At 44.3% G+C, this 143,266-nt stretch overlaps 4 protein-coding genes across 4 annotated transcripts; all 4 read left to right on the forward strand.

Annotated features, from left to right (window-relative positions):
- Positions 1-10,727: 10,727 nt before the first annotated feature.
- On the forward strand, positions 10,728-25,259 carry ACADM (acyl-CoA dehydrogenase medium chain; the record flags this gene model as incomplete). Its single annotated transcript, XM_082003285.1, has 12 exons — positions 10,728-10,751; positions 14,271-14,370; positions 15,146-15,243; positions 15,355-15,424; positions 18,078-18,178; positions 18,265-18,345; positions 19,186-19,316; positions 20,490-20,598; positions 21,455-21,595; positions 21,674-21,769; positions 22,459-22,707; positions 25,188-25,259. 12 exons carry the CDS (start codon positions 10,728-10,730, stop codon positions 25,257-25,259), a joined length of 1,272 nt encoding a protein of 423 aa, XP_081859411.1.
- A 2,688-nt stretch (positions 25,260-27,947) lies between these two features.
- On the forward strand, positions 27,948-39,788 carry RABGGTB (Rab geranylgeranyltransferase subunit beta; the record flags this gene model as incomplete). Its single annotated transcript, XM_082003095.1, has 9 exons — positions 27,948-28,127; positions 28,305-28,412; positions 29,504-29,701; positions 31,943-32,048; positions 33,539-33,591; positions 33,711-33,821; positions 35,799-35,924; positions 36,661-36,810; positions 39,648-39,788. The coding sequence occupies 9 exons, from the start codon at positions 27,948-27,950 to the stop codon at positions 39,786-39,788; spliced, it is 1,173 nt and encodes a 390-aa protein (XP_081859221.1).
- Positions 39,789-44,334: 4,546 nt separating this feature from the next.
- Positions 44,335-78,978, forward strand: MSH4 (mutS homolog 4; the record flags this gene model as incomplete). Its single annotated transcript, XM_082002648.1, has 20 exons — positions 44,335-44,593; positions 47,515-47,676; positions 51,735-51,898; positions 54,733-54,843; positions 55,927-56,042; positions 56,652-56,825; positions 59,737-59,909; positions 61,170-61,237; positions 65,263-65,337; positions 65,767-65,831; positions 66,383-66,552; positions 69,686-69,822; positions 70,363-70,466; positions 71,592-71,716; positions 72,850-73,050; positions 74,267-74,385; positions 74,940-75,068; positions 76,577-76,751; positions 78,358-78,446; positions 78,793-78,978. The coding sequence occupies 20 exons, from the start codon at positions 44,335-44,337 to the stop codon at positions 78,976-78,978; spliced, it is 2,802 nt and encodes a 933-aa protein (XP_081858774.1).
- Positions 78,979-87,869: 8,891 nt separating this feature from the next.
- Positions 87,870-92,830, forward strand: NAA20 (N-alpha-acetyltransferase 20, NatB catalytic subunit). Its single transcript, XM_082002869.1, has 6 exons — positions 87,870-88,282; positions 88,410-88,434; positions 88,538-88,628; positions 89,903-90,038; positions 91,035-91,180; positions 92,586-92,830. Exons 1-6 carry the CDS (start codon positions 88,230-88,232, stop codon positions 92,669-92,671), a joined length of 537 nt encoding a protein of 178 aa, XP_081858995.1. The 5' UTR covers positions 87,870-88,229; the 3' UTR covers positions 92,672-92,830.
- Positions 92,831-143,266: the final 50,436 nt, after the last annotated feature.

The raw sequence follows: 143,266 nt of genomic DNA on the forward strand, positions 1-143,266 counted from the left end.
AAAAATTGGATAAGCAATTAGCAAAACAATTAGAAGCATCACAAAATGCAGAGGGATGGTGGGTGACATCAGAAAAACAGGTGATAGTAACCCTGCAAATTATGACATAACTCGCAAAGGAAAAACATGAACAAACACATTGGGGAGTAGATGCTATGGTTTCAAGTTTAAAAACATCTGTAGTATGTGTAGGAATGACAGGAATAGTTAAATCAATAATAGCTAAATGTCCAATCTGCCTTAAAAATAACCCCCTGAACCAAAAGAGGCCACCTCTAGGAATGATAAAACAAGGAAATTCTTCAGGAGATTATTGGCAAATTGATTTCTCTGAGTTACCCAGTCAGAATAGATACAGGTATTTATTAGTACTAATGGATACATTTTCTGGATGGCCGGAGGCCTTCCCTTACCGCACCAACAAAGCTAGAGAGGTAGTTAAAGTGTTGTTGAAGGAAATAATACCAAGATTTGGAATGCCATTGGGAATGTCTTCTGATAGGGGACCACACTTTGTGGCAGATGTAGTTCAACAGATCAGTAAAATTTTGGGTATAAAATGGGACTTATATACCCCTCGGAGGCCACAATCGAGTGGAAAAATTGAGAGAATGAATCAAATGTTGAAAAGACAAATAAGTAAAATTTGTCAGGAAACATCTCTGAAGTGGCCACAGGCTTTACCACTAGCTCTCTTGAGAATCAGGATCCAACCAAGATCAAGAGACGGTATAAGTCCATATGAAGTCTTGTATGGTAAACTGTACCAGACTCCTTTAATCCCAGGGGATATGAAGGTAGCTGGGGAAACTGATTTGAAAGTGTATCTAATTTCTTTAGGAAAAGTTCTTGGAGCACTTCGGAGATATATTGTGCTGACTAGGTCACTTGCCTTGGATACGCCTGTACATCAGTATCAGCCAAGTGATCTTTAAACTTGGAACTCTGAACCACTGCAGGAAAAGTGGAGGGGACCATTCTAGGTACTGTTAACAACTTATACTGCAATCAAGGTTGGAGGAGTGGAACCGGGGATACACTACACCCAAGTGAAGAAAGCCCCGTCATGGAAGGTCATCAATAGGGATTCAGAGACTGCAAAGTTGATTTTAAAACATGTTTAAGAAATTATCATTGGAAAATATGGAAAAATTGGTTTTGGTTTGGAAACTGATGATGTTGGGAGCATTGTTTGAGATGATAATAGATCAATTGGAAGGAAGAGTGAAGCAGAGCAGCTAATATACATTCCAAGGAGAACTCCAGAAGAAAATTTAATGGTAGGATTGATAAAAGAATTTGCAAATTTACAAAATGTAACCCAAATAACCGCATGTCTTCCAATTCCAAGAGCAGTAGGTGAATCAATTCCGTGGGGAATCTTAACAACAAACTTGAGCTCAGTAAGCACAAGGGATAAACAATTATGCAAAGAAATAAGTAGAGGCCTCCCTGTACATGATCCCAAGGAAGCTGGACGTGTAGTCCATAATTGTGAAAATCAGACTAAGCGAGAGGCAGAGGTTGCATGGGATTCAGTGTGGTCTATGGCTATTCTATCTCAATTTCAATATATGGCTAATACTTTATGGTGTTTTGCCTGGGACGGAACAGTCTTTACAGTTTTCCCATCAGTTAATGACAGGGGAACCACATCCAGGGAAAAGGAAGACATAGTACCCTGGTGGAATTGTAAAAAGATATGTAATTGCAGTGCAGTTGATAGAGCAGTCCAAGAAGTTCCTCCCTTAGCAGCTGCATTGAAATATGGGTGTTAGTGCAGAGGACTCAAGAACGATTTAAATTTGACTAATGTATATAAAATTAGAAAGGGATCAATATTTAGTTGTAGAAGATCTACAGTTCAGAACCCAGGACATTTAGTTTGGGCAATGAGTAATGGAACTTGGACCACCCATTTACCGGTGGATGGGAAAGTAAAACAAATTACTTTAGGAATGCCAACATTATGTCCAATCTGAAAGAAAGCTCCCTTTAGGGGAGATTCTGAAAATTTAAAGTTAATATGGACAAAAAGATCACAAATTTTGATGATGATTGGAATGAACCCTCGACAGGAGTGAAACTTGGATGAGCCTTAGAATCTTTATTGACTCCCTTGGCAACTTACAGGAATAGGGATTGGTTATATAAGTTGACAGGTCAAGTGAAAAGATTAGCCAAAATAACAAGGAAAGGATTTAAACAACTAAATTTACAGTTACAAGCCACTTTGAAGATGACCCTACAAAATACGATGGCTCTAGATATGCTCTTACTAAAAGAACATGGAGTTTGTGGATACCTGAGGGATAGGATAGATCATTGTTGCATACATATCCCAAATGTTACTCAGGATGTTGAATATGATTTGGACTTATTGAGAAAAATAGAAAAGGATACTCAGGAAATGCAACAAGACATGCAAGAAAATTGGTTTGATAAAATTTTCAGTGGATAGGGATAAAACTTGAGTTCTTGGGTGAAGTCCTTTAATTGATACTGTGTTATTATTATTAACAATACCTTTGAGAATATTATTCATTTATCATTGTTTGAAAAAGAAATTTACAAAAAGAGCTACCATTGATAGCAGAATTACACTTGCATTGACTACAAAACACCAAAATTTAAATGGACTAACTAATAATGCTCTTACCATCATACAATAAAGTGATTGAATGTTAATAAAGAAATTAATTTGTAATGGAAGTATTGAAAAGAAATTATTTCAAAACTTCCAAAGGGGGGAAATGTAACCAAGGTGGTAGGGAATTAAAATAAAATAGGGTTAGAAAATAGGTTTGTGAATTTGTAGCAAGTTGTAACTATAAGAACATTATGCACCAGCAATGCTGCTCGAGAACCCACCTAACCCTTCCCATCTTGATTTAATTATCAAGGAGTTAAGTGTAACTTTGTGATCATGGTATTATGTTTTGTTCTAATAGCAAGTAGTCAGAAAGAAGGAACACCTTGGTCAGTTCTACGGTCCGGTGGGTGGGTAATTATTAATTCTATAGTCCTGTCTTAAAACAAAGGGCTGTGGGGTGAATGATTGCATATTGGACCGACAGCCCGTGAAGATGTATTTAGTGTTGCCAAGTTTAAATGAACTTAGAGGGAAAGGTAATTCCGGCAGGGGGAGATCGCGACCACCGACTCAGAGACCACCCACTCAAGAAACCCTCCGACTCAAAAGATTAAGGAAGTAAAATCCCAAGAAATTATAGGGAGCATGCGTGGTCATTTACATGGTAGGCGAGGAATACTTAACCAATCATTGTATGGACACTTGATGAATATGTATTAATCTTGCCTATAAATGTTTGATTTTTGAACTGATCGAGTGAACACGATTTAGGAGGAGCTATCCCCCGTGTTCCCGGCGCCGTGAATAAAGAATGCCTGCCTTTTAACACTACATTGTTGTTACGAGGTTTATTCCCGATTTCGGTGACAGTTTGAGTAAGAACCAAGTTATTAATAGATAAATCAAAGTCGTTATTTGTCTTGAAAGAGTTATTTTAACCAATCCCTAGATAACATTGCTTTATGATACTGAAGCGATAATATTCAAAAGAGTGTATTTTATGCACTGCAGATAATTTAGAAAATCAATGCTTTCGCTTTAACATACAGCCAGAACTGAGAGCCTTTATAAGCACGTTTTATGTAACTATCAACACAGTACACATCACTATGATATCTCAAATTAAGAATGGTATTGAAGTTCACATTTGTATGAAAAACAAATTTTAAAAGCCTAGCTATGCTGTCACCGAAATCGGGAATAAACCTCGTAACACCAATGTAGTGTTAAAAGGCAGGCATTCTTTATTCACGGCGCCGGGAACACGGGGGATAGCTCCTCCTAAATCGTGTTCACTCGATCAGTTCAAAAATCAAACATTTATAGGCAAGATTAATACATATTCATCAAGTGTCCATACAATGATTGGTTAAGTATTCCTCGCCTACCATGTAAATGACCACGCAGGCTCACTATAATTTCTTGGGATTTTACTTCCTTAATCTTTTGAGTCGGAGGGTTTCTTGAGTGGGTGGTCTCTGAGTCGGTGGTCGCGATCTCCCCCTGCCGGAATTACCTTTCCTACAAAGTTCATTTAAACTTGGCAACACTAAATACATCTTCACGGGCTGTCGTGACGTGCGGAAAACAGACTCCACAATCTATAAGATTGTAAAGTAGGTATGTTTATTCAGCGCTGGGCAGCACGGGGGGGTAGTCCCACCAAAAACTGTGCGCGCCCCAATGGGGCACTTACTGCAAATATATACAGCAAAGTGTTGCATATACATAAAGTTTCGCAATATGCCTATACATATGCATGACCTGTCCTCGCTTCGTATTGAAATGAGTTCCAAGACGTTATTTCCATGAACTCCTCCCATCTGCGCTTGCGCAGTGCCTTCCGGTGGTGGTCGCTGAGGGTCGTGAGGATGAAGGCTGGTGGCTCCTCTTCATCACCACTAGTAACCCCTTGCTCTTACGCAGACTCAGTTGTTCTTTGGTTTTCGTCCAAACCACAAGGTCAGTTTCAGCCGGTTCTTGAGGCACTCTCCTGGTTCTTATCAGGGACCGTCCTTGTGAGGGGCCACAAGTCTTCTCACTCCTGTCAGTTTATCAGGAACTGTCTTTGTAAGGAACTACATATCTCCTGCTTTAGTTACTTTACAAAATAGCTAACAAGATTTCAAACCTTATCTACTAATTAACTGCTAAGATTCCCTTAACCCCTCCTCTCAGTCCCCCCTTTTCTAAAAAGTTGGTAAATTCTTTTACTATGCCTGTTTCTAATACAGTATTTTTTATTTAACATCTTTTTAAAGTACTTGTTAGATTCCAATTTGCGTTGTAATTGGTTTCTCTTCCATTCACCATAGGAGTCTCCTGTATTTTGAAAACACTATAGACTACATTGAACCGTAATACAAAGAGTTATAAACAAAAAGATAATCACAATTATCAAAACAAATAATTGTCTTAACCAAGTTAAGTTTGGGAGCCAAGAAGTCAACTTATTCCAAAGATCAGAAAAACCAAGTGAAGTATCATCTTGAGATACTTGATGTAGTACCTTTGACTGTTGTCAAATTCGAGCAATGTCTGTTTCGATTTTTTTTTTTCTCTTGATTTATATATGAGCAGCAACTCTGGTTTATGATTAAGCAAACACCTCCCTCCTTTGCTGTAATTAAATCTAGGGCCATACAATTCTGCAAAACTACCTTACTAAGGGAAGATACTTCAGTTTGTAGTCCCTGGATAGCCTAGTTTCACAATCTGTTGCTTGATTATGTGGTTCATTTTCTCTACTTGGCCACTCGATTGGGGACGGTATGGGGTATGAAGTTGCCAATCTATGCCCAAATGGTGGCTAACTTGTTGTACTATTTTTGAAACAAAATGTGGTCCCCTATCAGAGGACATTATCATTGGGACCCCAAAACGTGGTATTATTTCTTGTATTAATACTTTATTTCTCGAGCCTTAGCGGTTCTAGTTGGAAATGCTTCTGGCCAACCTGAAAAGGTATCAGTCAATACCAATAAATATCGATACCCCCCTTTTCTTGGAAGTTCTGTAAAATTAATCTGTCATTGTTTCCCGGGCCTATTGCCTTTCCTAATTTGGCCCACTTCTAGCTTGGGAGTATTCTTGGGATTAATTTGGAGGTAAAGATCACATTGCTGAGTAATTTGTCTCACCGTAGTGTATAAATTTCTGGCCACAATTTCTCTAATTAAATGTTTATATAGAGCTTCTATTCCTCAATGCCTCTTCCTATGTTCCTCTCTTACCAAATGCCATATTAGGCAAGAGGGAATAACTAGTTTTCCTTGTGGGGTATAAGCCCACCCTTCTTCATTGTATAATCCTTCCAGATCTGTAATAAGTTTTTGATCTTCCTTGGTATATTTTGGCTTACCTTCTAAAGAGATTTGTCTGTCGGGGACTAAAGCTTCTTCTGTTTTTACCTCTACTTTGGCTACCTGTTTTGCCTCTCTATCCACCAGCTCATTTCCTCTCTCCAATTCTGAGCTCACTTTCTGGTGTGCCTTAATATGTAGAATCGTCACCTTCTCAGGAAGTTGGACTGCTTTCAACAGTTCTTTTACCACTTAGGACATAGCTGCTTTCGTCTGTGAACCAGTTTTCTCCGCTTTCCATAGGACTGTCTTTCAGATCTGGGCAGCTTGTATACGTTGTTTCAATAGTCTCCAAGCAGTCATGATGCACTGGTTCTCCTGTGTTTCCACTGAGGAAAGAATCTGGGTTGAATCCTTGTGGCAACACCGTCCAAGTGAGCTGAGTCTTGCGACTGGTTTTGGGTTTTTCCCATTCGAATGCAAACAATTTTTTTGGCTGGCTTCATGGAGAGGGAGGCAAAAGAAGGCATCCTTCAAATCTAAGACAGTGAACCAAGTTAGTTTAGGTGTCAATACAGTCAACAGGGTATATGGATTCGCTACTACGGGTTAAAGGTCTTCAGTTACCTTATTTATAGCTCGTAGGTCCTGAACCACACGGTATGACCTGTCAGGCTTACGAACAGGTAATATAGGTGTGTTAAAATCAGATTCACACTCTTTTAATAATCCTAGTTGTAAAAACCTTTCAATTACTGGCCAAATTCCTTCCCTATCTTCTTTTTTTAGGGGGTATTGCCTAACCTTTACCGGTTGTCGGCCTTCTTTGAGTCTAACTTCAACCGATCTAGGAATTCAGATGGGAACTCGGAGGGGCCTTGTTTGACTGCATACAAAGCTGACTAATTTATTGTTTTGGGGATAGCTCTTTCCATTCCTCTCGAAATCCATTCCTGATACCCCTGCAATCTTTCCATATGTGAGGATCTGTTAGGATCCCATTTCGGATCTTGGAGAGGAAAATAATCTTTGACGTCCCTTCCTATAATCTTACAATGATCTTCGGCTAAATTCCCTGCCATTTTTAAAATCAACTGTTTTTCTTTCTCAGTCATATATTCTAATAATAACTGTATATCTTTCCAGTCAGGGTTGTGCTGTTTCACAATAAACAGAATGTGTTTAGTTACATTCACTGGGTCGTTTCTGTAATCCTTTGGAACCTTTTTCCATTCCCCCAAATCAACAGTAGAAAAGGGTACTTTAATTAACATCGTCCCACCTTCAGGGTCTACCGCCTCCTGAAAGGGTGCCTGTAAGATTGTTGGAGCCGATTTCTTTCTGGTGCGGAGGATATGGGGCTATCTGGGGGAGTGGAAGCTCCGTCCGAGCCCACATCCCGTTCCTGTGGTCAGGGGGGGAGATCTGAACAGATCTGCTAGATCTGGTTCTGGCACCTGGTGAACTTTGTTTAATTTAGTACACCTTTGTTCAATACTACATGCCAAACAACGCTGCCTCAGTTTACCCTTAGGTTCCTTTTTTTTTTTTTTTCCCCGCTTAAGTGTGAGTACCATAGGGTCCTGTGGTGGTACTATTCCACAGTCCCTTTGCCACTCTGGATGGTTTTGGAGGGTAAAAAACATATCTGCATATGAAACTTCATCCCACTTCCCTTCTCTCCTTAAAAACAATATCAATTGTAAAAGGGTATTATAGTCTATAGATTCATTAAGTGGCCACTTAGCATCATTTTCTAACTTATACACCATTGGTTACAATACTTAATAAGAGTCTTTTCTGTTTCTGTCCCTCCAGTTCCAACAACGTCTTTCCAATGAGCAAGCACACAGCCCAGGGGGCTTTTCTTCAAAACTCCTCCATAAGTATTACCCATTTTGCAAACCTCTTCTATTACTTTAGTTTTTGATATACTTTTCAATAAGTTTCCACATAAGTTGTTTCTTACACTTCTTTATGGTTTCTTCCCAGTTCTTTTCCCACACTTCCCAAATTTCCGGGATTAGATTTTCCTTTCCACACAGAAAACAGGGAATTACTCCTATTTGTCCACCAGCACTGGGGCCTATAAAACGTCTGAAACTTGTTCTCTATCTAAGGCCACTTTCCGCTCTGCAGGAGTCACATATGCTCCTCTTAGATAAAATTGTTCATTTTCCCTTTTTATCTAATGTGCTTCTTTGTTTAAATATTTCCAAGGCTCGAACCCAAACCACCGAAGGAGTAATTCCCTTTGCCCCGCTCCTTCATTAACATATAAATGTATGCACAATCTTTTATACATTACACACATAAAGACAAAGACTTTTAACATAAAATTCCCGGGTACTCAATTTATACATTTATCACTCCAGGTAACACCCATCCAGCAGCTGCAAATATATAAAAATAGTAACCCTATCGCAATTGCAAGGAGGTCTGCTTACCCTTCTCCTGCTTCTTATATACCAGTCATTAGCAGGTCCATCCTGGTTCCCAACACTGAGATGCAGCGGTGACCTCGGATTTGCTCGATCTACCCTCAAGATCGCTAGCGGCCGCCCCTTCGGTCAGCAAATCCCCTTATTCCCATAACACTACCGCAATTGCGAGGAGGTCCGCTTACCCTTCTCCTGCTTCTTATATACCAGTCATTAGCAGGTCCATCCTGGCTCCCGACACTGGGATGCAGCGGTGACCTCGCATTTGCTCGATCTACCCTCAAGATCGCTAGCGGCCACCCCTTCGGTCAGCAAATCCCCTTATTCCCATACAGGGTACCCTCCTCCCATACGGGGACTCTGCTGCACGCCAGACGTCTCTGCGCGATTTACCAGCTGCCCCGGCCACGCGTACGACTTACAGGCTCCCCTCATAAAACATACCGTTTTCTTCCGCGGCTTCAGGAGGTTGTTGTCTGCTCCCGCGGTGTGCGGCTGGCAGCGGAGTCCCCTCCGAGGAAAGTGCTCGAGGCGCGCCCAGGGGCGTCCGCTCCACAGCCGGTCCCGCGGTTAAGCAGAGAGTCTCCTGGCTGGCTCGCCAAAACTGACGTGCGGAAAACAGACTCCACAATCTATAAGATTGTAAAGTAGGTATGTTTATTCAGCGCTGGGCAGCACGGGGGGGTAGTCCCACCAAAAACCGTGCGCGCCCCAATGGGGCACTTACTGCAAATATATACAGCAAAGTGTTGCATATACATAAAGTTTCGCAATATGCCTATACATATGCATGACCTGTCCTCGCTTCGTATTGAAATGAGTTCCAAGACGTTATTTCCATGAACTCCTCCCATCTGCACTTGCACAGTGCCTTCTGGTGGTGGTCGCTGAGGGTCGTGAGGATGAAGGCCGGTGGCTCCTCTTCATCACCACTAGTAACCCCTTGCTCTTACGCAGACTCAGTTGTTCTTTGGTTTTCGTCCAAACCACAAGGTCAGTTTCAGCCGGTTCTTGAGGCACTCTCCTGGTTCTTATCAGGGACCGTCCTTGTGAGGGGCCACAAGTCTTCTCACTCCTGTCAGTTTATCAGGAACTGTCTTTGTAAGGAACTACATATCTCCTGCTTTAGTTACTTTACAAAATAGCTAACAAGATTTCAAACCTTATCTACTAATTAACTGCTAAGATTCCCTTAACCCCTCCTCTCAGTCGGTCCAATATGCAATCATTCACCCCACAGTCCTTTATTTTAAGACAAGACTATAGAATGAATAATTACCTACCCACCGGACCATAGAACTGACCAAGGTGTTCCTTCTTTCTGACTACATGTTATTAGAACAAAACATAATATCATGATCACAATGTTACACTTAACTCCTTGATAATTAAATCAAGATGGGAAGGGTTAGGTGGGTTCTCGAGCAGCATTGCTGGTGCATAATGTTCTTATAGTTACAACTTGCTACAAATTCACAATCTTATTTTCTAACCCTATTTTATTTTAATTCTCTACCACCTTGGTTACAATGCCAATAGATTGTGTTCTTTTGTGGTTATGAGCCTAGAAGTTCTTGGAAAGAGACGGAGTCCAGGCACATACTGTGTGTTGTGCACGGAGCAGAAAATTGTGACAGGCACAAGCGCAGCAGAGCTGGGGGTGAGCCGAGCCCACGCCCCAGTCCCCGTCACACCCCAGTTCCTGGTACACCTCCAAACACGAGTTTATGATTCCCTGAGGGGCAAAGATACAATTAAACAGGTCACAGGCACTTTCCTGCAAACAGGGAGAAGATGTCGGCGGTGGGAGGCAGCCCGGGAGACCCGGCACGCAGAATGCGAACTGACTCGAGTCTTAGGCGTGCTTCCTTCCCGGCAGTGCACGGGCCGCTGCGTGGGCTGCCTTGCTGGGGAAGGGTGAAAGCCCCCCGCCTGCCACCAACAGGCCCGCGCCTTCCCCAGGCCCTGTGGAGCAAGCGGTAAATGAAATAAACGGCCCTTCAGCTGGACGGGCTGCGGGGCGACCACCGCGCCTAGATCCGTCCAGGCCGGCCCGACCCCACAGCGTGGCGGGCCGCTCGGCCCCGCTCCACGCCCCCGCGGACCTCCGCCCGAGACCGGACAGCCTCAGCACCGGGCTCTCCCCGCCGGCGCGGGTCGGGCAGCCCGCACGGGGCCGTGGCCCAGGCCCAGGCCCAGGCCCAGGCTCAGGCTCAGGCTCAGGCTCAGGCTCAGGCTCAGGCTCAGGCTCAGGCTCAGGCTCAGGCTCAGGCTCAGGCTCAGGCTCAGGCTCAGGCTCAGCCCCCCCCAGCCCCCCGCCTCGGCGCTCGTCTACGCGGGTGGCGGGCGCGGCCCCGCCCCCGCCCCGCCCCGCCAGGCGCCCCCGCCAAGATGGCTGCTTTGAGGGCTACTCGGGTGAGCGGCCGGGCCGGGCAGCGGCGCGGCGCGAGCGCTTGGAGCACAGGAGAGCCGGGGGGACGGGGCGGGGCGGGGCGGGGCGGGGCGAGGCGCTGCTGGCGGGCGGCGAGTGGAGGCCGGGCGGGCGGCAGAGGGCCCGGCGGCGGCCAGGACCGCGCCGCAGGGCGAGGGGCGGCGAGCGCTGGCGGCTGCCGCGGGCAAGCCCCGCTCCTGCCGCCGTGACCGTCCGCTCCTGGCCGCGACAGCTGGTAGGCCGAGGGGCTGTCCCGCAGCGCAGGGCTGTGCAGGGCTGAAGTCCACTCGCTGTTGCGTTTTTCCTGCCTCCGCATTGTTATCTGTGAGCTTGTGGCCTTAATGTCAATGGTCTAAATGGGTGTCAGCATCTGTTATTCTTCAGCTGAGCTGTTGCACAACCTTGGGGCTCCTCATGTGCCAAGGGCCACGCTGCGACGTCTTCAGAAAAACCCTGTGTTGGTCTGGCACCTCCCGTTTCCCACTTAAATAGTGGAGACGGCTTCAGAACATCATGGCTTATAGTTCAGGGTATTTTATACAATGCATTTCCTTAAGCATACCTAGCTGTACTATATGTGCTAGTTTTAAAAGATATGTGTGATGTATAATAGTTTTTTTTAAGTACTAACGTTCTGCTATACTGAACCACCAATAACCTCCTAGCTTCAACTTAGAAACTAAAAATTATTCAGAACTCAGGTAGTACCTTCTTTAGCATTTACACAGGCCTTTTTCTGGTTTCCCCATTTCCAGACTCATTCATGAGTCTAAGTTAGCTGAAGGGCCCTTCATCATAAAATCACAGAATCTTTGGGTTGGAAGGGACCTCTAAAGTCCGTCTAGTCCAACCCCCCTGCCATGAGCAGGGACATCTTCAACTCGATCAGGTTGCTCAGAGCCCCATCCAACCTGACCTGGGATGTTTCCAGGGATGAGGCATCGACCACCTCTCTGGGCAACCTGGGCCAGGGTTTCACCACCCTCATTGTGAAAAATGCTTTCCTTATATCTAGTCTAAATCTACCCTCTTTTAGTTTAAAACCGTTACCCCGTGTCCTATCGCTACAGGCCCTGCTAAAAAGTCTGTCCTCATCTTTCTTCGAAGCCTCCTTTAAGTACTGGAAGGCTGCATCAGAGCTGCCTGGCAGCAATGTTATTTCCTCCCGAAGAGATGCAGCTTCACTATGTGTCCAGAGTGTTGCTCTGACAGTGACAATGAGGGAAGAAGTCTCCATCTGAAGCCAGTTGGTGTTTTACAGGTCGAGAGCAATGCTTTAGGCAGGGGAAGCCAACAGTTAGTTAATGCCTACCATAGGGCATTGGTATTTCAAGTTCAGCCTACTGGCACGTTACCCCAGCAACAAACTGCTCTTGACAACTCTTTTAATTTTTGTCCTGAGTTATGTGAGGGAGAATCAAGGTGAGTGACCTTAGCTTGTTGTTGCCCTATCTTCTGTGACATTCAGCTTTTCAAACAAGTTCTGTAGTTCTTTGGGCACTGCGGTGGTAAAGACAAGCAGTAGCTTGTCACTGAATCTAATGGTTCCTCTGAGTCAAGCAATAGGAAAGTTGACAGAGCAGACATATGGTCATCCAAATTTTTGCATGTTGCAAACCATGATCCTGTGTCACTTGATCACTCATGCAACTTCCAGGTATGAATTCCACCGGTCTAATTCACATTTCTGTTGGGGGGGAGGGAGTGTCGAGTTTTTCCGGAGTAACCTTCAGTGTTGACCTCGCATACTATGCTGGTGCAAGAACCACAATAGACATTAGGTTCTGTAGTATAAATTTGTCAGCTTCTTTCATACAGGGTATCACTTTTAGCATTCGCTGGAATTCAGTCCTTTTTCTAGTGTAGACAAAACATTTTGGTGCCAAAGCTATGTATGACTCTATATAAAGGGCTGCTTCTCAAAAGAAAATAAAAATAATTATTACAATCATCTGGCTTTTTTTCAACCTTGTCTTTTCCTGGGTAAAATAAGGTATAAAACATTCTGAAAGATTGAGGACTTTCTAGATGTTTGTTGGTATTGTTTGTTTGGTTTGGTTTTCTCTGTAGGCGTGGTCTTAGCAAGATAACCATTTTGCAATGTCTGTGGCTTGTGAAAACTTGAAATGAATAATGTATTGCCTACTGGAAAATGCAATCCTGAACTATTAATAAACTGGCCTGACAGTTCAGTATTCAATTATGTCATAGCCTTCCCCTCTTCTATGCCTAGCAGTGATCTTTCTGCATTTCTTCACCTTTCAATTTTATAGGTGTTTACAGTATCCTCTGGAAAGGCTTTTTTTCACTGTGTTGATACCTATTATTGCCTGTGTTCTTCCTGCTTCTTGTGGCGTGACTTTGTAACCGTCTCTGCATAAAGAGCACAGTTACCTACCACAACTTTATTTTGAAGCTACTTGTTGCCACCTCAGCTATGTAACTTTCTGTAATTTCCTTGTCTTCTAGAGTTTCCAGTAAAATTTCTGTGATGTTTTTGCACTATTATCATTAATTAAGGTTTTTTAATGTTACAAAATAAGTGACTGATCTGATCATGTGGTTTGTTTTGTTTGTTCTTTTCACATAAGGAAATAAAGAACAAGCCTTTTCTTAGTATTTAGACTAATTTGTTTTTGCAGGGTATTGATTTGGGTCTTTCTAGAAATTTATCCAATTAAATATTTTTCACTTTTTTCCCCAACATTTCAGAGATTCATAACTGTTGAAGAATGAAAGAGAGTAAAACAACCTTTTAAAACGGACACGTTTTTGCACAAGTATTGAGGCATTCTGAAAATGGCTGTAACAATAATAATTGTGGGCACTAAACATAAAAAAGCAAAGAAAGCACTGAAAAAGAATAAATTTGAGACAAGTATTAGGAACAAAAATAAACTTCAGATAGTCTGCTGAGTTCTGTCTGATTTAGAGTATAATAACAATAATCACTAAGTGTCCCTGGCAGCAGCTTATTAAAAGAAAGCAGATATGAGCCTGGGACATTATAAAAATATTCTGATAGATATTGGTTAATAGGTAGGTTGTTTTGAAAGTCTTGCTAAATCTGCGTGTAGGTAGACATTGGATAGATAGACTATTTACTAGTGGGCAAGAAAATCAGGTGTGATGAGTGTATGTATAAATGAAAGAAATACATATTGCTATGTCTCTGTGAACATAAATTTTAATTATGCTTAATTATTTTTAAATAATCAATTGTGCAATACTTAAAAGAGGATATGGCAGTTCACTCACGCTCAGTGCTGTTAAAGCCTGGGATTCCTGGTGTAGCTGTCAGTTCATGTGAGCGCTGCTTGCCACAGGAACAAAACCTAAGGTAGCGGAGAATTCTTTTTATCACTGTAGTAATTGTATTATACTTGATGTGATACTGTTTTTAAAGAGGAATTCTACATTTAAAGTTGTGCTGCACTCAGGCTAGTAGCTTTAGGAGACTTGAGCTGTAAAGATCTTACACCTCATGTTCTTTTTCTCTTTAGCAAATGCTTCAAACCATGGCAGGGCATGGATGGAGGTCACATGCTAGTAAACCTGCTCAAAACTTACATATAGGCAAACCTGGAGCTGGCTTTAGCTTTGGTAAGTATTACAGTTTTTGAAAGAAATACAGCAATTAAGGGCAAATTGCAGAGTTAAAAAAAATCCTATATTGCAGTTCAACATGAATTTAAAATGAAGGTGTTTATTCTAAATAGGTTTCTATTCTTTTCTAAAAAAAAGTCTGAAAACCAAAATTACTTTCTTCCGCAGCTCAGGCAAGTCAGGTGTGTGTGTAGTGTTTGTAAGATTTTCTTCTTTTTTTAACTCATGTCTGTCTAAAGCTTTTTTATTGCCAAAGTGTCCTAGCTTTGACTAATTATCTCACATTGCCATTCACAATGTTAAAGTAACTAAAGTAGTCATGGTTGAACTTAGTTGTAAGGAAATGTTATAAAGAAATTCATCCTCATCTTGGCATATTATATACATAAAGCAAATTTAGTGTGTCAGCAGCTAGATGTTTGAAACTGAATAGCCGGGATCTTCAGACAACATCTGCCTCCTTCTCTTTCTTCATTTAATTAGCACAGCATTCTTCTTGTTTTATGTTACACAGTCCTCTCTACTCCATTTTCAATGTTTTGTGGATAATTTTGTCAGAAGTAAGTGCGTGCATTGTAGGTGTTGGAGAGAGAGCAGTGGAGGTTTTCTCCCAGGAGGAAGAGGAAGCTGAGGTTTTTTGCTTCCTGGAGAGGCCCCAGAAGTGGTGGTTTGGGTTGTCCTGGAAGGGCATTCTTGTTTTCTCTTCTCCCATAGTCTGACAACTGGCAAAATTAAAGGTGAGAATTTGTGACCTCTTTTTTTTTTTTAATAGAACTTACCGATGAACAGAAAGAGTTTCAAGCTACTGCTCGTAAATTTGCTGTGGAGGAAATTATTCCCGTTGCTGCACAATATGACAAAACTGGAGAGGTAAATCTACCATAGTATAAGGGAAAACATAGACTTTTATCTTAACCTGCATAAAATTTAAAATATCGATTGTGATGAATGAGAAGGTGAGGTTTTTCCTGTCTATTTCAGTATCCTTTTCCACTTATAAAACGGGCTTGGGAACTTGGTCTTATGAACTCACACATACCAGAAAGCTGTGGTAAGTAAACATTCTTTTCAATCTACAAAATGAAACACAGAAAAGGCATTAGGTGAGATTTTTATGTGTAATTATGGTTTCTGTATAAAATAAACAGTTGCATACATGAATGATCTAAATTTAATTAGTAGGCAGGTTGACATATACAAGTATTACTAGGTGTGGATGTAATCAGGAGACAAATTAGTCAGATTATGATTTAGTAATTTATGACCAGATTTTCCTGTGGTGATTACAACTGCCTAGTGTTCCCCTGGTGCACTGTGTCAGCTGATAAGGCAGAGAAATTAGAAAGTCATATTTTGTTCTAGTCTCTGACATAGGCTGAAGCAATTTAAGAGTTTTTTCCATAAGGACAATTTTTCAGTTTAGATTACAGAATCACAGACTCATTAAGGTTGGAAAAGACCTTTAAGATCAAGTCCAACCATCAACCCAACACCACCACGCCCATTAAACCATGTCCTGAAGCGCCACGTCCACACGTTTTTTGAACACTTCCAGAGATGGCGACTCCACCACCTCCCTGGGCAGCCTGTGCCAATGCTTGACCACTCTGTCCGTAAAGAAATTTTTCCTAATATCCAGTCTAAACCTCCCCTGGTGCAACTTGAGGCCATTTCCTCTCATCCTGTTGCTGGTTACTTGGGAGGAGACCGACACCCATCTCGCCACAACCCCCTTTCAAGTAGTTGTGGAGAGAGTTGTAGAGTTGTATTAGGTGCAATACAGCAGTGCTTTGGCAGTGTTTAGGTATATGTGTAACTATAGAAAAAAAATTAAATTATTTTCTTTTTTGCATTTATATTACCTGAAAAAAAGGTTAGGGAAGTGTCCATAGCAGACCCTTTTTTTGGAAGACCAGTCAAAGGGTATATCTTGTATCAAAAATTTAATAAATTAGGTTAGGGAACAAAGAGACAGAAGAAGCAATTGTGAGGACCAGACTTATTCAGCCACAAATTCAAGAGAAAGTAAAGGCTGAAATAGCTGAACTACTGCAGTGTATAATCACTTGATTATTAAATGAAAAATTGCAAGTGGCAAATTGGACACCATTGCTTTAAAAGGTCTCCAAGGGAATCTGGGAAAATACATACTAGTAAGCCTGATATACTATGTAAATTAAGAGTAAGTAAGATGAAGTAGAGAAATAATGGGCACAGATAAACATGATATGCTGGCAAAGGGTTTTTGTGAAAAGAAGTCAAGGCTTATAAAATCACTGGAGTTCTCCGAAGTAGCTAGTAAGTGTATGAACAAGGGATGCCTGATGGATACGGAATGCTTGAACTTCCAGAATCAGTTTTTAAAATCATCAGGTTTCATAGTGGAAAAATTGGCAGCACAGTCTTGCTGGGTTTTGTGCTATTTGGAATACCTATGAATAAACTGGAAAAGGAGGTCAATATGGAGGTGTTAGAGTTTACTGATAATACTAAGTTAGTGTAGAAAAGACGAGGCTGGTGCAAAGAGCTGCAGGAGAAGGTCATGAAACTGACTTAAAAAGAGCAAATGCAATTCAAAAAAGGAAAAGTGATGCACATGTGAAGGAAAAGAAGCCATCTGAACTTGACAGAGAAGTGGTATTCTCTGAACTAGTTACTACCTCTCAAAAAAGAGATTTTTGGGTTTATAATATATAGTTCTGTGAACATCATAAGGTCAGAAGTGACCTTTAAGGGAATGAAGAAAAAAGCAGAAAGCATTGTTATGCTACTGCCTGAATCCAAGTTGCACTTTCTTTAATTCATTGTGTAGTCAGATCCTTCCATCTCAAAAGAGTATCGTGGAAGTGGAAAAGGTTCCTAAAAGGATGACAAAAGTTATAAAAGATGTATCTTCTGTGTGAGATGTAGTTTCTCATACAGAAGCTACTAAAATGTCAGTGTCATGGAAAGTGTGAAAAGGGATTGATAGTTCACTGTCCCTTTCAATGTAACTAGAAGGCGTCAAATTAAGTCAGCAGATGGCAGGTTCAAAATAAATGAAAGGAGATGGTTCTACACATAGTGTGTAGTTAATTTGTGAAACTCATTGCCCCTGGATGATATTGATGCTAACATTTTACATAGATTCAAAAAGAGACTGGGCAAATTCACATAAGAAATGTCTGTCAAGGGTTAGCATAACAAAGATACCAAAGAGAGTTATCTCTTTGGCTGAGGAAGTGACCTGAAGGCTCAGGAAAATATTTTTGAGGAAGCGTAGTTGTATTGTTATTGTTACTTGTATGTACTTCCCAAAGCGTTGGCTTCTGTCAGAAACAGGTTACTGAGTTGGTTGTCTGACTGACATGGACACTTCCCCCCACCCTTAAGTGCTGTGGTAGCTCAGGAGCCCTTTCTCTGCTTGCTAAGAACTCTTAATTCTCAAATGTAAAGTAGTAAAAAAAATTCAAGTGGTACATTCTTGCCACTTTGTGCAACGTGTCCCACATTAGTCACACAATAACCCTGGAACTGTGACATGTAATTTTCAAAACACCTGTTACTCTTCTGACAAAACTTTATTTAAAAAACTGGTATGGGAATGTCTAATCAAACACAGTGGAATGTATGTGAGGGAATACGTTTTTGTTAATTAATATGTGTAAATCACTAATATGTTACAATTTAAAACCATTTTAGCAAATTACGTATTTCAATTATAGGTGGTCTTGGCCTTGGCAGTTTTGAAACATGCCTTATTACGGAAGAGTTAGCTTATGGATGTACAGGGGTTCAAACTGCCATTGAAGCAAATTCCCTAGGGGTACGTTCTGTCTTTTCTTACATCCCTTAAACTAGAATCTGTGCACTTGAAAAAGATGGATTCATTATCTAAATATTTTCTTTCAGCAAATGCCAGTAATCATTGCAGGAAGTGAGCATCAGCAGAAAAAGTACTTAGGAAGAATGACAGAGGAACCAATGATGTGTGTAAGTGTAACTGCTACGCTGTAGAATGTTCCTAAACTACATTAATCGGTATTACTCTCTTTTTTTTTATTTTTTCCTCTTCCCCCCAACTCTCACATACTCACAACTTAGCCCATTTTGGTTTGTAAATAAACAGTGGCATTTACTGAAAGTCAGGGACTAGCTAATGAGATACATGCAATAAGCCAATAGAAGATATGACTTGGAAAATTGTCCCCATCCTAAGTCACTTACCAAAAATTAGTACCTTTTCTCTCACTTTCAAGAGGGGGGTATAGGTGTTTAAGAAAAATATGAGGTTTGTATAAGGGGAAACTCAACTTGGATGGGAATTAAACTCTATTTGTGATTTTAAATATTATATAAGCAGTACTTGTTACATAGAAAGAGGTAAAGATTCATGTGCAGTGCATTAAAATCTGAACAACTAAGCCTCATAAAATGAAGGACGCAATAAACTGAAAATGTTACTTAGTGCTGTTATTTTCAGATTTTAAAGATCCTCAGCTTTCAGATCAGAGTTTGTGAAGCCTGAGGAAGTAATTACTTAAAGGTTACAGAACGGTTCTGTTTCATTAAAAGTAAAAGACAATTTAATGTATTATTATGGATTTGTAAAGAAAATTAACCCATGTATGTTTGGATTCTTGCTCAGACAGCTGTTGTGGTTTTTTTGGGTTGGGTTCTTTTGTTTTTGTTTTATTTAATGTTTTGGGTTTTACCATGCAGTTCACTTAAACCTTTTACAGATCAGTTTGATGCATATAGTCTGCAATAATTTGTGGTTGCCTAAAACCAGAACTTTTACTCCTCAAGATTTTGCATTTTATTTTCTTTTAGGCTTACTGTGTAACAGAGCCTGGAGCAGGCTCTGATGTGGCTGGTATAAAAACAAAGGCTGAGAAGAAAGGAGATGAATACGTTATTAACGGTCAGAAGATGTGGATCACAAATGGTGGGAAAGCAAACTGGTGTGTTAACTGATAACTCAAGTTATGTTTTCTCTTATTATGCTGCATAGTGGCTTCCCCCGTGCCCCCAAGTTAAATTCTTTAAAGACCTGTTACAAATCTGAATGTTTATTGTGTTTCAACATACTACACTTTAATCTCTGACCAGTTCATCAGGATAGGATGTAAGAATGCAGTCTCAGTGTTGTGCAAAGCCTAAAAAGGAAAATGAGCAATGACATGACGACTCCTCACTCAAGAAGGCCTCTCAAGTCTTGTGGCTATCAAACAAAATTAATTCTGCTTTTTCTTAAGGGCAGGACAGCAACAGTATATTTAACTTGCCAAGTACTCAAAAGGCTCATACTACTAGCTGCCTTGCTTTGTAGTTGTGGTGACTGAGGTCAGTTGCTTCTGATCTCACTTCCAGTGAAGCTAGAAACACTGCTGGATTGTGGTGTTACCTTTTATTTTCTGAAGGGAAGACATTTTCCAGCTGTCAAAGAATGCAGATGTTGCTGTGATGTCTATGGAGGGTGCTTTACAATACAAACCTCTTTCATCATGTCTCACATCACACTGATTTGCAACACACAAATTCTTCTTAATTCAAGTGGAAAAAATGTATACATTTGTCCAAAAGCTGGATTTTCTAGTTATTTTGTTTCCTTGTTCAAGGCAGATCCATCAAAGACAATCTACCAGGTGTCTTCTGACATTACTGGACACCATAAATGTGATTTACAACTGTGTAATTTCTAGGAGAAATACTTATTTACATACTTAGAAGAATAAAATTAAGATCTTTGAAATCAGGTGATAACATTTTGCATGCAAGAATGCATTTCCTAAGCATTAATTTTTATGTACATGCTGTGAATAGGTTTCTCTTGTACTATTCATTAAGCTGATAACATCATAAAGACTTAAAATGCATGAAAAAGATGGAGTATCTTTGCATGTTGATCTGAAGTAATTTTATTAAATTTTATGAAATCTTGCGTCTTTGAAAATTCCCCTCTCGCTCCCTCTGAGTTTATTTTTGAGAGGGGCAAGAAAAAAGGGTTGTTAATTTACAGATAGAGTTTATTATATGGTAGAAAGGCACCTAAAAATATTTAACATGTTAGATAAAAAGTATCTGCTTGTTAATTGTGAGGATAAGCTGCATTCCTCTTCTTTGTTTGACACTAGGTATTTTTTGCTAGCTCGTACCAATCCGGATCCAAAAGCTCCTGCAAGCAAAGCCTTTACTGGATTCATTGTGGAAGCAGATAGCCCTGGAATCCAAATTGGAAGAAAGGTGAAGACTATATCTGTTATTTGACAAGCCAGGAAGTATTGTTCAATTCTATACCAATAATGCAACAAATTACCCTTAAAGAAAAACGACTGTTATGTAACTGAAAATGTCCATAGTCTTACATACAATGATATTTTCATTTTCACAATATACAGGAACTATTCATAAGACGTACTTAATTATAATTTTATTAATTCAGATAAGGGATTATTCAGAATCGTCTAAAGTAACATGACAATGAACAGCTGCAAAAGAATCTTTGAGAACTACTTTATTGGCAAGTGCCAATAAATGAGAAGTAGTATGCCTTGAAAGGATAAGAAGCAAGTTGGACAATTTTAACCATAAATATGCACACAGTGAGCTTTAATGTTAGCTACTGCTGGTCGAGGAAGAGGCCTTGGATACACTGGTGCTAGTTCTTGCTTTAAAAAAAAAAAGTACTATTTTTGGTAGTGGGCAAAACTGGATATTGAACATTAGGAAAGGAATACAAAAACTTGACAAGCTCGTTTCTTTATTTACTTGTAGTATACGTCTACTGCCTGCATATTAAGATTCTTTACTTTTTCAACTCCCATCTCAAAGGATATAGTTGAACTAGAGAAAGGCAACAAGACTGATTACAGCTACAGAACTGATGTCATACAAGGATAAACTGCCCAGATTATATAAACTAAGGGCATGCTTGTCTGCAAGTGCAAAACCAGTATTTGTCGTGTATATGGTAATTTTTAGATGAAGTGTTTCGGGGGAAGAAAGCATACTTTATGCTTTGAGTAACCTAAAGAATGAAAATGTATTGTACCATTGAATAATCCAATTTAGTTGCATGTCTGGAAATATCCCCTTTCAGGAAATGAATATGGGTCAACGCTGCTCAGATACAAGAGGTATTGTCTTTGAAGATGTGAGAGTCCCAAAAGAAAATGTACTGATAGCTGAGGGAGCTGGCTTTAAAATCGCAATGGGAGCGTTTGATAAGACCAGACCACCCGTAAGTATCAGAAATAACTTACTTATAAAATATAGTAGGGATTTCTGATTTTTTTATTCTGTGCTGTATTCAATTCAGGTAGCAGCTGGTGCTGTTGGATTAGCAAAAAGGGCACTTGATGAAGCTACTAGATACGCTTTGGAGAGAAAAACCTTTGGGAAGGCAATTGTTGAAGTAAGTGGAGAGGTGCAGAAATAGAGAGAATAAAAGCTATGTTTTCACACCAGATGTACTACTACTGATTTTTCAAGGTTATTCCTTGATTTTTTTTGAGTTACCTTAATTTTTATATTCTGCCATTTTTGGGTTTACAAATATAGGTCAGCACCGTTTAAGTAAAAGTAGCTATGGGGTAACTTCAGGAATTTTTGTATAATTTATCAATCATAATAGTAAAAGCAGAAAGAAAACTGCACAAAAAAATGAAACTCATATACTCTCAGGACATACTTAAGTTCTTCAGTGCTAATAAACAGGGATTTTCAGGAAAGGAAAAAACCTCCGTGGTATGTGAAATAAGACACACATTATTAATACTAACAGAATGCATTGCCAACCACACCGCTTACCCGTTTTAAAGAAATACGAATAAACAGCAAGGTAATACCAATCTCATAAATAGTAAAGAAGAACTTCATAATTCAATATTTAATCCCTATGACTAAATGGATTTGAGAATTAAGAACTTAAAAGTGTAATTCAACATACAATTATGAGAGCTTGATCCATATTCTGTGGAACTCCTCTGGTACAATTTACTGAGTGTGTTGAAGAGATCACTATATTACGAAGATTATATGTTTCTTGGATGTCACAGAATTTTAAGCAGGCAATAGTAACCTAATTTATTTCATCATTCATAGCACCAAGCAGTGTCTTTCTTGCTTGCTGAAATGGCAATGAAAGTGGAACTTGCTAGGATGGCTTACCAGAGAGCTGCATGGGAAGTCGATGCTGGTCGCAGGAATACCTACTATGCTTCCATTGCAAAGGCATTTGCTGGTGACATTGCAAACCAAGTAGCTACAGATGCAGTACAGATTTTTGGAGGAAATGGATTTAATACTGAATATCCCGTAGAAAAACTAATGAGAGATGCTAAAATCTACCAGGTAAGTAAAAGAGAGAATGTGATCTTAATAGTAATGCATAAATTTTATATAAAATAAGCTAATGGCTACTTTATTTCAAATCATGATGTACACATTTTTAAAAAAGGTTCCTAGAATGAAAGCAATAATCCTTAAATTTAAAGAAAGAGTCATTAAAATCAGGCAAATTCTTATATACAAAAGTCATTGCACTGGACCAACAACTCAACCCACGTAAGAGAAATAAATTATGTTTTGGTTTGTTTGTTTTTTATCCCCCAATGTGGTAACTCTCTGAAATTCTTGGACTGTTAATTTTGAAGCTTTTGAACTCTTAGAAAAACAGACCATAGAAAAAACTGATCAAAATACCACCGCTTGCTTTCGTATTCTATAAGTAGAGATGGTTTATGTATAATGCTGTTCTTGAAAACCTTCAGTGATGGAAATTCTCTGACCTTTCATATGTATCCTGGACTGGTGCCTGCCTATAGTTTAGCTTTCCTCTCAGCCAGAACACTAAAGCAGCTTATTCACCTCTTTCTTTGTAAGTTGTGGGTTGGTGTGGCAGGTTTTTTTGTTTGTTGATTGGTTTGTTTTGTTTGGGTTTTTTTTCCTTGCCCCTTCCTGTTTCCAGCCTCTTCATTTGTTGCTGCGCTTTAAACCTCTGTTTGAAACTTTGGTATCATAAGATAGGTAGAACACTTTGGCTGCGATATGGAATGATTATCTTGCATGTGTTGTATTAACAGAAGCGTGACACAACCTGGAGTGATTAGCCTTTTTTTAAGCAACAAAACCCGCTCATATTTACTCATGTTTAGCCCATAGTTACCCATAATCCCCAGCCTTTTTTCTGCAGTGTTACTGCCAAGAATTATTCCACGTCATGTCATAATTCTTCTATTAGCATATACTGTGCTAGAGTTCTTTATCCAGCAAGAATATTTTAATTGTGTTCAGCAGAACCAGCAATCTTTATCTTTTCACCTCTTTATGACATTAGTAGTGACTAGGTAAACATATTAAAATAGGTGATACCGAGAAATGCATGTGGACCATGACCTGTAATGTTAGTTAGCTATAACAGCTGTCATTCTTAAGATTCTAGGTAGTTAATATTTCTCTTACAGCTGACTTAAAAATGAAAACTATTATTCTCACTAGCCAAGAATTTTTTTTTTTCTATTTAAGGAAAGACAACCACTGTCTTGGAATTCAAAGGTTCTTAGAACTAATTGCTCTCCTGTGAGTGAGAAAATGAATGATTAATTGAACTTTATTATGATTGGGCTTTTTTCCTGTCAGTGTGCATGCTTTTCTAGAGAAAGATGGTGTGAGAGTTAGAACTTTATTTGAAAGCTGAGATTGATTTTACAGGATCCCAGTTATTTAGATTTTCTATCACATCGATCCATCATAAATGCATGGCTAAATAGACTTTTTTTTTAATTGTTGAGATTAATCAGATTTAGTATTAAATTTTTGGTGGTTTTCTGTTCCACTTCATCCTCAAAAGAAAGGTTGCTCCAAAAGGCACCTAGTATTCACAAAACACAATCTGCTCTCATGGGGTAAGCAGGAGCAGTCTGAGAATCCACTTTGGAATGAACAATTGCTTCTGAACCAAAAAACTAATGTGAACTCAGGTTATAGCGTCTTTATTTTCAAAAAGATTTGTAAGATTCTTGGGAATATTACTCCTATAAGTGAGTAAGTGAATCTGCATGAATTTGAGCACTTTGCCAAACCAAGTTCTGACAGAACTGGGAGCTGAAACACATAAACCCCTAAACCATGTTGCCTTGGCCCTTGCCTCCTTACACTGCAGTATACCTGTGGAGCATATGACCTCCTTTGGCGTTAAGAGCTTCATATATTCTTTGTCGTCTATCTTGGACTTTGCTGCCAGCAAACAAATAGAACAGAGGGATGATGCAGACTGTTTCTAGAAGAAAATGCAAGAATATATGATTAAACAAAACAAAACAAAAACCCAAACAAAACTGTATGGAGGAGAGTACTAGTTAACAAGAAGCAATGGAAATAAATGGATCAAAGAGAACATTTGGTATGACCTTGAAAGGCTAGTGAAAGAAAATACAACACTTTCAGCACAAGTCACCTTCTCCCCTCCACCTATTATTTTAAATCCTACTTTGTAAAACCTAAATTATCTGTTTTCTTCCTAAGATAAGAAATTTTCCTCATCCTTCTTCATCCACATCTGTTTATTTTCATGAGAACCTTACTGAGTTTAGATAAGAGCACCTGAGAGAACAAGACTGTCTAACAATATCTTGTATTGGATTTATCCCATTTAGTTTTACTCCATTTAGCCCACTGTAGTTACTCTGTCACAGTGGAATTTTCTCCGTTTTCTCTATCTTTCTGCACATCCTAATCCATGCTGGATTAGTGCCATGAAGGTTGAAAAGTGTAGATCCTTTAAAACCTTTTTAAAAATCATCAGCTAACATTACTGCAATTCTTCTTTTCAGATTTATGAGGGAACTGCTCAAATTCAAAGGATCATCATAGCTCGTGAACATGTTGGCAAATTTAAGGCTTAAAGAAATGTATAAAGTGTGTCTGGTGCTGCTGTAGTATAGTCTGTTCTCATGGAATGGGATTTCAGTGCGCCTTTCTCAATAGAATTAAAAAGGCATGGAGAAAAAAAAAAACAACTTCCCTTCAAAATCTTTTTATTCTGCACATTTTTGAGCACTACTTCTGTTCTCCCTGTCCAGTCCCTCACTTCATTCCTAACAAAGCTGTTATTATCTAAACATTCTGAATTCCAAAGTGATTGGTTGTTCAAGTGCAAAATGGGTGAGACATGAGAACCTCACAATGCAATGCTTTCTCACTATAAAATTAGATGATCAGAATGTTATCTGACAGTCATTGCTGCATTCCAATAAATTTTTTTTAAGAGAAGTGTGGTTGTTTTTTATTAATTTTACTTGTCACATCATTTAAATTGTATTTTGGGTAAGTTGTCCAGTGTCTGAAATACGTTAATAGCTGTACTTTAGTTCCTATTATGCTACTGCCCACAGCAGCTGGATAGCCTTTCCAGTGCAGCAGTACAAAGGCCTGCATTGCTATTGCCTGCATGTGTGTCTGTTCTCAGGATTTACATATCGGCTTGCGAGAACGTGGCCTTTTGCACCGTTACATTCATTTACATGCAAGTAAATATTCAATTAGGATGATTCACTTCAAGTGAAAGCATATAGCCTCTCATTAAGAATGATTTACTAGATTGTGTTTATTTCAAATCCAGTGTATTTAAACCTATTATTCCTTTCCATCAGTGTATATACTTCACTATGTCTGCAGCAAGAACAGCCAAGAAGAAGGAATTGTTGTGCAATTTTTTTTTTTTTTAAACCTTGGATAGACCCTCCTTGGCAGCGTTGGCAGAATGGACATTCCCCGGGCTTCTTGAGCAAATTACTTGGCACTGGTGAGGCTGTACCTGCAGTAGTGTCCAGCTCTAGGCTGCCCAGTACAAGAAAAATACAGACTTAACTGGAGGGAGTCCAGCACAGTGCCACAAAAATGATTAAGGGACTGAAGCATCTGTCATGTGAGGAGAGGCTGAGACTCTTCAGTCTGGACAAGAGAAGGCTCAGGGGTATCTTAATGTATGTGCATAAATACCTGATGGCATGTAATGAAGAGGAAGGAGGGAGCCAGCCTCTCCTCAGTAGTGCCCACTGACAGGACAAGAGGCAATGGGTACAAATTAAAACACATGAAATTCCACTGGAGCACAAAACCCCACTTTTTTTTATTGTGAGTGTTTGCATACACTGGCAAAGGTTGTGGAGTCTCCACCTGTGGAGATACTCAAAAACTCAGCTGGACACAGTCCTGGAAAACCTACGCTAGCTGCCCCTGCTTGGTCAGGTGGTTTGCACTCGGTAACCTCAAGAGGTCCCTTCAAACCTCAACAAGTCTGAATTCATTGCAATTTCTCACCAAAATGTCCTTGCCTCACTGTGGTCTCTTTCATCCATCATCTGAATTTAGTGCTGGATGGTACAATTATGGTCATTAGGTATCAGTTTTGCAATGCTTAGTTCTCAGGTAAGCCACCTGGGAAATTAGTTTCTTAAGTAAAGTGTTTAATGACTATGAATCACCAGCTCACTCAGCTGCAGGAAGACCGATAATGCAACATCCTGGGTAAGTATTTGACATACATTAAAAATAGACCTTATTTTTAAGTGTTCTATGCAAGCCAGCACTATACCTAATATTTCTTGTATAGAATCAAAATGGTGCTCCTGCCTGGTATAGTTCTGTGGGGGACAAGTGCCAGCACCAAGCGTTGGTAATCAGTAACAGAATCATCCAAGACAGTTTTAATTAGGAAGCAAAGGGGTTTTTTTGAACAAAAGGACAGTTATCCTTACCTGCTCTGTGACTAAATTCTTGCATTTGCTTTGCTATAGAACTGAGATAACAGAAGGAAACTGAAGCCATTTCTAAATGTTGTCCTGTTTGCTGTGATGCAAGAAAGTGCACAGTTGGGGTTAGTATGCTTTAACTTCACTCCCGGTTTTACGATGACCTATAGTCGTGGCAAGCCTGAACGCCTTCCTAGATACACAAGGCTCGAGGGGGCCCCGCCCGCGGCGGGTTCCCGGGCGCCGTGCAGCGGGGCCGGCGCCGCCCCGCCGCGCCCAGCCTGGGGAGAGGCGCAAGACCTGCACGACGCTCCCCACCCCAAGAGGGCCGCGGCTGCTCGGCGAGCCGCCGCCCGCCGGGGAGCCGGTAGCGGCTGGGCCACACCAGCGGCTCTAGGCGGCCCAGCGTCCTCGCGCGTGGCGCAGCGGGCCCCGCAGCCGGTACTGGTCTGGGCCGCTCGGCCCGCCCCCGGCGCGGTCTCGGGCCGGGACCACAGGTGCTGGCAGGCGGCTCCCGGGCAGCTATAGCGGGGCCCTGCCGGGCTGCCGCTTCTCGCTCCGCCCCGCAGCCGACGCTTCTTCCGGTGCAGGCCGTGAAGATGGTGGGTATCACTCGCCGCGCCGAGGAAAGGGTTTGGTCCGGCGGGCTGACGGAGCCCGCGCCTTCGCCTTTGGGGCAACGCGCAGGCTTCCAGCCGCGCAGCTCTGCCTAGCGCGCCGGGAGGCTGCAGCGGGCGAGCGGCTGTGGCGGCCCGAACGGTGACGCTGGTGGCGCTCGCCACCCCGGTGCCAGAGTGGGCCCGGGAGCGCCCCGGCCGCCCGCCCGGGCCGGGCCCGGCCATGGCGGGACGGCCACCGCGCGGCGAGGCGAAGCTGGGCGGCAGCCCGGGGCTGTGGGGCCTCAGCGTCTGCGTCCGGCCGGGGCCGGGCCTGGGCCTTCGGGGTGAGGGGCGCGGTGTCCTCTGCGCGCGCGGTGAAGGGCTCCTGCTTCCGTGTTTTCGGTTTGCTTGTGGCGAATTGGTGATCGCTGAAAAGTGAGTATGTGAGATACGAAATCAGCCCCGCGTTCAAAATAGACAGAGAGATGTCTGTTTCCAGACAATCAGTTGCTGCTACTATTGTTGACTAAACCGTACTCGAGTACGAAAATCTCTTGAACTGACAATACAATAGACGTTTTGTTGGTACTTTTTACAGGGGACGCCGCAAAAGGATGTTATAATAAAACCCGATGCCCCAAGCACATTACTTTCGGAAAAACATGCGGACTATATAGCTTCATATGGAACAAAGAAAGATGATTATGTAGGTATCAATTTGTTTCAGTACAGCTGTGGTTTTATAAACAGTCAAAATAACCCTTACTTACTTGCTGAGAGCTAAGGGTTAGGTGCGTGCTCACAAGCCAATTGCTTCTTGCTCTGCAATCCAGAGTATAAAAGAAAGATGTCTTTGTTAGCTTCCCTAGGTCTGTGGAGTTTTGGCATGTACTGAGTGTAAATTTGAAGGTTATTAGTTTAGCTCTAGAATTACTCTAAGACCTGGAGAATGAACTACTTGTTTCTTCATCCACTAGAATGCACAAGGAGTATAGCTGCAGTTACACGTTGCTCTTTCGATGAGACAGCATACTGAATGTCACCACAGCACTGCTTCGTGCTTACTAGGTTTGATAAACACTTTAACTACTATCAGTTTTATAGTCATAGGTTGTCAGATGTAGCCCACAACAACAGGATTCCAGCTCCAGCAGGTGAAAAATGTCAGTAACTGCCTATGTCTGAAGAAAAGTGGCAGTTATCTTTACTGTCCACAAAAGAACTCTAAGCACTATTACTTATGATTGTCATTCTTGTGCTTAAAAAGTACTGCATGTAGAAAATGTTTATAGGTAGTGTAGGTGATGTAATCAATGTAAGAGAATTCAGTATGAGATTTCACTTCCTAGTGCAGCTTTAGAGTGTGGCAGTTTTGGCATGTGAAAGTAAGTTTCATTAGACTTGCTATTTTTGGGACTAGTTGGGGTGGTAATTTGAGTGGTAGTTTGGATGCCAAGGTAATAACTGATGATCTGAAGTTAATGGGTGCTTAACTACTTGTATGGGTTTAATTTGACATTGAGCTTGATACTTCTGAACTAGAAGATACAGAGGAGGAAGAGAATGTAACATGTCTAGATGTATACGTGTGCATATGCCTGTATGTATGCCTGTGTATATGCACACGTGCATGATGTACAGAGTATTTGTGAGTGGCTGATACACAGTAAGTTGTTAATGGGATGGAAGATAGTTGACATATTACAAACTGTTTGTAAATGTTAACTAATGTGTTTTCATTGCTCTATATTGATGATGTGCTTATCTGATTGAGAACTAAAATAATGCACTACTTAGGAATACTGTATGTCGGAGTATTTGAGGATGAGTGGTGTTTACTGGGGGCTGACAGCAATGGATCTCATGGGGCAGCTGCACCGAATGAACAAAGAAGAAATTTTGGCATTCATCAAATCGTGTCAACATGAATGTGGTGGAATAAGTGCCAGCATAGGTCATGATCCTCACCTTCTGTATACCCTCAGTGCTGTCCAGGTAAATTTAACAGGGTAATTTTAGAAAAAGAAATAAATCGTAATTAATTATTTTGATGATTGCAGATTTATGAACCAGGTACTGTTGGATGCCAATGGCAAAAACTATTTCAATATCTTATTTTAAAACAAAGTAAAATCTAATGGACAAAACTTTAGGATTTAGCTGCATCATTTCCTAAAAAATTGTCAGATTTGGGAACGTGCTTTTAATGATCACTTAATGGGTGGCTGCATTCTTCATGATAAACTTTGTAACAGTCATCTTGAAATATGTCTTAGCTCCAGGTTTTATAGGAGTTTTTTGTAGATAATTTTGGATTCTATAAATTCTTCTTAGTATACATTCTGATCATACATATCTTTCACCCCAATAAAAGCAAAGTTTTGGATTTTATTTTCTGTATGTATATATTCTTATGATTGCTATAGATGACAACATATAAATATTACATAATTATTTATTAATATAAACGGTATAGTTATGTGTAGTGTGTTTACACTTTAGCACTGGACAAAAGAAACAACATAGTAGCCAGTTCTTGTTCTGTTCTTTAAGTCTGCTTTTCTTGTGTATTGTTATAAAATGCTCAACAGACTGGCATAATTTTTTAAATTATTTGGTGTGTACTCTTCCCCCGAGAAACAATAATTCTCAATCTTATTTTTTCATTATAACTATATCGATTATAACTCTAATTTCTCACTATTTCTTGTTCTCCTTTTTGTTTGTGTGGGGTTTTTTTGTTTGGTTTTTTGTTTTGTTCTCCTCCTCATGCAAACTGTCGTGGGAAAAATATACCGAAAAGGCTCAAATGCTTCTGAACAAGTTCTTGATTGCGTGCATAATGTATCCCTAGTCCAACCTTATGGAAGAAATACTTAAATGGTGTTGCAAATAAATAAGATAGCATTCTGTTTTAGGAAGAAAGTGTGCTGGATTTAAGGTGTTCATAGAATCTTTGTGCTGAATGTGACGTTTTAAGGTCATCTAGTCCAACCCCCCTGCCATGAGCAGAGACATCTTCAACTCGATCAGTTGATGTGGTCACTCCATCATAGAAGGCCACTAGGATGGTCAGGCAGGACTTGCCCTTGGTGAAGCCATGCTGGCTGTCTTGAATCACCTCCCTGTCCTCCATGTACCTTGGCATAGCTTCTAGGAGGATCTGCTCCATGATCTTCCCAGGCACAGAGGTGAGGCTGCTGGGTCAGTATTTCCCATGGTCCTCCTTGCTACCTTTTTATAAATGGGTGCAATGTTTTAGGGGGGCATGCTTTGATTATATATTTTCTGTTGGAGTTACAAATTCTCTTTTGCATTTCCATAAGACTTAAATTTTATCTAACAGTTTAAAGATTCCAGCAAGCTCTAGGTGTTCGAATTTATAGTTGGTGTTTTTCAGGATTGGCACTATAATATTGCTTAGTTTAAACTGTGCTTTTTATTATGCTGTTTATAATAAATTCTTAATGACTCTCTTTACAGATTATGCAAGTTATGAGTAAAGACATGAAACCAGCTGGGGCCCAGAAACAGTATTGTTGTTTTCATATGACATTGTGTCATACGGGTTTACTGGTTCAAATCAGGGCTAGCTCAGAAAACTTTGTATTCCCTACTATGACCTTTATTTTTCTTCCAGAGTACATTGACTGTACAGCTTGTGTCTAATAATATTGTTCACACTTTTTCTTAGATTATTGCAATTTGGATCTACTCATTATGTTTAAAAACTGAATGTAGATAGAAGTCTGATAATTCAAAACTAATAATTGCTGACAGGCTTGGACTGTTAAGTGGTATTAGTAACTAGCTGCTTAACTTACACTTGCACATATCCAAGTAGCAGCAGTACAGCAAACTACAAATTTTTAAGTCTAGGATGTCATTATACCATTACAAAATTAACCATAATCAAATCTCTCTTCTATATAATGCTAACATAAAAACAAACCAACCTGAATATGCTTTTGAAAGGAGAGTTGGAAGCTGAAAAGTAACAAAGCATGAAAGAATTCAGCTTGAATTGCCTACATTTTCATTTGGTAATTTCTTAAAGTTTTTAGAGATAGATGAATTGCGGTGAATGAAATTTTATTTTAATAAACCTTACCAAATAGTATTCACAGTCCATTGCATAAAGTCTTTTGGAAGTGTAGGATTTTTTTTTTTTTTTTTAAGAAATAAATCTTAAAAATTTTTGCCTCTCTCTGATTGTTACTGTGTCTTTTTTTCCAGATTCTTATCTTATATGATAGTCTCCATGTTGTTGATGTAAATAAAATTGTTGAATATATACAGAACTTGCAAAAAGAAGATGGATCATTTGCTGGGGACAAATGGGGTAATTTTTAGATATTTAAAATTGAGTGACTAGGTGGATGCTTGTAAGCCAGTGAACTTAAGTTTCCTTGGATAGTCTTTTTGCTTATGTATTGTATGTGATTTTTTTTTTCTTTTATTTTCTGAGTTATGAAAAAGAAGCTTTTGCGAAGAACAGAGTTGTGTTTCATTCCTTTCATAAATATTCTAAACTTCAGTTCCATTCGTGTATTAAAAATAAATTTTCCAGCTCTTAAAGAAGACGACCTTTGAGCATTTGTAAGTTGACAGTGCTCTGATGTACTAGATATACTATTCCATAAGGAATGTTTTATGCTTGCTATTTAATGGCAGTCAGTTGTGACCTTTATCCATGTTGGCTATGACAGGATCTTTCACTATATGGGAATGAGGAAAACTGGTTTTGTACTCATACTGATTTTGTTTCTGCACATAAATTCTTTATGAGCAAAGATGGCATTTTTAAGTTGCAGCTTAAATATTTAGTTACTCTAAAAAATACTTACCCCCATGGAATGCTTGCATTTTAATGCAATCTATTGCATATTGCTCATGTTTTTTGTTCTGGTAAAATTCAGCAATCAAGATCATGGCAGTATATGTATGCTACTGTAAAGGTAGCTGTTATGCTGTGTGTTAAAATGGTTCATAGTTTGCTGCATCCTTTTTGTTAAAAGTATTGAAATAAACGCACTGAATGCGGAATGGATTTTTGTTATTTCTGAAAGGCAGTTACAGTGCAACTGAAGGAGTGTGTTACCTGATGTAGTACAGAACAGCACAAGTTTTATATGTTTCAGCTTGTGTATTTCTTAAGAAGAAAAGTCTTGCATCAGTTTGGCCAAAAAAATGAATGTTTGTGGCTGGGTCCGATTTTAAATTTTGACTTCAAGTATTAATTGCGCAGAGGTAGGTTGTGCTAGGAGAGTTGTATTGGCATGGACTTGCCGAGCAATCATTGTGCTGTATGTGTAGCGTTTTTGGTTTAGCTTCCAGGTATAAGTATGAAAAAGAAAACTTGCAACTTTCATTGGTTGTCTTCTGAAAACAAAAATGGCTTCTACTTCTGCTCAAATTTAAGGCAGATCAAGAGTTGTGTCTGAGTATTTTTGAGTCCACTGCTCTGCTATAATCTAGTAGAGCACTACAGATAAACTCTGAAATTATAGTTATTTGTAAATTACCACTAGTTGAATTGGTTTGGATATATATCTGACTATACAGCAGCTTAAAATAAGGTGTGAGCTTTTATGTGCAGTAAACATACAGATCACTTGAGTTGTAATGTGCACTTTCTAAATTACTGAGGAAATAATCCATGGGCTGGAAAAGGAAACAGTACAGGGGGCAGTTTTTGGCTGATTTTTGTTGTTCAGTGTAAAACCTAGCATTTTAACATTTTTTTCCATATTTTCAGTGGTGATTTAAATGTATTTTTGTTGTTGTTAATAAAAGTACTCTTTATTTCATTCCCTACCCCCTACATTCTAGGAGAAATAGATACAAGGTTCTCCTTCTGTGCTGCAGCAACTCTTGCACTTCTGGTAAGTCCTAAATCATTACTTACAGGAGTACAGAATCTTCTGTTTGGTACTGCTGAAGTTTCTGTAGCTAATTAATTTGGTAGAATATGCCGTGCATTAGTTGCTTTTCTGACTTGCAGGGAAAGCTGGATGCTATTGACGTGGGGAAGGCGGTAGAATTTGTTTTGTCCTGTATGAACTTTGATGGAGGATTTGGTTGTAGACCAGGTTCCGAATCCCATGCAGGACAGGTGAGTTTTTCTTTATGTGGAAATGTTTTAAATTAGCAAGCATCACATACTGCCTGTAAATGTTTCTTTACAATATCTATCAGTGATGTTGATTGCTGTACCTTCCTTGTTTCCCAAATGCCTGATTCTAGTACCTTAGTTAAAATAAATGAACAGATAGGTAGATAAATCTGAGGAGATTGTAGTCTGGGGACAAAAAAAAACGATCGTAAGGGAACAACTTCTAGGACTCAATTCCGGTCTTCACATAATGATGTTGGAATAGTTAGCATGAGGATTTTTAGAGAATTTGAAATGGGTATTAATGGAGATGTTGGACAAGCTCTATGATTGTGTCTGTGATATGATAATGAAACATAGAGGTCAATTGTATATTATGTTTGATATTTATCAGCTGATGAACACAAAAATGAGTCGTGAACCTTCTCAATGGGAGGCTTGCTTAATTTTTTGAGGAAAGTTGGTTTTAAGATGAGATGCCTAACTAGGGCATGGGAGCACTTATGATGTTTTGTTCTGGGCACTGAAGAGTGTTTTACTAGTGACAGTGAATACTGAAAAATGCTCAGTAAAATCTAGTTGAGAAGATAATGCAGTGTATAATTGGAACAAATTAAGGGATCTCTCAAGGAAGAGAATGTCAATGACTTCTTCCAGCAGAAGGTTTACATAAAAACTACATTTTCTATTTTTATTTTTTTCATGGAAGGAATTATTCCACTTAACCTGAATTTATGAATAAAAATCAACTTTTAATAAAATATTTTAATGCTGTTGCAATCATCTACTTATTTTGCATGGTTATGGTGAGCAATACCATAGAATTCACCTTGGCACGTGAAAATACTAGAGGTATTTTCTTGAGAAAAAGTGTTGGCTACTTTCTCCCCCCCCCCTTTTTTTTTTTAAATTGGGAAAAAAAAAATAACCTGGTAGATGTACCTTATCTTACAAGTTCTATCTTTAGCATTACTCATATATTCTAAATGGCTGGACCATGTTCTAGTACTTGAGGAAGTCAGATTTAAGTACCTGAACCCACTCTGCTTGCAGCTGGCATTTCCTGGGAGGATTAGATCCGTGGTGCATATTCACATACTCTTTAAAATGCTGTAAAAGGCAACTCCTTTTTCTGCACGGTAGTTCAAAAATTTTCTGGGATTGTCATATTTATTTTGCAGTATTCTTGGATAGGCATATCCCTGTTGATGTGTGCTTTTTTTGTTGTCTTTCTGCGGGTGCATTTTACTGGGAAAAGGCGATTATGAGCAGGCTTCAGTTGATATTGTGGTTTATTGCAGTTTGGCCTGGCTGCTTTCTTAGTGACCGCATGAAACATGACCAGAGTATGCTGTTACACTGTAAATGTTATTTCCCAGGAAAAAACAAACAGGGATTAATCAATGCACATATATTACATGGCACATTGAAAGTAAGCCTGATGTGACTAGATGTATGTGGGATTGCCATGTTAGTTAAATGATCAGGGTTAACCTGGTTTTGCTAGAGAATTCATTTGGTCTTTAGTTTGTTCTCCACAAGCCTGCGGGTAAGAGGCACGTACAAGAACAAACCATTGGCTGGATGCAAAATTTTCATAAAGGCCATATGCAGCCTGCAGAAATCAGTTTAAGTACCCTGGCTTGAGAGTCTGTGTTTTTAAAATAAAACTGTATGGCTCTGCCTGATCTTTTAGAATCTTCTTCCAAACCTTGCATTAGTGTCTTATATTAGTAAAATCTTACTGTTCTATAATTACATTGTGTAACTGGTACTTTTATACAAAAGCAACTGTAACAATAATATACTTTTCTAATGGAAAATTGTAAAACTAATTTGAAACTAAAAGTTGAAATGTGTGCTTACTTTGTATCGTGTTTGCATGGCTGTATTCCTGCTTTGAGATTTTTGTGCCTTTAGTCTGCTAAGCTATAATTAGTTTTTAAATACACAAAAAATTTATGTCTGTAATTTTAGATCTATTGTTGCACAGGATTTCTGGCTATAACAGACCAGTTGCATCAAATAAATGTTGACTTGCTGGGTTGGTGGCTTTGTGAACGTCAGTTACCTTCTGGAGGTCTCAACGGACGACCAGAGAAGGTATTAGTTGGCTTCTTTTATGTTCTTTTTTTAAGCTGAAGTATTTCTGGAAAATGTCATGACTTCTATGAAATACTTAGTGAACTTTTCAAAGAAGTCAGGCCTTCATTTTGTCACTAACACTTGTCATGCAGTCTTTAGCTATGCTTAGTTTGAGTCCTCAGTTTAGGAAAGTACACGTACTGAAATATGTCTTGCTGACCCCTTGAACTAGTATCCTGTTAAATCAGGCCCTGAATATTTTCTGACACTGAGAATGATTTCTTCTGTAGGCTTTGTACAAAATGTACTGTTTTTCTGCTCCACATCACACTAAGAAATTGTGTAACCTAGAATCATCTCCACTGGCAAACAAATAACCCACCAACTTTTTTTTTTTTTAATTAAACTAGTTGATATGAAGTTCTTTGTACTTCTGAAGAAGGTACTATGTTGTTTTACCATCTCCCACAGAAGGTGAAGGCTGCTTCAAAATCACATTCTCATGGTTTTGTTTCTTGAAGAAGGGAAGAGGTTTGAAAAAGAGAATTTCCCTTCCTGAAAAAGGGAAGTCCTCTGGAAAGAGACTGCATCCAGGAACTTTCTTCTCTTTTACCCCAAAGAAACTCATTTAAGTGTTTTTTCCCCTGCAACAATATTATGACAGCACACCTAGTAATTTGCAGAATCACCAATAAAATTTGCAACATTGAGTGTAAAACAAAATCAAATAATAATATGCTTCTCTGCTCGCCAGCTACCTGATGTATGTTACTCATGGTGGGTGCTAGCATCTTTGAAGATGATTGGTAGGTTACATTGGATTGACAGAGAGAAACTGCGCTGCTTTATTTTGGCTTGCCAGGATGAGGAAACTGGAGGATTTGCTGACAGACCAGGAGATATGGTAAATAATCCTTTACTAAATAAAATATACTTAACTGAAAATTTCAACTGAAAGAGCAAAGTTTTTTTGTTTGAGTGCAACTCAACTCGTGATCCAGGTGTAAGCATTTTGCAGAGCCTGCAGTTTACTTTGAAGGAAAGAATAGGATAGAGTGGCTTTCGAAGTCTTACTTGGGGAGCACATACTTTATATTGCCCTTGCACTGTAGTATCCCCCACTGAAATCAGTTGCCGTTTGTTAAAAATTCTGGTTTGGCTCCCATAACACGTACCACACAAATAATTTCTCACGAGACCACTTGGAAGATGTCTGTAAAAATACTGTGTTTGGTGGTGGTTTTTTGGGGGATATGTGGGTTTTTTGGGGGGTGGGGGGGTGGGTGTTTTGTAAAATGATACGCAAGCTAGAGTCCAGTGCAGGTTAAGTAGTCTTCAGCCCTCCTGGTGGTTTTGCCTGATCTAAATGAGTCATAAGTTTTTATTAAGAATCCTTATATGCTGACTTTTGTTCTGTGCCAGCCTAGCCACTGAATAAATCCTCTCACTGGCATGAGGGAGGAAGAAGCTTTTGTGATACCGTTATGAAGAGGCTGGTGGTATGGATTTTCTGCTTGGTTGAGAGAGCAATCGTGGTTTAGCTGGTCTGTTCTCTCTGGTTTCAAGCGGAAATAATTCAGATTACCTAGGCGAAATGGCAAATGAAATTCGTATCTTTCAAGGGTGCTGGACAGATAAAATTAGAAGTATTATGACACCTCAGTGCAATTCCTATAGAACACTTGACTGCTTATTTGTCAACCGTCAGGGGGAAGTCTTAGCTGTTTTTATTGCAGCTGACCATGTCTTCTTCTTTCTCCACAAATGCATTAAAAACTTAAGTAGCTTTCTGTTTCTTTGCAAGCTGATAAAATTATTCCCACTTGGGGGAGAAATCTCTTTGGTCTGTCATTTGGAAAGTATTTTGGTGTTCTTAAGGTGGGAGGGTTTTTATATTTCTAAGGGGCTCACGGAAAGACTCTTTCCCTTTTCAGAATTCTCAAGAAAAGCCTAACATTTAAAGTCTTAATGCTTTTCTGGCCTCAAGATTAAACTTGAGCTAATTCTGTCAACTTTTGAGCTAATTTCTGTCAACTTTGTGTCAACTTCGCAGAGCCTTTCCGCTACATCTAATGCAGGTGCCTTTGTGAGAGTTTTTGCCTGTTATGTTAGCAGTCATTTCGTATTATTTGTACCTGTCATCCATTATTGAAATGGGCACTGCCACAGAAATGGTGATGCCTACAGGTTTTTGCTTTGTTCCTGCAGAAACTCATTCCTAACAGACCCTGTTGTTTTTTGGTTGGTTGGTGGGGTTTTTTGTGGGTTTTTTGTTTGTTGATTTGGGTGATTTGTTTGTTTGGGGATGGGGGGGGGTGTGTCTTAGGACTGAATTTTTTGTTTTGCTTTTGTTGTTTTTTGAAATTAGTTATACATTCTAGTCTTTTGATTTGACACTGTGATTGTATTTCAGGTTTTGAACCACTTGACAATAAAACAGCTCTGTCCTTTTTTTAAGCTCCAAAGTTAGTTCTTGATAACTTAACTTACTAGCCTTGCTTATTAGCTCTTTGTTGTAATTCAGCAGGTTTTTACTTTTTTATTTGCTTTAAAGAAAATTGCAGAAAGGAGCAGACAATGTAGCAGTAGATACACCTAGGAACCTGAGTTTCCCTGAACATCCATACTGTTAATCAAGAGGTTGAATCTGTAACTTCATTTGCACACTTCCCATTGGGGACTGTCTTCCTTTCTGGGCCTGTCCATCTGTACAAGGAAATTTTGTCTTGCCCTTCCTAAAGTGTACTGTTTAGTAGTATTATTATTTTGCTACGTACTTACTTATTTTACTCCTCCTGTAATGGCCATGTACTCATTCTGGGAAGGAGCAAGTAAACACATGTCTGAGCATTGACCACACCTGTAACGTGGTTGCCAAACCATTGAGGAGCAAGACTTCCTATGCTAGTGTAGTTTGAACCTTCTAGGCTGTAATAAATGGTTGGAGATCCTGTATATGGCTGTAACATGGTAATTCAGCTTAGTTTACTGCAGCATAGAACCTTTTCAATAAGATGCAGAAGTTCCACTAATGCAAACAGAATGTATGCTGCACCAGACAGCACAGGTACTTTTGGATAGGATTTTGTAGAATGGCTAATTAACTCCACTGGCAGCATGCTTATGGCATGGGACTTTATTGCAGTCATGTGGTCATGTGGTGATACATGCTTTTGGGGAAGGTTCATACAGTGAAGGAATACTTGGATACCAAATAGCTGCTCCTGTCTCTCTGGGTTTTTTCTTTCTGGTATTTTTTCCTTTCAGTTTTCTAGCACAGTAGGTGGCTGCTCCCCTCTCAAGATTTTACAGCGCAGCGATGTGTTCAGAGACTATTAGAGAGCATTATAATGTTGCTGAAGAGCAAATGGGGAATTTATGGAAGTGGTACTTGTAGATCATCAATTTTACTTTTAAAATTTTTATTATCTTTGCTGCTGCTACCCTATGACATTGTCTGCTAATGGAGTCACGTGAGTGCTTCCTGCCAGATTCAGAGTTGAAAATCATCTTAGCAGCAGACAGTCAACAAGCATTTCTGAGCAAATCATGGTATTGTAAGTGCATGCTGTGGAAATTGTCTTGCCTGTCAACACACAAATGAAAGTTTGTCGGGTTGTGTTGTCTTTTCCAGCCGTGGAGATTTGCAGTTCTCTTGCTAGCAAACAAAAGCTTCATTCCCTACAAATGAAAAGCTGATTGACTTTTGGGAATGGACACAAACTTTCTTTCTTCTCTCAGGTGGATCCATTTCACACCTTATTTGGAATTGCTGGACTATCTTTATTAGGAGAAGAACAAATTAAGGCCGTCAATCCTGTCTTTTGTATGCCAGAAGATGTCCTTCGAAGAATAAATGTACAGCCTGAGCTTGTGAGCTAAGCCTCATAGAGACAAAAGGTTGATACGCCCTGTTGCTTTGGTTTTACGGATTTAAGTCATCTCATCTCTGAAACTGTTAGCATATTCTTCTTTGAGATGTGTTTACATTACGAAAGTAAAGCAATAGCTTTACTGTGGGCTTTGTCACTTTGTAAACTGTATCAGAACAGGCTGGTTCTAATAATCTGAGTGTAACGTGTTCTTTGGTTGTATATAAGAGATGTAGAAACATTTCTAATCTGTATCCAAATATATGGGCCTTTGCGTTTTTTTTTAAATATTCAAGTCAAAGCAATAGTGTGAATGCTTTATTTTTGTATTCCTGTCATATCAACTGTGCTAGCATCTGTCTTTACACAAGCATGTTTTGATGGTGGATCACACAAAGCACTTTAAAAGAATATGAAAAAACCCAACCAAAAAACCCTACTCAAGCCATGCATTTAATGCCGCACGCTTGTCTCATTCTTTCTGTTCATGTTTGCCATCAGTTTTATATACTGAGAAAAAAGCTTTTTCTTCTGATAGTAATTGGTACCGGTGAAAACAAAAATTATGGTTCCATTAAGTATATAAATGTCTTCATTTATTGATGAGTCCCTTAGAAAAATTTTGCTGATATTTGAAATAGAGCATACCTAGCATACCTTGAGTACGTATAGTGTAACTTGCTAACACTGAGCATTCTAGAGATGGTCTCTATAGGACAGTGTCTTGTAACCGAATGTAGAGTTGATCCCAGGTTTGTTGCTGGGTTGAAATCCTGCTTTCATAGCTTTTGAGACAACAATTGCCAACACTTGATTATGGTGTAATTGAGAATAAAACTAGCTCTGGAAAATACTTGTTCTCTGAAGCATGAAGCCCTCTTTGTCTTCACAGAAGCCCTAAAATTGCCTCTTAATTTACATTCCATACAGCCTGGCTGAGACTGAATGGTATTCCAGTTCTTATATACAGTAAGAGGTCATTGTGAGGGGAGGGAATCTTTGATACTTTGATACATACTTACACTTAAAGAAGGTCTAAATTTGTTTGAAACACAGTTTTAAAAGCAAGCCGGTTAGTTTTATCCAGCCTATTTGTGTTAGCAGAGAGTAAGATAGAACTGGACAAAGTAACTTGTTGGTGAACCTTTACTTGTAGAGAATTCCAAAGAGAGAATGTATATTTGAATGCTGAAATATTTCTAGTAATTTTTTAAGCCTTCTCTACAGGCTTTTAGATAAGGTAAAAACCCACATCTTTTTAGCTGTCCAGTGCCTGATGAATCCTTTGGTCAAAGTCTGGAATTAACTAATTCATTTTTCAAGGTTTGGAAAAAAAGTTACAGTATGCTTTGTGTTGAGTGCAAGGGAATGAGAGCACTGATTAGGTTTTATCTAACTGTAAAGTTCAATAGAAAATTTTAAAATAAATTTTTCTCATTCCAGGTTACCTTTGTAAGTGCCACTTCTTTCCATTTAAGGAAACACTGTTCAGTACATAGGAATTTGCCATTTTTTCCATGTTGTGTAGACAAAATAGAATCCTCTTCATAATTTCTAGTCTAGTATAGACTGGGACACCCTGGGAATTCATATGTGGGTGATACTGCATGACAGTGTAGAACACGTCACTGTAGATTGAAATCCTATTAATATTATGGGAATTTTTCTCTGAAGAAGGTCTGGTCAACTTCATTTCCTAAGTCTGATGTGATTTTTAAAGATCTTTTAAGATTATAGTTTAAAAAAGGGGTGAGTATGTGTACAAATTAAAAACTAAGAATATTCTTCTGTTCTTTACATCAGTTTTTAAAAATACTGTACTTGTAGAAAGGGAGTCATCACAATTCTTCTTATGCAAACAAAATTACGTTTTCTGTTAAACGTACTGTGAAAACAATTAGATGCCCAATGTGTCTATGTCAAGACTTGTATAATTTTGGTGCAGAATAAATTGTTACCATCTACCTCTGTTGTTAAAAGTACTGATATTTTTCTGAGCTTATGTGGTTAGAAAGTTTGCAGTAATTAATCTCCTGTTCTCAGTCTTCAGTTCCAGGTCTTTTTTTTAAAGGCTTTCAGAAATTTGTACTTTCATAACTTTTTTCCCCCATGGAGATCTTTTATATGGAAAGATCCTGTCATTATCTTGGTACTTGATCTTTAAGTATTGTAGTGTAGCTAATGTTCCCAGCAATAAATTTTGCAAGAATTTGTGAAAGAATAATGAATAATTCAGGTACATAAAACATTGTGTGTCTGTAAATATGTTTATTAAAAGAAAATCTGTGTGTACGTATATCAGCACTAGTGTGGCCAGCAGGAGCAGGGCAGGGATCATGCCCCTGGACTCGGCACTAGTGTGGCCGCACCTCAAATCCTGTGTTCAGTTTTGGGCCCCTCACTACAGGAAGGACGCTGAGGGGCTGGAGTGTGTCCAGGGAAGGGCGACGGAGCTGGTGAGGGGTCTGGAGCACAAGTCTGATGAGGAGCAGCTGAGGGAACTGGGGGTGTTCAGGCTGGAGAAGAGGAGGCTGAGGGGAGCTGAAAGGGGGTTGTGGTGAGGTGGGGGTTGGTCTCTTCTCCCAAGTAACCAGCAATAGGACGAGAGGAAGTGGCCTCAAGTTGCGCCAGGGGAGGTTTAGACTGGATATTAGGGGAAACTTCTTTACTGAGAGAGTGGTCAAGCATTGGCACAGGCTGCCCAGGGAGGTGGTGGAGTCACCATCTCTGGAAGTGTCCAAAAAACGTGTGGACGTGGCGCTTCAGGACATGGTTTAGTGGGCATGGTGGTGGTGGGCTAATGGTTGGACTAGATGATCTTAAAGCTCCTTTCCAACCTTAATGATTCTGTGATCAGCAGCCATTCTGTTACCTTCTAAGAACATGGTAAAGTCCAGAAGTATGTGCATTATTCCAAAGATGCTTCCTTTCAGTTTTGTTGAAACAGCTTGGTTAGGCAAATTCAGCCTTACGATTTTGTGACCGTAAGAAAGGAAGGAAGCTGGACGTTCTTTTTGGTTCTGCTTTTGTCGCCATACACTTGGATTTCTGTCAGAGAAGAAGAGACGGTCTAACACCAGCTTCAGGAGTCTGAATGCATATGGAAAGTTCAGTGTGGTTCAAAGAAATGCAAAAATGATTCAAAGAAATGCAAACTCAGTAACATCGAAGTGTTATTAAGCAGACATCTTTATTACAGCGCTGGACGCATGGAGGATATGTCCTCCTAACACACGTGCCTCGTGTTACCAGCATCTGAATTACATAGAGTACATACATTCATATTCATTGCAATTTCTTGCATACTCATGATATTTCCAAGAAGTGTTTAACATATTCAAATGTCCTTGACACATGCGTTGTCAAATGAGTCGGTGGTCCTCTGCTGGTCCCTGGTGGTCGTTTGTGATACCAAGCCCCTTATTTCTGCTGTCCTTTGGGTGAACTTTCTTCTTTAGCAGGTTTCTGCGCATGCTCCTTTCTGTTTTGGCTTTTACTGCAACTTAGTACCAATTCTTGCCAGTTCTGTGGTTTATCCTTAACTACAAGATACAGGATGTTCAACGTGGTTCACTTACCTACACAATTCCCTTACACAGGAGTTTCAAAGCCCCCTTTCAAGTGTAGGACTTGAAGTTCAGGACAGTGGCAGTAACTGCTGTCCTCCAGCCTTTGCTTTGTGGTGAAGCTGAAGTTTCTGGTGCTCAGATTTTTAAAGCTGACTGACGACGCGCGATGCTGGGAGCGCAGGCGCCTGTTCTGGATGAGGAGGCTGGGGCCTTGGAGGTGTCAGCTGAGGAGGTGCAGCCAGGAGAACTTCTGCTGTGGAGCTGAACAGCTGCCAAACCGCAACTGCCCACAAAGAGCGCCTTGTAAAGGCTGGCTTCACTTTGGAGTGGTTTTTAATGCAGGTGTCGCTAAGTTCCAGAGACAGAATATTGTCTAGCCAGAATTTTGATTGAGACACTTTTAGTGGTGTATTTTAAATGCTAATGTACGAAGCAGTGTTACAGTGTTCAAAACCCTGCCTAGAAGCACATATATTTAAGACAATCCTAGATGTAAACGAGCTTTATGGTTTTTATTGGGATCTTGAGCAGGGGGAAAGCATCTGTGAAGCTCCTGCTAAAAGGTCCCCCGAATGCCGAAGAAGGGATGTGGAACGCTGTGTCTCAATGCTTTATTCCCGTTTTAAAGAGCATAGCAGACCGTTTCCTTGCGTTCCTGCGTCACCCTTTCATACTTACAATGCCATTTATTACATGCCCAGCAACTATATTTAGTCTAAACAACCGAACCCCACCTCGGCACGGAATGTGCGGCCCTGCGCCGCCGTGCCGGCACCGGGCGGCAGCGCGCGACGCAGCGGCTGCTCGCCGCCGCCTCGTCACGAGGCGGCGCTCCGCCGGGGTAAGCGCGGAGCAGCCGCAGTGTAGGGGTGAGACGTGCGCATGCGCGGGAGGGGCGCCGCTGCCGCCATTTTGAGAGGCGGGGCTGCCAGGGAGTTGGCTGGTGTCATTGAGCCTGACACGGTGCCTGTTCTGGGCGAGGTGACGATGCTGAAAGAAAGCAGTAAGGCGCACACGTGTGGACGGGCGCCCGTCTCATCCGCTTCAGGGTCCTATACGGGCCGCGGCTCTTCCACGTCGGGGTTGGGTGGGCGAGTGGAGCAGACGCCCCGCTATACCCTCGGGCTGCTGCAGACGCCGCGCAGCACGGCGGACAGCACCGGCGACTTCTCCAGCGGGGAAGGCCTCCCTCCCGGCCGGGCTATCAGTAGTAGCAGGGTGAAGGCGCCGGTTTCCGGAAAAGGAGGTGGGGTACGGCGCGGTGCGGCCATCTCTGTCCGCGTCTTGACGTTTTCTTTTATGCTCCTGCCCTCTTTGCTTGCGTCGGGCTTCGAGAGAGCAATTACAAGCGGTTCTTGGATACTGAGAAGTGGGCAGCAGCATGTCTGCATTTTAGCGACCTCTTTCTTCGTTCTGCCCGTCAGAACAATGGTAGTCGTTCTTCACACTTCTTTAAGTAAATCTTTATTATTTTCTGTACATAAACTTTTTAGATACCAGTATCAGAGTTCCCAGGGGGGGGTCAATAAACTGGTTTGAATTGCAGCACGGTATTTGCTTTAGTAGGAGACCTGGAGCACGTTCACTTGGTTATGGGTTTGGGGTTTGTTTTTTTAATTGGTTGGTTGGTTTTGTAGCAGTGTTTTTGTTTATTGGGTTGGGTTTTTTGGCCTGGCCTTTGAGACAGTTTTAAGTCTCAAAATTGATGTGTTGTAAGAATGTCGTGGTCCGCCAATGGAACGCTGGTATTTGCCATCCTTTACCTAAAGCTGCTATCAACACCAGTCTCTTGGCTCCCCCTGAGGTCAAGTCCCCTCCACAGCTCCTGCATACTGAACGTGTGTACGTCAAGCAGTCGTAAGACTTGATCGTGCTGTCAAAGTCTGTGTCTTGGTGTCACCAAAATCGGGAATAAACCTCGTAACACCAATGTGGTGTTAAAAGGCAGGCATTCTTTATTTTCAGTGCTGGGAACACGGGGGATAGCTCCTCCTAAATCGTGTTCCTCGATCAGCTCAAAAATCAAACATTTATTGGCAAGATTAATACATATTCATCAAGTTTCCATACAATGATTGGTTAAATATTCCTCGCCTCACATGTAAATGACCACGCAGGCTCACTATAATTTCTTGGGATTTTACTTCCTTAATCTTTTGAGTCAGAGGTTCTTGAATGGGTGGTCTCCGAGTCGGTGGTCGCGATCTCCCCCTGCCGGAATTACCTTTCCCTCTAAGTTCATTTAAACTTGGCAATACTAAATAGATCTTCACGGGCTGTCGGTCCAATATGCAATCATTCACCCCACAGTCCTTTGTTTTAAGACAGGACTATAGAATGAATAATTACCTACCCACCGGACCGTAGAACTGACCAAGGTGTTCCTTCTCTCTAGCTACTTGTTATTAGAACAAAACATAATACCATGATCACGATGTTACACTTAACTCCTTGATAATTAAATCAAGATGGGAAGGGTTAGGTGGGTTCTTGAGCAGCATTGCTGGTACATAATGTTCTTATAGTTACAACTTGCTACAAATTCACAAACCTATTTTCTAACCCTATTTTATTTTAATTCCCTACCACCTTGGTTACATTGGCAGGCAGAAAAAAATGGCTTAAATGTTATTTTTTTTGTCAGTAGAAAAACTATAAAAATAATGGGAAATTCTTTTAACACTTGTTGAAAATGCATTCTGAAGGACATAAATCTCCATTGTGCATAAATTGGGAGAATGGTAACATGGTTTTGGGTAATGTACGTGATCAGTTGTGAAACCTAAAAAAACCTAACCAACAAACAAAACGTAGAAGAGTAATTTGAGTAGGCAATAACTTAATTGTTAAATGTTGGTTTAAAAAAATATCTGTAGATGGTTTTGTTCATCTTTAAAATTACGTTATTCTCCGTGTTATGCCAGAAACAGTACATTCTAAGATAATAGCAAATTCTCTAATGCCAAACATCTGAGTGAACTTACACCACAATCTAAGTGAATGCTATTTTTAAAAATCATCTATATGCATTGCAATGCTGATTTGTCCACTCTTTAAAAAAAAAAAAATTGGTCTGAACTAATAATGTTGTTTTTTTCGCATCTGTCACAATTTTGTAAGATTTAAAAAACAACAACACTGCCACCCCAAATACCACACAGTTGTACCAACTGTGAGAAAATGTCATGCAGTTAATGGGTTATCTGAGAACAATACTGAAGTATTTTTTCTTGTAGATCGATTTTTAACGTAATAGAAGGAACAGAAACATTTGGGTTTGCATTTCTCTTAATACCTGGAATTTTGTAAGTTTTAAATGGAAAAACTATGTTTATGCTTTAATTTCTTTTTTAATCTTAAAAAGCAGTTATCCAAGTTAAATTAAGGATGTGATGTTGATTTTAGTAATCTCAAGAGAACTGAAAACAAGTAAAATACTTTAAATACTTTTTTAAAATTAGAGAATGATCTCAGAAAAAGAGATTTGGCAGGATTTAAGAATGTAGATAAATCTTAAGATACAGGTGTAAAAGAAACAGCAGAGAACAAACACGTCCCAGATTACTGTATGATTTCTGGGAGTTGAACCCTATAAATTCAAAGGGAGATTATTCTCAAGCAGGGGAGTTTTTTGAGCACAGTTCTTTGCTTTGTTTTATTGTCCTTTTTTAAAAGAGAATGCTCAGCTTTAAAAACTAAAATTTTCATAAACACATTTGCAGCTTCAGCTATGGATTTTAAAACTGATGGGCAAATGCGAGATAGAGCTGACACAGCATTCTTTCATAAATACAGAATTCATTAGAAATTGAAATTATGCGTTGTAAAGTGACATCTACTGTGCTATTTCAGTCCAACAATGTAAAAAAAGATTTTTATTGGTGCTGCAAGTAATGTCATTGTGGAAAATAACCATATTTGTGCAAGCTTGTTTTCAAACCAGACTGATCTTTATTTCATTTTATACTTGTACTACTTTGGAGAGCTTTTATAGAATGACGTTAAAGGTTATTGCCTGGATATCTCTACTTCTAGTAAGAAAAAGTTTTCTAAGCTGTGTATTTACATATGTTGCTTTCTGAATAAAAACAGATTTTTTTTTTCTTTTTTCAGTTAAATGATATACAGTTTAATATGGCTGTTTTTAATTTCCCCCCCCCCCACCAGAATCATATTTTGGGGACAGAAGTTCTTGTGTAGAAAACACTAGCACATTGAATCTCACGAGTTCTTCTGTGCGAGGCCTGAATAGCACATATATAGGAAAAACACCTCTCTCTTCTAGTAGACCTGTCTGCAGAAGCCATACGCCTCTTCTGGGATATTCAGGTAAGATGAACAGCTCTTAAAGGAAATAGTCCTACTTACATTTCTAACATTATTTTATTAAACGTACTTTATTTTTTAATGTGATACAGTAAGATACTGAAACATAATCAAACACAAAACATAATGTGTTTTGTACTAAAGAGGTTGCCTGCCAATGAAAGATGCACTCATAGGGAAAAATACTGCTTTAGATGCTGAGTAGATGTTACGGTGTTGCAACCTCTTGTCACTTACTTTGCATTAATGTATAAATTATCGATATAGTTAGAATTCAGACTTTTTTTAAGTTGTTCAAAATGGCATTATTTTTGTAGACATGTTGGTTTGTGTGGTGACTGAAGAGCCAAAATTTATGCACATTTCTAGTCAGGGTTTCTTTTTATGCTTGTAATGCACTGCACATCACATATCATGATGCCATTCTCAAGTTTCTTGATGCAAGTTTTATGCATTTTTAAGTTGGCATCTTCAAAGGTGTAGAACACTAGTTCTTCAGAAGAACACTTCCACAGTAGCTCATTGGGTATACATTTTGCAGTGCCGCTTATGAGCAAAGTTGTGTTAGAGGGTAATGATACCTTGTGCCGTGTTACGTGCATCTGAGTGCTCTGGTAGTGCAGAAGTAACGGGATTCAAAGTTAGTTCTTTCACAGTCTGACTAATCATTGTCAGTTCAGTCGTTAGTGTTCTTAAAGTTATTTAATGGTAGTTCTCTGAAGCAATTAAATTATTTAAAAACTTATTTTAAAAAATTATCTGTTCTTGGTAAGAATACAAATTGGCTCGCCACCAGCTACTGGACTGAATTACTGTTTTGCAAAATGTAAGTAACATGAAGTTTGTAATTTCCTATAGCTGTTGTGATCCACAGTTTTCTTTGTGGCTATTCCAGGAGTTGGGCAGTAAGAGTAACTCTGATGTTGAAACCCACAGAACAGGTTTCTCTAGACTTTATGCAACTTAACAGTGAAACCAGCCCACATCTTCAGTTTGCTTTAATTTTACGTGTGGTGTTTAGCCTGGAGAAAAGGAGTCTCAGGGGAGCCCTTGTCGCTCCCTACAACAACCTGAAAGGTCTCTTCTCCCAAATAATAAGTGATAGGACAAGAGGAAACAGTCCCAAGTTGCACCAGGGGAGGTTTAGATTGGATATTAGGAAAAATTTCTTCACCGAAAGGGTTATCATGCATTGGAACAGGCTGCCCAGGGAGGTAGTAGAGTCACCATCCCTGGAGGTATTTAAAAGATGTGTAGATGTGGTGCTGAGGGACCTGGTTTAGTGGTGGACTTGGCAATGCTGGGTTAATGGTTGGGCTCGATGATCTTAAAGGTCTTCCAAACTAAAAGATTCTCTGATTCAGTGTTTATGTGTGTACGTCTATATATTTGCCTATGTTTGCTGTATTGTACGTGACATTCCTTGATCAATTTCATTGATCTGTGTTGAAGTCAGCATATCCAGAATGTCACGTTCTGAAGAACATTGGTTGGTCACTGTATTTTTTTTTTTTAGTGTGACAAACTGAAAAACTAGCTGTCTTCCAAATAAAATTTGTGTAACTACCATACATATTCTAAAATATTTAGCAGTTGCTTTTAAAAGAATATTAATATTGTGATCAGCTGCTGATTTTCAGCAGGCCTCAGATGAAACTTTATGTGAACGCTGTTATTGACGTCTTGTGGACTACAGAACGTGGGTAGAATAAATGAAGGTTCAGACTTGGTTGTGTGCAGCATCAAAGCTTTCGCTCAGGTGGTAGCCAGTTGCAGTTCAAACAGTCTTTTAATCTTAAGTTCTTAGATAAACTCTGATTCAGATCTTGCCCTTCCAGATTTCTGGTAGGATTAGTTGTGATTCTTGGGGTACAAATTGAGTTTACTCAGAAGAAAGTGGCAGGTTTGGTGTATTATGCCTTCTTAGCTTCTTAGCAGGATTGTTCTGTTTTGAGAATGCTCTTCTTTCATTGTTTTTTGAGAGCAAATTCTGTGAAGAGCAAGGGAGGGTAATGGTGGAAAAGAATGTAAATGACTACGAAGCAGGTAGAGTTTATTGGTGTTTCAGATCAGTGAATATGTCTATGCTATCAAAATCCAGTAATGCTTACCTGTTTATGAAAGTGTAAATGGGGCATGCCTTGTACATGCAAGTATGTTTCTTATTTTAAATACTTTAGACTTAATAGTCATTTAATAATGGCATCTCTTCTGAACATTTAAGTGAATTCAAGAAGCATTAAGTGAAGAATCTGTTCAGTTCTACTATTGTAAGGTTTAGTTTGGCTTTTAGCTGGCAGTTAAGAAGACTGAGATCATGAAGGGCTTTTCCAGTTTGTCTGAGAAGTTTCACCAAAGCGTATGAAGCGGCTGCTTTTTATAGCGTGGTAATTACTTCAGTATTGCTCAGCAAGTTACACGTTTGCTCACTTGAATAGCAGTCTCACAATCTTTGGTTGCTTATTTCCAAACAAAATGTCATTAGTACCTTCTCTGATAAAACTTGGAAAAATGTAACACCATTTTGCAAACATGAAACAAGAATTAGTTGAGCTACTAAAGGAAGCATTCTATACATATCTTCGGTCTTTCATAGATTAAGAGAAGTTCACTACACCAAACTAAAATGGCATCACCCCATTAAGTAACTGCCGTATTTAGAAAGTACTGTAACCTAGCACTTAAAAGCAGTACTTCTTAAGCAGTGGAGCATAATTTGGCGTGTGGGAACTCTTATTACTACTGGTTAAGACCTATTGTTGCACAGGTCTGTGATGGCAGGCACCCAGAGGGGAGTTGAGAAGAAGTGTGAGGGTCAGCTCATTTTGCCCAGCTTATCTCCTCAGTTCTGACTGCAGATGATGCCTCATCTCTGAGATTGTCCTTCTTATTGGCTCACAACTTAGGCTTTAGGCACTGAAACAGTAGTGCTAGAAAACAGTTGGGTTTTAACTTGGTGCTATTTAAAGTTCAGTACTGTATGAAGTGGTGTGGGAGGAGTGAGATGAAGGGATGCGTTAAAATTTGTCTTCAGTCAATTATACTGCAGTAAATCCTAGTTGAACACAAAATAGCCCCATTTTTTAAATCGGCTGTTTGGATCTGAATGGCATGAGATTGGGAATCATAGGTCTATAGAGTTCAGTTTAGATATGAACATCAGGTTTATTGTAGGCTTATAGTACAATCCCGAAGTAGATTTGCTATGTTATGTTGGGCAAATCGCTAGAGCATCTGGGTTGGTGGCTTTATCTACATGGTCAAAGAAAGAGACTAGGTAAGAAAATGAGGTTTAAGGTCTTCAGAAAGGAAGACGTTAGGTGTTAAGGAGCTGTAATCTTAATTTTCACACTTGGTCTTTGTAGAGGGTGTCTCGGAGAGATAGCTGGATATTTAAAGAAGGAGGTAAGATTAGTTGAGTTTGTGATTATATTTGGGAAAATTTAAGCCAAACCAATTTTAAGATACTAAAAAGGTTTTAAAAAAAACCCCACCAAAATGAAAATCAAATTATTTGGACTCAAGCATACTGTAGATATGTATATTTTAGAATAGTTCAATAAGTTTAGTGTAAAATCGGATGAAACATGTCTGTCTGTCTATCTATGTATCTATATAAAGACATTTGTTTCCCCTAACTTGACGAGATCTAAGCCACCTTGATCAGAGTTGTGCTTTTAGTGGAATATTAACTACAGTATCTCTCTGCAATTAATACACTGTAATTTTAACTAGCGGTAATAGCTATGCATCGTTTTGAATTTAAAATGGCAAATGTTAATAATAGCCATGCCTTTTGGCATGTACTAAACATCTTTTTTGTTTACTACAGAGGTAGTGACTCAAACTGTATTTTCACATGCTACAGAAATGTGATTAGTTCTGACAATCTTAAATTGGTTCAATAACCAGGATTTTTAATTTTTAACTAAGTTTGGTAAATTGAAAGGGCTTTCCATGGATATGGGAATGTAAACACATACTTCACTTGGAATGTCAAAGTGTGATTCTATGAATGTGGAGCAGTGGCTTGTAACTGAATATATGCAACTGTTTTGCAGTTACATCCTCATCTGCAGTCTCTGCTCATACTGCTGCATCGGCTATTGTAGCTGTAGTAGAAGGAAGAGGCCTTGCCAGAGGTGAAGTAGGAATGGCCAGTATTGACTTAAAAAATCCTGAGGTGATACTATCACAATTTGCAGACAATACAACTTATGCCAAGGTATTGTTGCATACTTAATTGCTGTATCCCTTACAGGCTAATTGTGACTTTCTTTCTTAAAAAAGCTTACAACTAATGGGAAATGAAATTTTTAGTTCATAGAAGAGATTTCTCAACAGTGAAAGTAACAAGTTCTAGAAAATCTGCAGTGTTGAAAGGACTGCTTTTTTCTTTACTATGCCTCAGATTTTACATAAAGAGGAAAGAATGTTTTGAAAAGAATAGCCTTTCTGCAAGAGAATAGTGTGATTGACCTATGTGGGATTGAGATGCCTTGTTTTGAAGAGCATTGGACAATACATGGTAGTAGAGCTTGCAAATATTTTTCATCAGGCTAAACGACTCTGAGAGCAGAACTGCATAAATGTGCGTGGGCAGGGGTTGGGGTAGCTGTAGGGTTGGCTTTGTATGGTTGCATAAATACTCCTTCTCAGTTCAAAATGGAATTCACTCAGTTTAGAGCCAAGTATTTTGCCTACCAGCACTGCATGCTCTACGTTAATTTGGAGACTAATCTGTCTGGTTTATGCAACACCAGCATTAATAAAACATTTAATGGTTTTCTTGTAGTTACGCATGCTAGAAAATAATGCGGCTTGTAGCATCTTTAAATTATCCAAAGAAATAAAAACTAAATTTAATTAGAGTAAGTAGATATGACTCATAATGTAAACAGCTAGCAAATCTGTTTACTAAAATATATGTTGTGTAATGTTTTTTGATCATTAGTGCTTTTAAAGCTTGTCCTGGTTTTAACACACGTAAGTACATATTGAACCTGCCAGCTACAGAAATACTTCTGTAATACAGCATGAAAAATCAAAATCATAGAATCTTTGTGTTGGAATGGACCTTTTAAGGTCATCTGGTCCAACCCCCCTGCAACGAGCAGGGACATCTTCAACTAAAGCAGATTGCTCAGAGCCCCATCCAACCTGCCCTGGGATGTTTCCAGGGATGGGGCCTCTACCACCTCTCTGGGCAACCTGTGCCAGGGTTTGATGTGCACCTTGAAAATGTGGGTACATGAGAAAATGTAGACATTCAGATTATGATGTGGCAACTTAAATAACAATTCACTTCAAGGTTTGAAAGCAAAAAATCAATTTGCTTGTACCTAGGGGGAAAAAAAAAGTCTCATATAATCAAAAGAATGATAAGACTAGAATTCTGCAAGGAAACTTAAGATTATTTTTATGGAAATTGTTTACTAATTTTCATGGTTTCATAAATACTTTTAAGAGTAAAAGGCTTTTTTGGGTTTTGTGTTTTTTGTTTTTTTTAGCAAGCAGTAGCTGTGTTTATAGTCTAGTCTCCCCTGTTCTACTGTGTCAGGGTAAAGAACTGTGTTACTGTCCCATGAAATTTATCTTTCCCAAATGAGAAGTGTTCTAGCTGCCCAAACTCCTTTACCCTTTTACTTTTGTTTTTTTTCCTGAATTTAATGATAAAATACAATTAGTTCTCTCTAAATTCTGATAACATGACTCTCTTCTCTGTTACTCAGGCTGATGACCTGATAAGTTTGCGTCTTCTATAACCACCTGTCAGACCATGGCCAGATTGTTCAGTATTTTCCTCCTTTACAATGCTAAAAGATGGGATTTTTATTTGTACACATCTCTCTCTAATTTTCCATTTAGATACAGAGTTCTTCATTCTGTGGGCATACCTGATACTGTATTGACCATCCAGTCAACAACAACAACAACAAAAGGGCTGCTAGTATATAACTTTTTCCCAAATGCAGTACATGGCATCGTTTCTTATCTTACCTCTAACACCTTTAACAGTACTGTCAGTCTGCTGATTGCTCTTTTCTTAGAGTGTCACTATCGGTGTTTTGGTAGTGACTGATACCAAGCTTATTGTATTTTCTTGTGCACCCTTTTATCTTTGAATATTCTGTAAATTAATTCAGTAAGGTTTTACTGTATTCTTTAAGTTCCTCAAGGTTTGCTTTAACTATGATGCCTCTGAAAAAAATTTCCGAATGATTCTCTCGCATATGATGGTCAGCAACAGCTCTCCCTCCCAATACCCTTAGATGTGTATTTTTGTGTATTTTTTTTTACGCTTGTTCACCTTTCCATTGTTGTTTATCCCTTCTTCCGCATCTTAACTTCCAAGCACTTAAAATATAGTCTGTGGGGTTTTTTTCATGTTTCTCCACTGAGAATTTGTGGATGATGATATAAATGAATATAAATGCATAATGATGTTTGTAGTTTCTTACACAGTAAACAAGTAGAAAAGTGTATAGCGTACTTCAAATCCCTACAGCAGGTGTGTATAACATAATCAAAGCAAAGCTGGTTTAAATATATGCATTTTTGAGCCATATTGAAAAAGGTAAGACTGAGATAAATGTTATAAGAGGAGGTTAGAACAAAGTCTAAAACAAATCTCAATCAAAAAATTGTTAATATTCAGACCAGTTGCATTTTTTTATCTTCCAGAGTACCGTTAGCTTTTCAGCTGCAAGCCCAGAAAGCTGCCATCTGTTGAAAATAAGTCTTACTCCATGGAATAGAATTTTGGATATTTATCTCTTGCTTTGACGACAAGCATGTGTCTGCGTTTAAATAACAGGAATAGATACTGTGCTTTTTTTAACTTATTTTCACGTATATTTATATATCTGTATCTATAGATGCAGATGAATTTGACTCAGTGTAGAAGTTAACAGAAAATTCAGTCTTTATTTACAAGACTGGAACTGTGATTTTAAAATATAAGGATTCTGTAATTCTTAGTTGCTGGTTCGTTATTGTGTAAAAATATTTTGCCTTATATATGGATTTTTATTGAATTATTTTGAATTTTTTGTTCAGGTTATTACTAAGCTCAAGATTTTAACACCACTAGAAATAATAATGTCAAACACTGCTTGTGATGCAGGGAACACATCAAAATTGTTCAGTCTGATAACAGAACATTTCAAGGTAAGCTCATAAATTTCGTGCCATATTTTAGAGTTCTTGTTGATCACTGTTCTATGATTGTTGATTTGAGAGTTTTCCACAACTTCTAAAACTTTAAATGCAGTCAGATTTTGTTTTCTATGATTTTCAGGCCTAATTTTACCATGGTGAAGAGTAATCTGAATGCAGCTCCAACGCTGCTAGTTCTAATCCTGACAATTACAGACATAAGTATATTGCTGATGAAAGCTGAAAGTTTTGACTTTGTGGCATGGAAGTAATTTGAGCAATACTGAACCTAGGAGAGATTCAGAGGTGCAAAAATCAAACGTTTTCCTTTGCTGCTGCTTTGTTCCCTCAGCCTGATAAATAGATGGGGCTAATGTATGACAGAATAGGAAAAAGAGCGCTGGCAGCGTAAAAGAGGGTGAGATGAACTAGTGTATGTAATTTATGAGTATTAAAGCCTCAGAACTTTTAAAAAGCTGTATTAATTACTACTTGAATTACTGTCGTTTCTACGCTACTGATGGCTTCTTCGAGTCCTCTTCTACTTCCTGACCTCTCTCCTCTTTTTCTTGCATAAATCACTCACGCATTGCCCACATTCAGTTACGCTGACCTGCATATCTCTGTTCCCTATTTACCATTAAAGGCTTGACAATGATCTTTTAGGCTTAAACCATGGCAAGGGAGAACTACAGTTTGAATGTGAGCATCGATGCCAGCACAACCATAACTCTTCCAAAAAAGTAATTGAATTTAACCTGGATTTGGTTAAAATTAAAATTTGGAGTAGCTTGTTCTTGAGAGGAAAAGCAATATCCAAGAAAAAACCTGTGTTAATTTGCTCAAAGCAGTAGTATGAGCTTTTTTATATATACTCACTACCAGAGGAAAGGAGGATGATTGACAATATTGTGGCTTGCTTGTGCTAGTAAGCTAGAATTAATATTTCTACAAAGACAGATTGCTGAATCAGTTGATAGATTTTCTTGGAAATGCATATCAGTAGAAAAATAGAGAAGTCTGTCTCTAGATTTTTCTAGATGAAAAATGATCTGTAACTTTTAAAACTATTTGCTTTTCCCCCCATCTTCACAGAATGTGACTTTTACAACTGTCCAAAGAAAATACTTCAATGAAACAAAGGGTTTGGAATACATAGAACAATTGTGTGCATCTGAATTCAGCACCATTTTCATGGAGGTTCAATCGAAGTATGTTTAAATAAGGAGAAAGCATCTGTGTCCAGATAAGTTTTTAACAGCTTTTTACATACTTAGTACACAAGTCTGTGGCTTGTTGCAAAAGTTAGAAAATCATAACAGAGCTGTTCTTTTATTTTGCCCTCCAGTGTTTTGGATAGAAACTTAGAGAAAGCCCATTACAGATTTTTTTTTTTAATTTTCACAGCTTTCCACTTTTTCCCCCCTTTTCATTCTTTCCTGAAGATACAACTTAACAGCTATGATTGCCTTTCTTTCTGGCCTCAGCAAATGTTTTCCATGTACCAACAGTTTCGAGTAGTGATACTTGGTGAGACCTGGATGTTTATTGCAAGTCACGTGTAACTGCTGAAACATGTATGTTCACAATACCAGTTATATAGTGTGGAGTGTTGAGCCTACAGACGGAAACATTCATGTATATTTGATTTCCTTGCATATATGTGGACTGTATGTGGCCTAGTGCATACTTAAAACATACTGCTTTTTCAGTGCTAGCAATTCCAGTAGTTGTCAAGGAGTGTGAATGTGTGCACCACTTGGGTTTGTGGTATTTAAATAGCGCTATTCAACATTCATTAAAGATTGTTTCTTTCCAAGGTACTACTGTCTTGCAGCTGCTGCAGCTTTGCTAAAATATGTTGAATTTATTCAAAATTCAGTTTATGCTCCTAAATCACTCAAAGTGCGTTTCCAGGGGAGTGAGAAAACAGCTATGATAGACTCATCATCAGCACAAAATCTTGAACTAGTAATTAATAGCAGAGATTCTCGGTAAGAATATTTAAGTTTACAAATTACACTTTTATAAGGTTGTATTTCACCAACTTTCCTTGATGTTTGTGTCGAAGAACTGACTGTTACATTTATTTCTGTATGACAGAACTTATATACCGTTCAGATCCTCTAAAAGAATACTTAGACAGAGAAATGCGTTACAATTCAGCACAAAATTTCTAGCTTAGGAAATCCTACAAGTGAATTACAGGAAGAGATGATACATAGTCATCTTTACATTGATGTCTGTGTTTTATTCAAACCTCCAAACGATGTTGATGCAAATTTCACAGATTGTGAAATGAAAGAGGCAACATTTTAGCAAGAAGTTGCTTATGTTGGATTAAAATACCTAAGTTTTATTCACTTCACACAAGATAAACACTGCAGGCTTGAAAGGTTGTTTTGTTTTCCTTTAGCTCTGAGGAATAGTGGTAGAGAAAGTAATTTCTATAATGATGGTTACGTGCAACGTGGGATTGCGTGGTAGTTCCCCACAATGAGAACAATGCTTGGAGCACTTCCTTCACCAGAAGTTACTTGCTTTCTAGGTAGAAGCAGCTGCAGGGCTTACCCTCTCAAGACTGTAACGCTTCTGGTTAGAAAGAGGAAGACTTGGAACTTGCACTTTGCTGCCCACCATGTTCTGAGATCCACCTCTGTTTAGAAGTCCACTCATCACCTTGATCTAAAAAGGGGAACCTAGACATTCCTCACTCTTCAAGTATTACTCGCAAGAGCTTTCCACTTGGAGATATGTTATAGAATCATGGAATGGCTTGGTTTGGAAGGGACCTCTAAATATCATCTAGTTCCAATCTCCCTGCTGTGGGCAGGGAGATCTTTGATTCGATCAGTTGTCCTTACCCTTCAGCCATGGCTTTTTTTGTTTGTTTTTTCTTTTTTCTTCTTTTAAATTTTTGTGTGGATCACAGAATACAGTGTTAGATCTGGTCATCAGAAATGGGAGGTAACTGTAGTTTCTTTCTGTTCATCTGTCATGCTCTGACCCTAGTTCCTTCTCGTTTGCTCTGTTGTGTCCTATGTACTGCAGGAGCCAACCACTTTTAAGATTGGTGCTCTCAGAGCAATATTTCTCTGAAAGCTGCTCCTAATTCCACAGATGGTTTTGAGAGGAAGGAGGTCACAGGAAGAACTGAGCAACAGTAGACTGCTTTACAATTCCTTTTTTAGCATTATTGCTGGAGAATTTTTGCTGACCCAGTGGCAAGTTTGCATCAGGCCACACACAGCTATTTCCGTTACATACATGTTGCCCATAAAGCCGGGTTAGATACCTTTGTATCAGATATTAACAGATAAAAATTAATAGTACAAGCACACACTAGAAACACCTAAATCAAATTCTTGTGTCAGTATTAATTCTGGAGGGGCTTGTCTCTCTTCATTTACTGTATAGGGAAATGAGCCCTCAGTTGCTTAACGGTAGGCAATGTGGATACTAACCCAAATGTAAAGTTCCCCTTAAATGTTGTCATGAGTTGCATCTTATGGTAAATATGTCCTTAATAAAACTGGTTTTTAATCTGCCCCTTTTTTAATCCTCTTGATGGTTGTTTTTGTTCTTTTATACCATGGTGGTATGATTTAACCCAGCAGGCAGCCAAAACAACCACACAACCGTTCGCTTCCCTCTCACCATGGGATGGGAGAGAGAATCAGGAAAAGAAAAGGGTAAAACTTGTGGGCTGAGATAAAGACAGTTTAATAGGACAGGGAAGATAAAAAGAATAATAATAATGATAATAATAACAATGATAAAAGAATATACAAAACAAGTGATGCACAGCACAATTGCTCCCCACCTGCTGACTGATGCCCAGTTAGTTCCAGAGACGTGTGTCGTCCCCCCCAGCCAACTCCCCCAGTTTATATACTGAGCACGACGTTGTATGGTATGGAATATCTCTGGCCACTTTGGGTCCTGGCTGTGTCCCCTCCCAGCTTCCCATGCACCCCCCACCTTCTCGCTGGCTGGTCAGAGCACGGAAAGCTGGACAGCCCTTGACTGTTCAGCAACAACTCAAAACATCAGCACGTCATCAGCACTTTCTCATCCCACATACAAAACACAGCCTCACACTAGCTTCTGTGAAGAAAATTAACTCCATCCTGGCTGAAACCAGAACACATGGTATGTCAGGAGGTTCTGTATGATCTATCTTTATGCTGTTTGTTTTGCACACTTGTACTAGATTTCTTTCTATTCAAGTTCTGTTTTCAATCAATATGTGGCCCCAGTGTTTTCGTTGGCCGCCTTGCAAGCCAATAGCATTGACCGTTTCAGGTTTCTAAAACTGTTTAGTTAGGTACTAGATGTAAATATTATAAGCTGTTTATTTTAATGGATACAATCGACCCTTAAGTGTGAGACTCTGGGATGGGTAACATGTAAAAGCCGTGAACATGAGAATAATATTTATAAGTCATAAGCATGTTATTTGGCTTCTGTATTTACTGTAAGTCAATTCTTGAAAAAAACCAAAGCTTATTTCTTTCTTGGACTCCGAAGTATTTTAAATCACGTTCAGAACTGTATTTTAATGAAAATGTTCTGATAAGTATTTGATCTCAGATGGTATTTTCTCGTCTTTTGTAGGGTTAGTTTGTTTGTTTTTAATTATTTCAATTAAGAGGAAAAATGTGAACTGTACCACTGCAGTATGGATGGAATACTGTTCTTTGGAGAATGATATAATGAGGGCTAATATTATATTAAATGACATTAAATTACCTGACTTCCTAAACTGCTGTAGTTCATATAATATACATGGCAAATAGGGAGATGCTAAGCATCCCAAAAGCATGCCTCAGATTTGTAGCATACTCTTACCTGAAAATGTCCCTTGAGGTTTACCATCTTTATTTTTGTGTTTTGTTTTCAAAGCAATGGTCACACGCTTTTTGGTGTGCTAAATTACACTAAAACTCCAGGTGGAAGTCGAAGACTTAGATGCAATATCCTGGAGCCACTAGTTGATGCCGAAACAATTAACACAAGACTGGACTGTGTTCAGGAGCTACTCCAGGATGAGGAGCTCTTTTTTGGTCTTCAAGCAGGTAGTAGTTTATTTTTTAATACAGAGTATTATATTTCTTTTTAAAAATGTTTTTTCTAATCTATGAAAGTATGCAGTGGGATTCAATATGTTTGAAAAGTATCTTTTTAATGATTTATCAGGTTACACTTATATAGAGGACACAATTTTCTTAACTAATCTTTACTATGATAGTGATATTTGTCTCAAGTATTTTGCTAAGAAAAGTGAACTTCTCTGATAAAATAGAAGTTAGTGAGCCAATAGCTTTTTCGAAGAATTTGAGTTTGTCTCTTTACCTCTATGGCTAGGTACGCGCTATGTTGGAAGTGTACAAGTATACATAATCACAGAATCATAGAATTTTTGGGTTGGAAGTGACCTTTTAAGGTCATCTAATCCAACCCCCCTGCCGTGAGCAGGGACATCTTCAACTCGATCAGGTTGCTCAGAGCCCCGTCCAACCTGACCTGGGATGTTTCCAGGGATGGGGCATCGACCGCCTCTCTAGGCAACCTGGGCCAGGGTTTCACCACCCTCATTGTCAAAAATGTCTTCCTTATGCCTGGTATAAATCTACCCTCTTTTAGTTTAAAACCGTTACCCCTTGTCCCGTCACTACAGGCCCTGCTAAAAGGTCTGTCCCCAACGTTCTTCTAAGCTCCCTTTCAGTCCTGGCCGGCTGAAATAAGGTCTCCCCGGAGCCTTCTCTTCTCCAGGCTGAACACCACCAACTCTCTCAGACGGTCCTCACAGGAGAGGTGTAACAGCCCTGTGATAATTTTTGTGGCCTCCTCTGGACCCTCTCCAACAGGTCCATGTCTCTCCTGTGCTGAGGGCTATACATGAAAAACAAAGACAGACATTGCTGATGTAATACTTGTTGTGTATGCTTTTTTTTTTTTCCCCTGTTGCTTCATAAAACATAGTGGTCTAGACAAATGTAAAAAACCACAATACTGGTGTATGAGTTAGTCCACCTGAAGTTGGTTACCACAAGAGGAGTATGATTCAATCTAATGAAAAGAATATTGCTACATTGATGTATGTCCACCTGTACAATAATTACTACATGCTTAGGTATAGTAAGTATAGTTATGACAAAATAACTTGGATAGCAGTTATTTTTTACCTGTTTTTTTTTCCTCTGATAACTAGTTTGTGAAGAGGAATGAAAGAAAAGATTAGCATAATTATCACTAAGTAATTGTGTGCATTGAAAACAAATAGATTTTATTACAATTTCTGTTCAATTTCTGATTTGTTTACTTTTTGTTTACAGTTATCTCAAAATTCCTGGATACAGAACAACTACTTTCAGTTTTGGTACAAATTCCGAAGCAGGATACAGTATGTATGAAATATACCTTAGATGATCAGTTATCTGGCTATAACAAGCAATATATGTGATATCTATAAATGTGCATGATATGATAAGAAAAAGACTACACCTTAAAAAGACATGGACTAAAGTTATCGTAGATTGAGAGTATAACTTATTTTCCAGCAGTAGAAGATTCTTACAGGACAATGGTAGAAAAATTTGGGTTTGCTTCAAGATCATGTTCATCTTAATTTAAGCAAATTGACTTCCAAAATGTTTATTTTTTCATCACTCCCCACCTTTATTTTTCATAAGTGTACATCCTATTCAATGTAACTAGGATGAGAGAGAGGAATTTTCTTCACATCAACATAAAAGGGAAAAGTGTAGAACAGAAATTTACTCTGTTTTTTTTGGAGGATAATACAAAGTTTTATAGCCTATTAGGCATCTTTCTTACTAGAAATTAAATAATTTCTTATTTTACAAGTAATACAACTCAATAGAAATTAGTCTTTATTGCCTGAAAAATTATTTTGAAAAAGGTTCTTTGCTCAGCTGTGTTTATGATACAGATAGTAATTGAATACAGATTTAAGTCAATTCTGTAAACATACAAAGCTAGAAATGGGAATTACTTAACTGTTAGTTTCCAAGACACAGGCGTTGTATGAGCTAAGCGCAGCTTTTTCATGCAAGAGTTAAGCGCTTCCTTTGAACGTCAGCCAGCTGACAGAAAACAATATACTCACTTGCATAGCATAAGCAGTACCAAATGAGACAGAAGTTTCCCTTACGCTGACTGTTCTCATAAGCGGAGAACCTTACATCTCAGGCACACAGAGATACTTAGGTTATGAAGAGTATCTGGAAGTCTCTTCTGCATCCAGTTCACAACTTGATCCATGCTTCTCTCTTAACCTTTGAATGTAAGGACTAAGTGTGTTAGAGAATTGATTACTCCTGAGTTTTCTCAGGGTCCTGTTTTACGGATTAAAGGAGTGCCCTGCTCTTATCTGTTACCTTAAATCACACATCTTACAAGGCAGACCAAAATGAAATGCAGATAAAAGCATTTACTCTTAAAAGTATAACTAGACAATAAAGGTATAAATGCTTACAACAACATCGTTTAGTTGAAAGACAAGCAATACTTCATCAGCTTATGTTAAGGCTTCAACAGGAAGGTATTTTATCCCTTATCCACTTGACAGTGGCAGCCATGGTTTCAGTCTGTGTGAGTGCTTTATGCCTCATGGTGCATCCATTGGAGTGCATTCAGGAACTTGACCAACAGAGAAGGCTTTCATCATAGATCACCTTTGGGAGAATTACTGAATATACCTTCAGAGTAAAGTTCCTTAGAGCCCACTTTCCTCCTCAGTATTTATAGCAAATTTCCCCTTTGAAGTCTTTCAGGAGCTCAAGACAGATTTAATCTCTCGCCTTGAAAATCACGCTGTAATGTTTTTAATCAAGAGATAGTTGTGATTAAATTAAACTAAGCTTTCTCTTCCTTCAGTGTGCCAGTGTGTCTTTGTTAGACTGGAGGTCAGCTCCTGTTCTTAACAAAAATTGCTGAAGAGGGTATAAAAGCTCCTATTTTCAAATATTAACATATTTGAAAGAAAGATTTTTTTTTTTTTATCAGGCCTTGCCTCTTATATCAGTGTGTACGTTAACACATGCAATACAAATATCAAAATGGGATAAATACATGTAGCTTACTACTGGATCTTCGTTGAGACCAGACGCGACAGTTAACCACAGTGAACTTGAGGTGACTCAACCTCAACTTTTTTCTACTAAGTGTATTGTAACCATTCCATTATAAGTTGCATTTGTCTACTGTAATTGAGTAGGATATTTCTGTCACTGCTTTTGGGGCTTATGCTTACCTGTGTTTATCATAAGATATTTACAACTCTTTCACTTGTCAGTGTCTTCTCATGTGCTGACTTGCCTGCTTGGATAAATCACTTGTCTAATGTCGGTTAAAGAAATCAGGTACAGACTCCAGGAGGACCTACTAAATGCAGATAAATCTCTTTAATGACATACGCAAAAAACTCAGTGTTTATTGCTCCCAGCCTTCCTTGTAGAGATCTGTAACATGGACGAAAGATCAGCTGCATGACTAAAACTGTCAGACTGGATGCCTTTACATATACCTAGGACCACGTACACCAAACTTTTAACTGCAGTGTTTTCAACCTTGACTGGCTCCAACATAGCAGAGCAACAGGCATTCGTTCAAGTGCTAACTTGTTTGCTTTCATCAAATGCTAGATTAACTCATTCAGTATGTTCCACTCCCACTCTCCATAAAAATTTTCATTGCAAAATGGTGAGGTGCTCATCTGAAAAGCTTACAGTTTCAATCACTAGAAATCAGTGGTGTGTTCAGCATGAGCATTCTCTCACCCTAAGGAGGACTGTTAACTGACAATCTTGCTGAGATGTGTTACTTGAAAAATCACGCCACCAGTGAAATCAAGTACTTGCTCTTATATAAGCAGATTAAAGGTATCTGGACAAGCCCCCTTAAAAGATCCAACTTAGAAGTTGGATCAACATCCAACTTTTGCTGGAAATGAGGACCACCTCTGGATTTCTTGGCTGCCCATCTGAAGAACACATTCAAAAGATTCTGTGCCTGATGAAGTTCCAGGTGTTTGACAGATTGATTCCTTCTCTTACAGGGAGAAGGTACCAGTATTTTTGGTTTAAATTGATTTCCAGGAAATACAAAATTTAAACTAGGGGTGATCCACTGACATAGCATTTAAATCTGTAGGATTTAAGCCTCTAGCACAAAAAAGTCAAGCACTTCTCTGAATAGCCATTCTTTACATCAGAGTGACTGTGGACAAATTAATTTCAGATGCTGTAAAGATAGGCTTGCATTTTAGTTGTTAATGAATCATAAAGAAGTAACGTTGTATAGACGAGTTATCAACTGTGGTTGTGTTCATTCATTTTCTCCTGTTGACCCTGAAATGCAAGATGTACAAAGATCCACTTTTAACACCAGTTCAGTTAAAGTTCCTATAAGAACTATTTTAGCTAAGGTACATTCCATTACAAAATACCAACTCTCCACATATGACCATATCTGTCCTTTTGATGTCTGAATCTGTCATGGGACTTAGACCCCATATTTATTTGCAGATTATGATTCTTCTGCTCATACATTTAGCATTGTTTAGTCCTATCTTTTACAGAAAATGATTTTATATAGAAGGTAAGATAAGGCAAGGGATGCTCTCAACCACAAGAGTAAAGAGTTGTTATATACAAATGAGAAGAGGTTTCACATGGGGTCATACTCCTATGTTCATATTAGAAACCAACGCTAGATTTTCTTTGGAACGAACAAAAGTGCTTATCTAGGTTGTTTTCTTAAAATCCTCTTACATAGTGCCTTAATATCAGCAGCAAAATTCTTTAGCGTAAATGTTAATGGGGCATACAAAACAAGGTAGAATGTGTATGTGGATGAAACATTTTGAAGTCATTATTGTAAGCAAAATTTTTAAACTTTTACTGGATTTTTTTTTTTCTTTTTGTTACATGGGCACATGTTTAAGGATATAAATATATTAGCCAAAGATAAGTCAACCAAATTGGGTTTTGTTGTGTTTAACAGCTTTTCTGAAAAGGGGTATACTTCTTAATGACGATGCGTAATGTATTCACTTTGAAAGAGTCTACAAAACTATGTAGAGCTTGTATACAGCTATGTATACGTAGAAGATTAAAAGAAGTTTTCACAGCTTGGGTTAGAGTGTTCTCAGAGTCAATCATTATCAGTGTAGACATGCAAAAATTCTAGCTATTGATGGGCAAGCTATTGCAGTAGGCAATGTAAAATTTAGGTAAACATTTCTTTACACAGTTATACACTGAATTGTCAAAGTGAGCTTATAAAGTATTTTACCAATTTTAATTAGAAGTATAAAGCTGCTAAGTTAACAGTATGAGTTCTGCTGCTTCTTAAGTACTTTTTTAATAGGCAGACACCTTCTATATTTGCAAAATTTCTCCACAGGTTAAAACTGCTGAATCAAAAATAACTAATTTAATCTACCTGAAGCATACCCTAGAACTTGTGGAGCCTCTAAAAGTAAGCTGTCTCTGTCGTCTTTTTTTTTTTTTAAATAAAGTACAGACCTTTTTGTCCTTATTTTTGTGCAGTGCAGTTTATTACATTTCATAGAACATAGAATAGAATGTCTCAATTGGAAGGGACTGATAAGGATTATCAAGTAAAAAAAAAAATTTACATCTTGCAGAACACAGTGCTGCCAACATAGTCTGTTAATTCTTAAGCCATTTGAAAATATGCATTTGAGTCTAATACTCTTAAGAACTGGATTCCTACCATTACCTGAATAATTGATTTATAAAAAGCGTTTAACTGAAACTCCTGCACAGATTCTGTAGGCTGCTTACGCAACTGCTGATAAGCCTCTGTGAATCTAAGAACTTTCAGTCCTCTAAAAAGGCTACAAAAAGAACTAACTGTTCATGTCCATATTTTAATCTTGACCAGGCTGCTTTAAGAAGCTGTAACACACCACTGCTAAAGGCTTATTACAATGCCCTTGAAGATACAAGGTATTTATCATAATACTTCAACTAGTATGTTAGAAACTCTCATCTTTCTTAAGAATGTCTGTAAGATTAAAGAGGTTGCTTCTGTACTTATTTGTAGTTACAGGTATAGCTCAGTTCTTTTGCCTAAAAGCTGATTTTAGTTGTCAAAAATTCTAATTTTCAACTAACAAACAAATACATGGAAAAAAGCAAAACAGAAAGTTAGCTATGGTACTGCAATTGATGAACGGCACTCCATTAGAAGTAATTCTAAAAAGACAGAAGCAATGGTTTCCTGGAGTCCCCATAACAATGCAAAAATCAGCTTCTGCCTGTATACTTAAGAAATAATTTATATCTCCCAAAGATCTGAATGATATCTGTGGTCAGACTTAGGTATAGTCATGCTTCATTCTGAGGTGAAAATAGATACAAAATTTAGTGTTTGGTTTTAACAGTAAATAATTTGCTTCTGTTATTTTTAATACTCTTGTTTGTAATTGTGAGATGATACTGCAAATAAAAATTGTAAAGTCTTATGTAGCTAATTAGCAATACAACTAATATTGCAGATTTGGAATTATACTTGAAAAGATTGCAACTGTAATTAATGATGATACAAGGTACACAAAAGGATGTCTGAGTATGAGGACCCAGAAATGCTATGCTGTTAAGCCTAACATCAATGAATTCCTTGACATAGCTCGTAGAACATACACAGAAATTGTTGATGACATAGCAGGTATTTCTAAACAAAGATTTTTATTTATTTGGAGTTCAAGGTCCATTGCACCTGGCACATAGAAGCCATGTAATCATATATATTATAACCTTCTCATATGTAAAAAGTATTTAGTATTAGTACAAACTGATTGTCATTGATAAGTAACTAAAGTACTTTTTAGATACATATTCAGATTCTCCTTTTGTAGATAAAAACTCATTTTAATTAAGTTGAACAATTGTATTGTGATTCCTATGTGTAAAACTGTTGCTCCTTATCCTCTAAAAGTACAAAAAAGTTAAAGTAATATAACAGAATTATTCCAACTGTTTGGAAAGAAAAACATTTTGCATAAAACATGTAAGTTTGTGTTTTAGCTTCTTGATTTAAAATATTTGAGTTCTTTGTTCTTTATATTTTAAGCAGTCTTGATCTATCTGTGGAATACTTTTTAGCCAAGCTATTAAGAGTTGGAAAATATGTACAAAAGGAATTTTGGCATAATGGTTGTTACAGTGCTTTAGTAACCTTCCTGTTTATCACTTAGAATAGAAGGAAAAAAAATTATCTTCTGGAATGGGTATCCTTTTTTTAGTATAAAATGTTGATTTCTAGCTAAAAAAAGAAATGAGCACATTTTCTTCTGTACAAATGAGTACATTGTCATCAATTAATGCTGACCTGAGATACTTATCTACAGTACAATACTGTGTAGGTACTAAATCAGGTCTGGAAGCCATCTCAGGAGGTGTATTAAGCTCATCGTTACTGATGCTGCTATGTAATTTCCAGTTCATGAGCAGGATCAGTTTACTTTGCAGTTCGGACTGTGAATCTTCATGTGCTGGTGATTCTAGTCACTGCACATGAATTGATACATAGCTGAACAGTAACTGATATGCTTGAGGCATCACAACCTTTTCCCACCAAATGAATCAGAGCAGCATCTTCTTAGTTAACTGTGTAATTGGAAACTTAAAATAGTATCAGAAACTTTAGCATGTCATATGTTGTGAGCTTCCTATTTCCTTCTAGTTTTACATTCTACATACTACACAGTGAAAAGTACAGATGCTTTTTTTTTTATTTCCTAAACCTTCAAAAATTTGGTAGCTACTTGGATTCTAGAATGTGTGAACAGATGTGTTCCCCTTGCCCGTTTTCACTCTAGCCCACATGCTTGCCAAAGGGATTCTTCGCCCTTTTTCATCTTTACTGGATTAAACTCTAGGCGACTCCAAGACTGAAATACTGGTGTTGTCTACCTGGACTTCTCTAAGGCCTTTGATACAGTTCTCCACAACATCCTTGTTATTAAATTGGAGGGAGATGAGTTTGATGGATGGACTAAGGAATGAGAGATGGATGTGAGATGGATAAGTAATGTGCTGGATGGCTGCGTCTGGAGGGTTACAGTCAATGGCTCAGTGTCTAAGTGGAAACCAGTAACGAGTGGTGTCCCTCAAGGGTCCATACTAAGACCAATGCTACTGAGTATCTTCATCAATGACATAGACAGTGGGATTGAGTACACGCTCAGAAAGTTTGCAGATGACAGCAAGCTGAGCGGTGCAGTGGGTTCACTAGAGGGAAGGGATACCATCCAGAGGGACCAAGACAGGCTTGAGTAGTGGGCCTGTGCGAACCTCTTGAGGTCCAACAAGGCCAAGTGCAATGCCCTGCACGTAGGTTAGGGTAATCCCCAGTATCAGTATAGGCTGGGGGTGAAGGGATTGTAGAGAAGGTCATGGGGATACTGGACTTGAGGGTACTGGCGGACAAAAAAACTGGACATGAGCCAGCAATGTGCTCTCACAGCCCAGGAAACGTATTGTATCCTGGCTTACGTAAAAAAGAAGCATGGACAGCAGGTCAAGGGAAGTGATTCTCCCCCTCTGCTCTGGTGAGACCCAGCCTGGAGTACTGCATCTAGCTCCGGGGTCCCCAACACAAGGAAGACATGGACCTGTTAGAGCAGGTCCAGAGGAGGGCCACAAAACTGGTCAGAGGGCTGAAACACCTCTCCTATGAAGAAAGGCTGAGAGAGTTGGAGTTGTTCAGCCTGGAGAAGAGAAGGCTCCGGGGAGCCTTTCAATATGTAAAGGGGGCTTGTAAGAAGGAGGGGGAGAGACTTTTTTTATAAGGGCCTGTATTGGCAGGACAAGGGGCAATGGTTCTAAACTGAAAGAGGGTAGATTTTGATTGGACGTAAGGAAGAAACTTTTTACGATGAGGTTTATGAGATGCTGGAATGGGTTTCCCAGAAAAGTTGTGGATGCCCCATCACTGGAAATATTCAAGGTCAGGTTGGATGTGGCTTGGAGCAACCTGATGTAGTGAAAGATGTCTCTGCCCATGGCAGGGGGAGGAGGTGAGGTTGGACTAAATGATCTTTAAAGGTCTCTTCCAACCCAAACCATTCTATGATTCTATATCCAGAAAGTCCCAAATTACTAGTCTATGTTGTGAGTGGTTGGAATGTGAGAGCAGGCAAGCTTAGAACAATAAGCATCAGGGAAACACCACTAAGTAACTCCATCCTTTCTTCTCACAGGGCTACCAGACTATTACCCTCTTTGCAGTATTCAGAATTCCCATGATTTAACAGTACATACTCTTCTATGATCTAACAGGTTCCCCCATATGGTATCTTCTCAGCTAGGAACAAGACAGATGTAAGGGGAGGGTTAGAAATACAAAGTATTACCCTCAGTCTGGGGAAAAAAAAGATTTCTTAGAATAATGACTTGGTTAAAAACTGAGAGTCCCTAGTCTACAGTTCATATTCTGTTTACTGATTAGACCCTGACACTAAGTGCTTGAGCAAACTTTACTTTCCATAGTTAGGCCCACCTGGGAGTTGGTCAAATGCATGAACTGCTTTTAAGGAACACATGAATTTATCTGATTCTCCACTGGAGTTTTTTCCCAATAGCTTTATGCACCCAGATTTGTTACATTAATACATTACTTAAATAGCTCCCTGGAGAGCCACCTCTTAAGGCCTTTTGTCATGTTACTTATCTGTCACATTCAGTGCCTATAAATGACATTAACAGTATGCATCTTTGTACAAACACACAAACATATGTGTGTGTGCATGCACATGAATGTATGTAATTTGGGTCACATCTTTATTTGTGGTATGTAGGTATGATAACACAACTTGCAGAAAAGTACAACCTACCAATGAAAACAAGTTTCAGCTCTGCTCGTGGATTTTTTATCCAGATGACTGTTGATTGTTCAGCATTATCCAGTGGCCAACTTCCTTCTGAATTTACAAAGGTATCTGCACTAAGTATGTTTGTATATTTAATGTATATAAAAAGTATAATACATTAATAAAATACACATTATACAGTAATTTAAGCAACAATTAAAATAATTTCAGTGAAGATAGATGTAAGGAAGAAGTTTTTCACAGGGAGGGTGCTGAAACAGTTGGGTTGCCCAGAGAGGTGGGAGATGCCCCATCCCTGGAAACACTCAAGGTCAGGTTGGACGGGGCTCTGAGCAACCTGCTCTAGTTGAAGATGTTGCTGCTGAATGCAGGGGGTTGGACTATATGGCCTTTAAAGGTCCCTTCCAACCCAAACCATTTTATGATTCTAAGATATCTAGAAGTAAATGAAGGTATAATTGATGTGTTTTTATAACTGCCCTATTTCTAGTTTTACTTAATATAGTCAGAAATGTGCAAATACAGGCAGTTGTGTTGTGTGTAAATATAAAGAAGTACATCTTGCTGGTAACTTTGCTTTTTAGAAACTATTTTTGTTTCTGATAATATGGCAAGTTCTTATTGTTGGTTTGAATTCCCTGTAGATCACTAAAATGAAAAACACATACAGCTTCACTTCAGCGGATTTAATAAAAATGAATGAAAGATGTCAGGAGTCCCTGAGAGAAATATATCACATGACCTATTTGTAAGACCATTTAAAACTCTTTAGTATTTGCTAACTACATTTATTTTGTCCAATTAACAGCTAATTACACTTTTTCGTAAAGCTGTCTTTCTGTTAAGTTATGGCTGCTTACAGAAATAATCCAGAGTGACACTGATCAAGGTTGCTTCCTGAGACACCCCCCCCAAGTGTGTATTGTGTTAAACGTGATTACAGATAGATAGGCATTTATTAATGAGAGTGGCCATCATATTTATTAAATTTGTATGGGTGAATTATCTACGCAAAATGACGCAATGAATGTATTAGGGGGCTTAGAAGAAAGATGGGGACAGACTTTTTAGCAGGGCCTGTAGCGACAGGACAAGGGATAATGGTTTTAAACTAAAAGAGGGTAGATTTAGATTAGGTATAAGGAAGAAATTCTTGACAATGAGGGTGGTGAAAAGCTCAGGTTGCCCAGAGAAGTGGTAGATGCCCCATGCCTGGAAACATTTCAGGTCAGATTGGATGGGGCTCTGGGCAGCCTGATCGAGTTGAAGATGTCCCTGCTCATTGTGGGGAGGTTGGGCTAGATGGACTTTAAAAGGTCCCTTCCAACCCAAAAATTCTGTAATTCTGTGATTAGTTTTGTGATGCAGAATCGTTACTTTTAATGTTCCGTGCATTTCCAGATGAACTGTCCTTGCTGCATGTCATGGTTGCTATGCTGTCTATTTCAGAAGATTTGCTAAGTGTAACATTGCATGTCAATTATGCGGAAGTTCTTCCTAGAAATCATGTGGGTTTTTTATTAACAGGAGGCCTAAGGGAATTAGAGTTGCATTTAACGTGTTAATACAACGTGCTTGATTATATAGCTATATTTTTAGCTCATTCTCTTTCTGAAGCTTTCTTAGAGCTATTGGTATTTGAGCTATGTGTCTTGTGTCCAATAGCAGAATTTGATCTGAGGTGATGGTATAAGATCTTAATTTGCTTCAAACAAATTTACACATTTGCTTGCATCTGGCAGAGGTGGTTGCATTTTATGAGTAACTTCCCATCCTAATATATGCAGTATGAACATCATTAACTTGCTTTATTTCTGTAAGTGGTATAAAGTGACAGTATGTACTGTGCAACAACTAAAGTGTCTTATTTCAGAATAGTGTGTAAACTACTGAACGAGATCTATGAACACATTCATTGCCTATACAAGCTATCTGACATTGTGTCAATGCTGGATATGCTGCTTTCATTTGCCCATGCCTGCACTCTTTCTGATTATGGTAAGTCTCTTCTTTGATTCTGTCATGGGCCAGATAAAGACCCTCCTGTTGGAGAATATCCAGGCTGTTTGGTCTGGTTCTCCAGTTGCTAAGACCACATAATTTATTTTTCTGGGTCTCAGTAGGCTTTAGCTGAGTGCCTCTGGTCTATCCTTGCCAGTTTTGTGCCAATGTTCTTTCTGTTTCCATTCATTGAAATTACATTCTGCCATTTAGTTGCTGTAAGCCTTCACAGCCAGTCTTTTCAAGATAGCCAGTTTAAGCATATTCTATTCAAAAGCACAAAGTCAAAAGCACTTGATTTTAATGTAAATCATTAAACATCTAAAACCTACACTGGGAAATTAGAGTTCTCCAATATTTAAACCTGAAAAACTGGTTTGGCACTTCTTTCTTGAAAGCTGCTCCATTTAAACATACCACCAAATTTAACAACACTTCTTTGTTAGCCTGGGGTACTGCTATTGAGGTAGACAAAGAGGAGGCATATGGAATAGGTTCAGAAAAGATCTGTATTCTGACAGAATTATATACAGCTATTCCCAGTATCAAATGGATCTGTGTAGGCATAGTATACACCCAAATAATATGATAAAATATAACAAAAATAGAAGGAATGCTACTTCCTTGTTTCCCATGCTTATATAATAATGTATGTATGTAGTAGTAACAGAGTTCATGACCCCTGTACCTTATACGCTCAATTATTAAAAATATATTAGCTGTGAAACTGGCTTTCCTTTTTTCTGTTTTAATCACTTTTCAAGTTTTGCTCTTTCTATTTTTCTTTATTACTGGAGTCCAAGCCTACTTACTACAGAACACAAACATGGAATGTTAATTGAAATGACATGTTAGTTATGGGATTCTTTTTGTAGTAATAAATCAGGAATTCTTGCATGACAATCGGAATCTATACCTGAAAGTGGCTGGTAATCCTTCCAAGTGCTGCATGTTAGTCTTGCTCACTACAGGAAAGTAAAAATTTGGAGAGGGAAAGAGGGTGGGAATCAGGACCACAGAGTTTGACTTTCACTCTGCAAGAATTACTTTGCTTTAAAAATGCGCTACTTTAATAACATCAAGGTTTCCATACTAACTCTGCAATGTTTTATACCCTTTTTCTCATTTAGTTCGTCCAGAATTTACGGATACTTTAGCGATCAAGCAGGGATGGCATCCCATTCTCGAAAAGATAGCTATGGAAAAACCTGTGTCTAACAACACGTATCTGACAGAGGGTAACAATTTTGTCATCATTACAGGACCAAATATGAGTGGAAAATCAACATACCTGAAACAGATTGCGCTCTCTCAAATTATGGCACAGATTGGTGAGTAAGAGTGTACTGTATTAGTAATCTTCTGCAGCACATTTATTGTTTACTAGTTAAAAATATTTACAGTGTTGAATGATTTGGCTTCTAGAATAAGATTCTGTCTAAATACTAGCAGGTAATTTTTAGTCCATTTGTTCCTACCAGCTCTTGTGCTGCTGGCAGAGGCCACTGAAAGGTTTTGGGTCTGCCATTGGAAATTTATGGGACCCCATCTGTGCCTCTGGAAGCCTCGCCAGTCTGTCTGTGGGAGAACTACAGTTGTATGTTTAATTCTTTGGAGCACCTTAACCCAATCTATCACCTTATGCTAGATTGATAGCCAGTGTCCTTGAAGTATGCCTATTGGGCTACATATGTGTTAGTCACCCAAAAGAAATAGATGAACTTGAGCATACCTCAGTGAGGTAGAAAAACATTCCTGCAGCCAAGTAGAATTAATAGATAAATAATCAACTACTTCAAATAAAAGTAGTAATAAATACTGCAAGGTTCTATCACTGAAATCATAAAAGTAAAACAAATATTTGTAAAGTCTTAACTGAGACTCATCCCTATACTTAGGAATTCCTCATGATTTTTACCTTAAAGATAAAGGTAAGGCTGGTAGCACGGGAGAAAGACCTTAATAGGCTGACCCTAACTCTACTAGAATGAAACTGCTTAGCAGTGGAGAACAAAATTTGTCCACCATGTGTTTGTGGGTCCAATCCCCAACAACTGCAAGTTCTTCAGGAATTGCTCTGAAAAAAACCTGAGTTTAATATGAATAAAGGAGACTGTAAACTCTTTTGGCAGGTTTCCTGCTCTTTTCTAGTCAATAAAAATAATAAGACTCAAAGGCAATATAATCTTGACTTTGGGAAACTTAAGATTTTTTGGGATTCGTAACTCAATGGCTACAGAAATGTAAATTAATCCTAGTGTTTATTCTCACTTTTGCATCCCTTTAGACTGACACACAGCTTCAGGCATATGATTTCTTAAGGTTTTACTGATAAGCTTATTTAATTATGGTATCTATATAATATTTTTTTCTTATAAAGTAATGGTAGAACATAGTCTTAGGAAACTTTATAGAATAAGATGCATTCTGTACAGTGCATAAAGAACAAGTGTAAAACTGGTCTTTCTTTTTCCCTACTGACATACTCAGACAAATTGGCATTTGTCACACTGATATGAGAAGACTCGTATTTTACTTGTTTTGTAGGTTCTTATGTCCCAGCAGAGTATTGTTCTTTTCGAATCGCAGAGCAAATTTTTACCAGGATAGGTATGGATGATGATATAGAAACAAATGCATCAACATTCATGAAGGAAATGAAAGAGGTATTAAACATAGCTAGTCCAGGGTCCGAGGCCCATTTTTACTGTTAAGCTAATAGAAACTGTACTAGTATATTTCCACTAAAAGAGTGTACTTTGAAAAGTAATCAAAAATTCAACTTTCATCTGTTACCTTGATGATAAACCACAGAAAACCAGGCATATCTTAAATAAAAAGATATTCCAATATGAGTAAAAATCAGTGCTCTCTTGGACAGTAGTTTCAACATTTTGTTATTTCTTAGACCTTAAATGATTATTTGTAGGAGCCTAAGCCATCTCAACTCCCTTTCCTAAACTGCTATGATTTTTGAGGGAAAGTGATAGGTTCAATGGAACAGAGAAAGAGTGCTGTCCTATGAGTCTTTGCGTGATTAGAATTGACAGCAGTTTGGCAGCTGTGAAAAGGTAAAATTTGTGGCTCTGACAAGATAAAAAAATTTCTGCATTAAGTTTCGTCTGAATAACACAAAGTATTCCTATTAGCAGCAGTATTCCTATTACAGTTTTTAAAAAATGCATTTATAGGAATGATAACACATTAAATGTTTTCCTAGATAACATACATCATACAAAATGCTAATGACAAATCGCTCATCATAATTGACGAACTTGGCAGAGGTACCAGTGCTGAAGAAGGTATTGGCATTTGTTATGCTGCCTGTGAATATCTGTTGAATTTAAAGGTAATTGTTTTGAAAAAAATTAAACCTTATAATTATTTTGTCATACTGAAAGTAAATATAGTATTTTCTCATAGTTTAACCTCAGTTTTGTAGAGATTTCTTGCCTAAATATGGTGTTTTTCATAACTGATGAATAGTAAGAATTAACGGTGGTAGAGAAGAAATGCTGACATAAACTGCGCATCTCTTCACTGATGGTTGTGATTTAACCCCAGCGGGCAGCTGAACACCACCCAGCCACTTGCTCGCTTCCTCACAGTGGGATGGGGAAGAGAATCAGAAGGGTAAAAGTGCAAAAATTTGTAATATAGACAATTTATTTTTAGCTTGAGATAAAGACAGTAATAGGTAAAGCAAAGCTGCCTGAGCAAACAAAGCAAAATAAGGAATTTGTTCACTACTTCCCATCGGCAGGCAGGTGTTCAGTCATTTCCAGGAAAGCAGGGCTCCGTCACATGGGACAGTTACTTGGGAACACCATAACTCTGAATGTCCGTCCTTTCTTCTCCTTCTCCGCAGCTTTTATTGCTGCGTCACGTGGTGTGGGACATCCCTTTGGCCAGCCTGGGTCAGCTGTCCCGGCTGTGTCCCCTCCCATCGTCTTGTGCACCCCCACCCTGCTCGTAGGTGGGCCAGTGCGAGAAGCAGAAAAGGCCTTGGCGCTGTGCAAGCACTGCTCAGCAGCAGCTAAAACAGGGGTGTGTTATCAACACTGCTTTGGTCACAAATCCAAAACATAGCACCATACAAGCTACTATGAAGAAACTTAACTCTATCCCAGCCAAAAGCATCTCTCTGGTCACCATCTCTTTCCAGCTTGCTCACAAGCTTGCTTGGCTATCTAGAAAGAGAATAACCCAGTCTCTTCAGTTCTGCGTAGTACAGCTTTGTATACTTGAATGCTAAAGGTGAACTTCTTCTCTTTCCGAAGTACAGTGGAAACAACTTACAAACTGGTTGCAGAGGTTACAGCCTTGTTTAGAAATGTGGAAAATAGTTTTGGATGGGTTGAAAGTTTCACCTCTATTACTAGTTATGTGATCAACTTCAGGTTGTTGTCAGCTTTTTGAAGTAAGTGTGTAGGTGTTCAGTTTCTCAGCAGAGTTTATCTGGAGTACTTTCGTGGTTTGGTTTGAAAAGCTCAGGTGTTTTCTGTAGCTTGTACTTTTGGCAATTCATTCCTTAAGAGTATTAAGGCAACCATTTGACAATCATTCAGATTAACCCTAATCGAATTTTGTAAGCATCATGGATTTCCTGTTGCTTCTGGTACTGTCCTCCTTCTGTTGAGAAGGGAGTGGGAGAATCCCCAGTTGGAAGAGATACCCTTGCCAATGGTAGAACTCATCACTTAAAGATTTTAATTTGCTTTAGTAATTTAAAGACAGCTTTTCAAGATTTTGGAGGAAAGCCTGGACATCTGTGAGATGACTTAATTTTTCTTACTTACTGTAATTTATTCCAGAATCATTTCCAAAATAAATTTTCTTTCTTGTTTCCTGATTTAGGCGTTTACGTTGTTTGCTACGCACTTCCTGGAACTGTGTCATATAGACGCTTTATATCCCAATGTGGAAAATTACCATTTTGAAGTGCAACATGTGAGAAGCAGTGCTGGAAATAAGGAGAAAATTGCTTACACTTACACGCTCTCTAAAGGATATACAGAGGAAAAGAACTATGGTAATGGATTCCATTATGACTTCAACTTAATAAAGATTATACAAGATACTGTTTCAGTTATTAGGCATCTAACAATATTTTTCTCCTGACAGATTTCTGCTGAGTTTGTATCTCTCTCATAGAGTAACAACTGCAGATCTGTAATATGTTCCAAATACTTATGTGTTTTAAGTAATCATGTAGTGAGATAGTAGTTTGGGGTAGTCTGAAGAACTTAGATGAAATTTCATAGTAAAAAAAAGTAACTTAAAGCTGTGTAAAAGAAACTTAAAGCTGTGATTGCTGAGGTTTGTATTAAGTAAAACTCTTATGTGTCTGCCATAAGTAATAATATATCAGTTAAATAGCAGCTTGACCCTTTTTGATTAGCAGAAAGGAATCATGTTTCTTTAAAAAAAGGACAGGAATTTTACTGTGTATCAGCCTAAGGCTACTTTGAGAGGTTCCACTAAAGCATCACTGTTCTCTGGAAGGTGGGTTTACTTCTCGTTTAACTTCAGAATAAATTGTACTGAAGACTGTACAGATTGACAGATTATGGGTCAATAAAAAAAATGAGTGAGTGACAGTAAGGCATAACTACATGTTTTAAAGACTTACAGAAATCTGTATACTTCCAAATACTAGATTCTGAAGCTAGATCCTTGATTTAGGTGACATGTAATCAGTAGGAAATTAACTACATGTGACTTTTGCAAGCTAGTGGTAACTGAAGACTACACATTATTCCAGTCAAGCTTCAATTAACTGGACTTAAAATGTTTCTTTTCTCAGAATTTCAGAGTAAGTTTCTTTACCTTTGGCAGCACAAGCTCCATTTCAGATGCTACAACACCACTAACTCAGAAAAATTGTATTTTTAGAGGGTATGCTCAGAGAACAGGAGAGCTTCACTAACTCAGTGTTGCTGTCTTGGCTTTACCTTACTTGAGCAAAGTTACATTCCAAGAAAGAGTGCAAGGGCTCTTCTTGACCCTTTTTCATTTTTAACCCTACAGTATGAAAGCACACAATGAAGTACAGAATTTCCTGAGAACAGCCAGGGCCACAGGCAAAGGAAAGAGTAAAAAAAAAAAAAAATCACCTTAGGGCAGCAAAAAATATTTTACATCTCTTTCTTACCCTGAGTATCTGGCAGTTTGGTTACTGGCAACAGAGTAGAAGTTGGAGCATGACATCCATATCCACTGGATGTCTGGATTTAATGGAGAGTGCATTTATCACAACCTCAGTGTTTTCTGGCCTGCCAAATTAAAAAAATAAACAGAGAAAACTCTGAACACCACTGTGCCACTTTTTTCCTATAACCCCTTATGTGTCTCATTCTGCTCAGTTACAGTATTACCAGCAGTAACTCCATGTGAGAGTGTATCTTAGAGGTAGCATTACAAGAAAGTAGACATTTTATTTTTTAACTCTCAAAATGATATTATGTATTTTAAAAAAGGGGGGGGAACCCAAAGAGAAAATGTATATCAAAATTATTTTAATAAAAATTAAAACTTCACCCTTTAAAAAATAGGCTAAGTTAATTCTGGCAGACATAGTGTGGAAGGTAGGAAAAAAAATTACATCAAAAATCCTGATTTATGTTTTATATGTTTAGGATTAAAAGCTGCAGAAGTTTCCTCCCTACCATCATCCATAATTTTGGATGCAAAGGAAATCACAAATCATATTGCAAAACAAATTTTGGTATGTAGTAGGAAATAATAATACTGTAATTCACAGTTTTTATAAAACTCAAATATATTTTCAGTTTCTGGAAGGATATAGGATAAGAACTGCCTATGGTTTTATGAAAACAGATTTAATTACAATTTGTATTTCTGGAACCAGTTATAAAAGATAATACTGAAAGTCACTGTTGGGTGACAACACAAAGCAGTCCTTAGGGTGAAGGAGTATTGGACGTAAGGCTAATGTACAAACCAAGAATCAGGAGATGAGAAATAGGCTGGAAAATAGCTAATATTAGTATTTTAATAATGGAATAGAATTAATTTCATATTTTCATGCATGTGTATGTTTTTAAGAACAGCACAGGCAGAAAAGCACTCCTGAGATGATGAAACAGAGAGCTGTATACCATTTAGCAATGAGGTTGGTTCAGACAGCCAGGAATTCTCGATTGGATCCAGACAGTTTGCGTATATATTTGAAAGGCTTGAAGAAAAAGTATGAAGCCAGTTGTCCCACACCCGGACAAAATGATGAGCAACAGTAATGTGTAATGCAGGCGGTTGCTTTGATTTTTATGACTGCAAGATGATTCTGTGTTTTTTCATAGTATTAGAAAATGCTTTTTAAAACATTCACGTTTTAAAATTCTCAATTTTTAGTCTAGATTATACTCACTACTGAAGGACTGTATCCTTTGTGGTTTTATTCCCCCAAAACATACCTGAAGTAAAAGCATTTACTTTGTATGAGGAACGCAGTTCTTTTTGATAATGAACTATATCCCTTTCGTTATTTTAGAGACAAAAAAGTTTTGTAACCTTTAGTATTTTCTGTGTGATATATCTGGTATTGTAGCTCTTACATCTGATACTAGACATCTCGCCTAACAAAACGCAGTCTTTGAAACATACGGTCCACTTGTCTGGCATGGGGAAGCTGTACTTGCACTGTTGAACATGCATCCATAAATCCTGTTGTTCCCTACTCAAGGAGGATTCTAGTGCTCTCAGTCATTATGCTTAATTCAACATAACATAGGCAGTCCAGGACTGCTTCCTCCTCAGAACTCGGCAGCCAGAGCTTTTTTGTAACCCAGTAATAGCAAATTGCTCTGGTATTGACAATGTTGATCAGTTTTTGTTTAGAAAGTGAGTAACAAGAAATTAATAAAAGTTGAATATCCTTCTTCCTTGTTTGTTTGTTTTTTTTAGTACAACTTAATTGAGTGACTGCAGCCACATATTCCAGCTTGAAGGAATTTATCTTTCCTCACTTCTATCTAACGAACTTTGGCTAAGAGTTCGTACGTTTTTTTTTTTTTACTAATATATGCGTGTGTATATATGTAAAATTATTAGACATATATCTATAAAATGGGTAATATACAACATTGGAACATCAAATTTATAACAACCTATATATTTTATACAGAGCATAACATCATATGGTATGTAATATCCCTTTGGCCAGCCTGGGTCAGCTGTCCTGGCTGTGTCCCCTCCCAGCTCCCCGTGCACCCCCAGCCTGCTCGCTGGCTGGCCAGGACAAAAAGCTGGACTGTCCTTGACTGCTCAGCAACAACCCAAAACATCAGCACGTTATCAACAGTTTCTCATCCCAATTCCAAAACAGCCTCACACTAGCTTCTGTGAAGAAATTAAGTCTACCCCAGCTGAAACCAGGACAGTATATAGTTACAATATATATTTCCTTTTTAGGTATCTACCTTTGTAAACATACCAGTGCAACAGACTAACATTTGTAGTAGGTGCACTGTGGTTTTTTTTACCTGAGAAGCTTTTTTATTGATTTAAGCTATTAACCACAATTCCTCTCTCTTCAGGCCTTAAATGTTGCCAATTATATCACTCATATCCATCAGTAATACCGTATTTGTTGTCTACTGCAGTGAGGGATCATGGCAGAAGAAAGGTATTTTGCGTTCAGGTTTCTTAACAAGAGGAACCAGTGACTGAACAGGGTGCACATCTGCCTGTTGGGGTCAGCCACCACAGCACCAGAAAGTAAATTCTGGGGGTTTGTTTCTGGATCCTGGGGTAGTTTGACCCCATCAGAACTGTTCCCATCTTTTGCATACCTTACTTCAGAGCCTTTGGGTTGCTTCCAGTCATTCTGTCAGAACTGTCTGTGTCTATACTTTGCATACTGCTGTCTTGAAACAGATTTTAAATAAGGAGGTTTGTTGGGTTTTTTTCCACTGACATCTGGATGCCAAGGAGCAGAACCAGAACCCAAAAAGATAATATAGATACGTTCAGACTCATTTTTGCATCACCTATAAACAGTCCTCAGTAGGCAAATTGGCTTGAATTCTAAGCTCTTTGCTAGCACTGTCCAGAACTCCATGGAGGGCAAGAAAAAAAAAGTACCTTCAGGGGCTGTACAGTGAGCTTTATTGCCAATCTGGGAATGCTGACTGAAGCATAGGGGTTCTCGGGAAGTTTACAATGGCAGAATTGCAGGGAAGCAGAAAGCTTGGAGGGCAAAAGAAGGCATGTCCCCTCTCCACAGCTGTGTGAGTAGCAAGTCAGATCGCTGCTTTTTTAAATGCCCTTCTCTTGCTGCCCCTGCAGTTCCTCACTCAAGGTGGCAATCTCACTGTCAAACACTAAGAGATTTTAAATTAAGCCTGGTCAACAGCTGACAGTAAAAGTCAAAAGGCATGCAGCGTTGTCTGATAAAGCTCTGAAATTTCAACAGACCATTCATCTCTCTGATATGATTGCTATTTTGCATTGTCCATAAATATCTTGTCTAGAAAAGTATACAGTGCATTTACTGTCTGCACTAACTTTAGCTTTTTAATGCAGACTTTCCTCAAAATGAAGGCTGCTATCACCATATCTCTGTGAAACAAGGCCTGACAGAAAAAATGTTATTCGGCGTGTGAATTGAGGATCCAAAGCCAGCACAGCAAGATGTACACACACTTTCTAAAGTCTTTATTTCTTCCTCCACAACCATCCTGACAGAAGCTGGCCTGCAAAGGGACGAGGCAATTCATAAGCAGAAAAAGCAAAAATCTCGTGAACCGAAAAGATATTAGAATTCATTGCCACCCCTTTGGGTGTGAAAGACCAAGGCTAAATTTACTTCTGAAATTTGCTTTCTGCTTGGCATACACATTTTCAGCTTGCACTTAAGTCAGTAGAGATGGCCACCCAAGACTTGGCCTGCACAGCTTTAATACTAACAGAACTATATATTGATGTGTAATCATTTAAAAAAAAAAAAAAAGCTCACTGAATAGGCAGTATTCCTTTAGACTACAATACTGGAAATTAATTTGATACATGGTAAGGACTAATGTAACCATAACCAGTTTTTGAACCAACTTCAGTCACAGTAACAGAAGTGCCGTTAGTCCAGCACTTGAGAACTAAAGCACTTGATCTCGCAGCCTGCAGTACAGCAAAACAGTCCAAAGTCCAGTTTGGCTGGAGAGTTTGTCATAGTCACAGCCTCAAGTGAACGGTTGAACTTTTTCTCCTCTTAAGGATGTATTATTAAATAATCCTCATGATTCTGCAGGGAAAGAAAGTCTCAAATGGGAGATGGGTGTAACTTCATACCCTGCTTACTAACACCTCAAAGCACCAAGAACCATCAGCCTGAAAGTGGTCTCTTCTTGTTCCCAAAAACTTTCATGTCTCTCATCACAGCTCCACCACCATCCTGGAAAGCATAGTCTCTTCCTGCTCGCAGCAACTCTGAAATCCCATACCACAGTTCCACCACAAATACAGGCTTTGAATCCACTGCCTCCTACCAAAACGTTGTCCCTTAAATGTGACATCTCAAATTGCCATGCACTGTCTGCCTTAGCCTTCCCAGCACCTCCTGATTCCAAATCCAGGTCAACAGAGGCATCTTTCACTGTCTTGAAACATACCCAAACTCCATCCACTGCATCCCATCTAGAATTTCAAATACAAAACTCAAACCCACAGTATAACCTCAAACTTTGAGCAAATCTTCCTTCAGAATCATTAGAGCACCATCCAGATCCCTTGCCTCATTCTCAAGAATCTCATAAACATTTTTTTTTCTGTAGCAACATTTACAAGCACATCTGTTTACAAGCACAACTTGTTCTTACATTCTTTTTATTCAGTCAAACCGATTCTTGGTGTTAGAATCAGCTTTATTCAATTCCGTATTTTACAATATGCTCCCCATTCCTCTTTTTCCCTTTCAATTCCTCTGTTGACATCTACATCTTTCTTTGCCACAACTTTTCCCTCCATCTGGCTCTCCGTCCCTGTTTTCCCTCTCTTCAGTTCACCATCCCTCTCTCTGGCCATCCATCCATCCATCCATCCATCCATCCATCCATCCATCCATCCATCCATCTTTCAGTTGCTCCGTCTAGTTGCCTGTTCCTCTTTCTTCATTCTATCTATCTCTGCTGCTCCCCATTCCTGATTTTCTCTCCCTCCGTCAGCCTCTCTTTCTCCTCTGGTTCCCCATTGCTTTGCCCAGTGACCTTCCCCTTTCCCGCTACATCCCTGTGTGCACCTCTAATGTCCCTCTTTTTGCTCTCTTCTGCTCCCATCCCTCCTTCGGGCCCTCCATCCTTCTCTTTCTTTCCCATCCTTCTGTTTGAGCCCTCATTTCTCTGGCCAGTTCCTGGTCCCTCTCTTTCTTTGCCTACTCCTCTGCTTTCCCATCCCTCTTTTCTCCTTTCCATCCCTCTTCTCTTCTTTCCATGTCGGTCCACTTCTCCATCTGTGTATTCTGTTCCCGCTCCCTCTGTTCAGCTCCTCATCTCACCATCCCTCTTTCATTACCTCTCCCCAAAGCTCTTCATCCTTTACTTTCACACCCAGTCCCTGCTGTCCCTCTGTTGGGCTCCCCATCCCTTTCTTTCTCTACCCATCTCTCTGTACACCTCTTTGTCTCACTCAGTTCCTCTGTCTGGTTCCCATAGCCCCTGCCTGAGTCTCCATCCATCTTTCCTGCTGTCCACCTCTACATCCCTCTTTTTCGCTCTTCCACTCCCTGTCCCTCTGTCTGGTCTTCCATTCATCTTTCTGGCCCTCCATCCCTTTCTTTCTATTCCTCTGTCAACACCTTGTCCATCTGTCTGAATACATCCTTCTCTCTTTTTTTTTCCCAGCCCTTCATCCATCTCTATACTTCTCTTTGTGTTTCTCTGTCTAGCTCCATGTCACACTTTCTCTCTTTACTTTCCTCTGCCAAGCTTCCTGGACGTCTTTCTCACTCTGGGCCCCTCTGTCCGCCCGCTGTGCCCCCGGGCAGGAGTGGCGCCCCGTGCGTCTTGAATTGTGATTGTGATGCTGTCACTGAGCCACGTTCCCTGACAGATCTGTCTTGATGCAAACCGGCGTCATTGGCCCCGTTCTGCTCCTCTTCCACCTGTGTGCAGCAGTAGCCTGCACCTGCCTCTGCTTTCTGATACACCGCTGTGTCATAGGACTTTCTGTCAAGGTCTGTTTGACATGGGCCACTTGTGTGTGGTCACTTACGAATGGTGGCCAAAACCAAGCCTATAAACAGCGACTCTAAGGTGTTCCTGGGATGTGTGTTCCTGTTCTGCTGCACTTCCAAACGAAGGCCAGGCCATACGTGCAGCATAGCACAGCACAGCCCTGCACCTTTTCAGGTAAATGGTTACGTGGATTGCTAACTCAACTGTACGGTACTTTTCTGGTCAGAATGTCAGCAGTAGCTTTCCCCTGTGGAACCCAGCGTTCAGCTCTGTGCTCAGGTCCGATGTCTCGGCTTGATGCAGTGCAGGCATGATGCACTGAGACAGCCTGCTGAGGTGGTGGGGAGGCGGGAGCTCTGTAAGTTTTATTGCAGGCCTCTGTTCTAGGGTTAGAGCAGAAGCGCAGACGGGTGCAGGCGGGGCTTTGTTCCTCTCCAATATCAGAACTGAATCCTGTCCCTGAAGGAGAAATCGGGGAGGAAGCTGGCAGTTACTCAGTGACTTGTCACATGAAAGCAGCAGCAGGAGCTGAAGAACCCACCAGACAGAGGAACGCTGCTACGGTGGCGACTTCTGAAGGTGTCAGGGGAAGGGGGAGGGTACTGACACTGGAGGCCCATGGCAGTCACTCCCACATGTTCCTTATGTGCATTAATTAAACAATTGTTTTATTCTTTGCACTCATGGCTGTGGTTCCTGCAGTCTCTGCACTCGGTAAAAAGTGCCTGAGGACAGCGCCTGGGGGAAGAGGGTACCCGTTGTGTCTGAGGTGGTGGGGGCTGGTCCCAAGGTCTCTCCGATGCCTTTGGGTCCCTGGGTTTTCCCAGAGAACCCCAGTGCTGTTCACAGGGCTGCAGGGAATTTCTCTTGCCCTTCATTTGTAGTTTGATGTGCCCCAGAGTCCTCCATTTGCCCTCTGAATCCCTCGGTTCACATTTTGAGTTGTTCTGGAGTCCTCCATGTGCCTTTCTGTGTTCCCCTGAGCCCTGTGTTTCCCTTGCAGCATGCCACGAAGTTTTGAAACGAGTATCTAAAACTCTATAAGATTTTAGCATGTGTCACTAATCAACTAAGTTTTGCAAATTTCTTAATATATGGGAGGTTATTGATTACATGATTAGTTTGACTTCAGTATAGAATTCTTTAGCCTAATAACTATGTGATTATGTTTAATGGCCTGCTCTCATAGTCCTTAGGCTGTATTTCCTCAATGCTAACACTGTACCTATGTGTAAATGGTTAATCACGACTAAAGCCGGCCTCATGAAAATTAAGAGTCAAGAGCAAGGACTGAGACATTAAAGAGAACATATCTTAACCTTGAGTGCAGGGACAGACTGGCAGGAGTGCTCAGACAAGAATGATAAGAAGGAGCCGCTTGGCTGGACAACAGAAGGGGCAAACATCCAAGGAGAAGGAACTATTCTCAAGAGACCCGTGACCATAAAGGGGAAAAAGGAGGAGGGGGCTAACTCCCCAAACGACCCCCGACAACCACGCGAGACCCCCGCGCATGCGTAGGGTAGTTTTGCAACGCCAGCATTACGTAAATGTAGCAGATAAGCAAGGAGGCGGAGATTTCTTGGAAAATGTGTGAATATTCATGTCTTTAAGGTATATAGAGGATGAACTTTTGCTTCAGCGCACGCACGTAGGAGGAGATGTCCAGCGCTGCAATAAAGATGTCTGCTTAATGACACTTTGGTGTTATTGAGTTTAAATTTCTTAAGTTTGGATTTCTTTGAATCAGTTTTCAAAGAAATCAGCTTTCTCCCGTCCCAGAGTTTTCTGGGTGCTTTTTGGTGTGCTTCAAGGTCAGCTGTTTCTTTCTGTGCATAGCAGGGCTCTCCCTTTGCTATGTGCACCCAGAGTCTTCTTACGTACCCTTGTCATCCCCTGATGTTTTGTTTTTCCCTTTTATTTCACCCCAAGAGCTCTGCATTTGTTCCCATGTCCCCTTAAATACTCCCCTTTTCCTCTCCGTGCACCCCTGGGCTCTTCCTTTAGCTCTCAGCAAGGTTCTCAGGATCTGGAACGCACCCCTGCTGCCCCAGCAGACCTCCTTGTCTCTTTGGGGGCTGGCGGCCGTGGCCCCGTGTTCCCCGGGGCTGCTGCCGCAGGCCAGGGCGTTGGGCAGGGAGGTGCAGCAAGCCTCGGGTGCGGCCAGTGATGGCGGCGGCCCCTCTGCGCCCCGCGGGCTGCAGCTGCGGCCCGGGGGCGGTGGGTGCAGGCTGTCAGGGACCGGGGGGCTGCTGTGCGACAACGCAGCCGCCAAAGGGCATCACCGGCAGCCGCTGGCGCGGCGGCTGCAACCGCCGAGGAGGTGAGCGGGGGCTGCTGGGGTCCCCGCAGCCGGGAACGTCGCGGCCAAGCGGACACAAACAGCGGCGGTAGCTTGGCACGCGCATCGGGGCAACCCCGCTGGCGCTGGGAGGCGCCCCGGCACAGTGGCGAGCCGGCTCCGCAGGCGCGGCCGGCACACGGCAGCCGTGGCGGCGGAAAGCGACGCACGGGGCCGCTGTGGCCGGCGCCGCGGGGCGGGGCGGCGGCAGCATGGAGGGGAAGCTCGCTGTTTGGTGGGAGTAGCGCGGAGCGAGCCTTGGATCAGGTCTGAGCGTTCCGCAGGGTGGGTGTGGTCACGGGGCGTGGGTTAAGGGACGCCTCGGGACTGTGCCGGAGGCGTGGGGCGGTGCGGGAGAGGCAAGGGCCGGGGCCACGCCGGAAACGGAGCCGGTCGCGAGGACAAACCGGTGGCGGCACTTCCGACTCCGCCAGAGCTTCCGGTCGGGCGGGAGGCGGGGAGGGACGGAATACCGGTAGGGGCACATTTCACGAAACGCGGGGCTCGTGGAACATGCCGGGAGGTGTAGTGTTCCGGCACCGGGCTTCGGGGCGGCCGTGTTGCGCCCCGTTACATGCCGGGGGAACGTAGTTTTCTGCTGCGGGGGGGGGGGGGGTGTCACTATGACTGACAGGAAGCAGAGCACACAAAGCCAATACAGTAACCAGACGTATGTATACACCCCAGCACTCCGTGTTTGCAGATGGTGAAGAGGCACCTGCTGATTGCTGCAACATCGTGGTTCCATGATGTGGTCCTTCTCAAGGATGGATTCTGACCCCCAGACCTCTGAAAGCAAAGTTGAAGGGCAAATGGTACGGGTGGGGTGGAGGGAGATTGCAGTGTGGGACAGGCGAGGTGTTTAAAGTCAGTGCGGTGGAGAGGGGTGTTCAGGATCAGTCATCTTTTGGTGCAGGGGGAGGGTGTGGGATTTATCATACTTGAGGTGAGCATGTGCTGGGCCCGCAGTTCCAGCTTACGTCTGTGTTGTGGTGTCATTTGTGTAGTCTGTGTTGTGTCTTACACCATACTTTTCTTAGGTTTTAATGCTCACCCCTTGCTCTCTGTGCTCAGCGAGCTTGGTGTGCACCTTAGTAGGCATCCGTAGGGTCTTGACTGCATCACCTCATTGTCACAGTGCCAGTCGTGCACTTGTCATCTAGCAGTCAAAGCCAGAAGTCTGGATCTGTCTTGTGTGTTTTGCATCACACTTGTTTCTGGACAGTCATCTTTGCAGTGGTGATCCAGGCTGCATCAGCAGCTCTTGAGTGTTCAGTTTCCACGGGGTCCCCTTCTGGGGTTTCTTCCCTGCATCCTTACAGCCCTGACTCTTAGTGCCTGGCTTCTTGGACATCTGCCGTCCCAGTTTTGACAGTAACTGTCTGTCACAGAGCATGGCGTTTGACTGCTTTTCCCAGGTCTGCCGCAGAGCAGCTGTACCATGCTGTTGTGGCACCGTAGGACTTCCTGTCCAGCGGCCTCTTCTTTTCTCTGGGATTCGTTTGTTTTGCCTGTGGTGGTCTTGCATATTACGGTCGTGTTGTGCGCAGTGTCGGCCTGTGTGTGTGCTTGGGGCGGGGCCGTCCCGCCTGGGGGTCTCCACGGGGCTCTCCCTGGGCGCCGCACCAGCTCGCCCTGCCTCCCAGAGCCAGGCTCCCAGGGCCTCCCGGCACTGCGGCCCCGCTGGCTCCTCGCTCCGCCGCGGGCGGGCTCAGCCTTCCCAGCCGCCCGCCCGCTGCTCTGGGCGCCCGCAGCCAGCCGCAGCCCCTCAGCCGCGTCTGCCCGGTACGGCCCGCGGCAGCGCGTGGCGGAAGGAACTCTTGGGCGGCGAGAGCGCTTCCGGGGCGGCAGCGGCAGCGGCAGCGGCAGCGGCAGCGGCAGCGGCAGCGGCAGCGGCAGCGGCAGCGGCAGCGGCAGCGGCAGCGGCAGCGGCAGCGGCAGCGGCAGCGGCAGCGGCAGCGGCAGCGGCAGCGGCAGCATCATGACAACGCTCCGTGCCTTCACCTGCGACGACCTCTTTCGCTTCAACAACATGTGAGCGCCGTCCGCCTCTCCCCCTCCCTCTCCCCGTGCTCGCTCTCCCCCACGTCCGGGCCCGCGGGCGCACGCAGGGCCCACGCCTTCCTCCGGGCCTGCGGTGAGCGCTGCTCTTCCCCCGCAGCAACCTGGACCCGCTGACGGAGACCGTATCCTTCCGCTGCAGCCGGCCGCCGGGGGGGAGGCGCGGGGCCTAGCGCGGGCGGCGGCAGACCTGGCGGCGACGGCTCGCTCCTTAACCCCGCGCCGCAGTACGGGATACCCTTCTATCTGCAGTACCTGGCCCACTGGCCCGAGTATTTCATTGTCGCCGAGGCGCCCGGCGGGGAGCTGATGGGTTACAGTGAGTGTGGCGTGACCCCGCGGTGCGGCGTTTTCCGGCGCGACTGTCGTACTGTGTTGCATGTTTGGGGGATTATAACGCAGGAGCTTTTGTCACTCTTTGCATCTTCAAAACACCCAACAGGGAAGAGGAGCCTTGTGTAGCATCTTTCCATTTCATACATGTCTACGGGTGTTACGTAGGACCTGTAGCATTAGTTTTCAGTTTGATGTTCCTCGCGCAGCAAGGACTCTTGACTGTGGTAGCGCCCACCCAGGTTTCGTACAGGTGAATGTGTGCATACAAGCGTTTCTGTAATCCTGGAATTAAGTCCCTGTGCTCAGCTCTGATCTCACACACGGTCAGTCATCAGTAAGTAAAAATGCCGGGCTTGGTTTTTGCATTGTCCTGTAAAGGAAAGCTCTGGGTCTGGATGTCAGTTGCTTATCTGCTGTGGAATATTCCTGGTTTTTGGAAATAATTCCAAGTAGTACTTGGTTTGTTTATTCTTTCCAGATTTTTTCCCCTCTTCTTGGGGATGGGAGGTGGGCAGAATAAGGGTCTTTGCAGGGAACTGGGAAATAAAGTATTTAACATCATAAAGCTTAAAGCATTTGCTGCACAGAAGGTTGTTCCGTACCCACCGCATGGATTGCTTATTAGCAGTGACTGATGTTAATAAGAGTACCGTGTGGAAGTGCGAATATTTGTAAGTGAACTAACACTGGTTTTGTTCTGTGTAGAAAGGAGAGGAACTACAAAGAAGCCCCCCAAAACAACATCCCCCCACTTTTTTGTTTTTTTCTTAAACGTACCGTGTTTGCAGGGCCTTAGTTTTGTATTGCCAGATTGGCAAAGCTTCCCAAACCTTCTTCCCCCATAGTCACCACAAGTCTCCAGTAGTTGCCAGGATGGTGAGTTAGTTTTGGGCTTCTAGCCCTCCATTCCTCCATTATTTTTGTCAGATCCCGAATTCTGCTTGGTTAAAGACTCATGAGAATTGCTTAAAATTTGTGTTTGGAAGTCATGCCTCAAACAATGAGTTTGCAAAAATTAACTCTTTTTTTTTTTTTTTTCCCCCACACTAGTCAAGAAACTACTGTAATACTTGAGCAAAATGACATTTTTGGTGGGCTGAATCACTGAGTGATAACGTAGACATCCCTGTTTGAGCCTTCACCACAGTCATTGCAATGTTTGTTTATATGCTGCTTGGTCTTTTTGTAAAGGTGTATAGCTGTGGGTGGTGCATTACTCCAAGGTTGCTACTGCACTGATGCTCTGTACGTTCACAGTAATGGGTAAAGCGGAAGGCTCTGTGGCTAGGGAAGAATGGCATGGACATGTTACTGCTCTCTCTGTTGCACCAGAATTTCGACGGCTGGGTTTGGCTGCTAAATTGATGGAACTATTGGAAGAAATTTCAGAAAAGTGAGTATTATACTTATCTTTGAATTCTTCTTTTAAAGTAATCTTTCTACAGATACCTGTCCCTGGCTTAGATATTTGATTTGAAACAGACCCAGAATTTTGCTTTAGGTAGTGTTCTGATTCACTGACATTCCTTGTAGTTAGAGAACAAGAATTATGAATGTTGCTTGGCAGTTTAAGATCTCAGCATTTCTGTGAAAGCTAGCTTGCCAGAATGAGTAGGAAGGAGCCTGAATTCCAGCAGAAATACTGTATAAAAGGTCCTCTTTTTGACAGGAAAAGAACTTCACAAAACATCAGTATTGTTTCCTGTAGGGTCTCCAACATACGTGTTAGGTAATTGTGGGCTTTGTGTGATTCCAGCAGGCACAATCTTGAACAAAGTTTGTACGGTAGACAGTATCTTGTCTTACTTTCTATCTGGTGTTTGGTTGCTTGTACCTGCTGAAAATTTAATTCAGTGTCAAATGAACCCACAGGGAACTGTCCTCAAATCATGCTGGTAGGGCAAACCCATTGTAGTTGGTAAAATTGGAAGGTAGTACGATGTCTTGAAAAATTTTCCTTGAGAGAAGGGCTATCTCCTGTTAGGCAGCTGAATTTTGTGACTGATTCCACCATTCCCTCTGGTGGAAGGAGGGATTTTTGAAGGAGGCAGTCCCTAAGCCAATGGAATCTAAAATGTGGGTTTGTTTCTTATGGATATGAAGCTTGTGTGGCTGTTTAGCTTGCCCTGTTATTTTAGTTCATAATTCTGAACCCACTGACAGGTGTAAAAGAATGGTCATGTGACAAAAATAAAACGAAATTTGCGCTTATACTGGATTTGCCCCTTGGAAAAGGAGTGCATCTGTTATTACAGTGTGAAAGATGTTTGATTAGCGTACCACGTCATCAGACCTGCTCTTGGTCTGATTACAAGTTTTGGGTTATTATTTATTTATATATTCACCTGCTATTCCTTACTGTGTTTTTCTGGGTTTTATTTTTTCAAAGAAAGGGTGGATTTTTCGTCGATCTCTTTGTGAGAGTATCAAATCAGGTTGCAGTAAATATGTATAAGCAACTAGGCTACAGTGTGTACCGGACAGTATTAGAGTACTACTCTGCTAGCAATGGAGAGCCAGATGAAGATGCTTACGGTAAGTACTTGTTCTGCCTGAAGTTGAAAGATTCTCATGCTGAGGGTTCCTGTGTTTGTTTGTATGTTTTTTTTTTTTTTCTTCTTTAATATGAAACAAGTTCAGATAGTTGTTGACAAATAGGATTTGGTGTACTGCTTTAGATAGGTTTTCCTACAGAAGATTACATCAGTTACAAAACTTAATCTTGCAGTTTACACATTTGGTAGCATCTGTAGCGAAATAAACTAAGAGGCAACAATAAATAAGTAAGTACAAAGACATGTATTCTGTAGGTGAGATGAAAATAAAAATGCAGTTTCTTCTCTGATTTTTCTTTCTGAGGAATACTGGCTGGGCTTTTTGCTAACGCTATTGGGGGAAGGAATTGCAGTGCTTTCCTCATTTCTTCCCATAACAGGGACTTGAAACTTTCTTCTTCTTAGACATCTAACTACAAATTTACAAGTGTCAATGGTCAGCAGTGGCAGAGAATTGGATGGCATTTTCAAATTGAAAGAGAAGGAGCATGGAAATTCAAGTATGTTAATGTTAAGTCTGTTAACAAAATTGAAATACCAGCTGCTTCCTCTTTCTAGACATTCTGTCCTTTAAGTATCCTCCCCAAAGGGTTACATGGCCATGCTCTGTATCTTTTCTGTTCTTGCACTATTCATTTGACATGTGGGAGTACGATGAAATACAGGAGCTACAGACAGACATCTACAGTGTTGCAGATGCCTTAAATAATATACTTGTCCTTTTAGCCTGCCATTTCCTTTCCATTCACTTGAGTTTCATGCAATGTTATATTCCAGTTGATAACATTGCTGCTGAATGACATTAAGGACATCAAACTGTTAGTGTGTCCAGAGGAGGGTGACCAAGATAGTGAAAAGTCTTGAGGGCAAGACTTAGGAGGAGCAGCTGAGGTCAGTTGGCTTGTTCAGCTTGGAGAAGAAAAGGCTGAGGGGTGCCCTCATCGCAGTCTACAGCTTCCTCAAGGCGGGCAGTGGAAGGGGAGGTGCTGATCGATCTCTGGTGACCAGCGGTAGGACGCGAGGGAATGGCGTGAAGCTGCATCAGGGGAAGTTCACATTGGACATTAGGAGAAGGTTCTTCACTGAGAGGGTGGTCGTTCCCTGGAACAGGCTTGCCAGGGCAGTGGTCAGGGCACCAAGCCTGTCAGGGTTCAAGGAGTGTCTGGATGATGCTCTTAGTCATATGGTTTAGTTTTAGGTAGTCCTGTGAGGAGCAGGGAGTTGGGCTCAATGGTCCTTATGGGTCCCTTCCAACTCAAGATCTTCTATGGTTCTGTGAAATCTTGTTGATTAAAAATGATCTTACTGTAATACAGAATTCACTTAATATGGCTTTGTGCAATGACTGTCTTTATTATAATAGCATTTTTTTTCTTTTGCCACAGATATGAGAAAAGCTCTTTCCAGAGACACAGAGAAGAAATCAATTATACCTCTGCCTCATCCTGTGAGACCAGAAGACATTGAGTAACTGTAAGCTGTGATTCTTGGGCAACTTGCTAAGAGTGTCAGGTTCCTTCTCCCCCAGCCCTGAAGAACTTACGGATGAGAAATCTTAGGCTTAGTGTTTTTCCCCATGAAATACCAAAAAGGAATATTGAGAAGCTTATTAATGCTGCTTCTGTTGGCAGTGGCTGCATACGCCTGCACTTAGACCACTATTTTTCCTTTCAAATATTGGAAATTCAGAGACTATTAAAGTGGAATTACCTCATGTATGGTGTTTTCTTTCAAACCAAAAATAACTGAAATCAGTAACAGTAAAAACTCTTCAAATGCATTTATTCATGACCAATGAAAATACCATACAGTACCGAAAAAACACAGCAGAGGAAGGCAATATATGAACACTTGCATAGAAGATAAACATGCATAATGTAGAAATGTCTTTCCCTCCTTCAGGGCACAGGCACAGGCCTGAACTTGGGTTCAGTGTTGATTTGAAAAAGACAGACAACCAAAGCAGTTGAGGCTTTCTTTCCACCGTGGACCAAATTCAAGACAAATTCTGTGTTCTGAGTACCCATACATGCTTTAGCATGCTGTGTCCACTGAAGTAATCTGTGGTAAAGATTTCTTGTTTTCTTATATTCTTCTTGCTCAATTTCAACATCAGTGTAGGATTTCCAAAGAACCTGCAAAAGAGAAGTCTCTCTTTATGTTCATAGCATCTTCAAATGACCCTCTATCTAACACTGAGATGATGCAGTTTTTTTAAATGGAAAAGCATGGATAAATGTGGAATTTGCAGAAATTAAATTCAGAGTTCAGAGTATTGAGTGTCAAGCTAGGATTGAGACTAAGTAATATCAAATCTTGTGCACATAATCCATTTAGTTTATTCCTGTAAGCATGGTTCTACCTCCATGTATTATCATGGGTTTTATAGTCCTGTGTACCCTGCCAAGAAACAGATGCTAACTTAGATGAGATACACGCTAAGCCGCTATGGTGAGCAATCAGTTCAAGCTGGTAGATTATTTACATTTTAATTATCCACACAGTGTAATAAATACTGGGTTTTGTTCCTGTTTTTCTTCCATCCTTATATCCAGAATTCTGTCCCCTTTTTCCTCTCTCTTTCGGTCTGGTGTCCTCTCTTGGTCAGTGAGCTCCTCATCCCTACCCTGGTCCCCATCACTATTTTGCTCGCTCTTGTTTCTTTTTTTTCTTTTTGAAAAGTTCCCTGTGCCTTTTCTTTCACTCCCCCATTCCTTGTTTTGTGCCATATCCCATTTTCAAAGCCATGGAAGTGACATCAGGAGTGACAGGTTGTCAGAAGCAGGTCCTCCAGCCCATTACCGTTTTTACCTTCTCCATCTCTTTATCCCAATATGCATCTCTCTCTATTACACAGTCCCTCTCCCCTGTTCTCTGTACGCATCTTCATTCCTCTGTCCTTCTTCCTCTCTTTTTTTTTCTATCTGTCCTTTTGTCCTGCTCCCTAACCCTATTTGTGTCTCCATCTCACCATCCTTTTTTCCTCTGTACCTTTTTGTCTCTGCTCCTCAGTCCTCTTACTCTTCTCTTTATAACCCTCTGTCCTGCTCTTCATCCCTCTCTGCTGCTGCCTGCCCCTGCCTTTCTCCCTTCCTCACCCCGCTCATTCTGTCTTTCCCTCTGTCCTTGTCTCTGTCTCTCTCTCTGTGTCCTTCTTGTGTCTCTACCACTGTCCTGCTCCCTGACCCCCTTTTCCTCTTTCTGTCCTGCTCCCTCCCTTCTTTTAACTCTGTTGCTCTGTCCTGCTCCCCGTCCCATCGTTTCTCACTGTATCCCTCTGTCCTGTTCCCTGCCCCTACTCTGTTTTACCCACCTCTGTCATACTGCCCATTCCAGTTTATCTCCATCCTGCTCCTTGTCCATATTTTTCTTTGTCCTGCTCCCACTCCCCTTCTGCCTCTCCTCTTTCTGCCTCTCTTCCTCTGACCCTGCTGCTTCTGTCTCCATCTCTGTTCTCCTCCCTCCCCTGCCCCGCTGTGCCTCTGTCCTTTTTCTTGTCCTGTCTTTTCTGTCTTTCTCTCGATGTCCCGTTCCCCACCTCATGCTTTCTCCCTGCACCCCCGCTGTCCAGCCGGCTGCCACCGTTCTCCTCTCTTGCAGTGTCCTGTGCCCCACGCCCCGTTTGCGGCGGCCTCCCCCTGCCCAGCAGCCCGTTCCCCGCCGGACCGAGGAGCGCGGCTCCGGGAAGGACTGCCGGGCTGGCCCCGGGGCAGCCCCGCTCCCGGGCCTTGTTACGCGCCGCCTGAATCAACGCTCGCTGCCGCCTCCGTCGCCCTCGCGGCTGCGTTCGCCCTCCCTTTGCCCCGGGTGAGGGGAGGGGCTGTGCCGGAGCTCGGGGCAGCAAGGGAGGCCCTGGGGCGGGGGGCGGGCGCTGCCCCCCTGCTCCAGCTGGGCTCCAGCTGTGGGCCGGGGCTGGAGGAGCCCCAGGTGCGGGCGGTGAGGCCGGTGGGGACGGCCGCTCCCTGCACAGGGGTGGCTGCCGGGGGCGGGGCTGCCGCCGCCGCTGCCCTGCCCCGGGTGGCTGTGGAGGGGCCGGGGGGAGCCAGGGGCGGGGCGGAGCGGTCGCCCGGTGCGACCGGGCTGCGGCTGCAGCGAGGAAGAACGTGACCGGGGCCGCCCCCTGGACCAGCGGGTGCCGGGGAAAGCCCCGAGGCGGGGCGGCGGGGTCCGCGTCGGAGGCACGGAGCAGGGGCGTGCGGGAGCCGGCGGCGGGGGCTGCCCGGAGCCGCGCGGCGGAGCGCCGGTTAGCGCTCGCGTGTCGGCGGGACTTGCGGGGGAAAAGGGGGAGCCGGTGTCCGCGCAGGGGCAGCCAGCAGGGCAGGCTGCGCCTGGTGGCACGGCGGGAGCCGTAGTCCTGAGGCACGGGGCTTGCGGCCGGCGATGTTCGTTCCCCGCGCATGCCGGGAAGCGTAGTCTTGTGGCAGGGGGCTGGCGGGCGGCCATGCTGTGCTTGCCAGTGCATGCCGGGAGATGTAGTTTTTGCGACCTGGTCTCCCAGGCATGCGTGGTGGCGCGCCTCGTCCCCGCGCTCGGTGCTGCCTCCCTGTGACCGAACTTAGGTACTGCAGCTCAGCAGCCGCCGCGGCGCCCTGCTTTTCCATTCCTCCCTCTCTGCCATGTAGTGTGTTGCTGCTCTTTTCTTTCGCAGTCTCTCTCTGTCTGTCTACCAGCCACCATGTTTGCCTTCCTCCCGCTCTGTCCTGTAGCCCGTCGGTATTTTTGCTGTCTCTGGCACTCTCTGCCTAGCTCCGTGTCCCTGATGTTCCAAGTCTTCCTTCTCGGCCCTGTAGCACGTCACAAGTCTCCTTCTTCTGTCTCCCTTTATCCTCCTCCCTGTCCCTGTTTTTCAGTTTTGTCCTTGTCAGCCCTGAGCCATGCTGCAGTTTCATTTCTTTCGCCGTCTCGCCCTGTCCGGCTCCCTGCCAGGATTTTTTAATTCCTCCCTATCTGTCTTGTAGCCTGTCTCTGTTTTTTTCTTTCTCTCTGTCCAGGTCTCTGTCGCTCTGTCCAGGTCCCTGTCTCTGTCTTTATTTACACATTTTAATTCCTACCTCTCTGCCCTGTGGCCTGTTGCTATTTTTCCACTCTCTGTCTTGTGTCTTGAATCACTCCCTCATTGCCCTGTAGACTGTCACAGTGGTTTTTTTTTTTCCTTCTCTCTCCATCGCTCTCTATCCAGCTCCCTGTCCCTACTTTTTAATTCAACCCTCACTGCCCTGTGGCCTGCTGCTATCTTCCCAGTCTCTGTCTCCCTCTGTATGGCTCCCTGTCCCTTCCTTTTTGAAAACCCTCCCTCTCTGTCTTCTGTAGTTCCAAGCATGGTATTTTGGGATTTCCTGGCTTGGCATCATAAAGATACTGATTGTTCATTCAGGGAGAATTTTAGTCACAGCCTTACTGCAAGGTTCTTTATAAGATTCTTTATAACTGCTGTAGCTTCAGTGTATAAGGTATACGTTCAAACAAAAGTGATGAGAACATTGGAAAAATCATAAATTCAATATTTGTTTAGTCATCCTAGTAAACAGGAGTCCTTTTCCTCAGTCTTAAAGAGGAAGATTATTTAGAATTATATGAATGTGATAGGTGCTCAGTGGATAACGTTATCAGAAAGGCCTGTCTTTTTCTTTTCAAAAGGCTTGTGATTCGTACCCTATGTAATACAAGGTGAATTCTCATTCACATGGTCTCCTCAGAGCTGGGTTTTGAAATCAGTCACCTACAGCTACCAACTAATCGCCTACCAACTTCTATGAGTTCAAGTGTAGTTTTGATGTTTGGGGCCTCTGAAGACTTTTCAAGGGTACGCAGATGTACCCAGCATCTCTCTTAGCTGATCCAAGAGTATTCCTAAAGCTGGCAATTGAGTAAGGAGACAGAAAGAGTTATACTACTCATTGCCTATATATGAGACTTGCTATTTTGGGTTACTCTTGTTGAAGGAGGTAAGCTTGCTGTCACTGGAGACACCTGCCAGCTCTTAGGGGGGCATTTACGCTGTTTCGATTAGATGTTGGGGTTCGTCTACTGAACGTCAGAGAAATACTTGGTTATATAGGCTGTAAAAAAATGCATGTTTCTTCCTTCCTATTCCTTTGTGGCAATAGAGATTTCTTACCTCCACAGATATGTGTGCATTTACTGAGCTAGAATTCCTTGAAGACACTCGTTAATTCCCACTTCCTCCATTCCATGCCTCAAACACGTTTCCCAGTAAGAACAGACTCATTACCTGACTATCATAAGTCTAGAAAATGTAGGTTTTCCTCAAGCTCCCTTTGTACTAATTTTTTCTCACTTGCGTCCTTTAAAATTAAACAAATAGTAATTTCTTAGGTTTGTAATAGGAAAGCAACATGAACTGAGTTCACAGGAAGGTGGGCTGCTTAGGCCTTGTGTGGATACTCTATTTCTTCCCCGTTTTATTAAAGCACTTTTCTTGACCGAACTCACTTCTTGTTCTTCGTGAAACCTAAAGCCACTGCAGCGTAAACCTTAATGGATGCTATCTTTCACATGCTGATCCTTGCATGCCCAGTTTTCTTGCAGGGTCTCTACTAGAAGGTTAAAGAATGTTCTGACTCAAGCATATATTTTATTTTTCTTAATCTACTCTTCCCCAGTTCCCTGAATCTTTGCTATTCAAGTCAGGATGGAGAAGAGAGTAGGAAAGTTCAGCTCATAGAATAACTTTGGGAAGACATAATTCAGCAATGCTATGCTCTGGGGCACATTTCATATCTGCCCATAAGTTTTATATAATTGCTAATACTTTTTTTTATCAGAAATTTCTGTTTATTTTAAAGAGAAGTGCCTGATCTCTTTAGTTCCTGGAGAACTTTGAAAACATAGAGCTCTTGTTGTTCTAGATGAGTTTCTGGCAATGCAAACAGTATATTGTATGCGCTTCTCCAACACAGGTTGTGTCTCTGCTGCAGACAGACAGATGTCATCTTCCTGAATGTATGAACTGAAATACCATTTGTGAGCTGTTCTGTGCAGCCAGTTGGTGTTACGACTATTTTAAATTTAGTAATCTCTGCGTGATTGCTTTCAAGGCCTCTCAGTTTAGAGGCAAAGTCAGGTACTATGGAGTCCATACTGCATCTCCGATTCCGATATAATGTGGAGAAAAGAGCTTGTTTGTTTTAGGGCTCTAAGCACCTGCAGGTTCCACTGAAGTGAGCTGAAATCCTGAAGAGATGGGCAGCTCTGCAAATCCAAAGTTTAGTTGAAAAATTGTGGGCAGTTCACCGGTTCCTTTGTTGGACGTGAATTCTTTACAGGTTAGGGGTTGGGTTTTTTCGATAGTTTTCTCTGTACAGTGGCATCTAATTTCTCTTCCTTGCAGTGTTGGGGTAATGTGCTGTCAGCAAGATAATACTAAGGAGAAAGGTAAGATGAGTATTTTGACTGGGCAGGTGAGGTGAGGTTTTATTTTTCTCTCCATGCATTTCGTTCTTCCTTTTAAAGGACCAGCTCTTATTTAAAGCTTATTTAAATTTTATGCCCTATGTGGTGTACTCTGTAGAACAATGTTTTCTTCTGAAAGGATGAGCTCTTCTGCTGTAGGTGTTCAAATATTGTGACAGCAGCCTGTCTGTCGCTCTTAGTTTCTAAGTTTGCCCAGCCTTTCCGATTAAAAAAAAAAAAAAAAATTTCAGTGTCATGAAACTTTGTGAAGTGTCACCCATTCTTGTGGGCTAAAACTTGCAAGTTCCTGGAAGTTTTGTGTTTCAACTCAGAAGTTTGAGGTGTTTCTGAGAACTAGATTACAGGAAATCTGTTAGTGGCTACTGTTCAAATCGTCTTACGCCTGTTTTTTGGAAGGTCTGACGTTCACTTTCTTTGCAATACGTCTGTAGCAGGAGGGCACATTTGTTTCAGTTTTGCATTTTGATGTCTGCAATTAAAAAAAAAAAAGGCCATGACTTGTTTATATGTGTGCATTGGAAAGTTTTACACGGCAGGTGAGCTTGTTGCAGTCAGGGTGAAGACCTCTGCTTTGGAAAAAGCTACATTAGAAGGTAATTACACCTGGCAAGTGCTCCCTTGCCATTTTTATGTTGGTTGGTGAAATGTCATGGTCCATACAATGGTAGGAATGATTTCAGTATTGTGAAAGCATTAAGGATTAGTTAGTTACTTGGAGGTTGTCTCACCAACTGTGAAATATTCTGGCTCCAGGTGCCTCATTGGCTAAATCCTTGCAGGAGTTTTGGGCCTCTGACATGGGTTTCGCTTGTGTAACCAAGCTGGGTGATGGGGTCCTGCTGTCTCCTAAGGGGCAGTTGGAAGGTCGCAGGTGAAATAACAGTAACCTAGGTCCAAACCAGGCTCACAGAATCTTTCTTTCTTACCTTCTTATCTGGAGGAGTAAAAAGACTCTGTGATGCTTTGGGCTTTTTGTTTTTTTTTAATGTTAAGGCAAAGTCTCAATCTTCCTTTACATCAGCTCCCCCTTCCCCGCCTTTTCCCCCTTCCCCACCCAATCCTACCACTCGCCACAGAACCTGGTTAGACGAAGTCGGCGCAAGTGGTGCTGCAGTGACAAACCACCTGGGGGAAATGGTGGTTGAGGGTGTTTCTCGCTTAGCTCAGCAGCTGTAGCAATCCCAGCGAATCCTCTGTGTTCCTGGTTGCCTGCCAGTGTTTGGAAAACATCTGGTCCTGCCCACAGCGGGGGGTGTGTGTGTGGGGTGTGTGTGTAGAGCTTATGAATACGTGTATCCGGGGTAAAAATCACGCGTTCTGTGTGAGAGGTTTAGAAAGGATGGCTTGCTACAGCAGAGGTGGTTTGGTGATGAGTTAGACTGTTGCTTCTCCTTGAAAGTTTCCCTGAAAGCTATGGAAGACCGATCAGTAGGCAAACTCCAAACGTTTTTCTATCCCGAATAGTGCCTGCTGTAATCATGGGACTGGCATAAAAATTGAGATTTTTATACTGCAGATCATTTCGTTCTTTGCTTTCTTTGTGAGTTCAGGGCTTGTTAGGGCACGCTGTGTTTTTTGGATTTCTGTTATCATCAAGAAGCTTAGGAGAGACTTTTTTGTGGTGGTTGTGGTTTGTTTTTTTCTTTTGTTGTCCATCCGTAATCATTTGTTGTAAATTGCTGAGCACTGAAGGAAATACCAACGCTTTTATGACTTGCGATGTAAAAAAAACTGTAGTACTTTCGGAACAGATTTGGCCATCTTCCGTTACGCTTAAATTGTGGCCTGTCACGCCGGAGTCCTCTTAGCAGCCAAGCTTCTGCACACCACGCTTGACATCTGCAGTGTTCAGAGGATGTGCGTTTGTCAAGCTCTGAGCTAGGAAGCGTCTGGAATTGCTAGGTAGCAAGGCCTGATTAAAACGTGGCGTATATCCATACCGAGCAAGCCCAGAAGATGAAGAGGACTTTGCAGCACTTTAAAAAAGACCTCCTATTTATGCAGTAGAGTTCAGGTAAAGGTAAAAGTGTACAAAACCTTCGCTCCTTGGTTACCAGTTTTGAGAGAAGGATGGCATTGTGTGTACCGACAGAGGGACGTCTGTAAAATCTTCCCTGTTGCATAGAGGGTGTGTAGGAATGTTCCGTGTTTTGCAGAAGTGCCAACAGCTTTGAAGGTTATACAAGCATGGTAGCTTCCCCCACCGTTGGAAATACGGAAAGCAGGAAAATCCCTGGAAAACGTGGAAAAGCTGCTGGCGGAATCATTTGCCTGAGGTAGGTTTAAAATGGAGAGATTCTGGGCTCTTTTCACACTTCACGTAATTAATTTTCCACAAGTTTTTTAGACTTGCTTCTGTGGGTCCTGTGTTAATGCAAAGAGAACAAGTGAAGCTCTGAAGGTACAATACTCCTCATCAGTTTAATCCATTTTTAGTTTAAAGGACCTCATGCGCTGTGAACTTGTTTTATAGTCTTCTCCCCAAATGTAGGTGGAGAGAGTCGCAGAAAGACATCAATATTGAGGTCTCCAGTAACTGCGTGTTCCCTATTATTTTTCTTCGAAAGAAATGGTCGGAAGCTATTTTGGAGGAGGTTCAAGTTGTGTATGTGTTGGGTGGGTTTGGGTTTTTACCCTGCTGGCTTAGTTCTCGTTGATCATAGTCTAATTCCTTTGTGTTTCTTTTTACAAAGAAATCCAAGCAATAGTTGCCAATATTCACCAGGGTAACAGAGTTCTTAATGCCGTGGATCCTTTTCTGTATGTCTTGCCTTTTTTGGTCTGCTTTCCAGTTTCTCAGTGGGCAGGAAACTAGATGGCGTGTGTTGTCCCCTTTTGCGTCCTTGCAGAACTCGTGCGTTGAATTTGAACTTCTGCGTCGCCTGTGATGAATAATGCGGAGAAGTGGCACGTTGCTTTGCACAGCGATGCACCTTCGTTTTGAATGCATGATGACTACTGTGGAAGGAACCAAACCTGAGGGAAGTTTTATGTGTGTCTGTGTTGCTATGTTTCTTTTTTTTTTTTCCTTAATTTGTACCTGAAATTGGGCTGTAAAAAAAAAAAAAATATTCAAACCAAACCCAAACTCCTAATCACCCCCTACCTCCTCAAACACCTAGTGTCTTGTCAGCTGTAGAATGACGTGTCTGTGAGTTAACCTTGAGGAGCTTTTTTTTTTTTTTTTTTTGTTCCTGACTGTGGGCAAAATCCAAGAACTAGCAAAACAAGGTTCTCGTTCTCTAGAGCTCTGTGTGGGGAATTGTTATAGGAGAGGAAGTCTTAACTTCTTAGGGCATGAGTGGACTTGCGTTTCAATCCTGGGTTTGTTCTTTTGGCCACACGACATTTTCCCTCTTCCACCCTAGGGACAAATCTTTTTTATGCCAGTTTCCCCATAAAAGTGACCGTGGACGATGTGAGCTTCGTTTGGTAAACGGATTCCTTTTGACAGGAAGGGGGAATATTGACTATGCAGTGAACGGAGTCACGGGTGAATCTACCAAGCAGACCGCGACGTTTACTCTCGCAGGCTTTACTGTATCCGAAGCCAGTGGATTCAAGTAATGGACTGGTAAGCGTGTGAGCATTTGCAGAGTGAGGACTTTCCAGTTAGCCTTCTTTTCTGTAGCGTTTCTGGCTACACCAGCTTGTACGCCAGGATCCTAGCTCATTTTCTGTGCTTGGGTCTTTGACTTGTTTCTGCATTCAGCTTTGTTTCCAGGAAAACACATCAAATCTGTGATCGTTACAGCACGCCGTAGCAGTTAATAACCTTTGGTTTCTGTTGCTGGAGCAGACCCGATAGTTTCAAAGGCTATTTTTATCTAAAATCGAGTGGTAGGGAGAGGAGGGAAAGCATGCGTGTGTCTGGTTGTAGCAGATGCATTGGTTGCCAGGACTGACCATCAAGGGGCTGAGATAGTTACCCGTCTAAAATAATGAAGCTAATTAGTGTCTTTTTTTTTTTTTATTATTACTATTTCTATTCCTGTCCTTCATGTAGTGGTTGTGAATTAGCTTTGTGCCCCTTTCTAAAGTACCTGGCTTTTTTATACGTTTGGCATATTGAATGGCAAATGCTTGATATAAAGTCTGCAGCCTTACTCCATAACCAGACTATAAACCAGGAAGTAAATTAATCATAACTGCAAAGAGTAATGGCACATTTTCTCTTATTTTACCCTTACCGGCCCTTCCAGGCCGTGGTTTGAAACCTGCTACGCGTGGCGCGCAGGATGCGGCAGCAGCTTTGGTGGTGGGTGGCAAGAGGCGAAGGCCAAAGCAGAGGCTGCGCAGATCCTGTGCGCCGGATTTATTGTTTTACTTAGGAGCGTGGCCGTTCGTCTTAAACTGTTTATGGTGTTCTTGCCCAGCGCAGCATTTTGAAATCAGCTGTTTTAAGGGAAACATGATATCATCTCTGTCAAAGTTCTAAATATTTTGGACATGAAATAGGAAAACGGGAGCTTTAATTCTGGGTTTCCTGGGATTAGCTCTTGGAATTGTGGTAGAATCCATTATGTGTCATATGACAGGTGGCACAGTCCTGTGCTAGAAAGGGAGTGGAAAGTACTAGGATGGAGCTGGTTACGTCATTGTGGAAATCGATGCCGAGGGTTAACGCACTGAAAGACAAAGCTGTTACGACTTGCACTGGAATGCCAGAATTAAGACGTATGCAGAGCTAAAGAACTTCCTTCTTCACAAACCCCCACCAAATTTAACCCCCCCAAACGAATGAATTCCTTAAACCCGGGAAGAAAGAAATCCGCTGTGGGTGACATGTTGCGGTGCTGTGTTGGCATCGGCGTCTTTGTAACGGATTATTTACAAGACCTAATGTCTTTCTGTGGACTTGTAAGGCTGAGTGTTTTTAGTCTAGCAGTTTCCCGCTGCTGTCACATATTCACGTAGATCTGTAAGGCAATTTTCGTTACCTTTTCTGTATAGCCTGATCAAACACTTGTATAATCTGAAAGTCACATTTTTGTGGTACTCTCCTTGGAAAACAGAAAGTAAGCCTGCCATTAGATGCTGGGCCACAGTGGTTGACGGCGCAGGGTAGCGTGCGTTACATTTTGTGCTACGCTTGGTCACGTCTCACCTATGTCGTCTTCCCTGTTATTTTATTAGATTTAGTATCTGCACTTTCCATTTCCAGACAGGCCTCTCGTTCAGAGCACGGAGGCACGGTTCTCTCTGCGTCCGGCTCCTCGTCCCTATCTTGTCACTCCTTCCTCTCCTCCCTGTATCCCGTCGCTATCGTTTTCTTTCACCATCTCTCTCTGCCTGGCTCCGGAACCCCATTTTGCTGTTCCTCTCTCTCCGTCCGTACTTTTTCTTGCCCTGGCTCTCTTTGTCTGGCTCCCTGTCCCCGTTTCTTCCTTCTTGGCCCCATAGCACGTTGTGATGCCGTTTCTTTCTCCGCCTCTGCTCTCCCAGCTCCCCGTCCCTCACTTTTATTTCCTCCCTCTCTGCGCTGTCACCCGTGCGGTCTCTTGCCTTTCTCCGTCGCTGGCTGGCTGTCCCTGCTCATCCATTCCTCCCTCTCGCCCCTGCAGCGCCTGTCGCTTTTGTTCGTTCTCCCTCTCAGTCTCTGGCTCCCTGATGACCCTACTTTGGACTCCCCCCACCCCCCTTCTTTCCGTGCTCATCGCTGCTGTTCTTGCTCTCCAGCTCTTCCCCCCCCCCCCCCCCGCTCCCTGTGTTGTCCCACAGTCGGGCCCGGTACCCGGTGTGCCATCGGCCAGTCTTGCACACAGAGCCGAGACATTTATTTACGTCAAAGCGTTTGCGCAAAGGTGGGTGCCGGGTGGCAATTCCCCAAAGCTGGCACACCGCACGGAGGAGCGACCGCGTGTGTCTCTTGTTAGGTGTTTAGTAAAGACAGTGGAAAACCCGCCCAAATTTACATGCCCTGGCTAGTGACTACCCTGTCACTCGCTCCTGCTCAGGTATATGGAAATGAGCTTCGCTTGCTCTGTCAGTCAGCACGCCTGCTCTTGGCAGCCGGGGAGGCAATTTGCACGGTCCCTCCGTGGAGTCGGTGGTCGCGATCTCCCCCTGCCGCCTTTACCTTCATCCCGGTCGCCGTGGGTTCCGCTGACTTCGTACCGGCGACGTTCTTCTGTCCTTGTTACCTGCCTTGTAGCAGGATGTCTCCCTTTGCCCGTCCCTGAAGTGCCTCTTTTTGGTTTTCATCCGGAGGCTGGTAATGAGCGAGGCAGGCGAGTTTACACGAAGCAGCCAGGCCTCCGTTAAGCAGCGTCACTGTCCCCCAGGCGCTAACCCGGACATGCAGCTTTAGTCGCTCTACGTTTCCTCCCTTTGAGACCGTGGAAGAGGAACTTCACTGTAGTTTCTCTTGTACGAGTCTCATCTTCTCATAACCCTACCTCCCTGTGTTATTACACAGATCCCTACAAAAGTTAAGGCGGCGATGATTATACTGCTCAATAACTTCTTTAGCCATAGGCTCAGATCAGGGAACCAGGAAATTCACCATTTAAATGTTTCCGCAGATCCATGAGGTGGGTCATGCCTTTGTATCTCGTGGAGCGTTTTAGTCTGTTTCCATATGTCTTCTAGGTCTGGAGAGGTTCTGCCGCTTTGATCCACGTGTACGCAGGAGCCCGTATTTAAAATTGTGCCTATCCCTCCCTGGGAAGTGAGCGTCAGACAGGGCCTTTATAGCGTCATAGGTCTTGCTTCCGATTTTCTCGCTTGCGGCTGAAATATTTATTACAGCTTTTTCTAATTCGCTACCTCCTCGCCAGGGAGTAAGCCACCTCGCGAAGGAGCGGGTCTGTCAATCGGTGGGTTATTTCCGTTTCTTTTATTTCTCGCGCGGTAGGTTCTTAGTCACGCTCGAGACTCTAGTTTCTCGATTATTGCGCTATTTGGAACTATGGCTCCTAGAACGCAAGTTCCAAAGCAGTTTGGTGGCGAGGCCTTACGGGCACGTCCCCGCCGAATGGGTACCTCTGGGATGTATCGTTAGGCAACCTGCATAATTTTTGGTGGAAATTTGTAATTTCCGTTTCCCATTCCTGATTTTCAGCGTTGTTGGCACTCTGCGTTGCATTTTTCCACAAACCACTCCGTGAGGAGGTATCAGTCGGTACCAGGATTCCGATTAGTGGGAGCCCTTTGTTTGAGCGTTCTGGAAAACGAGTACAAACCCAGCAGCTCGCCTTATTTGCCATCTGAACAGGTTTTTTTGGTAATAATTCAAAATGCATCATCTTCTCCCATGGATTTCCTGGTTTCCCATTGTTTAACTTCATGCACAGGCAGCAGAGGAGTATCACCCCCGCTTAGTCCCTTCGTTCCTTGTCCAGAAATCTGGACATTGACACAGCTATACCAGCGAAGTGTCGTGGTCTAACCCCAGGCAGCAACGAAGCCCCAGGCAGCCACTCGCTCCCCGCCGGCAGGATGGGGGAGAGAATGGGAAGGGTGAAAGGGAGGAACCTCGTGGGTGGAGATAAAGACAGTTTAGCGGGTAAAGCAAAGCCGCACACGCAAGCAAAGCAAAACGAGGCGTTCATTCACTGCTCCCCGTCGGCAGGCGGGTGTTCAGCCATCTCCAGAAAGTGGGGCTCCGTCACGCGTGACGGTTGCTTGGGAAGACAAGATGCAGTAACTCCGAATGTGTGCCACTTCCCCCTTCCTCCTCCCCCGCCCCCCCCCCCCCAGTTTATATACCGAGCACGACATCGTATCCCTTTGGCCAGTTTGGGTGTGCTGTCCTGGCTGTGTCCCCTCCCAGCTTCCCGTGCACCTCCAGCCTCCTCGCTGGCCGGCCAGCATGAGAAGCTGGGCTGTCCTTGGGTACTTCACATGCTGATGTTTTGAGCTGTTGCTCTCCACAGCTCGTCTCGCACTGGCGTCTGTGAAGAAAATTAACTCTATCCCAGCTGAAACCAGGACGCTCACGTGCGTCCCGGTCCACCTCTGCCGCCCTGCCCCAGCCCTCTGCCTGCCTCCCTGCCTGTCCCTGCCTCCGTCTCCCTCTCTGCTGGCCCACCTACCTGCCTGGCTCCCCAAAACTTGTTGCTCTTCTGCTGACTCTGCCCTGTACCATTTCCCCTATTAATTTTTTTTCCGTGTTTCCCTCTCCGTAGCTCCCTCTCCCTGCTTTTTAATGCTTTCCCGTGTTTCTTGTACCCTGTTGCATTTTAATTTCTCGTTCTACAGTTCCCTCTCGCCAGGAGCCTGTCTCAGTTTTTTTTAATTCCTCCCTCTGTCTTGTACCCCGCCACTTAAAAGATTTTCTTCCCGTGTTTCCTTCTGTCCCATCTCCCTGTCCCTGTGGTGGTGGTGGTGTTTTTTAATATTCCTGTGTTTCTTATCCCCGATGACAATTCAGATTTTCTTTCTGTGTTGTCTTCTGTCCATCTCCCTGTCCCCTGTGTTTTAATTCTTGTCTATGTTCCTTGTACTCAGTTGCTTTTCAAAGTTCCTTCTCATCTCCCTCTATCCGGCTGCCTGCCTTCAGTTTTTTAACTCTTCTCTAGACTTCTTATAATTCATTGCTACTTAGTCTCTCTTTCAACAATTTCCTTTATCCGGCTCCATTTCCCTAAATTCTAATTCTTCCCTTTCTTCCGTATACCCTGTCGCTTTTAAATTTTTCTTTCAGTGTTTCCTTTTATTCTGGTCCCTGCTCCTATGTTTTGATTCTTTCCCGCGTTTCTTGTAGCCTGTCGCTTTCTGTTATTTTCCTACGTCTCCCTCCACCCGACTCCCTGTCCCTACTTTGTAATGCCTCCCTTTCTGTCCTGTACCCCGTCGCTTTAACAGTTTTCTCTCTGTGACTCCATTTATTTTGTTTCCTGTCCTCTGTTAGTTTTAAATTTTATTTCTACGGCTACTTTTGTCCTGTTCGCTGTCTTTATCTTTTAATTTTTTCTGCTCTGTCCTGTGCGCCGCCGCTTCAGTTGTATTTGTATTTCTCAGTTCCAGTTCACTGTCGCTTATTTTGTAAGTTTTTTTTCCCGTCTTTCCTGTACCCAGTCACTTAAAAGTAGACATAGAAGGAAAACTTACCAGGCTGCGTATCGCCTTTTTTTATTTTTCCTGGCTATCGTGTACCCCGTCACTTTTTACGTTTGCACCCCCCCCCGCCCCCTCCCCCCCTCCCCGCAACCCTCTTTTGGCTCTGTAGCACTTTGCGCCCTTCTCCCTTCCCAAAAACCCTTTCTTGATGCCATCTTTCAACTCTAGAACACTCATCTTGTTCTCGAGGCTAGCTAGGACGCCTCTGTTCAGTCCCGGGTCGCGTGAGGACAGCTGTAGACTGTTCACATCCCCTCTGGGCTATGTCGTCGTGTCCTCGAGCCTCCTTGTGCCTATCGGAACCCTGCTGCTACCGTCACGATGGCACCCAAGGTCTTAGACGTTCCCCACAGCACGCTTTTAGCTCCGTAAGCCGCCTTTGGACTCGTTTTGTCGAAGTCGCAGCTCTCGCAAGAGGAACGGAGGTGACGAGCGGAGCGCGGTGAGGAGGTGGGTTGTCGGCAGGTGGTATCAGAGGGAAGATGTGGCTGGTGGCTAGAAGCAGTCCAGCTGCCGCTGTGGAAGCAGAGCTCTGTGGCCCAGCCATGAGTCTCGATGTTTCTGGAGCGCTCCCGGGAGCGGACGCGGCTGTCCGACCGGCAGAAGTACCTCTCTCTGACCAGAAGGGCAGTCTGGCGCCTTCGCGGAGGTATGCGCCCGTGATCCGGGAGGACTTTTGGGCTTGGGGGCGAGTCGCTAGGCGTGCGGCCGCCGTCTCTATGGCCCGAGTGCCCCTGCAGCCGCCCCGGAGGTCTTTCTCTGTGACCCGGGAGGACTTCCGCACTGGGAGGCGACTCTCTAGCCGGCCACCCGCCGCCTCTATGGCGCTGAGTGCCTCTCTAGCCGCCCCGGAGGTGTGTCTCTAGGACCCGGGAGGGCTTCCGTACTCGGAGGCTACTCTCTAGCCTGGGGCCGGCCGTCTCTTTGGCGCTGAGTGCCTCTCTAGCCGCCCCGGAGGTCTTTCTCTGTGACCCGGGAGGACTTCCGCACTGGGAGGCGACTCTCTAGCCGGCGACCCGTCGTCTCTATGGCGCTGAGTGCCTCTCTAGCCGCCCCGGAGGCATGTGTCAGTCATCCGGGAGGACTTCCGCAGTTTCTGCTGAAACTCTAGCCGCTGGAAAGCCGTCTCAGTGGTCCATAGTGCCGCTCTATAGGGCCCTGGAGGTATGTATCACTGATGCCGGAGGACTTCCGGGATTTAGTTCAAAATTACTTTTTCTTGTTTTCCCTTAGTGCCGTTGCTTCAAAAAATTTTTTCTACTTCTCCGTTTAAGTTCAATGTTGCCATTAGTTAATTTTTTCCTCAGCTCCCCGGTCCCATTTGCTTCTTACATTTTATGTCCACTTTTATTCCGCTCCCTGCCTTTATTTTTTAATTAGTTTCTTACCTTTCCTGAGGTCCCTCGCTTGGAAAATTCTTTCCCTACATCTGCTTTAGTTTCCTGTAATTTTTTCCTTAGTTTTTCCCTTTCTGTCCCTAAATCCTCTTATTTTTAAAATGTGCTTTCTGTGCCTACGTTTTTCCTTCAGTGTCTTTTGAAAGGACTAATTACCAGACAATCACTGGCTGAGACCTTAAACATGACATTTCTTTCCTGACGCGTGGCGGGAAGGGTAGTCTTGTGGCGGGGGGGGGCGGGCGGGCGGACGGCCATGCTGCGCTTGCCAGTGCATGCCGGGAGCTGTACTTTTTCCGACCTGGTCTCCCAGGCATGTGTGGTGCCACGCCTCGTCCCCGCGCTCGGTGCGGCCGCCCTGTGGCCTAACTTAGGTACTGCACTTCGGCAGCCGCGCATGCGCCATGGCGCACCTCGCCGCAGCTGGCAAACGTGCATGCGCGGTGCAGGGCCTCGTAGCTCGAAAGCCGCGCATGCGGTGTGGGTTGTCTCGCGGCGTCTCGGACGCCGCGCATGTGCGGTGGGCACCTCGCGGCGGCTGGCAAACGCGCATGTGCAGGGGCGCGCGACGCCACAACCCGAAGCCGCGCATGCGCGGTGGCACTCGCCGCTGCTGGCAAACGCGCATGCGCGCTGGCGAGCCTCTTCTCCCGCTCCGGAGTTGCGCATGCGCGGTGGGTGCATCGCGGCAGGTCGACAGCCGCGCATGCGCGCTGGGTACCACGCAGCGGCTGGCAAACGCGCATGCGTCGTGCCGTGCCTCGTCCCGCTCAGGAGACGCGCATGCGCGGTGGGTGCATTGCGGCAGCTCGAAAGCCGCGCATGCGCTACCGCGCCTCGCGGCAGCTGGCAAACACGCATGCGCTACCGCGCGACTCGCCGGCGCTCGGAAGCCGCGCATGCGCGCTGGGTACCACGCAGCGGCTGGCAAACGCGCATGCGTCGTGCCGTGCCTCGTCCCGCTCAGGAGACGCGCATGCGCGGTGGGTGCATCGCGGCAGGTCGACAGCCGCGCATGCGCTACCGCGCCTCGCGGCAGCTGGCAAACACGCATGCGCTACCGCGCGACTCGCCGGCGCTCGGAAGCCGCGCATGCGCGCTGGGTACCACGCAGCGGCTGGCAAACGCGCATGCGTCGTGCCGTGCCTCGTCCCGCTCAGGAGACGCGCATGCGCGGTGGGTGCATTGCGGCAGCTCGAAAGCCGCGCATGCGCGCTGTGGAGCTTCGCGGTGGCTCGGAAACCGCGCATGCGCTGTGGCGCGCCTCGCTGCCCTCGACCCTCGCGAATGCGTCCTGGGCACTTCGCTGCATCTGGCAAACGCGCATGTGCGGCGGCGCGCGACGCCACAGCCCGAATCCGCGCATGCGCGCTGGGCACTACGCCGCAGCTGGCAAACGCGCATGCGTTGTGGCGCGCCTCGTCTCCGCTCCGGAGCTGCACATGCGCGGTGGGTGCATCGCGGCAGGTCGAAAGGTGCGCATGCGCGCTGCGCAGCTTCGCGGAGCTCGACAGCCGCGCATGCGCGATGCAGCACCTCGTCGCTCAGAAGCTGCGCATGCGCTTTGGGGTGCCTCGCGATAGGTCGGAAACCACGCATGCGCGATGGGCGCATTACCGCATCTCGGAAGGCGCGCATGCGCGCTGGGGAGCTTCGCGGAGCTCGACACCAGCGCATGCGCGGTGTAGTGCCTGAGCGCCGCTCCGAAGCCGCGCATGCGCGGTGGGGCACCTGGCGGTGGCTCGGAAGCCGCGCATGAGCGGAGGCGCCTAAGTGACCCACGCTGCCGGCCGCCGGTAACCGCGATGCCGTTCTGCGGTCCCTGCGCGCTCTTTGCTACTTCCCGGTAAGGACGCGCCGTTGCCGCCCCATGGGCGCAGCGTCGGCGGGTGCTCGCCCTGCAAAATGAGACACGGCCGCCGGGTGCTCGCTGCTACTGCAGCCGCCGCCCCTCGCCCCTGCGGCGCGCCGTCGGCGTCCGGCGCATGCGCGGCGCGCGGGAGCAGCATGCCGGCGCAGAGGGGTCCCGTTCCCCGCGGGGCGTGAAGGGCCGGGGCCACCGGTGAGGCGAACGAGCCCCTGGGGCGGGTGCGGGGGCGGGGGCGTCTCCTGCGCGCCGGCCTCCCGCCCGCCCGCGGGTGGCGGGGCGAGGACCTTCGAGCCGCCCGCTGCGGCCGGCTGCCGGCCCGCTGGAGGCAAGTCGCGTCGGGGCAGCCCCGGGGAGTTACCGGGGGGCTGGGAGGAGGGAAGGAGGCGGACACCCCCCAGGCACAGACGCCGGGCGCCTCCCAACTCGCCAGAGCCCCTCTGCTTGCTTCTCCTGGCCCCGCGCAGCTGCCCCCAGCTCCAGCCCCTCCCCTGAAGCCCGTCCCGTAGCCCCGGGCCGGCCCCGGGCCCTGTCGCAGAGGCGGCAAGCCGGACCTCGCGTGCGCTGGGTTCTCCGTGAAAGCGGGCGCCGTTGGCGGCGGTGCAGGGGCAGAGCGGCGTCTCCGGCGGCCCCCGCGGAAGGAGAGGCTTCGGCCAGGGGGGAGCTACGGTAATAAGGGTCGCTGCTGCTTCTTTCCCTCTGCCGGGGGCCGCGCTGAGGCTGCACGTGTCTGTTTGTCGCCTGGGGATGCCACTGACCGTACCTGCCTCAGGCTCGCGTGGGTTGTCTCTGCCTGTGGCACCTCGCTCTCCTCGTGGCACGGCTGCAGGAAGGGACAGGCGGAGCGCTTGCCGGCCCTGGGCGGGAGCTGCCGCAACCACAGCTGGAGAGGCCAGAGAACGGTAAAGAGGAAGAAGAAACCGAAGGCCGGCCAGCAGCTGCCTCCCGCTGCAGGGAAGAGAGAGCCAGCCCCTCCAGGTGAGGTAGGATCCCTCTTCGTAGTCCGCAGCAGGCCAGACCATTGACATGCAGGGTCTGTACGCGTCACCACAGGCGGCCGCGTAGCGCACGAGCGAGGCTACGTGTGTAGGGAGCCCCGTCTTGTACGAGCTGTCAGACACCCCGGTATTCTCTTAGGTGGAGGACAGCCAAGCGACAGGAGTTACAGAAGGTGAAGGGAGGAGAGGAGGAGGAGGAGGAGGAAGAAGCGTCTGAGCTGGCAACCTCTCCCAGCAGTGCAGGCAGTGAAAGCTGCGGTGAGTCCCAGACCCCCGGGGCCCTGTTGCCCCTATTCTGCATCCCGGGCCCTCGCTGCCCGTCCCCTGGCCCCCCCTCTTTCCCACGCTGATGTGGTTCCCCCCCCCGCCCATACCTCCTTTTTCCATCTCACTCTGACCAGCTCCCCGTCCTCATCTTTTAGGTCCTCTCTCTCCCTGCCCTGTAGCTCGTGGCTATTTTTCCTTCCTCTGCCTCTCTCAGTCTGGCTCCCTGTCCCTGCTTTTCCATTCCTCCCTCTCTGCCATGTAGCGTGTTGCTGCTCTTTTTCTTTCGCAGTCTCTCTCTGTCCGGCTCCCAGCCACCGTTTTTGCCTTCCTTCCACTCTGTCCTCTAGTCTCTGGCTCTCTCTGCCTGGCTGAACATCTGCTGATGTTCAAGGTCTTGCTTCTCGGCCCTGTAGCACAGCACAAGTCTCTTTCTTCCTCTGTCTCCCTCTATCCTGCTCCCTGTCCCTGTTCTGCAATTTCGTCCTTGTCAGCCCTGAGCCACGCTGCAGTTTCATTTCTTCTGCCGTCTTGCCCTGTCCGGCTCCCTGCCAGGATCTTTTAATTCTTCTCTCTCTCCCTCTCGAAGCCCATCGCTGTTTTACTCTTTCTCCCTGTCTCCCTGTCCATCTCCCCGTCTCCGTCTTTACTGACTCTTTTAAGTAAAATCACTGGCTGAGACCTTAAACATGTCACTTCTTGCCCGACAAGATCAAACAGACCGTGAGTAAGCTCCTTAGGCTTCCCGTGTAAACTCACGGATAACGCAAAGCAAGCTCCGTAGGCTTCCCGTGGAAATCACTGGTACCGGGTTAAATTGACCTCCTTGTGCCATCCTGAGGCCGAAAGACTGAGGAGCTAATTCGATGACTAGATATGGACAAAGGAAGCCCCAAGTTCAACTGGCGGACTGCGTGAGGAAGACTGTGGACGACCACCTGAGGGTGAAAAGACCCTAACCCTAATATTACTGTGCATGCTTGGACTACGTCAACGAATTCCGGGGACTCCTCACCGTTAAGACTGCTCTTCTCGGGGGATCTGATGACCACGTATGACTTTTCTGCATATGAACTGATGTGCTTTACTAACCCGTCGGAGCACTCGTGGTGGAGCCATCCCCAGCGCTGCCCAGCGCTGCCGTAAGGAACGCCCGCCTTCTAAAGCTTCAAACTAAGTGTTAGAGGGTTTTCTGGCCGACTTTTCAGTATCCCTTTGTATTTGATTGTTTCTGGTATTCCCTTAGTGGCTTCACTTTTTAGATTTTCTATCTACGTCTCCGTTTTAGTTCGCCATCCCTGCCTCTTAATATTTTTCCTTTTGCCGTAATCACCATTGCTTTTAAAATTTTCTGCCACCTTTTCTCTCATTCGCGGTCCTTATTTGCCTACCCTTATTTTTTAACTGATTTCTTCCCTTCCCTTAGTGCCCTCTGAAACAAGGATCTAAAACAATTATAAGGTTTTCGCATGTGTAACTAATCAACTGTCAGTTTTGCAAACTTCTGAAGAGATGTACTTTCTGGAAGGTTATTGATTTTGTGATTAGTTTAACTTTAGTATAGACTTCTTTAGCCTAGCAACCGTGGCATTATGTTTAACGGCCTATTCTCATAGTCCTTAGGCTGTATTTGCCTCAGTGCTAACACTGTACCTATATGTAAACAGTTCATCAGGAGGAAAGCAGCCCTGATGAAAACTAAAACCCAAGCAGAAACGGAGAAGACGGGTGGAGAGAACCAAGAGGAGAAGAGTTAAGAGCAAGGACTGAGAAGTTGATGAGTGCAGAGGAGATATCTTCACCTTCAGCACAGAAACGTCCTAGCAGGAGTGCTCAAACACGGATGAGAAGAAGGAACCGCTTGGCTGAAGAACAGAAGGGGAAAACATCCAAGGAGAAGGAACTATCCTCAGGAGACCTGTGACCGTAAAAGGGAAAAAGGAGGAGGGGGCTAACTCCCCAAACGACCACCGACGACCGCCCGAGACCCCCGCGCACGCGTAGTGTGGTTCTGCAACACCAGCCTTACATAAATGTGGCAGATAAGCGAGGAGGCGGAGATTTCTCAGGACACGTGTGAATATTCGCGTCTTTCAGGTATATAAAGGATGAAGTTTTGCTTCAGCGTGCGCGCGTTGGGAGGAGATATCCCCCAGGCGTCCGGCGCGGCAATAAAGGCGTCTGCTTAATGACACTTTGATGTTACTGAGTTTAAATTTCTGTAACTTTTGTGAATCATTTGGTGACCCAGGTGGGAGGGACATCCTCTGTTCGGCTGCGGGACCCCATGAGTCTGGGACTCTCTTGGGTTCACCCCCGGAGATCTTTTCCGGAGAGACCCCCGTTCTCAGTCGGATCACCGCGGGGACAGACAAAGACCCTCCGGCAAGAAGACATCCTTAAATCCTGAACTGGCAACGATCGATCAGTTTGGGACCGTCTTTAAGACGTGCAGACATGCACGTGGGTCGGCGTATACCGGCTCGCTAGCACCTTACAGGTGTACCTCTGGGGGACTTGTGTCCCATTTGGTAGGGGATTAACTTCCCCGTTTGGAGGGGCTGCGTCCCCATTTGGAGGTCTGGTTAACTGTTACAAACAAAAAGCGAAATAGGAAGCAAAAAAGATGTTGCTCGCCTTGTAGCATTGGACAAAGATGTTTAAAGGTTGAAAGAATGGGAGATGAAAGGATTGTTTGACCCCGACTGCGAGGATGTGCGTGCAATGTCGGATGCGGTGTTCAGCGAGGCAGAAAAGCAGAGTGTTGTGAGGGTGGCCAGACACCCAAGGCCAGGCTCCGGTTTTGGCTGGAACTCTGCCGGGAACAGTGGATAACCATGTTCCCATTACCAGTCCCGGTCGGGGCCCTAACCAGCCAGGAGCCCCAGACTTAGTACTGCGGTACAGGGAACGAATGGCTTCTGGAATAAGAAGTGCTGTCCCAAAATCAGTAAATTGGTCTAAATTGTATGAAATTAAACAAGATAGATAGAAAAGAATCCCCTACTGATTTTTTGAACCGATTAAAAGAAGGGATGCAGAAATATACTCCTTTAAACCCTACCTCTCAGGAGGGAAAGGGTCAGTTGATATTCCTGGTTCTGGGACAGCTGACGGATGATGTCAAGAAAAAGTTAGAGCAAGTGCAAGGAACAGATGTGAGAGATTTAGAGAAATTGCTGGAGACTGCTTGGCAAGTGTGTCGGAATAGGGACAGGCGGGGGGGGGGGAATGGGCAAAACAATTGCCAGCGCTACAGCGGCTGCTTTGCGCACCGCAGGGGCCAGGTAACCTCTGGGAACCCACCGGGAAACACCGCTAATGGGAGGCGAGGAGCCATGAGAAGTAGCCCAAGTGCCCCGTCTCGGGGAAGTCAAACCCCTCCCGAAAGATCAGTGTGCCCACTGTCGGCCAAGGATGGAGCTTGAATGGCGGGGTATGCTGTGACCACCGCAGAGCGAGTGGTGGAAGCAAAGTCACTCCCTGAGGGTACATCCACACAAAGAGCCGAATGAATTGCTTTAGTGAGAGCTTGTTGAAGGACTGCGAGCGAACGCCCGGACAAATTCAAAATACACCTTGGGTGTAGTTCATGCCTGTGGGGCTATCCGGAAGGAACGGGGACTTCTGACCGCCCAAGGAAAACGTATTAAGCTTGCTGACGTGATCCTAAGACTTTTGGATGCGGTACAGTCGCCTTCGGCGGTTGCGCTTATGCACCGCAAGGGGCACCAAGAGGGTGACGCTGCTCAGGAAGTGGGGAATAAATTGGCAGATTATGAGGCAAAAAGAGCTGCGGAACAAGGTGAGGTGTTAAGTTTGATTCCTGAAAAAGCTTTGCCACTACCGGACTCGGTCGACTGTGATGAGAAGGATCTTAGATGAATTAAAGATTTGGAAGCAGAAGTTGAATCATCGGGTTGGGCAAAATTAAAAGGTAACAGAGTAATAGTTCCCTTTAGAATAGTACGGAAACCGGTAAAAGCAGAACACGACCAGACTCATTGGGCAACTGAAGCCTCGTATGATTCCCTTATGAAGCAAAGAGTAGCCAGGAATTTGTTTCAAACTGTAAAAACCATGGTTAGTAACATGAAGCATGCAAAGGTGGGAAATCGTGTAAAATTTGGAAGTCTCGGTAAAGGGAAAGTTCCAGGTCAACATTGGCAAACAGACTTTTCTGAACTCCCACGGAAAGGGGTGGGGGAGTTCGGGATTTGTTCATATTAACAGATACCTTTTCGGGCTGGCCAGCAGCTTTCCCTTGTAGGGCTAATAAGGCTAGGGGAAGTGACAGGAGTACTCTTAAACGAAAGTTATTCCCAGATTTGGAGTACCAGCAGTAATATCTTCTGATAGGGGTGCTCATTTTTGTGCGCAAATAGCGCAACGAGTTAGTAAAATTTTAGGAACAAACCGGCAACCGACCTCAGGCAAGTGGGCCAGTGGAGAAAATGAATCACTTAATTAAACAACAGCTAGCTAAACTTAGTCAAGAAGCAAATCTACATTGGTACCAAGTGCTCCCACTGTAGCCCTACTACGAATCAGGGTAAAACTGGGAACTAAAGAGAATTTAAGTCCATTTGGAATTTTGTTGGGGCGGCCGTAACCAATCCCAATACCGAGGGGAAGAGCTCACCCAGTTAGGCGAAAATAATCTATAGAAATACATAATAATATTAGGAAATTCTAAACGAGAGCGATTGCAAGTGCCTAGAGAGTCTAGCCAGGCGTTCTCTCTAACAGGAGTTCCGGTTCCGGTTAACCCCTCTCTATTTAACAACCCCCGCTACGGAGTAGGTCATGATAAGAACGACTTTAGATTTACATCACCTCTTGGGGTTGTGAAGAAGTTCGAAGCAAATTAGCCTCTCGGTTACCAAATTTTAAATCAAAGAGCTGCTTGTACTCGTATTAGTTGATAGCTTATTTGTTTTATGTACATGTTCTGTAATTCGAGGTTGGCTATGGCGTTGTCAGAAGAATGGGAAAAGAGTAAGGTCAAACCTGAAGTCGCAACAGGGAGGTATTTTAATCGATGGACAGAGGAGAATGGTACGTTGTAAGGGACTGCGAAAGAATTCGCAAGGGTAATAGAAAAGGGGGGAAGTGAAACAGAAGATGTCTGCTTAATGACACTGTGATGTTACCGAGTTTAAATTTCTTTCACTTCTCTGCATCACCTCGCTTTTTCATTTTTCTTTCTCCAACTCTTTTAAAAGTTTGCCGTTTCTTTTATGTTTTATTCCCTTCTTTCCCTAACACCTATCGCTTTTTAAATGTTCTTGCCAGGCTTACTTTTGTTCCCTTTGTCTGCATTTTTAATTAGCTCTTGTCTTTCCTTAGCGCCCTCACTATTAAAACTTTCTTTCTCCATCTCTGTTTACTGTCCCTATTTCACAATTTTTTCCTTATTTCTTTAATCCCTGTTGCTTTTAACATTTTCTACTTTTATCCCATCTTCTGTCTCTCTCTTCTGGTTTTTCTTTATTGTCATCGCATTTAAAATTTTCTCTCTACAGCTGTTTTACTCCACTGTCCCTATTTCTGTTTCTTCCTTTATTTCCCTACCGCCTGTCATTTCTAACATGTACTTTCTGTGCCCTTCCACGTCTGTATCTTCAATTATTTCTTGTCTTTCCTTAGTGCCACCCCTTCTTCAGGTTCCTTTCTACATCTCCATTTTAGTTCACCATCGCTGTCTTTAATTAAAAAGTCCTTAATCCCCATTGCTTTTCAAATTTTCTACTTTTATCTCGTCTGCTGTCGTTACTTATTAGTTCTTTTCTCTTATTTTTTCCTCAGGGCACCGCTTTTTGTATTTCCTTTCTGCGTCTACTTTTATGTGGCTCACTGTCCCCATTTTTCAATTTTTTTAGTCATCGTTCTTTTTGGTTTGAAATTTTCTCGGTGTACTTTTATCTCATTTTCTATCCCTGCGTTTTTTTCTCCCGTTTCCTGTAACTTGCCGCTTCTAACATGTTCGTTCTAAATCTACTTTTATTAGGATGCAGCTCCCTTTTTTTCAGTTGGTTCCTGTCTCTCCTGTACCCCCTCACGTTTAGATTTTCTTTCCTCGTCTGTTTTTATCCACTTCACCAGCTTCATTTTTTTAGCTCATTCTAGTGTGTCCCATACCCTGTTGCTTGTGAAATTTTCTTGCTATGTCTTTGCCTATTCAGGTTTTTCCCCTATTTTAACTTTTTTTCCCCGTCTTAACGTCTTCATTTTCGAATAACAGAATAATTTAGGACGGAAAAGACACTTAAGATCATCGGGCCCAGCCGTAAACCTAACACGGCCAAGTCCACCACTAAACCGTGGCCTTAAGTGCCACATCCACGCGCCTTTTAAATACCTCCAGGAACGGTGAGGAACTTATGTTTTTATGCTTACTTTAACCTAGTTTTCTGTCACTATTATTTACTCTTTTCCTGTCTGTCCTCTACCTCATTGTTTTTTACATTTTCTGTGTCTGCTTTTATGGAGACGGCTAACCCTACGTTTTTATTACTTCCTGCCTATCCTGTGTGAAATCACTTCTGAATTTTTTTTCCCCATCTGTTTTCATCCAGTTCACTGTCTTTATTTCATTCCTGTCTCTGCTATACCCTGTCACTACTTAAATTTGCTTTCTGCCTTTGTTGATTTCTTCTGCTGCCCCATTGCCAAGTTTCTCCTTCTTTAACACCTTCGCTTTTGATAGTTTTTTGTCTACTTTTATCTGGTCTTCTCTCCCTATTTGTTAGTTTTTTCCTTACCTGCCTCATACCCTTTTTTTCTTTTTAAATTTTCTTTCTATGTTTGCTTTTATCAAGATGTCTATTATTTTCCAATTCTTTCTGTTTGTCACACACCCCGTCGCTTTTCAGATTTCCCTGGCGTGTCTCCCTTCCCCCCCGCTCACCGCCCCCCCCATCCCGGGGTTTTACGGGGTCTCCTTGGCGCGCTGTTATCTCTGGAGCGTGATTTGTACCCCTCTCGGTTTGTCAGAACATCTCCTTGGGCCATCCCTCTTCCTCAGAGCGGTCTTTCTGTCCTCTCCTCCATCTTGCTCGCCTCCCGTCGGCCAGCGTCTCCCCAACGACGCCTGTGCTCCGTTCAGATCCCCTCCCGAGTATCTCTGTGCCCTCCAGCATTCTGCCGTCTCTCCGGCTGCCTCGGCACCCCTCTGATTTCCGCCACGACGCTTCCTGCGAGCGACCCCGCGTTCCGTAACTGGACTGTAAAACAGGAACTGAATTAATCGTAACCGCAGAGCGTAATGGCACATTTTCTCGTATTTTACCCTTACCGCCTTTCAGGCCGTGGCTGGAAACCTGCTACGCGTGGCGCGCAGGATGCGGCAGCAGCTTGGCGGTGGATGGCGAGAGGCGAAGGCCAAAGCAGAGGCTGCGCAGATCCCGTGCGCTGGGTTTATTGTTTTACTTAGGAGCGTGGCCGTTCGTCTTAAACTGTTTATGGTGTTCTCGCCCAGTGCAGCAGTTTGAAATCAGCTGGTTTAAGGAAAACACAATGTCATCTCTGTCAAAGTTCGACATATTTTGGACGTGAAATACGAAACTGAGAACTTTAATCCCGGGTTTCCTGGGATCAGCTCTTGGAAAAGAAAAAGCTGCGGTGAGTCCCAGGCCCCCGGGGCCCTGTTGCCCCTATTCTGCATCCCGGGCCCTCGCTGCCCCTGCCCTGGCCCCCTCTCTTTCCCACGCTGATGTGGTATCCGTCCGTGTCCCCCCATACCTCCTTTCTCCATCTCGCTCTGACCAGCTCCCTGTCCCCGTCTTGTAGGTCCTCTCTCTCCCTACCTTGTAGCCCGCGGCTATTTTTCCTTCCTCTGCCTCTCCCAGTCTGGCTCCCTGTCCCTGCTTTTCCATTCCTCCCTCTCTGCCGTGTCGCATGTTGCTGCTCTTTTCTTTTGCAGTCTCTCTCTGTCTGGCTCCCAGCCACCATGCTTGCCTTCCTCCCGCTCTGTCCTGTAGCCCGTCGGTATTTTTGCTGTCTCTGGCGCTCTCCGCCCGGCCCCGTGTCCCCGGTGTTCAAGGTCTTGCTTCTCGGCCCTCTAGCACAGCACAAGTCTCTTTCTTCCTCTGTCTCCCTCTATCCTGCTCCCTGTCCCTGTTTTGCAATTTCGTCCTTGTCAGCCCTGAGCCACGCTGCAGTTTCATTTCTTTCGCCGTCTTGCCCTGTCCGGCTCCCTGCCGGGATCTTTCAATCCCTCTCTATGTGTCTTGAAGCCCGTCGCTGTTTTCTCTTTCTCTCTGTCCGTCTCTCTGTCTCTGTCTTTACTTACACTTTTAAATTCCTCCCTCTCTGCCCAGCGGCCCATCGCCATTTTGCCGTTCTCTGTCCCGTGTCTTGAATCGCTCCCTCTTTGCCCTGCAGCCTGTCACAGTGGTGTTTTTTTTCCTTCTCTGCCATTCGCTCTCTGTCCGGCTCCCTGTCCCTACATTTTAGTTGTCCCCTCGCTGCCCCTGCGGCCTGTCGCTGTCGTCCCTGACCCTGTCTCCCTCTGTATGGCTCCCTCTCCCTTCCCTTATCCCTACTAAGCAGGTAGATAAGAAAAGAGATCCTCGGGAGGACAGACAAGTTAAGGGGACCAAGTACTGCAAAAAACCACCAGAGACCACCGGAGGACCACCGGCTCCTTTAACGGCGCATGCGTCAGCGACATGTGAGTATGTTAAACATTCCTCGGAAATGTCACGAATATGCTAACAATTTCAACGAACATGAGTGTATGTACTCGATAGAATTCAGATGCTGGTAACACGAGGCACGCATGTTAGGAGGAGATATCTCCCACGCGTCCGGCGCTGTAATAAAGATGTCTGCTTTAGTAACACTTTGATGTTATGAAGTTTGTATTTCTTACATTTGAATTTCTTTGAATCACTGATGGGACCCTATTTTGGACTCCCCCCACCCCACTTCTTTCCGTGCTCATTGCTGTTCTTGCTCTGCAGCTCTCTTTTTTTTTTTTTTTTTCCCCCCAGCTCCCTGTGCTATTCTCCTTCACCCTCCCCTCTCTGCCGGGCTCTTTGTCACTTTGTTGTCCCTCTCGGTCTGACTCCCTGCCCCTGTTCTCCTCTCTTGCAGCGTCCTGCGCCCCGCGCCCCGTTTTCGGCGCGGCGGCCTCCCCCTGCCCGGCAGCCCGTTCCCCGCCGGACCGAGGAGCGCGGCTCCGGGAAGGACTGCCGGGCTGGCCCCGGGGCAGCCCCGCTCCCGGGCCTTGTTACGCGCCGCCTGAATCAACGCTCGCTGCCGTCGCCCTCGCGGCTGCGTTCGCCCTCCCTTTGCCCCGGGTGAGGGGAGGGGCTGTGCCGGAGCTCGGGGCAGCAAGGGAGGCCCTGGGGCGGGGGGCGGGCGCTGCCCCCCTGCTCCAGCTGGGCTCCAGCTGTGGGCCGGGGCTGGAGGAGCCCCAGGTGCGGGCGGTGGGGCCGGTGGGGACGGCCGCTCCCTGCACAGGGGTGGCTGCCGGGGGCGGGGCTGCCGCCGCCGCTGCCCTGCCCCGGGTGGCTGTGGAGGGGCCGGGGGGAGCCAGGGGCGGGGCGGAGCGGTCGCCCGGTGCGACCGGGCTGCGGCTGCAGCTGCAGCGAGGAAGAACGTGACCGGGGCCGCCCCCTGGACCAGCGGGTGCCGGGGAAAGCCCCGAGGCGGGGCGGCGGGGTCCGCGTCGGAGGCACGGAGCAGGGGCGTGCGGGAGCCGGCGGCGGGGGCTGCCCGGAGCCGCGCGGCGGAGCGCCGGTTAGCGCTCGCGTGTCGGCGGGACTTGCGGGGGAAAAGGGGGAGCCGGTGTCCCTGGCGGCAGGGCGGGAGCCGTAGCCCTGCGGCACGGGGCTTACGGCCGGCGACGTTCGTTCCCCGCGCATGCCGGGAAGCGTAGTCTTGTGGCAGGGGGCCCGCGGGCGGCCATGCTGTGCTTGCCAGGGCATGCCGGGAGATGTAGTTTTTGCGACCTGGTCTCCCAGGCATGCGTGGTGGCGCACCTCCTCCCCGCCCTCGGTGCTGCCGCCCTGTGACCGAACTTAGGTACTGCAGCTCGGCAGCCGCGGCGGGGCGCCTCGCCGCGGCTCGGAAGCCGCGCATGCGCGGTGGCGCCTAAGTGACCCACGCTCCCGTCCTCCGGTAACAGCGATGCCGTTCTGCGGTCCCTGCGCGCTCTTTGCTGCTTCCCGGTAAGGAAGCGCCGTTGCCGCCCTATGGGCGCAGCGTCGGCGGGCGCTCGCCCTGCAAAATGCGGCACCGCCGCCGGGTGCTCGCTGCTTCTGCAGCCCGCCGTTCGCGCGCCGCCCCGCGCCCCTGCGGCGCGCCGTCGGCGTCCGGCGCATGCGCGGCGCGCGGGAGCAGCATGGAGGCGCAGGGGGGTCGTGAAGGGCCGGGGCCACCGGTGAGGCGAGCGAGCCCCTGGGGCGGGTGTGGGGGCGTCTCCTGCGCGCCGGCCGCCCGCCCGCGCGTGGCGGGGCGAGAGGCTTCGAGCCGCCCGCTGCGGCCGGCTGCCGGCCCGTTGGAGGCGAGCCGGGTCGGGGCAGCCCCGGGGAGTTACCGGGGGGCTGGGAGGAGGGAGAGGGGAAGGAGGCGGACGCCTCCCAACTCGCCAGAGCCCCCCTGCTCGTTTCTCCTGGCCCCGCGCAGCTGCCCCCAGCTCCAGCCCCTCCCCTGAAGCCCGTCCCGTAGCCCCGGGCCGGCCCCGGGCCCTGTCGCAGAGGCGGCAAGCCGGACCTCGCGTGCGCTGGGTTCTCCGTGAAAGCGGGCGCCGTTGGCGGCGGTGCAGGGGCAGAGCGGCGTCTCCGGCGGCCCCCGCGGAAGGAGAGGCTTCGGCCAGGGGGGAGCTACGGTAATAAGGGTCGCTGCTGCTTCTTTCCCTCTGCCGGGGGCCGCGCTGAGGCTGCGCGTGTCTGTTCGTCCCCGTCCGTTCGCCGCTGACCGCACCCGCCTCGGGCTCGCGTGGGTTGTCTCTGCCCGTGGCACCTCGCTCTCCTCGTGGCACGGCTGCAGGAAGGGACAGGCGGAGCGCTTGCCGGCCCTGGGCGGGAGCTGCCGCGGCCACAGCTGGAGAGGCCAGAGAACGGTAAAGAGGAAGAAGAAACCGAAGGCCGGCCGGCCGGCAGCTGCCTCCCGCTGCAGGGAAGAGGGAGCCAGCCCCTCCAGGTGAGTAGGATCCCTCTTCGTAGTCCGCAGCAGGCCAGGCCATCGACATGCAGGGTCTGTACGCGTCACCAAAGGCGGCTGCGTAACGCATGAGCGAGGCTCCGTGTGTAGGAAAGTTCAGCTTGTAGAATAACTTTGGAAAGACGTAATTCAGCAATGCTGTGATCTGGGGCACGTTTCATATCTGCCTGTAAGTTTTATATAATTGCTAATACTTTTTTTTATCAGAAATTTCTGTTTATTTTAAAGAAAAGTGCCTGATCTCTTTAGTTTCTGGAGAACTTTGAAAACATAGAGCTCTTGTTGTTCTAGATGAGTTTCTGGCAACGCGAACAGTATATGGTACACGCTTCTCCGACACAGGTTGTGTCTCTGCTGCAGACAGACACATGTCGTCTTCCTGAAATACCATTTGTGAGCTGTTCTGTGCAGCCAGTTGGTGTTACGACTATTTTAAATTTAGTAATCTCCGAGCGATTGCTTTCAAGGCCCCTCGGTTTAGAGGCAAAGTCAGGTACTATGGAGTCCATACTGCATCTCCGATTCCGATATAATGTGGAGAAAAGAGCTGGTTTGTTCTAGGGCTCTAAGCACCTGCAGGTTCTACTGAAGTGAGTTGAAATCCTGAAGAGATGGGCAGCTCTGCAAATCCAAAGTTTAGTTGAAAAATTGTGGGCAGTTCACCGGTTCCTTTGTTGGACGTGAATTCTTTACAGGTTAGGGGTTGGGTTTTTTCGATAGTTTTCTCTGTTACAGTGGCATCTAATTTCTCTTCCTTGCAGTGTTGGGGTAATGTGCTGTCAGCAAGATAATACTAAGGAGAAAGGTAAGATGAGTATTTTGACTGGGCAGGTGAGGTGAGGTTTTATTTTTCTCTCCATGCATTTCGTTCTTCCTTTTAAAGGACCAGCTCTTATTTAAAGCTTATTTAAATTTTATGCCCTATGTGGTGTACTCGGTAGAACAGTGTTTTCCTCTGAAAGGATGAGCTCTTCTGCTGTAGGTGTTCAAATATTGTGACAGCAGCCTGTGCGTTGCTCTTAGTTTCTAAGTTTGCCCAGCCTTTCCGATTTAAAAAAACAAACAAACAAAAAGTTTTCAGTGTCTTGAACCTTTGTGAAGTGTCACCCATTCTTGTGGGCTAAAACTTGCAAGTTCCTGGAAGTTTTGTGTTTCTGAGAACTAGATTACAGGAAATCTGTTAGTGGCTACTGTTCAAGTCGTCTTACACCTGTTTTTTGGAAGGTCTGACGTTCACTTTCTTTGCAATACGTCTGTAGCAGGAGGGCACATTTGTTTCAGTTTTGCATTTTGATGTCTGCAATTAAAAAAAAAAAAGGCCATGACTTGTTTATATGTGTGCATTGGAAAGTTTTACGTGGCAGGTGAGCTTGTTGCAGTCAGGGTGAAGACCTCTGCTTTGGAAAAAGCTACATTAGAAGGTAATTACACCTGGCAAGTGCTCCCTTGCCATTTTTATGTTGGTTGGTGAAATGTCATGGTCCATACAATGGTAGGAATGATTTCAGTATTGTGAAAGCATTAAGGATTGGTTAGTTACTTGGAGGTTGTCTCACCAACTGTGAAATATTCTGGCTCCAGGTGCCTCATTGGCTAAATCCTTGCAGGAGTTTTGGGCCTCTGACATGGGTTTCGCTTGTGTAACCAAGCTGGGTGATGGGGTCCTGCTGTCTCCTAAGGGGCAGTTGGAAGGTCGCAGGTGAAATAACAGTAACCTAGGTCCAAACCAGGCTCACAGAATCTTTCTTTCTTACCTTCTTATCTGGAGGAGTAAAAAGACTCTGTGATGCTTTGGGCTTTTTGTTTTTTTTAATGTTAAGGCAAAGTCTCAATCTTCCTTTACATCAGCTCCCCCTTCCCCGCCTTTTCCCCCTTCCCCACCCAATCCTACCACTCGCCACAGAACCTGGTTAGACGAAGTCGGCACAAGTGGTGCTGCAGTGACAAACCACCTGGGGGAAGTGGTGGTTGAGGGTGTTTCTCGCTTAGCTCAGCAGCTGTAGCAATCCCAGCGAATCCTCTGTGTTCCCGGTTGCCTGCCTGTGTTTGGAAAACATCTGGTCCTGCCCACAGCGGGGTGTGTGTGGGGGGGGGGGGGTGTGGGGTGTGGGGGTGTGTGTGTAGAGCTTATGAATACGTGTATCCGGGGTAAAAATCACGCGTTCTGTGTGAGAGGTTTAGAAAGGATGGCTTGCTACAGCAGAGGTGGTTTGGTGATGAGTTAGACTGTTGCTTCTCCTTGAAAGTTTCCCTGAAAGCTATGGAAGACCGATCAGTAGGCAAACTCCAAACGTTTTTCTATCCTGAATAGTGCCTGCTGTCATCATGGGACTGGCATAAAAATTGAGATTTTTATACTGCAGATCATTTCGTTCTTTGCTTTCTTTGTGAGTTCAGGGCTTGTTAGGGCACGCTGTGTTTTTTGGATTTCTGTTGTTATCAAGAAGCGTAGGAGAGACTTTTTTGTGGTGGTTGTGGTTTGTTTTTTTCTTTTGTTGTCCATCCGTAATCATTTGTTGTAAATTGCTGAGCACTGAAGGAAATACCAACGCTTTTATGACTTGCGATGTAAAAAAAACTAGTACTTTCGGAACAGATTTGGCCATCTTCCGTTACGCTTAAATTGTGGCCTGTCACGCCGGAGTCCTCTTAGCAGCCAAGCTTCTGCACACCACGCTTGACATCTGCAGTGTTCAGAGGATGTGCGTTTGTCAAGCTCTGAGCTAGGAAGCGTCTGGAATTGCTAGGTAGCAAGGCCTGATTAAAACGTGGCGTATATCCATACCGAGCAAGCCCAGAAGATGAAGAGGACTTTGCAGCACTTTAAAAAAGACCTCCTATTTATGCAGTAGAGTTCAGGTAAAGGTAAAAGTGTACAAAACCTTCGCTCCTTGGTTACCAGTTTTGAGAGAAGGATGGCATTGTGTGTACCGACAGAGGGACGTCTGTAAAATCTTCCCTGTTGCATAGAGGGTGTGTAGGAATGTTCCGTGTTTTGCAGAAGTGCCAACAGCTTTGAAGGTTATACAAGCATGGTAGCTTCCCCCACCGTTGGAAATACGGAAAGCAGGAAAATCCCTGGAAAACGTGGAAAAGCTGCTGGCGGAATCATTTGCCTGAGGTAGGTTTAAAATGGAGAGATTCTGGGCTCTTTTCACACTTCACGTAATTAATTTTCCACAAGTTTTTTAGACTTGCTTCTGTGGGTCCTGTGTTAATGCAAAGAGAACAAGTGAAGCTCTGAAGGTACAATACTCCTCATCAGTTTAATCCATTTTTAGTTTAAAGGACCTCATGCGCTGTGAACTTGTTTTATAGTCTTCTCCCCAAATGTAGGTGGAGAGAGTCGCAGAAAGACATCAATATTGAGGTCTCCAGTAACTGCGTGTTCCCTATTATTTTTCTTCGAAAGAAATGGTCGGAAGCTATTTTGGAGGAGGTTCAAGTTGTGTATGTGTTGGGTGGGTTTGGGTTTTTACCCTGCTGGCTTAGTTCTCGTTGATCATAGTCTAATTCCTTTGTGTTTCTTTTTACAAAGAAATCCAAGCAATAGTTGCCAATATTCACCAGGGTAACAGAGTTCTTAATGCCGTGGATCCTTTTCTGTATGTCTTGCCTTTTTTGGTCTGCTTTCCAGTTTCTCAGTGGGCAGGAAACTAGATGGCGTGTGTTGTCCCCTTTTGCGTCCTTGCAGAACTCGTGCGTTGAATTTGAACTTCTGCGTCGCCTGTGATGAATAATGCGGAGAAGTGGCACGTTGCTTTGCACAGCGATGCACCTTCGTTTTGAATGCATGATGACTACTGTGGAAGGAACCAAACCTGAGGGAAGTTTTATGTGTGTCTGTGTTGCTATGTTTCTTTTTTTTTTTTCCTTAATTTGTACCTGAAATTGGGCTGTAAAAAAAAAATTCAAACCAAACCCAAACTCCTAATCACCCCCTACCTCTGCCCCCCCCTCCCCCCCGCCATCTCTCTCCGTGGCTCCTTTCCCTATTTTTCAATCCCCCCACTCGCACTGCAGCTGATCGCTTTCGTATTGGGTTTACGTGGCAGGGTTTTATTAGCTGGGGGTGGAGGCAGGGGCTGCAGGGGTGGGTTGTGTGAGAAGACACCAGGAGCTGCCCCCATGTTGGGGGGCAAGGTGGATCTGCTGCTGGTCAAGCTGAGCCCATCAGCAATGCTGGTGGTGCCTCTGTGACGCTGTATTTAAGAAGGGCTAAAAAATGCTGCGCAAAAGCTGTCGTAGAGAAAATGTGAGCGTGAAACGGCCCTGCAGACACCAAGGTCAGTGAGGACGGAGGAGGAGGTGCTTCAGGCATCAGAGCAGAGATTCCCCAGCAGCCCATGGTGAAGACCATGCTGATGCAGGTCATCCCCCTGCACCCCACTGAGATCCTTGGTGGAGCAGGTACCCACCTGCAGCCCAGGGAGGACCCCCTGCTGGAGTAGGTGGATGTGCCTGAAGGAGGCTGTGACCCTGTGGAGAACCTGTGCTGGAGCAGGCTCCTGGCAGCAGCTGTGGCCCCGTGGAGGGACCCCGTGCTGGAGCAGAAGAATGATGTGAGGAGGAAGGAGCGGCAGAGACAACATGCGATGAACTCACCACGGCCCCTGCTCCCTGTCCCCCTGCGCTGCTTGGGTGGACGAGGTAGAGGAGTCAGGAGTGAAGATGAGCCCAGGGAAAAAGAGAGGGGTTGGGGGGAAGTTGTTTGTTTTTTTTTTTTTTTTAATTTGTTCTTATTTCTCGCTACTCTACTCTGATTTTGATTGACAATGAATTAAACTACTTTCCCCCAAGTCGAGTCTGCTTTGCCTGTGACAGTACTTGATGAGTGATCTCTTTAGCCTTATCTCAACCCAGAAGCGTTTTTGTTGTATTTTCTCCCCTTGTCATGTTGAGGAGGGGGAGCGATACAGAAGCTTGGTGGGTACCCGGCAGCCAGACAAGGTCATCCCCCTCCTTCTTTCAGGCTCCCTGTGCCTGCTTGTTAATTCATGCTGATGTTTCTTGTACCCCGCTGCTTTGGAAACTTTCTTCCTACCTCTCATTTTTTAAATTATTGCATGTTTCTTGAACCCAGTCACGTTCTACTTTTTCTTCTTGCCTTTCACTCTTTCTGTCTCCCTGACCTAATTTTAATTTCTTGTCTGTTTCTTGTACCCTGTCACTTTTCCTCCCTATGCCTCCCTCTATGCAGCTCCAGGTACCTATTTTTTAATTGTTGTCTATGATTCTTGTATCCTGTTGCTTTTAAAATTTCCTACGTCTCCCTCTATCCATCTCCCTGTCTCTAATTCTTCCCTCTCTGTCCTTGTCCTGATTTCAGCCAGGGTAGAGTTAATTTTCTTCACAGAAGCTAGCGTGAGGCTATGTTTTGGATTTGGGATGAGAAAATGTTGATAATGTGCTAATGTTTTGAGCTGTTGCTGAGTACCCAAGGACGGTCCAGCTTCTCGTGCTGGCCGGCCAGCGAGAAGGCTGGGAGTGCTCAGGAAGTTGGGAGGGGACACAGCCAGGACAGCTGAACCAGACTGGCCAAAGAGATATTCCATACCATATGACGTCATGCTCAGTATATAAAGCTGGGACAAAGAAGAAGGAAGGGGTGGAGGGACATTCGGAGTGATGGCGTCTGTCTTCCCAAGAAACCAGTAGGCATGATAGAGCCCTGCTTCCCTGGAGATGGCTGAAGCCCTGCCTGCCCATGGGGAGTGGTGAATGGAGTCCTTGTTTTCCTTTGCTTGTGTGTGTGGCTTTTGCTTTACTTATTAAACTGTCTTTATCTGAAACCATGAGTTTCCTCACTTTTACTCTTCCGATTCTCTCCCCCCATCCCACCGTGGGGCAGTGAGTGAGCGGCTGCGTGGGGCTTAGTTGCCAGCTGGGGCTAAACCATGACAGTCCTTTTTGGAGCCCAACGTGGGGCACGAAGGGTTTGAGATACCGACAGGTTGGATTGGAATGTGCTAGATGACAGAATTTATAGCTGTTATTGCTGTTTAGCTACTAATGGCCCTGTGCTTTCCTTATGTATATTAGAATCCAGTGCTTGTTAGTGGCTGCTTTTTGCTTTTGCTGCTGCCGTGCTGCTGGTCATCTGGCTCTGCTGGGCCTGGGAAGATTTGGATAACAGCCATGGCGATGCGCCTGGGCTGGCAGGTGGCCAGGGCATCGCTGCTGTTTCGGTGCTGCTGTACTGGACAGGCTGGAACTCGCACTGTGAACTCCAGTCGAAGGGACTGTGACCTGTGGATGAGTCCATGCAGGAGCAGGACACCCCGAAGCGTCTGTGGCCGTGTGTAAGCCCATGCCACAGCAGGTATATCTCGAAGCATCTGTGGCCATGGTTGTGTCTGTGCCGCAGCAGGTATAACTCTGATGGGATTGTGGCACACGGATAAGTCCATGCTGGAGAAGGTACATCTCGACGCATCTGTGGATAAGTCCATGTTGCAGCAGGTACACCTTGAAGTATCAGTGGTTGTGCACGAGGTCATGCTGGAGCACCTCAAAGTGTGTGGCCATGCAGAAGCCCTCGACAGTGCGGGTACATTCCTGGAGGGACTGCAACTATGGGTAAAGCCACGCTGGAGCAGATTTATCTCTGGAGGTAGTGTGGCCCGTGGAGGCGGCCATTTTGGAGCAGGTGCACCTCAAAGTGACTGTAACTGTGGATAAGTCTATGCCGCAGCAGATACACCCCTGGAGAGACTGTGGCTCACGGAAGGCACTACAGTCTGTGGATAAGTCCAAGGCGGAGCAGGGGCAAGGAGAGGAGTTCATTGCAACGTTACACCCTATGGTCCAGTCCAAAGGGCCCAGGGATGGAGATTGTAATGGAAATACCTTTAAATTGTTGTAACCCATGATTTGAGTTGCATGTTATAGGAACTACTATAGCAGGAACCACCTGAACCAATGGAGGACAAGCCTTACAAGAAGCAGTGCAAGTGCAGCAGTGACCTGACCTGAGCTGGCTTTGGTGCCCTGTAACTCCATGCAACACCGCACCTTGCCTGTCCTGAGTGACCACCATAAGAGATGGAGCCCAAAGTCATGGACTAAATGAACTCAGTGGGCATTTCACGGACATTTTGGAGGGAGGTCTGTGGACTAAGGAGATGATAATCTGTGTATTATATTAAAGGATGGGAAGAGGGGTGGTGGTTAATGAGGTTGTATTGGATATTGTGGTACCCAAGCATAATGTAAATAGTATGGAATAAGGGGTGGATAATGTCCTGGTTTCAGCCAGGGTAGAGTTAATTTTCATCATAGAAACTAGTGTGGGGCTATGTTTTGGATTTGGGATGAGAAAATGTTGATAACGTGCTCATGTTTTGAGCTGTTGCTGAGTATCCAAGGACAGCCCAGCTTCTCGTGCTGGCCTGCCAGTGAGGAGGCTGGGGGTGCACGGGAAGTTGGGAGGGGACACAGACAGGACAGCTGACCCAGGCTGTCCATATGACATATCCATACCATATGACGTCATACTCGGTATATAAAGCTGGGACGGAGAAGAAGGAAGGGGTGGAGGGATGTTTGGAGTTATGGCGTCTGTCTTCCCAAGAAACCATTACGCATGATGGAGCCCTGCTTCCCTGGAGATGGCTGAACCCCTGCCTGCCCATGGGGAGTGGTGAATGAATTCCTTGTTTTGCTTTGCTTGTGTACGTGGCTTTTGCTTTACTTACTAAACTCTCAAACCATGAGTTTCCTCACTTTTACTCTTCCGATTCTCTCCCCGCATCCCACCGAGGGGGAGTGAGTGAGCGGCTGCGTGGGGCTTAGTCGCCGGCTGGGGCTGAACCATGACAGTCCTGTACCACATCACTTATACTTTTTTTTCTACATCTCCTTGTCCCTATTTGTTAGTTCTTGCCTATGTTTCTTGTACCCTGTTTCTTTTCAAAATTTTCTTTCTGTGTCTACCTCTGTCCTGCTCCCTGTTTGTATTTTTCATTTCTTGCCTATGTTTCTTTTCCCCTATCACTTTCCCCAGCCCTTTTCTTGTCTCTAGCTTGTTGTCTTGCTGGTCCCTTCTGCTTTTCTCTCCTGCTCCCTGTCTCTCTTATTTATTCCACCATCTCCCTGTCCTTTTTTCTTTTTTCCCCTCAATCTCTCTGCAGTCCTCTCTCTACGCTCTTGTCCCGCTCCCCGTCTCTCTCTTGTTCGCAGCATCCGGTTTTCTGGCTCCCTGTCCCACACCTCTTCTCTATGTCTCTCTGTCCTTCCTCCTGTTGCCTCTTTCCTTTGTCTCCCTCTGCCCTGCTGCCTTTGGGCACTGAGCCTTGCAGCCGACTCGCTGCCCGGATTCCTGAGGTGCATTAATGAATAACCTTTTCCTGCCTCCTCTGTGCCCCCCAGCTGTGGTCGCAGCCCCGGGGGCAGAGCTCGTGGCTGTGGACAGGTTTGGGGAAAGGGGCCCTGTGCTGTGGGGCTTTGGCCATGGACCCTGTTCCTGACGGGCTCCAGCTGGGGCTGGGGCAGCCCCAGGTGTGGCCAGTGAGGCTGAGGTGGGGCTGGCCCTGTTGCCGCTGGGGCTCTGGCTGTAAAGGGGCTGCTGGGGCACGGCTGCCTGACGGAGCTGGTGAAGGGGAACTGGCTGGGGAGGGAATCTGGGGGGTGCTGCAGGCAGGTGCCTCTAGCAAGGAGCAGGCAGTCCCTGCATCAAAGAGGGATCTCGCTGAGATGTCCCTGGCAGAGCAGACCAGCAGCACGTGGTGCTGGGAGCTTGGTGGCTTACATGCGTGAGCCGCCGTGGATCGAGGAAGCCGTGTGGATGAAGAGCACTGAGGAGGAAGAGGCAGAGGGAGAAGGATTGGGGCCGTGAAGGTCTCCTGCGGCACCAGGAGCTGCGGTGAGTCACGCGTTCTCTTGTGTGTGTCCTGGTCCATCTCTGCTGCCCTTCCCCAGAGCTCTGCCTGCCTCCCTGCCTGTCCCTGCTTCAGTCTCCCTCTCCACCGGTGTGCCTACCCGTCCGGCTCCCCAAAACTTGTTACTCATTTGCTGACTATGCCCTGTACCATTTCACCTATTGATTTTTTTCTATGTTTCCCTCTTGGCGGCTCCCTCTCTCCGTTTTTTAATGCTTTCCTGTGTTTCTTGTACCCTGTTGCATTTTAATTTCTCATTCTACAGTTCCCTCTCTCTGGCACCCTGTCTCTTTTTAAATTCTTCACTCTGTCCTGTACTCCATTGTTAAAAAAAAGTTTTCCTCTGTTTCCTTCTGTACATCTCCCTGTCCCTATTTTTGAATTATTTCCTGTGTTTCTCGTACCCCATTGCTTTTAAAATTTTATTAGGGTTCCTTTTATCCGTCTCCTTGTCCCTTTTTTAAAATATTCCTGTGTTTCTTGTACCCCATCGATATTTTAATTTTCTTTCTATGTTGTCCTCTGTCCAACTCCCTGTCCCTATATTTTAATTCTTGCCTATGTTTCTTGTACTCAATTACTTTTTAAAATTCTTTCAATTTCCCTCTATCTGGCTCCCTTTTTTTTTTTTTTAATTTCTTCTCTGTATTTCTTGTAACTCATTGCTATTTAATTTCTCTTTCAAGAATTTCCTTTATCCAGTCCCTTTTGCTAAATTTTAATGCCTCCCTTTCTTCCATATACTCTGTCATTTTTAAAGTTTTCTTTCAGTGTTTCCTCCCACAACTCTTTGGTCTCTACTTTTTTATGACCTAAATTGCCCTCCAGCCTTCACTATTTTATAGCCTCCTACCCCTTTTCAGCCTCCATTTTTTTCTAGCCTCTCCTTGCCCTCTGGCCTCCCAAACCTTTTTGGCCTCCCACCCATTTGCAGCCTCAACTTTAATCTGGCCTCTACTTAATCTCCAGCCTCCCACACCTTTTGTGGCTTCCAGCCACTTTTTGGCCTCTCTCTTTTTCTGGCCTTTAGCTCCCCTTCAGCCTCCCCTTTTTTCTGGCCTCTCCCTCTCATTTTGGGCCTCCATTTTTTTTTCCTCACCTCCGCCTCCCCTTTTTAGCCTTCACTTGCCCTGCAGCATCCCAGCCCTTTTCGGCATCCACTTTTTCTGGCCTCTACATCTCTTCCAGCCTCTCACACCTTTTCACCCTCCCACCCCTTTTTAATCTTCACTCCACATCCAGCCTCCCACAGGTTTTCGGCCTCTGACCACTTTTTGGCCTCTTTAGACTCTAGTTGTCAGAACACTGTCTGTATGACCAGACGCCACAATAACTGTCCTGGAGGTATGTCTCCAAGATGAAGGAAGACTTCTAGGACTGGAGGAGACTCTAACTGCTGGAACACCGTCTAAAGACTGGAACACCACTCTAGCCATTTGGCAGTTGTATCTCCATGATCCGGGAGAACTTTGGGGATTGCAGGGGACTCTCTAACTGCTGGCACGCCATCCGTATGACTGGAACGCCACTCTAGCTGTCCCAGAGGTAGTTCTTTAGGATCCAAGAAGACTTCTGGGATCAGAGTAGACTCTCTAGCTGTGGGAACACCATCTCTATGACTGGAACACCATTCTAGCCCTCCTGTGGTATGTCCCCATGATCTGGGAAGACTTCTGGGATTGGACAGGACTCTCTAAATGCCGGAGCATCATCTCTATGACCAGAATACCAGTCTAATCGACCTGGAGGTACTTCTCTATGATCCGAGAGGCACTCCAGTCTCCCACCCCTTTTCAGCCTCCACTTTCTTCTGGCCCCTACTTACCCCCTTTGGGCTCCCACCCCTCTTTGGCCTCCACTTTGTTCTAGCCTCTACTCACTTTCCAGGGTTGCTCCCCTTTTTTGGCCTACAATTTCTTCTAGCCTCTACTTACCCCTCTTCGGCCTCCACTTTCATCTGGCCTCTACTCACCCTCCAGTGTCGCACTCCTCTTCGGCCTCTATTCACCCCTCTTTGGCCTTCACTTTGTTTTAGACTCTACACACCCTACGGCCTCCCACCCTTTTTCGGCATCCACTTTTATTCTAGCCTCTGCCCACTCTCCAGTGTCGCAGCCTGCTTTCAGCCTCCAATTTCTTCTGTCCTCTCCTCACCTCTCTTCAGCCTCCACTTTTTTCTAGTGTCTACACACCCTTCAGCCTCCCATGCCTCTTCACCCTCCACTTTACTCTGCCCTCTACTCACTCTCGATCCTCCCAATTGTTTTCGGCCTCCCACCTCTTTTAAGCCTATGCTTTTTTTTTCTGGTCTCTATTCACCCTTCAGGCTCCCATGCCTTTTTCCGTCTCCAATGCCATTTTGGCATCCACTTTTTTCTGTTCTCTAATGGTCCTCTGGTCTCGCACACCTTCTCAGCTTCCCACTCCTTTTTGGCCTCTAAATTTTTTCTGGCCTCCACTTGCTCTAGAGGCTCCCACATATTTTTGGACTCCACTCTTTATCTGGCCTCTACCTGCATTACAGCCTCCCACCCTTTCTTGGCCTCCCAAAACTTTTTGGTACTTCTCTGAGATCAGAGAGGACTTCCTGGCTTGGAGTGGACTCTCTAACCACTGCAGCACCTTCTCTATGACCAGAAAGCCACTCTGGCTGTCCTGGATGTATACCTCCATGATGCAGGAGGACTTCTGGGCTTGGAGGTGATTATCTAGCCATGGGAAAACTGTCTGTATGACTGCAATGCCAGTCTACTGCCCTGCAGCTATGTCTCCATGATCTGGGAGGACTTCTGGGATTGAATGCGACTCTCCAAATATGGGAAAACAGTCTCTAAGGTCCAGAACACTACTCTAGCCATCCCAAAGCTATGTCGGCATAATCCAGGATGATTTCTGGTATTGCAGATAACCTAGTAGTTGTGGGAAAACCATCTCTACGACTGCAATGAACTAAAACTATTCAGCAGGTATGTCTCCATGATCTGGGAGGACTCCTAGAATTGGAAGACTGCTAGAATCGGAATCCACAGAACGTAACTGCGGAAACACCATCTCTATGAGAGGATGTACACACTAGTTGTCCTGGGGTTAAGTCTCCATGATCAAGAAGGACGTCTGGGATAGGATGGGAGGATTTCCGGGATCGCAGTGGAGTCTCCATCTGCCGGAACAGCATCTCTCTGATGAGAATGCCAGTCTATCCATGCCGGAGGTATATCTCCGTGATCGGGAGGCCGTCTGAGAGCAGAGCGGAGTCTCCAGGCGCTGCAACACCATCTCTATGACTGGAATGCCACTCTAGCCCCGTGCGAGGTATGTCTCTCTAATCCCAGAGGACTTGCGGGAGTGGAAGGGACACTGTAGGTGCCAGAACACCATTTCCACGAGCGGAATGCCACCCGAGCCGTCCCAGATGCGGATTCTCTATGATGCAGGAGACAGTCCAGCCTTCCATCCCTTTTCAGGCTCCGCTTATTTCTGCCCTTAGTTGCCCTCCAGTCTCTCACTGATTTTCAGCCTCCACGTTTCTCTAGCCTCTCCTTCCCCTCTGGCCTCGCACATCTTTCTGGCCTACGACACGCGATGAAGCTCCACTTCTTTCTGGCCTCTAGCTGCCCTCCGGCCTCCCACCCCTTTTCAGCCTCCACTTTTTCCTGGCCTCTACCTCCCCTCCAGCCTCCCACCCCTTTGCGGCCTCCCACCCCTTTGCGGCCTCCCACCCCTTTGCGGCCTCCCACCCCTTTGCGGCCTCCCACCCCTTTGCGGCCTCCCACCCCTTTGCGGCCTCCCACCCCTTTGCGGCCTCCCACCCCTTTGCGGCCTCCCACCCCTTTGCGGCCTCCCACCCCTTTGCGGCCTCCCACCCCTTTGCGGCCTCCACTTTTTTCCTGGCCTCTACCTCCCCTCCAGCCTCCCACCCCTGTGCGGCCTCCCACCCCTTTTTGGCCTCTTTTGACTCTGTAGTCACCGCAACAACAGTCTCTTTGCCCAGGACACACCTGTAGCCATCCCAGGATTTTTCTCCATGATCAAGGAGGATGTCTGGGATAGGACGGGGCTCTCTCACTGGTGGAACACCGTTTCTATGATTGGGTTGCCACTCTAGCCATTCCCCAGGTACATCCCCATGATCCGGCAGAACTTTGGGAATGGAGGTGACTCTCTAACCGCGGGAGTACCATGTCTATGAGCGGAACGCCACTCTAGCTGTCCCAGAAATACGTCTCAAAGATCCGGGAGGAGCTCTGGGATCAGAGGGGACTCTCTAGCCAAGGGAAAACAGTCTCTCTGACCGTAACGCCACTCTGGCTGTGCTGGAGGTATGTGTCTATGATGCCTGATGACTTCTGGGATCCGAGGGGATTCTCTACCCACCAGAACAGCGTCTCTGTGACCTGACCGCCACTCTCGATGTTTTGCAGGCGTGCCTCCACGATGTGGCAGGAATCCTGGCATCGTAGGTGACTCTCTAGCTCCCCGAAGGAAGTCTCTATGAGAGGAATGCCTTTCTAGCCGTCCTGGAGGTATCTGTCTCTGATCCGGGAGGACTTCCTGGGTTGGAGGGGCCTCGCTAAGCACCGGAAGACTGTCTCTATGACAGGAATGGCACTCTAGCTGCCTGGGAGGTTATGCCTCTATGATGCGGGAGGAAAGCTCTCTTTGGAGCGGGGTCTCTATCTCCCCGAACACGGCCTGTATGACCGGAACGCCCGCCTAGCCGTCCTGGAGGTATGTCTCCAAGACGTGGGAGGCCTTCCAGGACTGGAAGGGACTCTATAGCTGCTGGAACACCGTCTCGATGGCCGGAATGCCACTGTGGCCATCCTGGATGTATATCCCCATGATGCGGGAGGACTTTGGGGATAGCGGGCGACTAACTAACCGTGGGAAAACCGCCTCTGTGACGGGAATGCCCCTCTAGCCCTCCCAGAGGTATGCCTCCAGGATCCAGGAGGACGTCTGGGATCACATGTGACTCTCTAGCGGTGCGAAAGCTGCCTCTGTGGTCCAGAATGCCACTCTAGCCGTCCTGGATGTATGTCTCCATGATCGAGGTGGATTTCTGGGACGGGACATGACCAGCTAGTTGCCGGACAACCCGCTCTATGACCAGAATGCCACTCAAGCCATTCAGCAGGTATGTCTCCGTGATGCAGGAGGATTTCTGGGATCGGAGACGACTCTCTAGCCATGGCAATACCCTCCCTGTATGCCGCAATGGCACTCTAGCCCTCCTGGATGGATGTCTTTGTGATGCGGGAGGACCTACGTGTTTGGAACGGAGTGTCTAGGTGCTTTGACACCTTCTGTACCGCTGGAATGCCACGCTGGCTGTCTGGGAGGTCTGTGTGTATGATCTGCTTGGACTTCTGGGATGGGAGGGGACTCTCTGGCTGTGGGAACACTGTTTTCAACGAGAGGAAGGCCTGTCTGGCCATCCCAGACGTATGTTTCTCTGATCTGGGAGGATTTCCGGGATCGCAGTGGAGTCTCCATCTGCCGGAACAGCATCTCTCTGATGAGAATGCCAGTCTATCCATGCCGGAGGTATATCTCCGTGATCGGGAGGCCGTCTGAGAGCAGAGCGGAGTCTCCAGGCGCTGCAACACCATCTCTATGACTGGAATGCCACTCTAGCCCCGTGCGAGGTATGTCTCTCTAATCCCAGAGGACTTGCGGGAGCGGAAGGGACTCTGTAGGTGCCAGAACACCATTTCCACGAGCGGAATGCCACCCGAGCCGTCCCAGATGCGGATTCTCTATGATGCAGGAGACAGTCCAGCCTTCCATCCCTTTTCAGGCTCCGCTTATTTCTGCCCTTAGTTGCCCTCCAGTCTCTCACTGATTTTCAGCCTCCACGTTTCTCTAGCCTCTCCTTCCCCTCTGGCCTCGCACATCTTTCTGGCCTACGACACGCGATGAAGCTCCACTTCTTTCTGGCCTCTAGCTGCCCTCCGGCCTCCCACCCCTTTTCGGCCTCCACTTTTTCCTGGCCTCTACCTCCCCTCCAGCCTCCCACCCCTTTGCGGCCTCCCACCCCTTTGCGGCCTCCCACCCCTTTGCGGCCTCCACTTTTTCCTGGCCTCTACCTCCCCTCCAGCCTCCCACCCCTGTGCGGCCTCCCACTCCTTTTTGGCCTCTTTTGACTCTGTAGTCACCGCAACAACAGTCTCTTTGTCCAGGACACACCTGTAGCCATCCCAGGATTTCTCTCCATGATCAAGGAGGACGTCTGGGATAGGACGGGGCTCTCTCACTGGTGGAACACCGTTTCTATGATTGGGTTGCCACTCTAGCCATTCCCCAGGTACATCCCCATGATCCGGCAGAACTTTGGGAATGGAGGTGACTCTCTAACCGCGGGAGTACCATGTCTATGAGCGGAACGCCACTCTAGCTGTCCCAGAAATATGTCTCAAAGATCCGGGAGGAGCTCTGGGATCAGAGGGGACTCTCTAGCCAAGGGAAAACAGTCTCTCTGACCGTAACGCCACTCTGGCTGTGCCGGAGGTATGTGTCTATGATGCCTGATGACTTCTGGGATCCGAGGGGATTCTCTACCCACCAGAACAGCGTCTCTGTGACCTGACCGCCACTCTCGATGTTTTGCAGGCGTGCCTCCACGATGTGGCAGGAATCCTGGCATCGTAGGTGACTCTCTAGCTCCCCGAAGGAAGTCTCTATGAGAGGAATGGCATTCTAGCCCTCCTGGAGGTATCTGTCTCTGATCCGGGAGGACTTCCTGGGTTGGAGGGGCCTCGCTAAGCACCGGAAGACTGTCTCTATGACAGGAATGGCACTCTAGCTGCCTGGGAGGTTATGCCTCTGTGATGCGGGAGGAAAGCTCTCTTTGGAGCGGGGTCTCTATCTCCCCGAACACGGCCTGTATGACCGGAACGCCCGCCTAGCCGTCCTGGAGGTATGTCTCCAAGACGTGGGAGGCCTTCCAGGACTGGAGGGGACTCTATAGCTGCTGGAACACCGTCTCGATGGCCGGAATGCCACTGTGGCCATCCTGGATGTATATCCCCATGATGCGGGAGGACTTTGGGGATAGCGGGCGACTAACTAACCGTGGGAAAACCGCCTCTGTGACGGGAATGCCCCTCTAGCCCTCCCAGAGGTATGCCTCCAGGATCCAGGAGGACGTCTGGGATCACATGTGACTCTCTAGCGGTGCGAAAGCTGCCTCTGTGGTCCAGAATGCCACTCTAGCCGTCCTGGATGTATGTCTCCATGATCGAGGTGGATTTCTGGGATGGGACATGACCAGCTAGTTGCCGGACAACCCGCTCTATGACCAGAATGCCACTCAAGCCATTCAGCAGGTATGTCTCCGTGATGCAGGAGGATTTCTGGGATCGGAGACGACTCTCTAGCCATGGCAATACCCTCCCTGTATGCCGGAATGGCACTCTAGCCCTCCTGGATGGATGTCTTTGTGATGCGGGAGGACCTGCGTGTTTGGAACGGAGTCTCTAGGTGCTTTGACACCTTCTGTACCGCTGGAATGCCACGCTGGCTGTCTGGGAGGTCTGTGTGTATGATCTGCTTGGACTTCTGGGATGGGAGGGGACTCTCTGGCTGTGGGAACACTGTTTTCAACGAGAGGAAGGCCTGTCTGGCCATCCCAGACGTATGTTTCTCTGATCTGGGAGGATTTCCGGGATCGCAGTGGAGTCTCCATCTGCCGGAACAGCATCTCTCTGATGAGAATGCCAGTCTATCCATGCCGGAGGTATATCTCCGTGATCGGGAGGCCGTCTGAGAGCAGAGCGGAGTCTCCAGGCGCTGCAACACCATCTCTATGACTGGAATGCCACTCTAGCCCCGTGCGAGGTATGTCTCTCTAATCCCAGAGGACTTGCGGGAGCGGAAGGGATTCTGTAGGTGCCAGAACACCATTTCCACGAGCGGAATGCCACCCGAGCCGTCCCGGATGCAGCTTCTCTATGATGCGGGAGACACTCCAGCCTTCCATCCCTTTTCAGGCTCCGCTTATTTCTGCCCTTAGTTGCCCTCCAGTCTCTCACTGATTTTCAGCCTCCACGTTTCTCTAGCCTCTCCTTCCCCTCTGGCCTCGCACATCTTTCTGGCCTACGAGACGCGATCAACCCCCCCTTCTTTCTGGCCTCTAGCTGCCCTGCGGCCTCCCACCCTTTTTTGGCCTCCACTTTTTCCTGGCCTCTACCTCCCCTCCAGCCTCCCACCCCTTTGCGGCCTCCCACCCCTTTGCGGCCTCCCACCCCTTTGCGGCCTCCCACCCCTTTGCGGCCTCCCACCCCTTTGCGGCCTCCCACCCCTTTGCGGCCTCCCACCCCTTTGCGGCCTCCCACCCCTTTGCGGCCTCCCACCCCTTTGCGGCCTCCCACCCCTTTGCGGCCTCCACTTTTTCCTGGCCTCTACCTCCCCTCCAGCCTCCCACCCCTGTGCGGCCTCCCACCCCTTTTTGGCCTCTTTTGACTCTGTAGTCACCGCAACAACAGTCTCTTTGCCCAGGACACACCTGTAGCCATCCCAGGATTTTTCTCCATGATCAAGGAGGACGTCTGGGATAGGACGGGGCTCTCTCACTGGTGGAACACCGTTTCTATGATTGGGTTGCCACTCTAGCCATTCCCCAGGTACATCCCCGTGATCCGGCAGAACTTTGGGAATGGAGGTGACTCTCTAACCGCGGGAGTACCATGTCTATGAGCGGAACGCCACTCTAGCTGTCCCAGAAATACGTCTCAAAGATCCGGGAGGAGCTCTGGGATCAGAGAGGACTCTCTAGCCAAGGGAAAACAGTCTCTCTGACCGTAACGCCACTCTGGCTGTGCCGGAGGTATGTGTCTATGATGCCTGATGACTTCTGGGATCCGAGGGGATTCTCTACCCACCAGAACAGCGTCTCTGTGACCTGACCGCCACTCTCGATGTTTTGCAGGCGTGCCTCCACGATGTGGCAGGAATCCTGGCATCGTAGGTGACTCTCTAGCTCCCCGAAGGAAGTCTCTATGAGAGGAATGCCATTCTAGCCGTCCTGGAGGTATCTGTCTCTGATCCGGGAGGACTTCCTGGGTTGGAGGGGCCTCGCTAAGCACCGGAAGACTGTCTCTATGACAGGAGTGGCACTCTAGCTGCCTGGGAGGTTATGCCTCTATGATGCGGGAGGAAAGCTCGCTTTGGAGCGGGGTCTCTATCTCCCCGAACACGGCCTGTATGACCGGAACGCCCGCCTAGCCGTCCTGGAGGTATGTCTCCAGGACGTGGGAGGCCTTCCAGGATTGGAGGGGAATCTATAGCTGCTGGAACACCGTCTCGATGGCCGGAATGCCACTGTGGCCATCCTGGATGTATATCCCCATGATGCGGGAGGACTTTGGGGATAGCGGGCGACTAACTAACCGTGGGAAAACCGCCTCTGTGACGGGAATGCCCCTCTAGCCCTCCCAGAGGTATGCCTCCAGGATCCGGGAGGACGTCTGGGATCACATGTGACTCTCTAGCGGTGCGAAAGCTGCCTCTGTGGTCCAGAATGCCACTCTAGCCGTCCTGGATGTATGTCTCCATGATCGAGGTGGATTTCTGGGACGGGACGTGACCAGCTAGTTGCCGGACAACCCGCTCTATGACCAGAATGCCACTCAAGGCATTCAGCAGCTATGTCTCCGTGATGCAGGAGGATTTCTGGGATCGGAGACGACTCTCTAGCCATGGCAATACCCTCCCTGTATGCCGCAATGGCACTCTAGCCCTCGTGGATGGATGTCTTTGTGATGCGGGAGGACCTGCGTGTTTGGAACGGAGTGTCTAGGTGCTTTGACACCTTCTGTACCGCTGGAATGCCACGCTGGCTGTCTGGGAGGTCTGTGTGTATGATCTGCTTGGACTTCTGGGATGGGAGGGGACTCTCTGGCTAAGGAACACTGTTTTCAACGAGAGGAAGGCCTGTCTGGCCATCCCAGACGTATGTTTCTCTGATCTGGGAGGATTTCCGGGATCGCAGTGGAGTCTCCATCTGCCGGAACAGCATCTCTCTGATGAGAATGCCAGTCTATCCATGCCGGAGGTATATCTCCGTGATCGGGAGGCCGTCTGAGAGCAGAGCGGAGTCTCCAGGCGCTGCAACACCATCTCTATGACTGGAATGCCACTCTAGCCCCGTGCGAGGTATGTCTCTCTAATCCCAGAGGACTTGCGCGAGCGGAAGGGACTCTGTAGGTGCCAGAACACCATTTCCACGAGCGGAATGCCACCCGAGCCGTCCCGGATGCAGCTTCTCTATGATGCGGGAGACACTCCAGCCTTCCATCCCTTTTCAGGCTCCGCTTATTTCTGCCCTTAGTTGCCCTCCAGTCTCTCACTGATTTTCAGCCTCCACGTTTCTCTAGCCTCTCCTTCCCCTCTGGCCTCGCACATCTTTCTGGCCTACGAGACGCGATCAACCCCCCCTTCTTTCTGGCCTCTAGCTGCCCTGCGGCCTCCCACCCTTTTTTGGCCTCCACTTTTTCCTGGCCTCTACCTCCCCTCCAGCCTCCCACCCCTTTGCGGCCTCCCACCCCTTTGCGGCCTCCCACCCCTTTGCGGCCTCCCACCCCTTTGCGGCCTCCCACCCCTTTGCGGCCTCCCACCCCTTTGCGGCCTCCCACCCCTTTGCGGCCTCCACTTTTTCCTGGCCTCTACCTCCCCTCCAGCCTCCCACCCCTGTGCGGCCTCCCACCCCTTTTCGGCCTCTTTTGACTCTGTAGTCACCGCAACAACAGTCTCTTTGCCCAGGACACACCTGTAGCCATCCCAGGATTTTTCTCCATGATCAAGGAGGACGTCTGGGTTAGGACGGGGCTCTCTCACTGGTGGAACACCGTTTCTATGATTGGGTTGCCACTCTAGCCATTCCCCAGGTACATCCCCATGATCCGGCAGAACTTTGGGAATGGAGGTGACTCTCTAACCGCGGGAGTACCATGTCTATGAGCGGAACGCCACTCTAGCTGTCCCAGAAATATG

Source organism: Phaethon aethereus, assembly GCF_964289735.1.
Source record: "Phaethon aethereus genome assembly, chromosome: 8".
Taxonomy (NCBI): Eukaryota; Metazoa; Chordata; class Aves; order Phaethontiformes; family Phaethontidae; genus Phaethon; species Phaethon aethereus.

Coding starts and splice junctions, on each gene's coding strand:
- NAA20 (XM_082002869.1), top strand. CDS start 88,230: ATGACAACGCTCCGTGCCTTCACCTGCGACGACCTCTTTCGCTTCAAC. Junction 88,283..88,409: donor CTCTTTCGCTTCAACAACAT/GTGAGCGCCGTC, acceptor CTTCCCCCGCAG/CAACCTGGACCCGCTGACGG. Junction 90,039..91,034: donor TTGGAAGAAATTTCAGAAAA/GTGAGTATTATA, acceptor ATTTTTTCAAAG/AAAGGGTGGATTTTTCGTCG.